Below are 144,179 nucleotides of genomic sequence, written 5' to 3' on the forward strand. Positions count from 1 at the left end.
ACTGTGTTTCTAGCAGCCTTATTTATAATAGCCAGAAGCTGGAAAGAACCCAGATGCCCTTCAACAGAGGAATGGATACAGAAAATGTAGTACATCTAAACAATGGAGTACTACTCAACTAATAAAAACAATAACCTTTTCTTTCCTTCCATTTTTATTAAATTGGGTATTTCTTATTTACATTTCAAATGTTATTCTCTTTCCTGGTTTCCAGGCCATCAGCCCCCTAATCCCTTCCCCTCCCCTTCTATGTGGGTGTCCCCTCCCTTCTATATGGGTGTTCCCCTTCCAATCCACTCCCCATTACCGCCCCTCCTAACAATCCCAGAGAGTGGGGGTCCAGCCTCGGAAGGACCAAGGGCTTCCCTTTCACTGGTGCCCCTACAAGGCTATTCATTGATACCTATTAATTTGGAGCCCAGTGTCAGTCCATGTATCATCTTTGGGCAGTTGCTTAGTCCCTGGAAGCTCTACTTAGTTGGTATTGTTTCTATTATGGGGTCTCAAGCCCCTTCAGCTCTTTCAGTCCTTTCTCTGATTCCTCCAAGAGAGGTTATGTTCTTGGTTCAGTAGTTAACTGCTGGTGGTCACCTCTGTATTTGACATATTCTGGCTGTGTCTCTCAGGAGAGAACTACATCTGGTTCCTGTCAGCCTGGACTTCTTAGCTTCATCCATCTTATCTAGTTTTGTTGGTTGTATATGTATGTGCCACATGTGGATCAGGCTCTGAATAGCTGTTCCTTCAGTCTCTGTCCTAAACTTTGCTTACCTATCCACTGCTATGGGATATATTTTTGTTCCCCTTTTAAAGAAGGAGTGAATCATCCACATATTTGTGATCTTTCTTGAGTTTCATGTGGTCTGTGCATCTAGCGTATTTGTGCATTTGGGCTAATATCCACTTATCAATGAGTGCATATCATGTGTCTTTTCCGTGATTGGGTTAACTCACTCAGGATGATATTTTCTAGTTCCATCCATTTGCCTATGAATTTCATAAAGTTGTTTTTGATAGCTGAGTAGTATTCCACTGTGTAGATGTACCACATCTTCTGCATCCATTCCTCTGATGAAGGGCATCTGGGTTCTTTCCAGCTTCTGGCTATTATAGATAAGGCTTCTATGATCATAGTGGAGCATGTGTCTTTGTTGTATGTTGGAGCATCTTTTGGGTATATGCCCAGAAGAGGTATAGTTAGGTCCTCAGGTAGTACAACATCCAATTTTCTGAGGAATGTCCAGACTGGGAAAAAATATTCATAGGAGAGAATATGGAGACAAGGTTTAGAACAGACACTAAAGGAATGGCCATCAGAGCCTTCCCCACCTGGGGGATCCAGCCTATATAGATAGATAGATAGATAGATAGATAGATAGATAGATAGATAGATAGATACAGATACCAAATTTAGACAATATTGATGAAGCCAAGAAATACGTGCTGACAGGAGCCTGATACACCTGTCTCCTGAGAGGCTCAGCCATAACATGACAAATACAGAGGAAAATGCTAGCAGCAAAGCATTGAACTGAGGATCGAGTTCCCATTGGAGAAATTAGAGAAAGGATTGAAAGAGCCAAAAGTACTTGTAACACAATAAGAACTGTAATACCACGCAACAGGAGCTCCCAGGGACTCAACCACTACCCAAAGATTACACATGAACAGACACATGGCTCCAGCTGCATGTGTAACATTGATGTTTTGGGTCATGAATGACATGGGAAGCACTTGTTCCTGCCAAGGGTAGACCCCAGTGTAGGAAAATGTCAGGACAGTGAGGAAGGAATGGGAGGTGTTTGGGTAGGGGCAACAATCTTATACAAGAAGTGTAGGGGCATTGGCTAGGGGGGTTATGGACAGGAAACCAGGAAAGATTTGAAATATAAATAAAAGGAATCCAATAACATAAAAAAACAAACAAGAAAATGAAAAAAGAAACCAAGGGGGATTTTTCAAGGTGATAAATCAAGGTCATAACATCGTCTAAATTTATTTGAAGGGAAGTATTTCAAATAATGTACTATTGGAAAAACAATAGTATATGACAGTGAGATATCTCAGCTCAATGATCTGGGTGTAACTCCTGGGTACCCAAATGGATTACAGGGAAAACTGACTCTGGACAATTGTCCTCTGTCTCTCAGGGTCACCCACAGGCTCCTGGTGATACAGACTTTGTTTCTTCCAAGCTAACAGACCACCAGGTGCCTGGTTCTCTCACCAGGAGAGAGAGTTTATATCAGTGTAGTGATTGGTGACCACACATCAGGATCTCAATTTACAAATTCTTCTTCTGTTATTCTGGGAATCACAACATGCCTGGCTGCAGGATTGTTCTGTGAAATGTCCCTGTTCTCTGGCAGGGATAGGAAGATAACCCCTCTTCTGCCATGTGGGCTCTGATGTCCAGTCCTCAGAACCCATGTCTTCCTGTGTGTCTCTGGTCCTGAGAGCCTGACTGTGCTGTTCCCTGTTTGGTCTTGGAGTTAATGATACTTTTTAATAAGTGTGGGAGAGAACATTGTGCAACTCAGGGAGACATTTCAGGGCAAGGAGAAAATCGAATTGTGTCCAAACCCTGAAAATAACATTCTGAGAACAGCAGAGTTAGGGATATTTTTTTTGCTCTGGTCAGCATGCTTAGGAGCAAGGAGACTGTATGACCCCACCACCACTAGCCTTGAAGTAGTCATAGCAAAATGGCCAAATTATAGGTTTAACTTCCTTTCTTCCCATTAGGACATGCCAAGCAAGCACCTGGAATTTCTCTTTATGCAAATGAAGTTTTACCAGAACCTCAGCACCAGCCAATACTGTATACTCCCCTCTGTAACTAATAATCACTCAGGAGGGTTCATACAGCCCTGTAACACTGCCTCCTAACCCCCAGTGAAAGACAGCTGTTTCACTGAAAACATCTCAGAGAAGCCTATTTCTTCATAGGACCCAATCTCGAAGAGGTCCAGTGAACCTACCATATTATTCTTTCACTGAGATATGGGCCCTGGAGTTATGTTTCCTCCGAACATTCTTGAAGTGTTTACAGGCAGGATGCCATGATGGTGGTCTGTCAAGACATCTAGAGGAGTCCACATTTTAGGTTCATGTCACAGGCATCTGCACACACCAACAAGGTGCTTAAAGGAAGTTGTTGAAATGGTCTTATCAATTCCCAGGTTCTTTCCCATTGCTCAAAGTTAAAAACACAGAAATGTTCACAATGAAGACTTAGCACAGAGCCAACATTCTGCAATCACATATATACCTCATCCCCTGTTGAAGGCACTTGGGGAGACTGGATCTCTGATCTGCCACAAGTGAACATTATGGTCCAACTGGGAAAAACCATTGGCTTATATCCTGGCTAACAATGTTTATAACATGTGTTCCCTAGCTTGGGGTAGTCAGTAGAAATAGGTACTGTAGGAAATTAGGCATAAAACATGCCTGTCGTCCCAATTATTGACATATATTGATGGGAGATTACCAATTGAAGCACTGCTTCTCAACCTGTGGGTCACAACCTCTTACAGGGTAGAACTTCCCTTTTACAGGAGTGGCATGTCAGATACCCTGCATATAATATGTTTGAATTATGATCACAACAGTAGATGGATAACAGTGATATAATAACAATGAATTAATTTTATGATTGGAGTCAACCAAATGGGGAAAAGTTGTCACTACATTGGGAAGGCTGAGAATCACTGAATTGAAGGCTATTCTTAGCACCTCTTTGAGGCCAGCCTCCATTACATGAAACTTCATCATGAAACCAATAGCAAAGTAAACCAAATCTGTAAATCATCAAAAAGTTATGGAGTAAGGTCATCAGTTAGTTCCCTCTTGGTTGGAGGTGGAGACCCTGGGGATCTTACCAGTTATCTCTCCAGATTTACATAAAGATTGTTGGTGACTGTCAATATCTTAGTTTTTCTTTGGTTGTTTGGTTTTGTTTTGTTTTTGATAATGGGGTCTCTAAGGTGGCCCTGGAATTCAGAGAATCTCCTGCTGCTGCATCTGACAGAATGGGATGAAGTCCTGACAGCCATTCCTCTTAAAAATACTCTTTTGTTTTTGTTCATTTCTTTGGTTTTGGTTTGGCTCTTTAAACTACATGCATAACACTGAGGAGAGAGGGAGAGTTTCTTTGTTTCTCTGACCACAAACTCAAAGATTCATGTAAATAAATGCTTCTGTCCTGGCAATCAGCAGAAGTTAGGAGACCTCATTCCAGAAGAGACTGAGCTGGACACAGTTGCACTCGCTGGGAATTTATGACACAGTATAGAGTCCCTTCTTGGGAACTAGCCAACTGCACCTTGGGAGGTGCAGGCAGGTATTTATGCTGAGGTGGGCAGCAGATAAGAAAGATGAAGATGATGATGCCATCCTAGGGGAGAAACATGAGGTCAGATGGCAGCAGGGCAACTATGCAATTGTAAAGCTTCAGTTTCAGCCTGAGCCTCCTGTCTGGACCACCTGCCAACTCCTTCCACCACCCTCTCTAGCATCTTCACTACTTTCCCCATGCCCCAGTCTGGGTGGCTTAGTTTGGAGACCCACTTTGTGTCTATGTGTTGTCACTAAACAAGGAAGATCACTGATCATGTGGGTAAGGAGGTAATGACAAGAACAGAGAATGGTTGGGGTGCTTAATGAGGTTATCTGCTGGATCAGGAAACACAGAGACTGTAGTATGTGGTATTTGAGGGATGTCTCTGGAATGGAAGGGTCACAGACAAAAAGGAAGTGTTCAGTCTTCTCTATCACACTGCTACTATTGTACAACCAAGTTGGGTATAAAATCAGAGAGTCTGAATGCTGTGGAAACTGGAGTCTGAACAATCACTGACCTTGGGCTGGAGGGGCCGTAGTTACTCAGGATGGAAACTGGTAGACATTTGGTGGCATAAGAGCTGTGAAAGGGTCCTTGCATGATTCTTGTCAGCATGAAGATGCATGTATGTGCAAGAGTGTGTTCATGTATATGGAGGACAGAGGGCAACCTCAGGCATTACTACCGAGTACACCATCCAACATGAATAGATATTTTGGGTTTTTGTTCGTAGGTTTTGTTGTTTGGTTGGGTTTTTCTGTTTACTTGTTTTGCTTTTCGATTTTATTTTGGTTTTGGGGGAAAAGATCTCACTGTATAGCCCTTGCAGACAAGGCTATCATCAAACTTACAAGGATCTATTTTCCTTTGTCTCTGTCTCCCATATATGACTATTGAGGGCATGCAATAACATTCCTAGACCACTATATGTTTAATTGTTTACCTTTCATTTAATATTTATTCTGTGCATGGCAGGACACACATGTGCCACTGGACTCTGGGTTCCCACTGTCCAGTTGGACATACCCCATGGTCACATGGTTCACAAAATCTCCCTGTGTGCATGCAAAACCACAGGCTGTGCTTCCACAGAAAGTGCCCTGCCCCTGAGAAAGCAACATGGCTACATGGCAGAGTCACTGCTATTGGAAAAACAGGATGGCAGTCCAGGAGACTGATTAAACCTCACTGGACAGAATCATACCCAAGAGCAGGGTCCCAAGAAGATTCTACTAAGTCCAGGCACTATGACAGAGACCATGAATTGGGATTAATTAGCCAGCAGGTAGCAGAAGTGTGGAAGGCCACAAGGGACAGGTAGGATCCTGGAGAATTCACCAGAGCCTATTGTGTAAAAATGCTTAGATCCAGCATCTGAAAATGACAATATTGTCAGTCCCACCTCCTTCTTGGGTCGGTTAACAAGCAGATGACCTTTACCTAGAGATGGCAGACAGTAAAGAAATCTGGAGTAGAGTATCCTTGTGGATATCACTGATGCTAAGGATGTGGTTCCTGTTCTTGAATGCTCACTTGCCTGGCATGCAGAGAACTGAAGGGGATATGTAGGACTTCAAGGTCATTCTTGGATAGGAAATGGAGATCCTCAATAGCAAGTAGAGGTGTGGACAAGAAGATGGAGCACAGAGCAGAGGGAGCATTCTTACAGCCTGCTGGGCTTGCCTTGGTACCATGTAGCATGGGATTGCAGCTGGTATCTCCTCTGGTTGAACTCGTTGACAGCAGGCCTCCCAGGACGCAGGCTGAGCTATGGCCTGGAGAGTAGAACATAGATCTGAGATTGCAGGTAGAGATGTATATACGAAGATCAAGCCCAGATAGAATCAATGTTACTGTTTCTTTTTTCATCATTGCCCTATGCTTTGGTCAATGTAAGTAACCTTGAATTTATACTTGTGTTTTGGGTCATCCTTCCAGGAGAAAAATCATTCTTTGATGCTATGGAACATGGGCAAACATTAAAATCTGCAGTTTTCCCACTGAATCTGTTAGCCTTTCTGTGTCTCTTTGCTCCTACTAAGAAAACGCTGAGGGACCTGGTAAAAGCAAAGAAAGTTGGGCCAAACAGCCAGGCCAGACCCTGCCTAGAACTCAATCAGTCAAACTCTGCTGGGAATTGGCATGTATGTGTGGAAAATGATTCCTGAAGCTGCACCAAAATCAGTTCTGCTACATTGTGCCATATTGATGTGGGCAGACTTCACTGCTTTCTAAGAACTTATTGATTTCTAGGGTCTGGGTCTTGTCTGTGTCTGGGACCCTGCTGCAGCAGGTGTCATGTTCATGATCTCTACTCCCATGAGAATCCCTATGGGGATGCATGGTTAGAGCTGTTGCTGATTTTGAGTAACAAGGAGGATACTTTTGAAGTGATATTGATGAGACACAGATGAGTTAAAAGGAGGAAGTATGGAAGACATCAGTCATGATCCCTACACCTAAAAGCCTCAGTCAAAGAAGAGAAACTGGGGTGATATCTAGTGACTTTATGAAGGCCTCAGATGGGACAAGATATTGGGAATCTATGTGGATGACTTTATCTTAGATTGTTACCAGAAAGAGATATAGAGACTGAACTGGGCACCTCCTGTAGTTAGGAAGGATTATTAGAGGAGGGAGGAGAACATCAATCCACCACCCACAATATATCCAAGGAGGCAGATACAGGAACCCAAAATCAAAGGACAGACAGAGTCCGGAGACTCTTTGGTAAGATTGGGGGCTAGAAGTCAATATGTCAGAGAGGCCAACAATGTTCACCTAATCAACTAGCCTGGGGCCATGGGGAGCCACAGTGCCTTGGCCACCCACTGGGGGGCATACAGTACTTGGACCTATACCAGCTACACATTAGTAGCAAATGTGAAGCTTGGTAGTCATGTGGGTCCCATAACAAATAGTGCATGGGCTGTCTCTGTCTCTCTTCTCTGCCATTGGATCTCCTTTCCCTAACTTGAACAGCTTAATTGGGGCTCATTGGGAGTGAATGTGGCTACTTCTGGTGAGACCATATGGCATAAAATGGGGTGGTACTCTGAGAACTAGAGAAGGGGCAATGGGGGACATTTTTGTAAGGGTGGGACTGAGAAGAGAGGAAGGAGAGGAGTTGTGATTATGATGTAAAATGAATTTTTAAAGTAAAATAAATTAAATTAAAATTGTAAGATATAGTAGACTAGGCAAGAATCTACAGAAGATAATTGTTAAAAGTGTGATGGTGATGGAACTAATGAGAAGTGGCTCTGTTCAATTGATGGCTTCTGGTAGAGGTCTGGAAGGGGAAGGACACAGTCCTATTTAGACAGTCAGGTCACTGAGTATTTGATCATGCTCCAGTGAGGATATCGATAACATCAGTAGAACTGCTTGTTTTGGGGAGGGTGATTCACAGTGAAGAGAAAAAATGGAAGGACTAAAAAGGGATTATGATAGGAGTTGATCACGGAAAACTCCAAGAGAATCTATTAAAATGTTATGTGGGAAAAAGTTGAACATTTGGTTCCTAGTTCAGAGGACAATATCAGAGGAAATTGCTATGTACTATACAGGAACCATGGAGGAATTTTTAAAAATAATTTATTAGTATCAAAGTTAGGTAACATACTATGTCAGTCACTGTTTAGACAATACCGTACATCAGATGGAAAACAAATGTTTGTTCTTTAAGTGTTCCATATGTCCCCAAAATGTGAGGTGTCAATGTGCAGGAATCTGTGAAGGAAAGGAGTGCTCATATGGACACAAGCAAACAACAGTGTTTTCCCTTACATTAATCTGAGTGAGATGATTGGAAACGTTGCTCCTCTACTTCCAGATGCTTTTTATGTTCGTCATGTAACCACATGTCCTGTGTTAGTACTGAATACCTGAAATCTATCTGCTCTAAAATGAAAGTTTCTGAGCAGAAGTTATAGATAATACATGAAATTTCTTAGGACAATGAATGCTTAACCAATCATGACTTTTTATTTCTTCCACATTATGAATCTATGCCTTATTATTATATTATTACATGTAGTAAGGGTGTGTGCTTGTGTATGTGTGTGTGTCGGTTTGTGGGTGTATGTAAGGGGAGATTGCATGAATGTACATATACTCAGAGGCCAGAAGTATTTCATCCCTGCCCCTGGAGTTTGATGTGGCTCCTGAGTGTCTGATACTTGTGCTAGGACCTGAGCTCAAGTTCACTGTGAGAAAGGCATGCCTAGACAACTGTCTCTCTGTCTCAGTATCTAAGGCTTTATTTCCCTGTGTTGAAATGATATATGAAATTTCAACAATATGGCTGCCTAAAAGATGACATTCACAATGACATCATTAATGAGTAGCACAAAGCAAAAAGGACAAATCTCACAATCCCCAACCCTACATGAATAGATAAAGGCAAATAAGTCCTATTGGGAGGGGGAATACATCGTCCACAGACATGAGATTCCTAAGTTATTATTGAAGGCCTACTTCTCAGTACTAAAAGGTATGCATGTTATTAATATTAAGCAAAAACAGCACGTTTTATAGCTATTTCTTGAACCGACAAAAGACAAATGAAATCATAAACTTTACAGGTGAGTGGACAGAACTAGTGAAGACCATATTTATTTTTTACTTTATTTTTTATTTCTCTTTTTATTTTATTTTTTTATATTTCTAACTTGAGTATTTCTTATTCACATTTCGATTGTTATTAACCTTCACGGTTTCCCGGCGAACATCCCCCTAATCCCTCCCATTCCCCTTCTACATGGGCTTCCCCTCCTCATCATAACCCCATTACAACGCTCCCCCCAACAATCACATTCAGTGGGGATTCAGTCTTGGCAGGACCAAGGGCTTCCCCTTCCACTGGTGCTCTTACTAGGCTATTCATTGCTACCTATGAGGTTGGAGCCCAGGGTCAGTCCATGTACAGATTTAGGGTAATGGCTTAGTCCCGGGAAGCTCTGGTTGGTTGGCGTTGTTGTTCATATGGGGTCTCAAGCACCTTCAAGTTCTTTCAGTCCTTTCTTGATTCCTTCAACGGGGGTCCATTTCTCAGTTCAGTGGTTTGCTGCTGGCATTCGTCTATGTATTTGAAATATTCTGGCTGTGTCTCTCAGGTGAGATCTACATCTGGTTCCTGTTGGCCTGCACTTCTTTGCTTCATCCATCTTATCAAGTTTGGTGGCTGTATATGTATGGGCCACATGTGGGGCAGGCTCTGAATGGGTGTTCCTTCTGCCACTGTTCTAAACTTTGACTTCCTATTCCCTACCAAGGGTATTCTTGTTCCCCTTTTAAAGAAGGAGTGAAGCATTCGCATTTTGGTCATCCTTCTTGATTTTCGGGTGTTCTATGCCTCTAGGGTAATTCAAGCATTTGGGCTAATAGCCACTTATCAATGAGTGCATACCATGTTTGTTTTTATGTAATAGGGTTACCTCACTCAGGATGATATTTTCCAGTTCCAACCATTTGCCTATGAATTTCATAAAGTCGTTGTTTTTGATAGCTGAATAATGTTCCATTGTGTAGATGTACCACATTTTCTGTATCCATTCCTCTGTTGAAGGGCATCTGGGTTCTTTCCACCTTCTGGCTATTATAAAAAAGGCTGCTATGAACATAGTGGGGCATGCGTCTTTGTTATATGTTGGGGCATCTTTTGGGTATATGGCCAAGAGAGGTATAGCTGGGTCCTCAGGAAGTTCAATGTCCAATATTCTGAGGAACCTCCAGACTGATTTCCAGAATGGTTGTACCATTCTGCAATCCCACCAACAATGGAGGAGTGTTCCTCTTTCTCCACATCCTCACCAGCATCTGCTGTCACCTGAGTTTTTGATCTTATCCAATCTCACTGATGTGAGGTGAAATTTCAGGGTTGTTTTGATTTGCATTTCCCTTATGCCTAAAGAGGTTGAACATTTCTTTAGGTGTTTCTCAGCCATTCTTCATTCCTCAGTTGTGAATTCTTTGTTTAGCTCTGAACCCCTTTTTTAATACGGTTATTTGTCTCCCTGAGGTCTAACTTCTTGATTTCTTTGTACATTTTAAATAAAAGCACTCTATCACTTGTAGGATTGGTAAAGATCTTTTCCCATCTGTTGATTGCCGTTTTGTCCTAACCACAGTGTCCTTTGCCTTACAAAAAGCTTTGCAGTTTTATGAGATCCCATTTATCCATTCTTGATCTTAGAGCATAAGCCATTGGTGTTTTGTTCAGGAAATTTTCTCCAGTGCCCATGTGTTCGAGATGCTTCCCCACTTTTTCTTCTATTAGTTTGAGTGTATCTGGTTTGACGTGGAGGTCCTTGATCCACTTGAACTTGAGCTTTTTACAGGGTGATAAGCATGGATCGATTTGCATTCTTCTACATGCTGACCTCCAGTTGAACCAGCAACATTTGCTGAAAAGGCTATTTTTCAATGGTTTTGGCTCCTTTGTCAAAAATCAAGTGACCATAGGTGTGTGGGTTCATTTCTGGGTCTTCAATTCTATTCCATTGGTCTCTCTGTCTGTCTCTGTACCAATACCATGCAGTTTTTTATCACAATTGCTCTATAATAATGCTGAGTTCAGGGATAGTGATTTCCCCAGAAGTCCTTTTATTGTTGAGGAAATCCTGGGTTTTTTGTTATTCCAGATGAATTTGCAAATTGTTCTGTCTAACTCTTTGAAGAATTGGATTGGTATTTTGATGGGAATTGCATTGAATCTGTAGATCGCTTTTAGTAAAATGGCCATTTTTACTATATTAATCCCGCCAATCCATGAGCATGGGAGATCTTTCCATCTTCTGAGGTCTTCTTCAATTTCTTTCTTCAGAGGCTTGAAGTTCTTATTGTACAGATATTTTGCTTGCTTGGTTAAAGTCACACCGAGGTACTTTATATTATTTGGGTCTATTATGAAGGGTGTCATTTCCCTAATTTCTTTCTTGGCTTGTTTCTCCTTTGTGTAGAAGAAGGCTACAGATTTATTTGAGTTAATTTTATACCCAGCCACTTTGCTGAATTATGTATCTGGTTTATTAGTTCTCTGGTGGAACTTTTGGGATCACTTAAATATACTATCATAACATCTGCAAATAGTAATATTTTGACTTCTTCTTTTCCAATCTGTATCCCCTTGATCTCCTTCTCTTCTCTGATTGCTCTGGCTAGAACTTCAAGAACTATATTGAATAAGTAGGGAAAGGGTAGACAGCCTTGTCTAGTCCCTGATTTTAGTGGGATTGCTTCAAGTTTCTCTCCATTTAGTTTAATGTTAGCTACTCGTTTGCTGTATATGCTTTTACTATGCTTAGGTATGGGCCTTGAATTCCTATTCTTTCCAGGACTTTTATCATGAAGGGGTGTTGAATTTTGTCAAATGCTTTCTCAGCATCTAATAAAATGATCATGTGGTTTTGTTCTTTCAGTTTGTTTACATAATGTATCACATTGATTGTTTTCCGTATATTAAACCATCCCTGCATGCCTGGGATGAAGCCTACTTGATCATGGTGAATGATTGTTTTGATGTGCTCTTGGACTCGATTTGCCAGAATTTTATTGAGTATTTTTGCATTGATATTCATAAGGGAAATTGGTCTGAAGTTCTCTTTTCTTTGTTAAGTCTTTGTGTGGTTTCGGTATAAGAGTAATTGTGGCTTCATAGAAAGAATTCAGTAGCACTCCATCTGTTTCAATTCTATGGAATAATTTCGATACTATTGGTCTTCTATGAAGGTCTGATAGAATTCTGCACTGAACCCATCTGACCTGGGTTCTTTTTGTTTGGGAGACCTTTAATGACTGCTTCTATTCCTTTTGGAGTTATGGGGTTGTTTAACTGGTTTATCTGTTCCTGATTTAACTTTGGTACCTGGTATTCGTCTAAGAAATTGTCCATTTCCTGCAGATTTTCAAGTTTTGTTGAATATATGGTTTTGTGGAAGGATCTGATTTTTTTGAATTTCCTCTAATTTGGTAGTTATGTCTCACATTTCATTTCTGATTTTATTAATTTGGACACAATCTCTATGTCCTCTGCTTAGTCTGGCTAAGGGTTTATCTATCTTGTTGATTTTCTCAAAAAAACCAACTTTTGGTTCTATTTTTTCTTTGTATAGTCCTTTTTCTTTCTACATGATTGATTTCAGCTCTGAGCTTGATAATTTCCTGCCTTCTACTCCTCCTGGGTGTATTTGCTTCTTTTTGTTCTAGAGCTTTTAGGTGTGCTGTCAAGCTGCTGACATATGCTCTCTCCTGTTTCTTTCTGCAGGCACTCAGAATTATGAGTTGTCTTCTTAGCACAGCTTTCATTGTTTCCCGTAAGTTTGGGTATGTTGTACCTTCATTTTCATTAAATTCTAAGAATTCCTTAATTACTTTCTTTATTTCTTCCCTGACCAGATTATCATTGAGTAGAGCATTGTTCCACTTCCATGTACATGTAGGCATTCTTTCCTTATTGTTATTGAAGTCCAGCTTTAGCCGGTGCTGGTAGGATAGGATGCATCGGATTATTTCTATCTTTCTGTATCTGTTGAGGCCTGTTTTATGACCAATTCTATGGTCAATTTTGGAGAGCATACCATGAGGTGGTGAGAAGAAGGTATATCCTTTTGTTTTAGGATAGAATGTTCTATAAATATCTGTTAAGTCCATTTGGTTGATGACTTCTGTTAGTCTGTTTATGGCTCTGTTTAATTTTGGTTTCTATGATCTATCCATTGATGAGAGTGGAGTGTTGAAATCTCCTCCTATTATTGTGAGAGGTGTAATGTGTGCTTTGAGCTTTACTAAGGTTTCTTTCATGTATGTAGGTGCCCTTATATTTGGAGCATAGTTATGTAGGATTGAGAGTTCATCTTGGTGGATTTTTCCTTTGATGAATATGAAGTGTCCTTCCTTATCATTTTTGATAACTTTTGGTTGAACGTTGATTTTATTCGATATTAGAATGGCTACTCCCACTTGCTTCTTCAGATCATTTGCTTGGAAAGTTGTTTTCCAGCCTTTCACTCTGATGTAGTATCTGTCTTTGTCTCTGAGGTGTGTTTCCTGTAGGCAGCAAAATTCTGGGTCCTCATTGCATATTCAGTTTGTCAATCTGTGTCTTTTTATTGGAGAATTGAGTCCATTGATGTTGAGAGATATTAAGGAATAGTGATAGTTGCTTCCTGATATATTTGTATTTAGATTTGGCATTACATTTCTGTACTTGTATTCTCTTTGTTTTGTTGCAAAACCATTATTTTCCTGCTTTTACTATGGTATAGCTTGCCTCCTTGTGTTGGGCTTTACCATTTATTATCCTTTTTAGGCCTGGATTTGTAGAGAGATATTGTGTAAATTTGGTTCTGTCACAGAATATCTTGGTTTCTCCATCTATGTTAATTGAGAGTTTTTCTGGATACAATAAGCTGGGCTGGCATTTGTCTTCTCTTATGACATCTTATGACATCTGTCCAGGATCTTCTGACTTTCATAGTCTCTGGTGAGAAGTTTGGTGTGATTCTGATAGGTCTGCTTTGTATGTTACTTGACCTTTTTCCCTTACTGCTTTTAATACTCTCTCTTTGTTTTGTGCATTTGGTGTTTTGGCTATTATGTGATGGGAGGACTTTCTTTTTAAATCTCTGGTTTTATCTTTTTGAAGTTCTGTAGGCTTCTTGTAATGTTTATGGGCATCTCTTTCTGTAGGTCAGGGAAGTTTTCTTCTATGATTTTGTTGAAGATATTTACTGTTCCTTGTGTTGGGAGTCTTCACTCTCTTCTATACCTATTATCCTTCGGTTTGGTCTTCTCACTGTGTCCTGTATTTCCTGTATGTTTTGGGCCAGTAGCTTTGTCCGTTTTACATTATCTTTGATAGTTGTGTCAATAATTTCTGTGGAATCTTCTGCTCCTGAGATTCTCTCTTCTATCTCTTGTATTCTATTGGTGATGCTTGTATCTATGGTTCCTTGTCTCTTCCTTTGGTTTTCTATATCTAGGGTTGCCTCCCTTTGTGCTTTCTTTATTGCTTCTATTTCCATTTTCAATTCCTCCACCTGTTTGATTGTGTTTTTCTGTAATTTTTCCAGGGATTTTTTTTGTTCCTCTCTATAGTCGTCTACTTATTTATTTGTGTTTTCCTGTATTTCTCTAAGGGAGTTCTTTATGTCTCTCTTGAAGTCCTCCATCATCATGAGCAAATGTGATTTAAAATATAGATCTTATTCTTCTGGTGTGTTTAGATATTCAGTATTTGCCTTGGGGGAAGAATTGGGATCCAATGATGCCACGTAATTTTGGTTTCTGTTGCTTGGGTTCCTGTGCTTCCCTCTCGCCATCAGTTTGTCTCTGGTGTTGTCTTTTTCTGCTATTTTTGACAGTGACTAGACCATCCCATAGGCCTATGTTTCAGGAGTGCTGTAGACCTGTTTTCCTGTTTTCTTTCAGCCAGTTATGGGAAGAGAGTGTTCTGTTTTTAAGCATGTAGTCTTTCCTGTCTACTGGTCTTCAGCTGCTCCTGTGGGCATCTGTCCTGAGTCCACCAGGTCGGTTAATTGGAGCAGAAAAGTTGGTCTTACCTCTGGTCTCAGGCCTGAAGTCCCTCCTTGGGGCTGGCTTTCAGCTCTCCATGAGGGCAGCAACCAGAAGGGCCTGCCCTGCCTTCTCTCTGGTCCCTGTGCACAGGGGGCCATGATGGCACTAGGCATTTTCCTCTAGAGTCAGAAATATGGTCAGAGAGTAGTCTCTTCTCGCTTCCCAGGCATGTCTGCCCCTCTGAAGGTCTAGCTCTCACTCCCACAAGATTTGGGTGCAGGGAATTCTTTGACCGGGTCCCTTCAGATCTGGGTGCAGTCTGAGCCACAGGGTACCTGCAGCTTGAGTGCCCCTATCTTCCTGTTCCCAGAGGCCCTATACAATTTCCTCTTGGGCCAGGGATGTGGACAAGGGTGGGCAGTACTTGTGGTCTCTCCTGCCCTGCAGTCTCAGGAGTGCCCACCTGTCTCTGCGATGACCTCTCTCTCCCATGGTGTTTGGGAGCAGGGTGCTGTGGGGCCGGATCAGCAAGGTTCAGGCTCCAGTTCTGTTTGTCATTTTTACAGAAGACCTCCTCTGTGAAGCCTGAAGGTACAAATTGTTGAAATTTCCTCCAGGGAACTGGAAAAAACTGTCTTGCAATGACTACGTAGTTCAAAGGACTCCTATGTCTTTAACTCTTATAAACCCACAGAAGGACCCACACATTCAGCTGCTGAAAGTGAGCACCTGGCTTCACAACAGATTACGTTTCTGCTCAAAGAAACCCTGACAATGCCCACTTTAATTTTTTTCTCTTTTACCCTCATGTTTCCTATGCTCCTGTGCAAATTGCTCACCCACAAATGTTTTGTTTCTTCCACAGACAATGTATACCAGGATGGGGATTTGGTGACCAGTGCGTTCTTACCACTTCGTGACCAGTGCGTTCTTACCACTTCGTACCTATCAAACCTCCCAACACACTGAAGGAGCAGAGAGCATAGATGTCAGTTCACAGTAAGTGTCTCCTGCCTGATCTACCTAACCACATTCTCCAGTGTGCTGCCTTAACCCATCTCATTTTTTATTCCCAACAGCACTTCTTCCACTACAATAACTTTTTCTTTCCATCCATTATCTTCTATTTTTATGGATGTAGTCTGAGAAGAAAATCAATCTCGAGCCAGGTTCAACACTTCTGTCACACAGGAGGACAAGTGATGCAACTTAGAATCCTGTCTTGTGCGATAGGTACAGTTCAGTGCTTAGGGTGACAGAACAATGTCAATTCTACAAAGACTTTCCACTGAATATTCCTTTGGTGCACTTCCTAATGTTGGTACAGTTGGGTGGGACTTGCTGACTGTGCCATATTTCTCAGGAGACTACCTATTCTATTTGGTTATTTCAAACTCTTTGAAGACAATTATTTCCTTACAGCTGTCTTCCCACACTTTGGTATTACAGGACAGATAGTCTAGGCACTATGAGCAGACAGCAGTGATCTTTAAATTTTCTCTACTGTCTGAAGTATACCTGTACAGGAACATTCATTTGACTCTAAGGAATGTCACCACAGCAATCAGAGAACTGTTTACTAAAGAGTGAAACGGACTTGCACTGAATTTGAACAGGTGACTTCTGGTGCTGTGAATAGAGAAGGTGCCACAGAGAGCAGTAATTGTTCCTCCTGTCAGACACAGAAGTGTCAGGTGTTGCCATTCTAGATATCTAAAACAAAATACAACTTACATGCTTAGGATCTCTGATATTCCCCCACAACTCCTAAATTTTTGCTGCTGTATTTGCATTCTCTTTACTTTCTCTCATGTGTGTTTCTACCAGTGGTATATGCTTGCTATTGTCATTGTGCTGTTCTGCTTCTCTGACTAAGAAAGTGATTAATCATTCATTTTAGCCTTATGTGAGCTTGTTTAAATATTCTCTCTCTCTCTCTCTCTCTCTCTCTCTCTCTCTCTCTCTCTCTCTCTCTCTCTCTCCTTCCCTCCCTCTCTTTCTCTTTCTTTGTGTGTGTTGTGGGTGTTGTGTGTGTGTATGAGAGACAGACAGAGACATGGAGAGAGTAAGAAAAAGAGAAAGAGTTAAAGAGTCTGTGTATCTGTGTGTGTTAGTGAGGACACATGTATGACACATCTCACATAAGGATAAACATATGATTCCCTGATTGCCACAATCTCTGAAACATTGTTTATTTGTCTATTCAGTGTTTCCTAGATAGTTGAGAAATGAAATATGCCTGCATCCCCATTCCATCTGCCTGTAGAAATGCTAGGATACAAAAGCATGTTTAAATGACCACAAAATTAAAATTCCTATCCTTTAACTTTCGCTACAACCATTTACCTATTGAGCTGTGTCAAGCTGATTGAACCCTGTATTAATTTTAATACATATCTATACTTTCCCATTTACCCATACTACATATACATTGAAATATATTCTATATATTTGTAAGTATATAATTTCAACCCATTAATTCTTTATGTGATTATATTTATATTTCCAATGGTGACCTTGTGGTATTTATTACATAATCAATTGGTATGCTGTCTCCTGAGAATATTTCTCTCACTCTCAACATTCTTTATTTGACTGTAGTTATTAGTCTTGTGTTCAGAGCTCATGAACTTTCCCCTATCACATTAGCATGTCTATCAGTTTCATCATACCTTAGGTAATGTTTAGGCAGACAGGAGGTTTGTGTTTTGTTCTGAGGCTAGCACTATACAAACGGAGCCATTTTCCAGTCCAAAATGTCTTTATCATATTTCTCACAAGTATATTTTAGCTCCTCAAAACATATATAATACTTCTTTATATTTAATTTGTGGAACACTACAATTTTTACAATCCACTATGATCACATTCATCCCCTGTATACTCTCATCTACCAGCCCCACCACTGCATCTTCCAATATCGTTCCCCTCTCATCACACTGCCACACCCTTGTTCAGCCAGGTTCATCCCCTTTCATTCCTTATATTATTCCCACCTTTTTCATCTTCTCAAATGCTTCCCTGAATGTGCTCATTACAGTTTGACTAACCTGAATAAATTTTCTTAATCTTCATAAGTCAGCTATTGTAAAATTCCTTCAGTTCTGTTTGAAATTTGAGTTTTTTCCCTTAAGAACTCTGTGAAAAATCCATTGCAATATTTTTCTAATTTTCCATTTCATTTGCATTAGATAATTGTTTTTTATTGTAAAATAAATTTACCAGTAATATCAATGGAGAAAATATCAATTATCTTGACAAAACATTAAATGTGTCTGTTTTTTGTACATACTATCTTTAAATGCTGGTTTCATAAAATAAATTTCTTCATTCTTTTCTTAGGAATTGAATTTTAATGTTTTTTAAAGAAACATTATTATTCTTTTTTTAAGTATTTCATCATTTTCAGTAATTTATTGTCGCTTCTTTAAAAACCTTTATTGGTGTCTGAGTGCATATATAAATGTTTGTATGCAAATAATTGTGTTTGGGAATGTATTTAGGAGAATGTGTGTATATGTGTGAATGTATAGTGTGATTGCCTGTGTTTGTGGCATGTTATTGTATGTGAAGGTGTATGGGGTGGATGTGAATCTGAATATGAGAATTTCATGAGTGTTAGTTGTTAACCAGTGTATGCTTAAGAATGTAAAAAAGTGTGACAGTGTGTGTGTGTGTGTGTGTGTGTGTGTGTGTGTGTGTGTGTGTTTGCCTATCTGTGGGTGGTGTAATATCAGGCTGTATGTAGAGTTCAGGAAATTTTTTGTATTTATGACGTTGGGATTACTATACAGCAATTTTGATCCAGGTCATCTGAAAAAGGAACCTGTTCTCTGAATTGACACACCATACCTTTCTTTTTTTTCCTTCTTTCTTTCTTTCATCCTTCCTTCCCTTCTTCCTTTTTGGGGGGGGATATTGTTTATTTACATTTCAAATGTTTTTCCCTTTCCAGGATTCCCATCCATAATCCCCCTATCCCATCCACCTCCCCTGCTACTATGAGGGTGTTCTCCCTCCAAAACCAGTCCCCCTTCCCACCTCTATGGCATTCCCCTACACTGGGTGATCAACTCTTGGCATGACCAAGGGCTTCTCCTCCCATTGGTGCCCAAGAAGGCCATCCTCTGCTACATATGCAGTTGGAGCTATGGGTATGTCCATTTTAGTCTTGGAGTAGAAGATTACTCCTTAGGAGCTCTGGTTGGTTGGTATTGTTGTTCTTATGGGGTTGCAAGCCCCTTCAGTTCCTTCAATACTTTTTTAGCTTCTCCAAGGGGGGACCCAGTTATCAGCACAATTGTTGGTTGCTAGCATTGGCCTCTGTATTTGTCACGTTCTGGCTGTGCCTCTCATGAGACAGCTACTTCAGGCTCCTGTCACCATGCACTTTTGGCTTCATCAATATTGTTTAGTTTTGTTGGGTGTATATATATGGGCTGGATCCTCAGGTGGGGCAGACTTTGAACGGCCATTCCTCCAGTCTCTGCTTCAAACTATGTCTCCATATTCTTTCCTGTGAATATTTTGTTTCCCCTTTTAAGAATGACTGAAGCATCCACACTTTGGTCATCCTTCTTCTTGAGTTTCATGTGGTTTGCTGCCACACCATTTGTCCGACTACAATATGAATTTTTATTTTCTAGCATTTCAAATGTTTGCTTTCCCTGTAAGATATGATAGAGGAAAAGAGTATGCATTCTATTGCTACAGGTTTACAATATTCATATTTATTTCACTGCTCCAATATGTGGACCTCCAAAACTGTGAAGTGTGCTATAGGCACAGACATGTTGGGAAAGGCCAGGATCATTGGGAATCCTGCACTCAGAATTTCTATATCAGTAGAACCTGTGTTGTAACATCACTGGTACCTACCTATTTGTCAAATTAAAGAAATTTAAAAAGTTAATCATTAAAAGAAAAGAATAATTTCTTTTCTCATGCACTTTATTGGCAGTGGTAATTAATTGTCCAGAGAAATTTGTTTAATCCTGATATATACACACAGTACACTTGATGAACTTCAATTTCAAAGGATTCAATTAACCCATATGCCATATATCTCTCAATTGTTAAAAGTAAGTGTTCATAAATACTTAGAAAGATTGTATTTTATTATTTTAAATTATTTTATAAATTTAATAAAGAAAATTCTGCAAGAAATAAACAAGTGAATAAATTCAAGTAAAAACCAGGACATAAATCAGTATAAAGGTCCAACAGTGTTCAAACAACCAGTGATTTGTAACTTGATTATCAAACATTTCAAATACTTGTGGGTTCATATATGTACTGAGAAAGAAAGCTATGAAATTATTGAACCTGGCATCATCAAATTGGAAATGGATTCACAAGGCACTGCAGTTAGTCTGTTGAGAAAATGATAAACCAGCTCTTTCTTTCCTAATTGTGGAATTTAGTCCAGAGAGGAATTCATCCTTCAAATACAATGAGGACATCATTCCATTCCGAATCAGTGGATAATACATAGCACAGAGAATCACAGTTATTATGTTACTTATGCTTAAAAAATTACCTTATCATGAAAGACACTGTTTCCTTTTATTCCTGCATCCAATTATATATCAGGTGATATATAATAAACCAGGAATTCAATATTATCTTTTCATGGCTCCTCATTTTTGGTGAGAAATTTTTATATAACTTTGAATGTTTGCTCATACAAAATATTAATGATGTAATTAAACAGGTACTAATAACAAATCATAAATATGTTGTAAAGAAATTTTTAGTATACATAAAATTTAACCATGTATTAAAAGTAAATTTTAAATACTAATGATCTGGAGTGCTTAGCTTCATATACAAAATATGAACAATGCACAAGATAATGAATTAGCAAACAGAACATTTTCTCATGGAGTCACAGAACTGTATCAGGACTGTTGAGATAGAAAAAGATTTAAAACCGTATAGGCTCTTACATATTAACATTTTCAGATCCAACCATTTGATATTGGAAGCCCAACCAATATTTCACTTCCTGGGGTAGACTATGCCTCCTGGACTCAGAATTTCTCTCTCACCTTCCAATATTTTATCTTCCAAAGGTGTCATGGTTTTTTACCTGTAGATGATAGCATGTCTGTTTCTTGTCCTGTTCTGAATAGTGCATACAACTAACATTGTACAACTGTGTAGATTAAATGTTTTATATTTATGCATGTAGGTATACATAGATAGAGAAAAAGATAAATTAGAATACATTGTAGATAGCAGAGAAATGCGTATAGATGAAAGAATATGTAGAGTTTGGAATATACAAAATTTCATAATTATGAACCAAATGACCAACTCACTAAAAAACAAAGCACAAAAGTAAACATTTAGATCTTAAAGGTTATACAAATATATGATCTGAATACAGAAACTTTGATGTAGACAAGAAGTATAAGGGGTAGAAAATATCACCAAACACCTCAAATTTCACTAATTCATAATACTGTCTCCAAACCTCTACAGGCCTTGACAAGTGTAACCTTGGACAAGGGCATAGAATTTTTTTTCATTTCAGCTTTCATCAGGAACTCTTAGCATGTGTTGCTTAGGTCTGGCCTTTCACAACCTATACACTCCCAATCCCTCAAACCACGTAAAATATATTTTTCAGTTTTATAACAAGTAGACATCCCATGTTAAAGATAAACATGTAGTTGCTGGTTGTTCCTGAATGAAATATAGGCTTCTTCATCTATGCTCAAATATTTACAAAGGCATTAGTCCCCATAGGAGCTGCTAAACATGACAACAGCCGGTGCTGATGACACATGAGCAATCTTGGGAAAGAAGATGCAGTTCAAACATTGAAGCTCTGAGGGGGTGTGTTCATTCAATGCATAATAGTGAATATGCTCAGTTGAACACCCCAATAGTGATGTGAGATTACGCTCTAATGATCCCTATGTCTTCTACACAGGATCACGCCATACAACTACCAATATGTGATGGCCTTGATTTTTGCCATAGAGGAGATAAACAGAAACCCCATTATTTTACCTAACGTGACACTTGGATATAATATTCACAATGCTGGGTCTATTGAAAGTGAGACAGTATTAAGTTTCCTCAAATGGCTCACAAGGCAAGACATATTCATCCCGAACTATACATGCAAAACCAAGGAAAAATCAGTGGCTGCAATCACAGGAAAAACATGGGAAATTTCTTCCCTAATTTCTTCCTATTTTTGGGTATTTATAATATCCACAGGTGAGATTAGATGCATGTGAAAAAAAGCAAAATATTCTCGTTTGATTCCATAATTTGTGTACTATGAAAAATCATTAGGGAATGATTCATTTTTGCATGATTCAAAATAATACTATTGGGCTGGAATACAGCACAAAAGTCAAGAATGGTTTCAGTGCAATCAGGAGGGTAAAAGTTCGGAGGTCAGCTTCACACTTACCTTCACGACAGCAAACCAGATACAAGAAAATCCTTGTGTCCATCTTATATTCTCCACACAGCAAAAGACATAAAGCCCAGGGATGAAGAGAGACTCTACCTCAGAAGAATATGTGAAGAAAAGTAGAGAACACCTACTGCCCTCTTTTAGCCTTCACATGCATACAAATGCTGTATGCACTGTAGAAAGCTGGGCACAAACACTTTTATGCACACAAACACACACAAACACACACACACACACACACACACACACACACACACATACACAGTGTCAATGAATCAACTGTCCAAACATTCCTTTAAAATACATAGCTTCACAGCTACATACTTTGAGATATTATAATATTCGCATTCCTTCTGCTTGAAATGTACATACTGGCCATAAGATATACACATTGTCTACAACAAAAGGGAGTGTTTCAACTCATTTTCCAGTTTCATATCCGAGTACTAGAGTTGACTTTAAATAAAAATTTGGATTTCTAAACTTTAAGTCACTGTTTCATATGCGATTATTTCCTGAATCTCCTCATTAATGGCTATCCATGCTTTCATTTTTACAGCTGAGCATTGGACCATTTGAACCAAGTATGAATAACTCTGAGAAGTTTCCTTTTTTGTATCAGATGGCTGCCAAAGAATCTTCTTTGGCCTTAGGCATGGTCTCATTGTTTGTTCATTTCAGATGGAATTGGGTGGGGCTGGTCATCTCAGAGGATGAGAATGGTGTTAACTTTGTCACAGACTTGATTCCACAAATGGAAAGAAACACAGTCTGTGTAGCCTTCATGGAATTTATCCCAGATACTCACATGATGGACTCACATAAGGCTTATGAATATCCTATTCGGATTATGAGAAACCCAGCCAAAGTTGTTATCATTTATGCTAACACTGACTCTTCCTTAGGTGTGCGGTTTAGAAGATGGGAATATATACTTCCATGGAGAATCTGGGTGACCACTTCACAGTGGGAAGTCATCACTTCTATGAGACATTTAATTCTTGACTCATTCCATGGGACTCTCATCTTTTCACAACGCCAGGGTAATATTTCTACTTTTAAAGAGTTTGTAAAGACAGTGAGACCTTCCAAATACCCAGATGACATTTTTCTTGCCAGACTGTGGGAGATTTACTTTGATTGTGCAATATTTTATGCTACCTGTAAATCATTAAAAAATTGTTCATCTAGAGGTAACTTGGGATTGTTACCTTGGTACCACTTTGACATAGCTATAAGTACTAGTAGTTACCATGCATACAATGCTGTATATGCTGTGGCCCACACCATACACAAGATGCTTATTCAAGAAGTAGACATACGAGGAATGAAAAATGGAGGAAGCATGGATTTTCCTCCCTTGAAGGTAATGGTTTTTCTTTTCATTCTGTAGACTGTCACCAATGTTACCTTTTTTAAGATTCATTTGTTAATTTTATGTGTATGAGTACACTGTAGCTGTCATCAGACATGTCAGAAGAGGGATCAGATCTCATTTACAGATGGTTGTGAGCCACCATGTGGTTGCTGGGAATTGAACTCTAGACCTCTGGAAGAGGAGCCATGCTCTTAAGTGCTGAGTCATCTCTCCAGCCCCCTGATGTAACTTTTTAAAATTGGCCCACACATACACTAAACAAATACCATGGGAATCTTTTTAGAAGACAAGTTTTCTAGACTATTTAACTGACTGGAAGAAAAAATCTATACCTGGGTGAAATTGACAGTCAACACCCCAATCATATAGAAATAAAAACCAAGATAAAACAATGTTTCTGTTAAAGGTGCTGTCAGTCTCATACCCTACTAAGGTTCTCAACAGTAAAATCTGAATCTTTTCCCACCTTGTTCTTGGAAAGGAGTGGCATCATATTTAAGGTCCTAAAAATCGTACAGTACCACCAAGTGAAATATTCTTAAAATACCTCATGAAACTGTATCAACTAATCAACTATAGATTATTTCTTAAATTCATTTCATTTGTTCTCATAAATTATGGGAACAAAGGCTATATATTAGAAATTATTTCTTTTACTTCAATTAAAATATTATAGACCAGCATCAGAATGGGCTCAATTTGACAGTATTTTAATGGAGCTTGCCACATACATTTCCATAATCAAGAGCAATAAGCTATGAGTATGGTATTGCACAGCTGGCTCCCTTCAGTATACTCAGTTCAGGCACAGATTATGAAATGAACCTGCTTCAATTAAGGATGAGTATTCAAGGGGGGGAGTCCCAAACCCGAGGATCCCTGCCCGCAGCAGCTCTCTGCTCCCAAACCCCATGGGAGAGATACCTCACCGCCTGGTCAGGTGGGCACTCCTGAGGCTGCAGAGCGGAAGAGACCACCAACACTGCCCACCCCTGCTCATATCCCTGGCCCAAGAGGAAACTGTATACGGCCTCTGGGTTCCTGTAGAGGAGGGCCCAGGAGAAGCAGGTCCGCTGCATCTGAGACACCACCAGAACCTGAAGGGACCTACCGGATAAAGAGTTCTCTGCACCCAAATCCCGTGGGAGAGAGAGCTACACCTTCAGAGAGGCAGACAGGCCTGGGAAACCAGAAGAGACTGCACTCTGCACACATTTCTGATGACAGAGGAAAACACCAAATGCCATCTGGAACCCTGGTGCACTGAAGCTCCCGGAAAGGGCGGCACAGATCTTCCTGGTTGCTGCCGCCATGGAGAGCTCATAAGCAACACCCCACGAGCAAACTTGAGCCTCGGAACCACAGGTAATACCAACTTTTCTGCTGCAAGTGACCTGCCTGGTGAACTCAAGACACAGGCCCACAGGAACAGCTGAAGACCTGTAGATAGGAAAACTACACGCCCGAAAGCAGAATACTCTGTCCCCATAACTGGCTGAAAGAAAACAGGAAAACAGGTTTACAGCACTCCTGACACAGAGGCTTATAGGACAGTCTAGCCACTGTCAGAAATAGCAGAACAAAGTAACACTAGAGATAATCTGAGGGCGAGAGGCAAGCACAGGAACCCAAGCAACAGAAACCAAGACTACATGGCATCATCAAACCCAATTCTCCCACCAAAGCAAACACGGAATATCCAAACACACCAGAAAAGCAAGATCTAGTTTCAAAATCATATATGATCATGATGCTGGAGGACTTCAAGAAAGACGTGAAGAACTCCCTTAGAGAAACACAGAAAAACATAAATAAACGAGTAGAAGCCTACGGAGAGGAATCACAAAAATCCCTGAAAAAATTCCAGGAAAACACAATCAAACAGTTGAAGGAATTAAAAGTGGAAATAGAAGCAATCAAGAAAGAACACATGGAAACAACCCTGGATATAGAAAACCAAAAGAAGAGACAAGGAGCTGTAGATACGAGCTTCACAAACAGAATACAAGAGATGGAAGAGAGAATCTCAAAAGCAGAAGATTCCATAGAATTCATTGACTCAACTGTCAAAGATAATGTAAAGCGGAAAAAGCTACTGACCCAAAACATACAGGAAATCCAGGACTCAATGAGAAGATCAAACCTAAGGATAATAGGTATAGAAGAGAGTGAAGACTCCCAGCTCAAAGGGCCAGTAAATATCTTCAACAAAATTATAGAAGAAAACTTCCCTAACCTAAAGAAAGAGACTCCCATGAACATACAAGTAGCCTACAGAACTCCAAATAGATTGGACCAGAAAAGAAACACCTCCCATCACATAATAGTCAAAACACCAAATGCACAAAATAAAGAAAGAATATTAAAAGCTCTAAGGGAAAAAGGTCAAGTAACATATAAAGGCAGACCTATCAGAATCACACCAGACTTTTCGCCAGAAACTATGAAGGCCAGAAGATCCTGGACAGATGTCATACAGACCCTAAGAGAACACAAATGCCAGCCCAGGTTACTGTATCCTGCAAAACTCTCAATTAACATAGATGGAGAAACCAAGATATTCCATGACAAAACCAAATTTACACAGTATCTTTCTACAAATCCAGCACTACAAAGGATAATAAATGGTAAAGCCCAACATAAGGAGGCAAGCTATACCCTAGAAGAAGCAAGAAACTAATTGTCTTGGCAACAAAACAAAGAGAAGAAAAGCACACAAACATAACTTCATATCCAAATATGAATATAACAGGAAGCAATAATCACTATTCCTTAATATGTCTCAACATCAATGGCCTCATCTCCCCAATAAAAAGACATAGATTAACAAACTGGATACGCAATGAGAACCCTGCATTCTGCTGCCTACAGGAAACACACCTCAGAGAAAAAGACAGACACTACCTAAGAGTGAAAGGCTGGAAAACAACTTTCCAAGCAAATGGTCAGAAGAAGAAAGCTGGAGTAGCCATTCTAATATCAAATAAAATCAATTTTCAACTAAAAGTCATCAAAAAAGCGAAGGAAGGACACTTCATATTCATCAAAGGAAAAATCCACCAAGATGAACTCTCAATCCTCAATATCTATGCCCCAAATACAAGGGCACCTACATATGTAAAAGAAACCTTACTAAAGCTCAAAACACACATTGCACCTCACACAATAATAGTAGATTTCAACACCCCACTGTCATCAATGGACAGATCATGGAAACAAAAATAAAACAGAGACGTAGACAGACTAAGAGAAGTCATGAGCCAAATGGACTTAACAGATATTTATAGAACATTCTATCCTAAAGCAAAAGGATACACCTCCTTCTCAGCTCCTCATGGTACTTTCTCCAAAATTGACCATATAATTGGTCAAAAAACGGGCCTCAACAGGTACAGAAAGATAGAAATAATCCCATTCCTGCTATCGGACCACCACGGCCTAAAACTGGTCTCCAAGAACAATAAGGGAAGAATGCCCACATATACGTGGAAATTGAACAATGCTCTACTCAATGATAACCTGGTCAAGGAAGAAATAAAGAAATTAAAGACTTTGTAGAATTTAATGAAAATGAAGGTACAACATACACAAACTTATGGGAAACAATGAAAGCTGTGCTAAGAGGAAAACTCATAACGCTGAGTGCCTGCTGAAAGAAACAGGAAAGAGCATATGTCAGCAGCTTGACAGCACACCTAAAAGCTCTAGAACAAAAAGAAGCAAATACACCCAGGAGGAGTAGAAGGCAGGAAATAATCAAACTCAGAGCTGAAATCAACCAAGTAGAAACAAAAAGGACCATAGAAAGAATCAACAGAACCAAAAGTTGGTTCTTTGAGAAAATCAACAAGATAGATAAACCCTTAGCCAGACTAACGAGAGGACACAGAGAGTGCGTCCAAATTAACAAAATCAGAAATGAAGGGAGACATAACAACAGATTCAGAGGAAATTCAAAAAATCATCAGATCTTACTATAAAAAGCTATATTCAACAAAACTTCAAAATCTTCAGGAAATGGACAAATTCCTAGACAGATACCAGGTACTGAAGTTAAATCAGGAACAGATAAACCAGTTAAACAACCCCATAACTCCTAAGGAAATAGAAGCAGTCATTAAAGATCTCCCAACCAAAAAGAGCCCAGGTCCAGACGGGTTTAGTGCAGAATTCTATCAAACCTTCATAGAATACCTCATACCAATATTATCCAAACTATTCCACAAAATTGAAACAGATGGGGCACTACTGAATTCCTTCTATGAAACCACAATTACTCTTATCCCTAAACCACACAAAGACACAAGAGAGCAAGAGAACTTCAGACCAATTTCCCTTATGAATATCGACGCAAAAATACTCAACAAAATTCTGGCAAACCGAATCCAAGAGCACATCAAAACAATCATCCACCATGACCAAGTAGGCTTCATCCCAGGCATGCAGGGATGGTTTAATATACGGAAAACCATCAACGTGATCCATTATACAAACAAACTGAAAGAACAAAACCACATGATCATTTCATTAGATGCTGAGAAAGTATTTGACAAAATTAAACTCCCCTTCATGATAAAAGTCCTGGAAAGAATAGGAATCCAAGGCCCATACCTGAACATAGTAAAAGCCATATAGAGCAAACCAGTTGCTAACATTAAACTAAATGTTGAGAAACTTGAAGCAATCCCACTAAAATCAGGGACTAGACAAGGCTGCCCACTCTCTCCCTACTTATTCAATATAGTTCTTGAAGTTCTAGCCAGAGCAATCAGACAACAAAAGCAATCAAGGGGATACAGATTGGAAAAGAAGAAGTCAAAATATCACTATTTGCAGATGATATGATAGTATATTTAAGTGATCCCAAAAGTTCCACCAGAGAACTACTAAAGCTGATAAACAACTTCAGCAAAGTGGCTGGGTATAAAATTAACTCAAATAAATCAGTAGCCTTCCTCTACACAAAAGAGAAACAAGCCGAGAAAGAAATTAGGGAAACAACACCCTTCCTAGTAGACCCAAATAATATAAAGTACCTCAGTGTGACTTTAACCAAGCAAGTAAAAGATTTGTACAATAAGAACTTAAAGACTCTGAAGAAATTGAAGAAGACCTCAGAAGATGGAAAGATCTCCCATGCTCATGAATTGGCAGGATTAATATAGTAAAAATGGCCATTTTACCAAAAGCGATCTACAGATTCAATGCAATCCCCATCAAAATACCAATCCAATTCTTCAAAGAGTTAGACAGAACAATTTGCAAATTCATCTGGAATAACAAAAAACCCAGGATACCTAAAACTATCCTCAACAATAAAAGGACTTCAGGGGGAATCACTATCCCTGAACTCAAGCAGTATTACAGAGCAATAGTGATAAAAACTGCATGGTACTGGTACAGAGACAGACAGATAGACCAATGGAACAGAATTGAAGACCCAGAAATGAACCCACACACCTATGGGCACCTGATTTTTGACAAAGGTTCCAAAACCATCAAATGGAAAAAAGATAGCATTTTCAGCAAATGGTGCTGGTTCAACTGGAGGTCAACATGTAGAAGAATGCAGATAGATCCATGCTTATCACCCTGTACAAAGCTTAAGTCCAAGTGGATCAAGGACCTCCACATCAAACCAGACACACTCAAACTAATAGAAGAAAAACTAGGGAAGCATCTGGAACACATGGGCACTGGAAAAAATTTCCTGAACAAAACACCAATGGCTTATGCTCTAAGATCAAGAATCGACAAATGGGTTCTCATAAAACTCCAAAGCTTCTGTAATTCAAAGGACACTGTGGTTAGGACAAAACGGCAACCAACAGATTGGGAAAAGATCTTTGCCAATCCTACAACAGATAGAGGCCTTATATCCAAAATATACAAAGAACTCAAAAAGTTACACCGCAGGGAGACAAATAACCCTATTAAAAAATCAGCATGCTGGTATTCCTCAGTGTTTGGGTCACATTTCTCCCTGTCTACCACAGTACTAAAGGAAAGATCATGGTGGCTGTGGAAGTCTTCTCCATCTTGGCCTCCAGCACTTGTCGTCTAGGTTGTATCTTTATCCCCAAATGTTATATTATTCTTGCAAGACCTGACATGAACTCATTGAAATGCAGATGAAATAGAGTTCAGTGGAAATAAGAGGTTTTTTGAATACCTCATATTTCTTTTAGAATTTTGAGTACTGTAAACAAAGTTTATCAGTTTTAAATCTTGTGTATCTGTGATACACGCTGGAAGCCTGAGAGAGTGGTTACACAGTCTATGTTTTGTAATAGTAGAGTGTTTTATGTCAAGTACTAAATTATCTTGAGCTGTTTTAGCCATTTAATCAGGCAACTATAACTCATCTCTTTATATTCAGTCCTAGTAAAATTAACAATGTGATGCAGTCATGACTGCCAGATGAATACTTGCACAATGTCCAAATGTGTTTGCAACATCTACCAAAACAAAGGTTAAGATAATATAGGATATCGTCTTACAATTTTCCATAAATATATTTACTAGGCTTATTTTAACTTGACCACATAATTATTCCTGTAATATAATTTTAAACAGTATTGATTTGTATGTTAATTCATTCTGTTACTGTGAAAGAACAGCAGAAAGGCACCATCAACACAGTATTTGGGGTAATCTATATTCTCAGGCTATGGTCACTGGTATTTGTTGCTAGTATAGAGTTTTCCTTACAACATCTGAGGTAAAATTTTCTTTGTATGTTTGATTATTTGTGACTTCAGCAAATTTGCAATGCTAAATACATTTTTAATTCCAGTCATATGAATTACAACATCAGAAGTCATGACTACATCACATTGTTAAATTTACTAGAACATAACATCACAATAAAATCACATTTCTGGTATATGTATGATAGTATTGACAGAGAATACTAACCTAATAAGAAGGATCTATCTCAATGCTTGGAACTACATCCCATGGACAAGATTTCAGTGGTGACTGTAAAGGGAAAGTAACCTAAGCATTAATATTCAGGAATCTCTTTTCTAAATTAGATGCAACTTAGCCATCTTCTTCAGACTCTTGCAGACATGAATTTTCAGCTGTGACATACTGCTCCCTATATTGTGATTTGGAATAGCCCTACTAATAAAATTATGTATTTAATGTTAAATGGTATATTATAATTGTTTTTATGATTTATTTATTTATTTCATGTATGTGGGTACACTGTTGCTGACTTCAGACATAACAGAAGAGATCATCGGATCCCATTACAGATGGTTGTGAGCTACCATGTGGTTGCTGGGAACTCAGGGCCTCTGAAAGAGCAGTCAGTGCTCTTAACCGCTGAGCCATCTCTCTACCCCCTATAATTGTTTTATATTTTAAAGTTTGTCATATTTATAGCACATGGCCTCTATTCCCATTATTTGTTGTAGCACACCAACATTTATATGTATATATTCCTGTTACATGGTCAGTCTACATAAGGTTACTTGAATGTATGATATCATTACAAAAAAGCAGAACCAGTGAAAATGGAGAGTTTTCAAGCCCAGTTCCAGCAGATATACCTACAAAGCTATTTTTCCACCTAAAGTTCAGGAAACATTCTGAAAATGGTGAGGGAAATTCAGGAGAGCCAGAGGATTGGAAATTTTGTTGTAAGGTCAGGTCTCTTAGTAAAGTCAGAGCTACACAATCAAATTTTCACCAACACAACAGCTTAAACTAGAGCTGAAGAAGCACAGCTATAGATATGCCATGTGGTGATGTTCAGGATGCCTCCCACATACACAAGTAACCACGAGCAACTGGAAAAATCCTATGGAGGAAGATATATTCTTGAGCGAAATGCACATCAATTAGTTATTAAATAGCAAAAGTTTTCCTGGAATACATTTTGTCATGTATTTACTCACAGTGCACATTTCAGAAAATCATCAAAAGAGTGGCTTCGAGTTATGAGGACTTAGTAGGCATAGCTTGCACTAGAGTCTGCTATACCTTTGCAACTGTGCTCTGAGAAGACTATTGAAGAGTTTGGAGTTTCAAGATACAGAAGCCCTGAAATGTTATCAGGAGAGATTAACTGGCCGTTTGATTAGAGTTTGGCATATGAGAATGCCAAGGCAAAGAAATAGTGGGGGTCACACCCATTGGTTTTCAGAGGGCAGTAATGAGTGTATCGGGAAAGAGGTGATTGGTCATTCATTTATCTTCTGTCAATGAGGCAGTGCTTTCTGTATTGTACATAGAACTTCAATTAGGCTGAATTCAATGGTAATGGCTATGTTATTTAATGGATAAATATTTAGATCAGGTAGAGTTCAGGCTATATCATGGAAAGTACTCACTGTTATCACTTCTAAGAGACAGAGAGGGAAATGAACCATCCCACAGCTCCCAGTTCCCAAATCCCATGGGGGAGAGAACTGAATTCCCCGAAGTGCAAACAATCCTGAGACCTCGGGAGAGACCACCACTTCTATCCACATCTGCCCACTTCTGCCCCCTTCTGCCCACTTCTTCCCACATTCCCGGCCCAAGAGGAAACTGCATAGTGCCTCTGGATTCAGGAAGATAGAAGCAATCAGCAGCGGGAACCAGCTGGTTTCTGGCTGCGCCAGGAACTGAACTTAAGTGGTACCACAGCTCCCTGCACCCAAATCCTGTGGAGGAGAGAGCTGGACACTCAGAAGTGTGGACACTCCTGAGAACCAAGAGTCAATAAAACGTTTCTGCCCACATTCCTGACCCAAGAGGAAATTGCCTGGTGCCATCTGTGCCCTGTGGTCACAGGGATCTAGGAGCAGTCAGGGACAGGACCCTTCTGGTTTCTGCCTGTGCCAAGAACTGAATTGAAGTGATCCTACTGCCCCCTGTACCCAAGTCCCATGAGGGAGAGGGAGATGAACTCCCAGAGTGCAGACAATCCTGAGACCTCAGGAGAGTCTGACACTTCTGCCCACTTCTGCCCAATTCTTCACACATTCCCAGCCCAAGAGGGAACTTCATAGTGCCTCCGGATACAGGAAGATAGGAGCATCCAGCAGCAGGAAACGGCTGGTTTCTGGCTGCATCTGGAAATGAACTGAACCAGTACCACAACTCCCTGCACCCAAATCCCGTGGAGGAGAAAGCTGGACACTCAGAAGCGCAGACACTCCTGAGAACCCAGAGTTGACAAATACTTTATGCCCACATTCCTGACCCAAGAGGAAATAGCCTAGTTCCATCTGTGACCCATGGTCACAGGGACTGAGGAGCAGTAAGGACCAGGACCTTCCTGTTTCTACCTGTCCTGAGAGCTGAAAGCCAGTCACCAGGAATGCCTACACACTTGAGAGAAGAGCTCTCTGTTCCCAGATCTGGCTTAAAGAAAACAGATCTACAAAAGTGCTGGGACACAGGCCAACAGGAGGGCCAAGACACTTTCAGAGTCAGCAAGACAAGTCAACACCAGAGAAAACCAGATGGCAAGAGGGAAGCACAGGAACATAAGCAACAGAAACCAAGGCTACCTCACATAATCATAGCCCAGTTCTCCCACCAAAGCAAAAACTGGATATCCAAACACATCAGAAAAGCAATATTCAGATATAAAATTATGTTTTATGATGATGATGGAGAACTTTAATAAGGACATAAATAACTCCCTTAAAGAAATACAGGACAACACAAGTAAACAAGTAGAAGCCCTTAAAGAGGAAACACAAAAATCCCTTTAAAAATCCCTTAAAGAATTACAGGAAAACACAACCAAACAGATGAAGGATATGGACAAAACCATCCAGGATTCAAAAATGGAAATAGAAACAATAAAAAAGCACAAAGGGAGACAACTCTGCAGATAGAAAACCTAGGGAAGAGATCAGGAGTCATAGATGCAAGCATCACCAACAGAATACAAGAGATAGAGGAGAGAATCTCGGGGGCAGAATATACCATAGAAAACATCAACACAACCATCAAAGATATTGTAAAAGGCAAAAAGCTCCTAACACAAAACATCCAAGAAATCCATAATAAGATCAAACCTAAGGATAATAAGTATGGAAGAGAGTGAAGACTCCCAACTTAAATATCTTCATCAACATTATAGAAGAAATTATTATAGTTTGGGTATGTTGTGCCTTCATTTTCATTAAATTGTAAAACATTAATTTCTTTTTTTATTTCTTTCTTGACCAAGTTATCATTGAGTAGTGAGTGCATTGTTCATCTTTCATGTGTATGTGGGCTTTCTGTTGTTTTGTTGTTATTGGAGACTTATCTTAGTCCATGGTGATCTGATAAAAAGCATGGTAGTATTTCAACCTTCTTGTTTCTGTTGAGGTCTGTTTATTTACAGATTTTATGGTCAATTCTGGAGAAAATACCATGGAGTGCTGAGAAAAAGGAATATTCTTTTGTTTTAGGATGAAAAGTTCTATACAGATGTTATATCCATTTGTTTCAGGACTTGTTAGTTTTTCTGTATATCTGTTTAGTTTCTGTTTCCATGAATTGTTCATTGATGAAAGTGGGCTGTTGAAGTCTCCCACTCTAATTGTGTAAGGTGCAATGTATGCTTGGAGCTTTTGTAAGGTTTCTTTTATGAATGGAGGTGTCATTGCATTTGGGGCATATATATTCAGAATTGAGAGTTCATCTTGGTACATTTTTCCTTTGATGAAGTGTTCTTCTTTATATTTTTTGATAACTTTTGGTTGAAAGTTGATTTTATTCCTTGTTAGAATGGCTACTCCACCTTTTTTCTTGGGACAACTTGCTTGGAAATTTGTTTTCTTTCCTTTTCATCTGAGGTAGTGTCTGTCACCAAGGTGTGTTTCCTGTATGCAGCAAAATGCTGTGTCCTCTTTGTGTATCCAGTCTGATATTCTATGTCTTTTATTGGGGAACTGAGTCCATTGATGTTTATAGATATTAGGGACCAATGAGCGCTATTTCCTATTATTTTTGATGTTTTTGGATATCTTCTTTTGGGTTAATCAAAAAAAGATAATGTTCACGCTTTTACTGGTGTGCAGTTTCCCTCCTTGTATTGGGATTTTCCACCTGTTATCATTTGTTGAGCTGGATTTGTGGAAAGATATTGTGTAAATTTGGTTTTGTCTATCTTCATTTCTCTATGTTTGTTAATTGAGAGTTTTGGTGGATACACTAGCCTGGGCTGGCATTTGTGTTCTTTTAGGGTTTCCATGATATCTGTCCAGGATCTTCTGGCTTTCATAGTCTCTGTTGAAAAGTCTAGTGTAATTCTGATAGGTCTGCCTTTAATAGTTACTTGCCCTTTTAACCTTACTGTTTGTAATACTCTTTGTTTTGTTCATTTGTTGTTTTGACTCTTATGTGACAGGAGGTATTTCTTTTCTGATCCAATCTATTTGGAGTTCTGTAGGCTTCTTGTATATTTGCAGGCATCTCTTTCTTTAGATTAGGGACATTTTCTTCCATAATTTTGTTGAAGATATTTATTTGCCTTTGAACTTGGAATCTTTGCTCTCCTCTTTTTTTTTTAAATGGGGGAACATGTACTTTTTTATTGGACTTTTTTAAAGAAACGAACTCTCTTTATTAACCATGTCCTGAACTTGATAATCCTCCTATCTCATCTGTTGTGGTTACCCTCCTTTTTCATTCACATTTTAGCCTCTCTAAGAGTATAAAGTCATTTATCCTTTTTATTACTTTACAATTATAATTAACAATACTTTTAACACTTTACAAAATGAAAGCTAATCATGCAACCCTTTGTGCCCTACATTAAACTAAATATGTCACAATCCACAGGTAAATGGCAATTATGTTTGCCACTTGTATCTATGTACATTTTTTTTATTTTTTTCCATCTTTATTAAATTGGGTATTTCTTATTTACATTTCAAATGTGATTCCCCTTCCCAGTTTCCAGGCCAACATCCCCCTCCCCTTCCCCCTCCCCCTCCCCTTCTATATGGGTGTTGCCCTCCCCATCCTCCCCCCATCGCCCTCCCCACAACAATCATGTTCAGTAGGGGTTCAGTCTTGGCAGGACCAAGGGTTTCCCCTTCCACTGGTGCCCTTACTAGGCCATTCATTGCTACCTATGCAATTGGAGTCAAGGGTCAGTCCATGTATAGTCTTTGGGTAGTGGCTTTGTCCCTGGAAGCTCTGGTTGGTTGGCATTGTTGTTCATATAACTCTCTTCTATACCATTATCCTTACATTTTATCTTCTCATTGTGTCCTAGATTTTCTGGATGTTTTGGGATAGAAGTTTTTTCATTTTACATTTACTGTGATGGTTGTGTCACTGGTTTCTATGACATCTTCTGCCCCGGAGATTCTCTCTTCTATCACTTACATTTTGTTGGTAATGCTTGCTTGCATCTATAACTCCTGATCTCTTTCCTTGGTTTTCAGTCTCCAGGTTTGTCTCCCTTTGTGATTTCTTTATTGTTTCTAGTTCCATTTTTAGATCATGGATGGTTTTATTCAATTCCTTCACCTGTTTGATTGATTTTTGTGTTTCTTCCTTAAGGGTTTCTACCTGTTTCCCTCTGTTGTCCTATATTTCTTTTTTTAATAACTTGAGTATTTCTTATTTACATTTCAATAGTTTTAGCTATCCTGGGTTTTTTGTTATTCCAGATGAATTTGCAAATTGTTCTGTCTAACTCTTTGAAGAATTGGATTGGTATTTTGATAGGGATTGCATTGAATCTGTAGATCGCTTTTGGTAAAATGGCCATTTTTACTATATTAATCCTGCCAATTCATGAGCATGGGAGATCTTTCCATCTTCTGAGGTCTTCTTCAGTTTCTTTCTTCAGAGGCTTGAAGTTCTTATTCTACAGATCTTTTTACTTGCTTGGTTAAAGTCACACCGAGGTACTTTATATTATTTGGGACTATTATGAAGGGTGTCATTTCCCTAATTTCTTTCTCAGCTTGTTTCTCTTTGTGTAGAGGAAGGCTACTGATTTATTTGAGTTAATTTTATACCCAGCCACTTTGCTGAAGTTGTTTATCAGCTTTAGTAGTTGTCCTATATTTCTTTAAGGGAGTTATTTATGTCTGTCTTAAAGGCCTCTAACATCATCATGAGTTGTGACCTCAAATGAAAACCTTGCTTTTCTCGTATGTTGAGGTATCCACGGCTTGTTGTGGTGGAGGGACTAGGTTCTGATGGTGTCAAGTGTCCTTGATTTCTGTTGCTTAGGTTCCTGCACTTGAGTCTCACCATCTGGTTAACTTGTCTCTGGAGTTAACTTGTCTTGCTGTCTCTGAAAGTGGCTCCCCCTCCTTTAAACCTGTGTGTCAGCACTCCTGAAGACTGGCTTTCTCCCATCGGGAGCTGGGTACAAAAAACTGTGGGACCAGGTCAGCACTGGGCACAGGCAGAAACTGGAAGGGAACTGTTCAAGAATGCTCCTCAGTTCCTGTGTCCTGAGGCCTCCAGGTGGGTTCCCCTTGGACCAGGAATGTGAGTAGAAGTGAAGGTCTCACCTGTGCTCTCAGGAGTATCAACACTTCTGGAAGACCATCTTTCTCCCAGTGGGATCTAGATTTGTTTTAGAATAAATTTCCTACTCCTCACATGACTTCCCAGAAAGATGTTCTCCCTCTCCAAGATGTATCAAAACTCAATCAAATTTAATGTCTCTCCTAAAACTTCTTGTGTGCCTCTCTACATTGTGTGCTCTCTTGTGTGCTCTTTGTGACATTCTCTCGGGAATTTTTCTATATCCATTTCCTGTAACCTGGTGGATTTTCCTCCTCTTGACCTAGCTTTAACTTCACTTACTCTTGTTCATGGTAAGAAGATTTACAGAAGTGTAGTGGACATATTATAACACTTGATTATTTATAAAACTGCCAGAAATATACAATTAGAAAAAGAAAGAATTTTTCACAAGGGGTGCTGGCCTAACTGTATGTCTACATTTAGAAGAAGGCAAATAGATACATATTTATCACCCTACACAAAACTCGAGTTCAAGTGGATCAAATGTCTTAACATAAAACCTGATACACTAAATCTAATAAATCAGAAATTAGTGAGCCTTGAACTCATTGGTACGGGAGAAAACTTCCTAAGCAGAATACATATGGTCCAGGCACAAAAATCAATAATTAATAAATAGGACCTCGGGTCGGGGATTTAGCTCAGTGGTAGAGCATTTGCCTAGCAAGTGCAAGGCCCTGGGTTCAGTCCTCAGCTCAAAAATAAATAAATAAATAAATAAATAAATAAATAAATAAATAAAACCTCATGAAACTGACTGCTTCTGTAAGCCAGAGGACACCAAAATAGGACAAAACAACAGCTTACAGATTGAATGAAGAACTTTACCAACTCTTCATCTAAGAGAGGGTTAATATCCAAAATATATAAAGAACTCAAATTTAGAAACATGAAATAATCCAAATATAAAATGGAATATAGAGGTAAACAGAAAATTCTCAGCAGAGGAAGAGCGAATGGATAAGAAACACTTAAAGAAATGCTTAGCATCCCTACTCATCAGTGAAATGCAAAGTGAAACAACTCTGAGATTCTGCCTCACACACATCAGAATGGATAAAATAAAAAACTCAAGTGACAACAATTTCTGGCAAGGATGTGTAGCAAGAGAAATACACCTCCATTGCTGACAGGAGTACAAACTTGTGGAAATCAATTTGGTAGTATTTCAGAAAATTGGCAATAATTCTACTTCAAGACCAGACTTCTGCTCCTATGCATATACACAAAAGGTGCTCTACCACCCCATAAGGATACTTGCTTAACTATGTTCGTAGCAGCTTTCTTCACAATAACCACAAACTGTAAACAACACCAGATTTCCCTCAACTCGAGAAAGGATAAATAATATATGGCTGATTTGTACAATGGTGTACTACTCAACAGTTAAAATTAAGTTACAACATACCCAAACTTATGGGACACAATGGAAGCTGTGCTAAGAGGAAAACTCATAGCTCTGAATGCCTGCAGAAAGAAACAGGAGAGAGCATATATCAGCAGCTTGACAGCACACCTAAAAGATCTAAAACAAAAGAAGCAAATACACCCAGGAGGAGTAGATGGCAGGAAATTACCAAGCTCATAGCTGAAATCGAACATGTAGAAACAAAAAGGACTATACAAAGAAACAACAGAACCAAAAGCTGGTTTTTTGAGAAAATCAACAAGATAGATAAACCCTTAGCCAGACTAAGCAGAGGACACAGAGAATCAGAGGAAATTCAAAAAATCATCACCTCCTACTACAAAAGCCTATATTCAACAAAACTTGAAAATCTGCACGAAATGGACAATTTACTAGACAGATACCAGGTACCAAAGTTAAATCAGGAAGAGATAAAACATTTAAACAACCCCATAACTCCTATAGAAATAGAAGCAGTAATTAAAGGTCTCCCAACAAAAAAGAGCCCAGGTCCAGATGGGTTCAGTGCAGAATTCTATCAGACCTTCATAGGAGAACTCATACCAATATTATCCAAACTATTCCACAAAATTTAAACATATGGAGTGCTACCGAATTCCTTCTATGAAGCAACAATTACTCTTATACCTAAACCACACAAAGACCCAATAAAGAAAGAGAACTTCAGACCAATCTCCCTTATGAATATCGACGCAAAAATACTCAATAAAATTTTGGCAAACCGAATCAAAGAACACATCAAAACAATCATCCAACATTATGAAGTAGTCTTCATCCCAGGCATGCAGGGATGCTTTAATATATGGAAAATCATCAACATAATCCACTATATAAACAAACTGAAAGATAAAAACCACATGAACATTTCATTAGATGCTGAGAAAGCATTCTACAAAATTCAACACCCCTTCATGATAAAAATCCTGAAAAGAATAAGAATTCAAGGCCCATACCTAAACACAGTAAAAGCTATATACAGCAAACCAGTAGCTAACATTAAACTGAATGGAGAGAAACTTGAAGCAATCCCACTAAAATCAGGGACTAGACAAGGCTGCCCACTCTCTCCCTACTTACTTAATATAGTTCTTGAAATTCTAGCCAGAGCAATCAGACAACAAAAGGACATCAAGGGGATACAGATTGGAAAAGAAGAAGTCAAAATATCACTATTTGCAGATGATATGATAGTATATTTAAGTGATCCCGAAAGTTCCACCAGAGAACTACTAAACCTGATAAAAAAAAACCTTCAGAAAAGTGGCTGGGTATAAAATTAACTCAAATAAATCAGTAGCCTTCCTCTACACGAAAGAGAAACCAGCTGAGAAAGAAATTAGGGAAACGACACCCTTCATAATAGTCCCAAATAAAGGGGGTGGGGATTTAGCTCAGTGGTAGAGCGCTTGCCTAGGAAGCACAAGACCCTGGGTTCAGTCCCCAGCGCCGAAAAAAAGAACCAAAAGAAAAAAAAACACCAAAACACATAATAGTCCCAAATAGTATAAAATACCTCATTGTGACTTTAACCAAGCAAGTAAAAGATCTCTACAATAAGAACGTCAAGCCTCTGAAGTAAGAAGAGCCTAGAAGATGGAAAGATCTCCCATGCTCATGGATTGGCAAGATTAATATAGTAAAAATGGCCATTTTACCAAAAGCGATCTACAGATTCAATGCAATCCCCATCAAAATACCAATCCAATTCTTCAGAGAGTTAGACAGAACAATTTGCAAATTCATCTGGAATAACAAAAAACCCAGGATAGCTAAAACTATCCTCAACAATAAAAGGACTTCAGGGGGAATCACTATCCCTGAACTCAAGCAGTATTACAGAGCAATAGTGATAAAAACTGCATGGTATTGGTACAGAGACAGACAGATAGATCAATGGAATAGAATTGAAGACCCAGAATTGAACCCACACACCTATGGTCACTTGATTTTTGACAAAGGAGCCAAAACCATCCAATGGGAAAAAAGATAGCATTTTCAGCATATGGTGCTGGTTCAACTGGAGGTCAACATGTAGAAGAATGCAGATTGGTCCATGCTTATCTCCCTGTACAAAGCTTAAGTCGAAGTGGATCAAGGACCTCCACATCAAACCAGATACACTCAAACTAATAGAAGAAAAAATGGCGAAGCGTCTCGAACACATGGGTACTGGAGAAAATTTCCTGAACAACACACCAATGGCTTATGCTCTAAGATCAGGAATCGACAAATGGGATCTCATAAAACTGCAAAGCTTCTGTAATTCAAAGGAAACTGTGGTTAGGACAAAACACAACCAACAGATTGGGAAAAGATCTTTACCAATCCTACAACGGATAGAGGGCTTATATTCAAAATATACAAAGAACACAAGAAGTTAGACCACAGGGAGACAAATAACCGTACTTAAAAATGGGGTGCAGAGCTGAACAAAGAATTCGCAGCTGAGGAATGCTGAATGGCTGAGAAACACCTAAAGAAATGTTCACGGATTGGGGATTTAGCTCAGTGGTAGAGCGCTTGCCTAGGAAGCACAAGGCCCAGGGTTCGGTCCCCAGCTCCGAAAAAAAAAGAACCAAAAAAAAAAAAAAAAGAAATGTTCAACATCTTTAGTCATAAGGGAAATGCAAATCAACACAACCCTAAGATTTCACCTCACACCAGTGAGAATGGCTAAGATCAAAAACTCAGGTGAAAGCAGATGCTGGCGAGGATGGGGAGAAAGAGGAACACTCCTCCCTTGTTGGTGGAATTGCAGACTGGTACAATCATTCTGGAAGTCAGTCTGGATGTTCCTCAGAAAATTGGACATTGAACTACCTGAGGACCCACCTATACTTCTCTTCAGCATATACCCAAAAGATGCCCCAACATATAACAAAGACACGTGCTCCACTATGCTCATAGCAACCTTATTTATAATAGCCAGAAGCTGGAAAGAACCCAGATGCCCTTCAACAGAGGAATGGATACAGAAAATGTGGTACATCTACACAATGGAATATTGCTGAGCTATCAAAAACAATGACTTTATGAAATTCATAGGCAAATGGTTGGAACTGGAAAATTTCATCCTGAGTGAGGTAACCCAATCACAGAAAGACATACATGGTATGCACTCATTGATAAGTGGCTGTTAGCCCAAATGCTTGAATTACCCTAGATGCACAGAACACATGAAACTCAAGAAGGATGTCCAAAATGCCAATGCTTCACTCCTTCTTTAAAAGGGGAACAAGAATACCCTTGGGAGGGAATAGGGAGGCAAAGTTTAGAACAGAGGCAGAAGGAACACCCATTCAGAGCCTGCCCCACATGTGGCCCATACATATACAGCCACCAAACTAGATAAGATGGATGAAGCAAAGCAGGCTGACAGGAACTGGATGTAGATGTCTCCTGAGAGACACACCCAGAATACAGCAAATACATAGGCGAATGCCATCATTAAACCACTGAACTGAGAATGGGACCCCCGTTGAAGGAATCTTAGAAAGGACTGGAAGAGCTTAAAGGGCCTTGAGACCCCATATGAACAACAATGCCAACCAACCAGAGCTTCCAGGGACTAAGCACTACCCAAAGACTATACATGGACTGACCCTGGACTCTGACCTCATAGCTAGCAATGAATAGCCTAGTAAGAGCACCAGTGGAAGGGGAAGTCCTTGGTCCTGCCAAGACTGAACCCCCAGTGAACGTGATTTTTTTTGGGGAGGGCAATAATGTGGGGAGGATGGGGAGGGGAACATCCATATCGAAGGGGAGGGGGAGTGGTTAGGAGATGTTGGCCTGGAAACTGGGAAGGGGAATAACAATCGAAATGTAAATAAGAAATATTCAAGTTAATAAAAATGGAAAAAAAAACCTGATGGTCCTGGACTCCTTGCAGACCCTGGATTCCCAATCCATCTCTAACTGTGTCCAGCAACACAGACCTTGTTTCCCCAGCCACAGAACGGTGTCCTGCAGTTTCCCATAGCCCAACACCAACATAAGTGCATGGTGGGTAAATGTAGTCAAATTTCCCATGTCGTGCCTCCCTGAGCAGCCCAAGCTCTGTGGCAGATTGGACCCAAGACACCAATAACACTACAGGTCCCCTCGTTTTGTCTGAAAACAAAGAAGAGCTGAGAGGCAGGATGGAGAACAAGCATGGCTGACACATTGACACAGTTCCTTCATCTACAGGTCAGCAGGGTAAAGCCTAAACTCCAGCCAGGTGGGCACCTGTCATACCAAGGGTCAGCTCAGAGGCTGTTGGGAAGTTTATTATGAGAGGCATGTAAGGGAGCCAGAGAGAGGATTTAGTGAGAAACTTGGGCCTCCATGCCAGAGGTTTTCCATGGAGATCTCTGGTCTGGCTAGGTTGGCAGGTCCAGGAGAAAGGAGGAGAAGGTGTTGTTCTGCCTCCGTTTCAGGCCAGGGTTAGCCAGCAGGAGATGGACTAGCCAGCTAGAGGTAAAGGAGGGTTTCTGGCAGTGATTTTGAGAGAGCAGATCTCTTCCCCAAGAGGTGGTGTTACAACACTTACGACAGAAGCTCTCAGATGACAGAGTGATTATTGCACACCTTTAGTTCTGAACATGACAGTTTTGTAGATGGTGACCTCATCAACATATTCAGGGTCATGGTTCTGCCTCTACGACTGATCTGTCTTGAGCCCACATGACCTCTGGTCACCTCCTCACCTGTGGAAGAGGTGGTTGGAGCATTGCTCTGCATGACTTAGTCTGTCTCGAACCTCTCTACAGGGTTTGTGGGGAGGTTCAGATAGTGACACCCTCATCTGGGAGGCTGACAATGTGCCTGACATACCTTTCAGGGTCTGCAAGGGGATTCAACTGTCTCAACCGTGAATCAGGGTAAATTTCACTGCCTGCTGCTCACAAGAAATGCATGGTACATGGGTAAGTGGACCTGAGTTTGATGGATCTGGAACTCACACATTATAAGCTATAGATGTGGCAGGCATTTGCAATCCCAGCTCTGGTCAAACAAGAGACAGGCCGAGTCATGGCTCGTCTACCCATCTAGTCTAGAAGAATTGGTGAATTCCAGTCCAAAAATAGAGCATGTCTTTTAAAATGATGGGGATTGCTGATGGCGATAAATCACAGACATAATATTTTCTAAATTTATTTGAAGGAAAGTATTTCAACTTACATATTAATGGAAAAACAGTATTATGTGCCAATGAGATATCTCAGTGGGAAATGGAGACTACTGCCTAGCTCAATGATGTGGGTGTGATTCCTGGGAACCCAAATGATACACAGAAAAAACTGACTCTGGACAATTGTCCTCTGCCTCTCAGGGTTACCTACAGCTACTGGTGAGACACTGTTTGTTTGTCCCCAGCGAACAGACCTCCAGGTGGCAGGTTCTCTCACCAGGGAGGAGAAGTTACATCAAAGTAGTAATTGGTTCTCACATGAGCATCCTACACTTTCAAATTCTTATTCCTAGGAATCAGAACATCATGGCTGCAGGAAATGAAAATGGAAATGGAAAACTAAAGAAAGCACAAAGGGAGACAACCCTAATAGAAAACCTAAAGAAGAGACAAGGAGCCATAGATACAAGCATCACCAACAGAATACAAGAGATAGAAGAGAGAATCTCAGGGGCAGAAGATACCATAGAAAACATCAACACAACTGTCAAATATAATGTAAAACACAAAACGCTTCTAGCCCAAAACATAAAGGAAATCAGGACAAAATGAGAAGATGAAAACTAAGAATAATAAGTATAGAAGAGAGTGAAGACTCCCAGTTAAAGGGCCAATAAATATATTCAACAAAATCATAGAAGAAAACTTCCCTAATCTAAAGAGATGCCCATAAACATACAAGAAGCCTACAGAACTCCAAATAGATTGGATCAGAAGAAAAATTCCTCCTGTCACATATAGTTAAAACACCAAGTGCACAAAACAAAGAAAGTATATTAAAAGCAGTAAGGAAAAAAGGTCAAGTGACATATAAAGGCAGACCTATAAGAATTACACCAGACTTCTCACCAAAGACTATGAAAGCCAGAAGATCCTGAACAGATGTCATACAGACCCTAAAAGAACACAAATGCCAGCCCAAGTTACTGTATCCAGAAAACTCTCAATTAACATCGATGGAGAAATCAAGATATTCCATAACAAAACCAAATTTACACAATATCTTTCTATAAATCCAGCCCTACAAAGGATAACAGATGGAAAATGCCAACATAAGGAGAGAAAGTACGCCATACAGAAGCAAGAATATAATTTCCTTGAAATGAATCTAAAAGAGAGACAAACAAACATAATTCTACCTCTAACAACGAAAATGACAGGAAGCGACAATCACTATTCCTTAATATCTCTCAAAATCAACAGACTCAATTCCCCTACAAAAAGACATAGACTAATAGACGGGATACATAAGGAGGACCCAGCATTTTGCTCAATGCAGAAAACACACTTCAGAGACAAAAACAGACACTACCTCAGAGTAAATGGCTACAAAACAACTTTCCAAGCAAATGGCCCAAAGAAAAAAACTTGAGGAGAGAGAGCTAACTGCCCAGACAGGTGGGCACTCCTGAGACTGCAGGGCAGGGGAGGCCACCAGTACTGCCCACCCTTGCCCACATCCCTGGCCCAAGAGGAAACTGTATAGGGCCTCTAGGAACAGGAAGATAGGGATACTCAACGCTGTGGTCCAGACACAACCCCGGATCTGAAGGGACCTGGGCAAACAGCTTCCTGCACCCAAATCCCCTGGGAGAGAGAGATAGACTTTCAGAGGGGCAGACACACCTGTGAGGCCAGAGGAGACTACTCTCTGCCCACATTTCTGACTCTAGAGGAAAATGCCTGGTGCCATCTGGGCCCCAAGTGCACAGGGTCCCAAGCGAAGATGGGGCAGGCCCTTCTGGTTGCTTCCCTTATGGAGAGCTGAAATCCAGGCTTTGAGAAGGGACTCCAGGCCTGAGACCAGAGGTAAGACCAACTTTTCTGCTCCAAGTGACCTGCCTGGTGGACTGAGGACACATGCCCACAGGAACAACTGAAGACCAGTAGACACAGGAATGACTACACACCTGAAAGAAGAACACTCTGTGCCCATAACTGGCTGAAAGAAAACAGGAAAACAGGTCTACAGCACACCTGACACACAGGCCTATAGGACGGTCTAACCATTGTCAGAAAGAGCAGAACAAGGTAACACCAGAGACAACCTAATGGCAAGAGGCAAGCACAGGAAGCCAAGCAAAAGAAACCAGGACTAAATGGCATCATTGGAGCCCAATTTTCCCATCAAAGAAAACACTGAATATCCAAACACATCAGAAAAGCAAGATCTGGATTTAAAATGACATTTGATCATGATGATGGAGGACTTCAAGAAAGACATAAAGAACTCCCTTAGAGAAATGCAGGAAAACACAAATAAATAAGCAGAAGCCTATAGAGAGGAAATGCAAAAATCCCAGAAATAATTACAAGAAAACACAGTCAAACAGGTGAAGGAATTAAAACTTGAAATAGAAGCAATAAAGAAAGCACAAAAGGAGACAATCCTGGATATAGAAAACCAAAGGAAGAGACAAGGAGCCATAGATACAAGAATCACCAAAAGAATGCAAGAGATAGAAGAGAGAATCTCAGGAGCAGAAGATTCCATAGAAATCATCGAAAGAACTGTCAAAGATAATATAAAATGGAAAAAGATACTGACCCAAAATATAAAGGAAATCCAGGACACAATGAGATGATCAAACCTAAGAATAAGTATAGAAGAGAACGAAGACTCCCAACTCTAAGGACCAGTAAATATCTTCAACAAAATCATAGAAGAAGGAAACAGACCGGATAAACAGTTCTCTGCACCCAAATCCCGTGGGAGGGAGAGCTAAACCTTCAGAGAGGCAGACACGCCTGGGAAACCAGAAGAGACTGCACTCTGCACACACATCTCGGACGCCAGAGGAAAACACCAAATGCCATCTGGAACCCTGGTGCACTGAAGCTCCCGGAAACGGCGGCGCAGATCTTCCTGGTTGCTGCCGCAGCAGAGAGCTCGTGGGCAGCACACCGCGAGCAAACTTGAGCCTCGGGACCACAGGTAAGACTAACTTTTCTGCTGCAAGAGACCTGCCTGGTGAACTCAAGACACAGGCCCACAGGAACAGCTGAAGACCTGTAGAGAGGAAAAACTACACGCCCGAAAACAGAACACTCTGTCCCCATAACAGGCTGAAAGAAAACAGGAAAACGGGTCTACAGCACTCCTGACACACAGGCTTATAGGACAGTCTAGCCACTGTCAGAAATAGCAGAACAAAGTAACACTAGAGATAATCTGATGGTGAGAGGCAAGCGCAGGAACCCAAGCAACAGAAACCAAGACTACATGGCATCATCGGAGCCCAATTCTCCCATCAAAACAAACATGGAATATCCAAAGACACCAGAAAAGCAGGATCTAGTTTCAAAATCATATTTAATCATGATGCTGGAGGACTTCAAGAAAGACATGAAGAACTCCCTTAGAGAACAGGTAGAAGCCTACAGAGAGGAATCGCAAAAATGCCTGAAAGAATACCAGGAAAACATAAATAAACAAGTAGAAGCCCATAGAGAGGAGTCACAAAAATCCCTGAAAGAATTCCAGGAAAACACAATCGAACAGTTGAAGGAATTAAAAATGGAAATAGAAGCAATCAAGAAAGTACACATGGAAACAACCCTGGATATAGAAAACCAAAAGAAGAGACAAGGAGCTGTAGATACTAGCTTCACCAACAGAATAAAAGAGATGGAAGAGAATCTCAGGAGCAGAAGATACCATAGAAATCATTGACTCAACTGTCAAAGATAATGTAAAGCGGAAAAAGCTACTGACCCAAAACATACAGGAAATCCAGGACACAATGAGAAGATCAAACCTAAGGATAATAGGTATAGAAGAGAGTGAAGACTCCCAGCTCAAAGGACCAGTAAATATCTTCAACAAAATCAGAGAAGAAAACTTCCCTAACCTAAATTAAGAGACTCCCATGAACATACAAGAAGCCTACAGAACTCCAAATAGATTGGACCAGAAAAGAAACACCTCCTGTCACATAATAGTCAAAACAATAAACGCACAAAATAAAGAAAGAATATTAAAAGCTCTAAGGGAAAAAGGTCAAGTAACATATAAAGGCAGACCTATCAGAATCACACCAGACTTTTCGCCAGAAACTATGAAGGCCAGAAGATCCTGGACTGATGTCATACAGACCCTAAGAGAACACAAATGCCAGCCCAGGTTACTGTATCCTGCAAAACTCTCAATTAACATAGATGGAGAAACCAAGATATTCCATGACAAAACCAAATTAACACAATATCTTTCTACAAATCCAGCACTACAAAGGATAATAAATGGTAAAGCCCAACATAAGGAGGCAAGCTATACCCTAGAAGAAGCAAGAAACTAAGCATCTTGGCAACAAAACAAAGAGAAGAAAAGCACACAAACATAACCTCACATCCAAATATGAATATAACAAGAAGCAATAATCACTATTCCTTAATATGTCTCAACATCAATGGCCTCATCTCCCCAATAAAAAGACATAGATTAACGAACTGGATACGCAACGAGAACCCTGCATGCTGCTGCCTACAGGAAACACACTTCAGAGACAAAGACAGACACTACCTCAGAGTGAAAGGCTGGAAAACAACTTTCCAAGCAAATGGTCGGAAGAAGTAAGCTGGAGTAGCCATTCTAATATCAGATAATATCAATTTTCAACTAAAAGTCATCAAAAAAGATAAGGAAGGACACTTCATATTCATCAAAGGAAAAATCCACCGAGATGAACTCTCAATCCTAAATATCTATGGCCCAAATACAAGGGCACCTACATACGTAAAAGAAACCTTACTAAAGCTCAAAACACACATTGCACCTCACACAATAATAGTAGGAGATTTCAACACCCCACTCTCATCAATGGACAGATCATGGAAACAGAAATTAAACAGAGACGTAGACAAACTAAGAGAAGTCATGAGCCAAATGGACTTAACAGATATTTATAGAACATTCTATCCTAAAGCAAAAGGATATACCTTCTTCTCAGCTCCTCATAGTACTTTCTCCAAAATTTACCATATAATTAGTCAAAAAATGGGCCTTAACAGGTACAGAAAGACAGAAATAATCCCATGCGTGCTATCAGACCACCACGGCCTAAAACTGGTCTTCAATAACAATAAGGGAAGAATGCCCACATATACGTGGAAATTGAACAATGCTCTATTCAATGATAACCTGGTCAAGGAAGAAATAAAGAAAGAAATTAAAAACTTTTTAGAATTTAATGAAAATGAAGGTACAACAAACCCAAACTTATGGGACACAATGAAAGCTGTGCTAAGAGGAAAACTCATAGCGGTGAGTGCCTGCAGAAAGAAACAGGAGAGAGCATATGTCAGCAGGTTGAGAGCACACCTAAAAGCTCTAGAACAAAAAGAAGCAAATACACCCAGAAGGAGTAGAAGACACGAAATAATCAAACTCAGAGCTGAAATCAACCAAGTAGAAACAAAAAGGACCATAGAAAGGATCAACAGAACCAAAAGTTGGTTCTTTGAGAAAATCAACAAGATAGATAAACCCTTAGCCAGACTAACGAGAGGACACGGAGAGTGTGTCCAAATTAACAAATTCAGAAATTAAAAGGGAGACATAACTACAGATTCAGAGGAAATTCAAAAAATCATCATATCTTACTATAAAAGCCTATATTCAACAAAACTTGAAAATCTACAGGAAATGGACAATTTCCTAGACAGATACCAGGTACCGAAGTTAAATCAGGAACAGATAAACCAGTTAAACAACCCCATAACTCCTAAGGAAATAGAAGCAGTCATTAAAGGTCTCCCAACCAAAAAGAGCCCATGTCCAGACGGGTTTAGTGCAGAATTCTATCAAACCTTCATAGAAGACCTCATACCAATATTATGCAAACTATTCCACAAAATTGAAACAGATGTATCACTACCGAATTCCTTCTATGAAGCCACAATTACTCTTATACCTAAACCACACAAAGACCCAACAAAGAAAGAGAACTTCAGACCAATTTCCCATACGAATATCGACGCAAAAATACTCAATAAAATTCTGGCAAACCGAATCCAAGAGCACATCAAAACAATCATCCACCATGATCAAGTAGGCTTCATCCCAGGCATGCAGGGATCGTTTAATATATGGAAAACCATCAATGTGATCCATTATATAAACAAACTGAAAGAACAAAACCACATGATCATTTCATTAGATGCTGAGAAAGCATTTGACAAAATTCAACACCCCTTCATGATAAAAGTCCTGGAAAGAATAGGAATTCAAGGCCCATACCTAAACATAGTAAAAGCCATATACAGCAAACCAGTTGCTAACATTAAACTAAATGGAGAGAAACTTGAAGCAATCCCACTAAAATCGGGGACTAGACAAGGCTGCCCACTCTCTCCCTACTTATTCAATATAGTTCTTGAAGTTCTAGCCAGAGCAATCAGACAACAAAAGGAGGTCAAGGGGATACAGATCGGAAAAGAAAAAGTCAAAATATCACTATTTGCAGATGATATGATAGTTTATTTAAGTGATCCCAAAAGTTCCACCAGAGAATTACTAAAGCTGATAAACAACTTCAGCAAAGTGGCTGGGTATAAAATTAACTCAAATAAATCAGTAGCCTTCCTCTACACAAAAGAGAAACAAGCCAAGAAAGAAATTAGGGAAACAACACCCTTCATAATAGACACAAATAATATAATGTACCTCGGTGTGACTTTAACCAAGAAAGTAAAAGATCTGTACAATAAGAACTTCAAGACACTGAAGAAAGAAATTGAAGAAGACCTCAGAAGATGGAAAGATCTCCCATGCTCATGGATTGGCAGGATTAATATAGTAAAAATGGCCATTTTACCAAAGCGATCTACAGATTCAATGCAATCCCCATCAAAATACCAATCCAATTCTTCAAAGAGATAGACAGAAAAATTTGCAAATTCATCTGGAATAACAAAAAACCCAGGATACCTAAAACTATCCTCAACAATAAAAGGACTTCAGGGGGAATCACTATCCCTGAACTCAAGCAGTATTACAGAGCAATAGTGATAAAAACTGCATGGTATTGGTACAGAGACAGACAGATAGACCAATGGAATAGAATTGAAGACCCAGAAATGAACCCACCCACCTATGGCCACTTGATTTTTGACAAAGGAGCCAAAACCATCAAATGGAAGAAAGATAGCATTTTCAGCAAATGGTGCTGGTTCAACTGGAGGTCAACATGTAGAAGAATGCAGATCGATCCATGCTTATCACCCTGTACAAAGCTTAAGTCCAAGTGGATCAAGGACCTCCACATCAAACCAGACACACTCAAATTAATAGAAGAAAAACTAGGGAAGCATCTGGAACACATGGGCACTGGAAAAAATTTCCTGAACAAAACACCAATGGCTTATGCTCTAAGATCAAGAATCGACAAATGGGATCTCATAAAACTGCAAAGCTTCTGTAAGGCAAAGGACACTGTGGTTAGGACAAAACGGCAACCAACAGATTGGGAAAAGATCTTTACCAATCCTACAACAGATAGAGGCCTTATATCCAAAATATACAGAGAACTCAAGAAGTTAAACCGCAGGGAGACAAATAACCCTATTAAAAAATGGGGTTCAGAGCTAAACAATGAATTCACAGCTGAGAAATGCTGAATGGCTGAGAAACAGCTAAAGAAATGTTCAACATCTTTAGTCATAAGGGAAATGCAAATCAAAACAACCCTGAGATTTCACCTCACACCAGTGAGAATGGCTAAGATCAAAAACTCAGGTGACAGCAGATGCTGGCCAGGATGCGGAAAAGAGGAACACTCCTCCATTGTTGGTGGGATTGCAGACTGGTACAACCATTCTGGAAATCAGTCTGGAGGTTCCTCAGAAAATTGGACATTGAACTGCCTGAGGATCCAGCTATACCTCTCTTGGGCATATACCCAAAAGATGCCCCAACATATAAAAAAGACACGTGCTCCACTATGTTCATCACAGCCTTATTTATAATAGCCAGAAGCTGGAAAGAACCCAGATGCCCTTCAACAGAGGAATGGATACAGAAAATGTGGTACATCTACACAATGGAATATTACTCAGCTATCAAAAACAATGACTTTATGAAATTCATAGGCAAATGGATGGAACTGGAAAATATCCTGAGTGAGGTAACCCAATCACAGAAAAACACACATGGTGTGCACTCATTGATAAGTGGATATTAGCCCAAGTGCTGGAATCACCATAGATGCCCAGAACACATGAAACTCTAGAATGATGACCAAAATGTGAATGCTTCACTCCTCTTCTTTAAAAGGGGAACAAGAATACCCTTGGCAGGGAAGAGAGAGGCAAAGATTAAAACAGAGACTGAAGGAACACCCATTCAGAGCCTGCCCCACATGTGGCCCATACATATACAGCCACCCAATTAGACAAGATGGATGAAGCAAAGAAGTGCAGACTGACAGGAGCTGGATGTAGATCGCTCCTGAGAGACACAGCCAGAATACAGCAAATACAGAGGCAAATGCCAGCAGCAAACCACTGAACTGAGAATAGGACCCCCGTTGAAGGAATCAGAGAAAGAACTGGAAGAGCTTGAAGAGGCTCGAGACCCAATATGTACAACAATGCCAAGCAACCAGAGCTTCCAGGGACTTAGCCACTACCTAAAGACTATACATGGACTGACCCTGGACTCTTACCTCATAGGTATCAATGAATATCCTAGTAAGAGCACCAGTGGAAGGGGAAGCCCTGGGTCCTGCTAAGACTGAACCCCAGTGAGCTAGACTGTTGGGGGGAGGGCGGCAATGGGGGGAGGGTTGGGAGGGGAACACTCATAAGGAAGGGGTGGGGGGAGGGGGATGTTTGCCCGGAAACCTGGAAAGGGAATAACACTCGAAATGTATATAAGAAATACTCAAGTTAATAAAAAAAAAATCATAGAAGAAAACTTCCCTACCCTAAAGAAAGAGATGTCCATAAACATACAAAAAGCCTACCGAACTCCAAATAGATTGAACCAGAAAAGAAACCCCTCCCATCACAAAATAGTCAAAACACCAAATGCACAAAACAAAGAAAAAAATATTAAAAGCAGTAAGGGAAAAAAAGTCAAGAAACATATGAAGACAGACGTATCAGAATCACATCAGACTTCTCACCAGAGACTATGAAAGCCAGAAGATCCTGGACATATGTCATACAGACGCAAAGAGAACACAAATGACGGCCCAGGTTACTGTATCCAGCAAAATTCTCAATTAACATAAATGGAGAAACCAAGTTGTTCCATGACAAAACCAAATTTACACAATATCTTTCCACAAATCTGGCCTTACAAAGGATAATAAATGGTAAAGGCTGACACAAGGAGGCAAGCTTCACACTAGAAAAAGCAAGAAATTAATTGTTTGGCAACAAAAGAAAGAGAAGAAAAGCACAAGCATAATCTCACATCCAAACACGAATATAACAGGAAGCAACAATCACTATTCCTTAATACCTCTCAACATCAATGGACTCAATTCCCCAATAAAAAGACACATATTAACAAACTGAATATACAATGAGGACCCAACACTATGCTGCCTACAATAAACACACCTCCAAGACAAAGACAGATACTACCTCAGAGTAAAAGGCTGGAAAACAACTTTCCAAGCAAGTGGTCTGAAGAAGCAAGCAGGAGTAGCCATTCTAATACCATTTAAAATCAATTTTCAAACCAAAGTCATCAAAAAAGATAAGGAAGGACACTTCATATTCATCAAAAAAATCCACCAAGATCAACTTTCAATCCTAAATATCTATGCTCCAAATAGAAGAGAACCTACATACATAAAACAAACCTTACCAACACACAAATCACACATTGCTCCTCACAAAATCATAGTAGGAGATTTCAACACCCCACTCTCATAAATGGACAGATCATGGAAACATAAATTAAACAGACACATACAGACTAAGAGAACTAATGAACCAAATGGATTTAACAGATATTTATAGAACATTCTATCCTAAAACAAAAGGATATACCCTCTTCTCACCACCTCATGGTACTTTATCCAAAATTGACCATACAATCAGTCATAAAACAGGCCTCAACAGATACAGAAAGATAGAAATAATCCCAAGCGTCCTATCAGACCACCATGGGCTAAAGCTCATCTTCAATAACAATAAGGAAAGAATGCCCACATATACATGGAAGTTGAACAATGCTCTACTCAATGATAACCTGGTCAATGACAACATGGTCAAGGAAGAAATAAATAGAGAAATTAAAGACTTCTTAGAATTTAATGAAAATGAAGGTACAACATACCCAAACTTATGGGAAACAATGAAAGCTGTGCTAAGAGGAAAACTCATAGCTTTGAGTGCCTGCAGAAAGAAACAGGAGAGAGCATATATCAGCAACTTGACAGCACACCTAAAAGTTCTAGAACAAAAAGAAGCAAACACACCCAGGAAGAGTAGAAGGCAGGAAATAATCAAACTCCGAGCTGAAATCAACCATGTAGAAACAAAAAGGATTATACAAACAATCAACAGAACTAAAAGCTGGTTCTTTTAAAAAAATCAACAAGATAGATAAACCCTTTGCCAGACTAACCAAAGGACACAGAGAGTGTGTCCAAATTAACAAAATCCGATATAAAAAAGGAGACATAACAACAGAGCCAGGGGAAATTCAAAAAGTCATCAGATCCTATTACAAAAGACTATATTCAAGAAAACTTGAAAATCTGGAGGAAATGGACAATTTCCTAGACAGATACCAGGTACCGAAGTTAAATCAGGAACAAATAAACCATTTAAACAATCCCATAACTCCTAAAGAAATAGAAGCAGTCATTAAAGGTCTCCCAATCAAAAAGAGTCCAGGTCCAGATGGGTTCAGTGCAGAATTCTATCATAACTTCATAGAAGAACTCATACCAATACTATCCAAACTATCCCACGAAATTGAAATGGATGGAGTGCTACCAAATTCCGTCTATGAAGCCACAATTACTCTTATACCTAAACCACACAGAGACCCAACAAGGAAAGAGAACTTAAGACCAATTTCATCTATGAATATCAACACAAAGATACTCAATAAAATTCTTGCAAACTGAATCCAGGACCACATCAAAACAGTCATCCATCATGAGCAAGGAGGCTTCATTTCAGGGATGCAAGGATGGTTTAATATACGGAAAACCATCACCGTAATCCACTATATAAACAAACTGAAAGATAAAAACCACATGAACATTTCATTAGATGTTGAGAAAGCATTGGACAAAATTCAACAACCCTTCATGATAAAAGTCCTGGAAAGAACAGGAATTCAAGGCCCATACTTAGACATAATAAAAGTCATATACAGCAAACTAGTAGCTAATATTAAACTAAATGGAGAGAAACTTGAAGCAATCTCACTCAAATCAGGGACTAGACAAGGCTGCTCACCCTTCCCTACTTATTCAACATAGTTCTCAAAGTCCTAGCCAGAGCAATCAGAAAACAAAAGAGATCAAAGGAAAAAGGACTGGAAAGAAAGAAGTCAAAATATCACTATTTGAAGATGATATGATAGTATATTTAAGTGATCCCGAAAGATCCACCAGAGAACTACTAAACCTGATAAACACCTTCAGCAAGGTGCCTCGGTATAAAATTAACTCAAATAAATCAATAGCCTTCCTCTACACAAAAAAGAAACAAGTCGAGAAAGAAATTAGGGAAATGACACCATTCATAATAATCCCAAATAATATAAAATACTTCGGTGTGATCTTAACCAAGCAAGTGAAAGATCTGTATGATGGGAACTTCAAGCCTCCGAAGAAAGAAATTGAAGATCTCAGAAGATGAAAAGATCTCCCATGCTCATGAATTGGCAGGATTAATATAGTAAAAATGGCCGTTTTACCAAAACTGATCTACAGATTCAATGCAATCTCCATCAAAATTCCAACCCAATTCTTCAGAGAGTTAGACAGAACAATTTGCAAATTCATCTGGAATAACAAAAAACCCAGGATAGCTAAAACTATCCTCAACAATAAAAGGACTTCAGGGGGAATCACTATCCCTGAACTCATGCAGTATTACAGAGCAATTGTGATAAAAACTGCATGGTATTGGTATAGGGACAGGCAGATAGACCAGTGGAATAGAATTGAAGACCCAGAAATGAACCCACACACCTATGGTCACTTGATTTTTGACAAAGGAGCCAAAACCATCCAATGGGAAAAAAGATAGCATTTTCAGCAAATGGTGCTGGTTCAACTGGAGGTCAGCATGTAGAAGAATGCAGATCGATCCATTCTTATCACTCTGGACAAAGCTTAACTCCAAGTGGATTAAGGACCTCCACATCAAACCAGATACACTCAAACTAATAGAAGAAAAAGTGGGGAAGCAACTTGAACATGTGGGCACTATAGAAATTTTCCTGAACAAAACACCAATGGCTTATGCTCTAAGTTCAAGAATCGACAAATGGAATCTCATAAAACTGCAAAGCTTCTGTAAGGCAAAGACACTGTGGCTAGGACAAAATGACAGCCAACAGATTGGGAAAAGATCTTTACCAATCCTACAACTGAAAGAGGGATTATCTCCAGAATATACAAAGAACTCAAGAAGTTAGACCGCAGGGAGACAAATAACCCTACTAAAAGATGGGGCTTAGAGCTAAACAAAGAATTCACAGCTGAGGAATGCTGAATGGCTGAGAAACACCTACAGAAATGGTCAACATCTTTAGTCATAAGGGAAATGCAAATCAAAACAACCCTGAGATTTAACCTCACACCAGTGAGAATGGCTAAGATCAAAAACACAGGTGACAGCAAATGCTAGTGAGGATGTGGAGAAAGAGGAACACTCCTCCATTGCTGGTGAGATTGCAGACTGGTACAACCATTCTGGAAATCAGTCTGGAGGTTCCTCAGAAAATTGGACACTGAACTACCTGAGGACCCACCTATACCTCTCTTGGGCATATACCCAAGAGACACTCCAACATAAAAAAGACACATGCTCCACTATGTTCATAGCAGCCTTATTTATGATAGACAGAAGCTGGAAAGAACCCAGATGCCCTTCAACAGAGGAATGGATACAGAAAATGTGGTACATCTACACAATGGATTATTACTCAGCTATCAAAAACAATGACTTTATGAAATTCATAGGCAAATGGATGGAACTGGAAAATATCCTGAGTGAGGTAACCCAATCACAGAAAAACACACATGGTGTGCACTCATTGATAAGTGGATATTAGCCCAAGTGCTGGAATCATCCTAGATGCCCAGAACACATGAAACTCAAGAAGATGACCAAAATGTGAATGCTTCACTCCTCTTCTTTAAAAGGGGAACAAGAATACCCTTGGCAGGGAATAGGGAGGCAAAGTTTAGAACAGAGGCACCCATTCAGAGCCTGCCCCACATGTGGCCCATACATGTACAGTCACCACACTAGATAAGATGGATGAAGCAAAGAAGTGCAGGCTGACAGGAACCAGATGTAGATCTCTCCTGAGAGACACAGCCATAATACAGCAAATACATAGGCGAATGCCAGCAGCAAACCACTGAACTGAGAATGGGACCCCTGTTGAAGGAATCAGAGAAAGGACTGAAAGAGCTCGAAGGGGCTTGAGACCCCATATGAACAACAATGCCAACCAACCAGAGCTTCCAGGGACTAAGCCACTACCCAAAGACTATATATGGACTGACCCTGGACTCCAATCACATAGGTTGCAATGAATAGCCTAGTAAGATCACCAGTGAATAGGGAAGCCCTTGGTCCTGCCAAGACTGAACCCCCAGTGAATGTAATTGTTGGGGGGAGGGCGGTAATGAGGGGAGGATGGGGATGGGAAAACCCACATAGAAGGGGAGGGGAGGGGCTAGGGGGATGTTGGCCTGGAAACCAGGATGGGAATAACAGTCAAAATGTCAGTAAGAAATACCTAAGTTAATAAGGATGAAGAAAACAACTGCAAATCTTCTGTAAGGCAAACGACACTGTCATTAGGACAAAAACGGCAACCAACAGATTGGGAAAATATCTTTACCAACCCTACATCTGCTAGAGGGCTAATATCCAAAATATACAAAGAACTCAAGAAGTTAGACTCCAGAAAGCCAAGTAACCCCATTAAAAAAATGGGGTACAGAGGTAAACAAAACATTCTCAGCTGAGGATTATCGAATGGCCAAAAAGCATCTAAAGAAATGTTCAACATTCTTAGTCATCAGGGAAATGCAAATCAAAACAACCCTGAGATTCCACCTCACGCCAGTCAAAATGGCTAAGATAAAAAAACTCAGATGACAGCAGATGCTGGCAAGGATGTGGAGAAAGAAGAACGCTCCTTCATTGTTGGTGGAATATCAAACTGGTAAAACCACCCTGGAAATCAGTCTAGAGATTCCTCAGAAAATTGGACATTCCACTACCTGAGGACCCAGCTATACCTCTCCTGGGCATATTCCCAAAAGATGTTCCAACATACAAGGAAGACACATGCTCCACTATGTTCATAGTAGCCTTCTTTATAATAGCCAGAAGTTGGAAAGAACCCAGATTCCCTTCATCAGAGGAATGGATTTAAATATGTGGTACATCTACACAATTGAGTACTATTCAGCTATCAAAAACAATGACTTCATGAAATTCATAGGCAAATGGGATGAACTAGGAAATATCATCCTGAGTGAGGTAACACAATCACAGAAAAACACACTTGGTATGTACTCATTGATATGTGGATATTAGCCAAAAAGTTCGAATTGCCCAAGGCGCAATCCACAGACCACAGGAAACTCAATAAGGATGACCAAAATGAGGATGCTCCCACTCCTTCTTCAAAGGGGAAAATATCCATAGGAGGGCATATGGAAGCAAAAAATGTGAGTATCTATACTTTAGCTTTTTGATGTTTGGTTTTTCACTCCTTGTGGTATGTTTCTGGTTTTGAGAAATGGCTTTCTCTACTATATAGATCTGAATGATCTGGAACTTGCTCTGTGGACCAAGGCCGGCCTCAAATTCAGCAGCTCCCCCTGCTGCTTCATTTTACAGAACGGGATGAAGTCCTGACTACCATGCCTGACTTATTAATAGGTTTTGGTTTTTTGTTTGTTTCTTTCTTTCTTTCTGAATTGTTTTGTTTTAAGCCACACACCACTTACAGAGGAGGAAGGGGGATTTTATTTCTTTCTGTGGCCACAAATTTGATGACACATATATAAATGTTTCTGCCCTTGGGTATTAGCAGAAGTCAGCAGATGTCGAACCAGAGGAAACTGAGCTGGTCCCCCAGTACCACTCACTGGGCCTTTAGAACACAGTATAGAGAGTTAGCATTTGTCTAGGCCCCATCCCACAGTTACCTGGCATTCCGTCTCTTTTTAATTTGGTAAAACACAACATAGAGTCTCTTCATGGGGGCTCCCATGTGCAGGGGTGCAATGGATGCTCCTGCTGAAGCAGATGAGGGAGAGGAAGATGATGATGTCATTGTAGGGAGAAACATGAAGTCAGATGGCATCAGGCAACTGAACTATTGTAAAGCTTCCGCTGTAGCCTGAGCATACTGTCACCACCACCAGCTGCCATCCTTCCACCACTGTCTTAGGCTTCTCCAATCTCTTCAGGCACCAGTCTGAATAGGGTAATTTGAGGTTCCTTGGGGTCTTTGTGTTGTCACTATGGAAGAGAAATCAAGGACTGTATAGGTAGGTGATGTGACACAAATGGAGAAGAGAGGGATACTTTTCATCCGAGGTGATCTGTTGGGTCAGGGCCCAAAGATCCTGCAGTATGTCTTATCTGAGGGATTTCTCTCAAATGGGAGAGTTCAGAGTGAAATAAGAAGACTACAGGCTTTTCTCTCTCATCTTGGTCATGGGATAATCAATTTGGGCATAAAACAGAGAGTCTGAATGTTGTGGGTTTGTCAGAAACTGGAGTCTGAAGAGTCACTGAGCCTGGTCTGAGGGAGGCCAAGTTTGCTCAGGATGAAGACTGGGGAAAGTTGTGGAAGTTGATCAACTGTTAAAGGTGCCTTCGATGATCTTGGGCTCAATCTCTCTGTATGTGTGTGTCAGTGTGTGTGTGAGAGTGTGTGTATGTGTGAGTGTGTGTGTGTGTGACAGAGAGATAGGCAGAGTGTGAGTGAGTGTTTCTGTGAGTGTGTGTTAGTGTGTGTTTGTATGAGTGTGTGTGTGAGAGAGAGAGGAAAAAACAGAGACAGAGAGAGAAAGGCAGAGAGAGTGTGTGTGTGAGTGTGTGTGTTTCTGTGAATGTGTGTGAGTGTGATTTGTATGAGTGGGTGCATGTGTGTGTGTGTGTGTGTGTGTGTGAGTGAGTGAGTGAGAGAGAGTGAGAGAGAGGCAGAGAGAGAGAGAGAGAGAGAGAGAGAGAGAGAGAGAGAGAGAGAGAGAGTGCCTGTGTTCGATCTCAAGTGTATGCATAAGTAAGTGTGTACTCAATGTATAGAGTCCAGAAAATACCCTTGGGCATTATGATTAGGGACACCATCCTACTTGATTATTAACCTTTGCTTCCTTTGCTTGGTTTCATAGCACTTTGATATGTGGGATTTTGCTGTTGTTTGGTTGGATTTCTTTGGGTTTTGTTTGTTGGTTGGTTTTGTTTTTCTTGTTTTTTGTTTGGTTGGTTGGGTTTGGGTTTTTTGAGACAAATTTTTACTATGTAGTGCTTACTGACCTGAAAGTGGATATATAGACCAGACTGGCTTCAAACTCAGAGAGATTCATTTGTCTCTTCCCATAGCAGGGTTCACATAGAAATTCAGTTGAGTCCAAAACATGAAACTAGGACAGACCCATGACTCAGGATTAAGGAGCCAGCAGGTGGCATCAGTAGAGCAGGGCACAAGAGACAGCTGGGATCCTGTAGAACTCACCAGGGCCTGTTGTGTAAAAATACACATGGCATATGAGACCCTTGTCATGTCCACCCCCTTCTTGCATGAGTTAGCAATCATGTTTGCCCAGAGGCCCCAGAGAGTAAAGGAAAGGCCGATGAAATCTAGAGGTAAGGACTCAGGACAAGGAGGCCATCATCACAGACCTCATTGCAGCTAAGAATGTGGTTCATGTGGTAGAGCTGGCCTAGCATGCACAGAAGCAAACATTTTATGTCCAACAGGAGATAAAGCGGCATGATGGTGCTCACCTGTAATCCCTGCTCATGTGAAGTCCAGGCAGGAGGACCTGTAGACTTTCATTGTCATCTTTAGATACATAAAAAGTTCAAGGACACCTTGGGCTACTTGAGATAAAACTCTCTCTCTCTCTCTCTCTCTCTCTCTCTCTCTCTCTCTCTCTCTCTCTCTCTCTCTCACACACACACACACACACACACACACACACACACACACACACACACACACAAAACTCTTTCTGACAAGGACCATAGTCCTAGACCTTCCATGTATGGCCAATTCATCCCAATGGCTCAGGACAATGTACCTTAGAACCAGAGGAATGCAAGTAGGACAGAGAAGCAGACATGAGAGGGCAGCCTGCATAGACAGCTTCAGAGAAGTGTGGACAAGGCAGCCAATGCCAGGAAAGTAAAGAAATGGGAAGATGACTCTGCACATTCCATTCAGGAAGAATGATGTCACTTCCTCTGTTGCAATCATCTCTTTCTGCCCTTTGGGGAGCTGATGTCACCATGTCCTGGGGAAGGGTAGGATGAACCTCCTTAGGACCAGCACTGAAGCCACCACAGCCTCTGCTTGCATGTCTCATGTCGTCACCCAAGTAACAGGTCAGCTGTGTTCACTGTCAGACATGTCCCAGGTCTTATGTCTTGAGTGACACATAGCTGACTGAGCCATCGCTGCCCACTTATTCCAAAGAAAATTCTGGAATGACTTTCCAAAGAAACTAAAAATAATTAGAGGGAGTCACTCAGGAACTTTGTGGAAGGAGCCTTCTCAGAAGCTGCACTGAGCCAGCTTATGGAAGTCTCTGTGTGGAAAGGAAGACTATAAGAACTCAATGTGACTAATGTCCAGTCAATCAGCCATGTGACTGTCATGTGACTTGTGCCAGGTCTTCTCTGATCCTTGCTATCCTATTCTGAGTGGGTGTTATGTTGGTGGGGAGGGAAAGGGGTGCGATTCTGGTAGAAAGGCTCAATTAAAAACTAGATTTAGAGTGACTGTCCGCTTGTGGAGGGAAGTTAGAAACTGTGCCACAGGGAGCAGACCAAGTCGAAAGAGAGTCCTCCAGGCCTTGATACTGCCTGGGCACTGTGAGGGGCACCTAAAAGACACAAAAATACTAAAGCGTATATGAAGTACAGGAAGGGGGAAGTAGGAATAGGGTAAAGGGTCACTAGGCCAAGGCTTGGGACTGAATGTGTTTCCTCATAACCACCTTCCTCATTCTGTATGAAGTGTTTAGAGACAGACAACTTCATTATGTGAGATTATTAGAGAGACACAGTAACCAGCATGGTAGGAGACAAAAGAGATTGAGGAGGGAGAGGAAAGGAATAGAGGAAGTACAGAGGAAAGAGGCAGAGTGATAACAAGCCACTTACGAAGTAGAATAGAGAAGATAAGGCATACGGTCAAGGTGGAAGAGGGGAGAACCAGCCCTGCCAAGGACTAGGGTGTGTCTCCCAGTCAAAACTGGGGGCCCAAGAGCCCTGTCATGTCAGTAACCATAAGAGAGGATCTTCTGCAACATGGGAAAAAAAGAAGCCATATCAATAAAGGAAGTTGCTGTCCACAAGGAGGTGGAATGGAGAGGTCCTGCCCAACTCAGTCCTCCACTTGAGAAGGTCTGAGCACGGGTGTCGCTTTACTCTGATTCTCTCTGGACTCCTGAGCACCCCAGTGCCCCTAGACAGGCATGGATGCCTTCCTGATAGCCCTGCTGCTCTTCCTTCCTGGACATAATCTGGCCATGGCTCAGATTCTCCTTCTTTTGCTGTCGGCAACATGTCTGCACACTGGTGAGTGGTGGGGAACTCTCTAACAGGGACTGAACCAGAGGAGGGAACAGAGTGGCTGGGAAAAGTGGGTGTCTTGTGTCCAGTGTCTGGTAGAGGAGCCAGCCAGGTCTCTCTGACCTAAGAGTTCAACACTCAGAGTAAGCCCAACCCCACCCTTCCCTCTTTTTGCTGTCCCCCCAGCCATAGGGACAGTCCTGCCCTGTGTCCCACACCTCCCTTCAGATAAAGGCACAGGATGCTCAGGGTTGTCCTTTAAATCCCTGCAGTGGCCTCAGATTCTCCCTGTCCTTCCCAGGGAACTCAGGAGGATACACAAGAAAAAATTACTTTGGGGTGAACCAACCAGCTGTCCTCTCTGGAGTCCAGGGTGGCTCCATTGAGATCCCCTTTTCCTTCTACTTCCCCTGGAAGTTGGCCAAAGATCCACAGATAAGCATAGCCTGGAGATGGAAGGAAGTCCATGGGGAATTCATCTACCAGTCCACTCTATCTTTCATTCATGAGCACTTCAAGGACCGGCTCATCCTAAACTGGACACAGGGTCAGACATCCGGAGTCCTCAGAATCCTGAACTTGAAGGAGAATAACCAGGCCACATACTTCAGCCAAGTTTGCCTGCAAACAACAGAAGGCATGAAGTGTTGGCAGTCTATTCCTGGGACAAAACTCATTGTTACACAAGGTGAGCAACCATGGCACATGGCTTCCTTGTTCCCTACTGTCACCTCAGGCTTCACAACTCTGATCTTCCCTTCATATTATGTTCCCTTGGATCTGTTCAAATATCTGCAAAAAAATTTCTTTGTAGTTGTGACAAGTCTTTGTAGCCTCCTATACCTGTCAGCCTCTGCTGAGAGAGAACCAGACCTGACTCTAAGCTTCAGCACCCCATTGCTAACACCCTTACTGTCCCAAATCTAACTACAGTCCTGCCCATTTTGACCCATGACTGCAAGGTGGATGAGCTTCTCCAGGGTGTAGCTGACTCTCTTGTCCTGTGGCAGGGCTCCAATTGGTCCTTGTATGCAGCATCTATACACAGCTCCAACTTCAGTTCAGAACTTATAGTAGGGACCATGGATGTTCTGGTGTCCTCTGGTCTAACTTTAACTGCCACATGTCACCACAGTCCCTCATTTCACCTCATAATTCCCCAGGACACATCTTTCTTCTCTCCCCAGTCTCTTCAGTCATTAGAAAATGAATAAGAAAATATCTCCAATTCCATTATGTGGCCATTCTGTCTTCTGATCCCTCCAGCCCCTCTGATGCTGAAGGAAATGCAGTCCCCTGTACTGGGATCCCTGAGCTCAGTGTAGTGACTGTGTGTCCCTGCATATGCACCAGCAGAACCTGGGAACTGTGTGTTGCTGCATTGCTGCTTACAACCTTTATCTGTTGCTCCCCAAAACCCCACTTTTTATGTGAATACTTCTCTATTTCCTATTTTCGTTCTTCAGTTTTCTTTCTGTCTTTTTCTATTTATTTTGTGTTGGTGTCTCAGCATGTAGTCCTGGCTGTCCTAGTACTCACTATATAGACCCATCTGGCCTTAAATTCACAGCAATCTGCCTTGCCTCTGCCTCCTGAGTGTTGACAGTAGAGCATATGCCACCACATCCAGAAGTGACTCTTGACTGTACTTATGACAACCTATAAGAGGACACCCACAGCACAGTTACCTGTGCAGGCTGCAGCTAACATGTTGACCTGTAGTAGAGTCTGCAGCTGTCTGCAATCAGAGAGAAAGGAGCCATTTAATATATGTGACCAGCTCAGTCATTCTCTAATTTCCTACAACCGCAAATCTTTTATACAGTGCTGTAGGATATGGGGACCAACATGCATAAAAGTATATCATTGCTACTTCATAACTTTAATTATCCTACTGTTATGAATCACAATAGACCTGACATGTCTATTACCTGATATGCAATCCATGTTGGAATAACGATGCACAGGTAGAGAACCACAGGTCTAGAATTCAAAAATAAGTAAATGTTTGGGAAATTATTCTTAGTTATCTGTGTGAAGCAAAGGAATGTATTCTTCCCTGGACTGAGCTGCACACGCATGGCTAAAATCTTATTTTTTTAAATAAACATTTTGGTATATTCAGTGTTTATGAACTGGTGGGTCTGTAAAGGCAGATTTGTGTGTGTGTGTTTGTGTGTGTATGTTTGTGTGTGTGTGTGTGTGTAAGTTTCCATCTCTCTGTGTCTCTGTGTCTGTATCTGTGTGTGTGTGTGTGTGTGTGTGTGTGTGTGTGTGTGTGTGTGTGTGTAAGTCTGTATGTATCTGTGCTTGAAAGTCATGGTCTGTGTGTGTGTGTGTGTGTTTCTGTTTATGTTTATATGTTTATGTGTTTATGTATGTAGAAGCTAGAGGAGATCCTGAGGTATCAGCCACCTTATTTTGGGGGATAGACCCTCTCACTGGCTTTAAGTTTCCCATGGAGGCTAGGTTGGCACTGAATGAGCCACAGAGACAATTCTGTCTCCACCTCCTCAGTACTAGGTTTACACATCATTTGGCTGTGTTTGATGTGGAAATGGACACACAGATCAGGCTAATTGTCCACTCTCAGAGCACTGCATGCCACTGTCCCTTGAGCTAGGATCAAGGGTCAGGCACACTTACTGGGTGCTTGAAATGTATTTTAGGGACCAAACACAGGCTCTGTGGCCCAAGAAACAAGCACTCTATGAAATAATTGTATCTGTATGTTACATATATATAAGTGTAAAAAAATAATTGTATTTCTCTAACTTATTTATCTGTGTCCCAATGGAAATATGTGGACAAAGCCAGGATAGTTGTGGACTGTGTATTTGTGCTTATTCTCCTTGTGTCTCAGCCTTAAGCGTGTGTTTCCATCCCTGTGAGAAATTCTAGCTCTTCCCCATCCCACATGCAACAGAGGACAAGATGTGACACTCACCCATCCCTCCCTCATCCAGGGGTGATCTGCTCACTTCTCATCTCTCCACAGATCACATACAACCATGAGGACCCCCTCCATCATCACCTCTGCAGACCCCACAGCTGGCCTGGAGAACATAAGGGGCCAAAGGAATCCTTCACTGCTGAACCTGGGGGGCATCATTGGGATGGTCGTGGCCAAAGTTGTAGTCATCATCCCCCTCTACGGATGGATGATCTCTCTGTGGTGGAAGCAAAGGTAAGTGGTCCAGGACAGGCCTCAATTGAGCTTCCCCAAGGAGAGTGGTGTTCTCAGCTGTGGGAGATGGAGAAGGGCAGGGAACAGTAAAGATAACAGAAGGAGGGAGAATCTTCCTGAATTTCCCAAGGACTGCATCCCTGGATCCTGATGTCCTTCCAGACCACCTGGAAATTAGAGTAGCAAATGCAGATGAACACAGAGCCTGCTCCAAAGGAATTCAAAGAGGCATGCAGGAGACACAGGAGCTGACTGCTTAACTGGAAAGAGCTATAGCTGATGAAGAATACCTGAGAGTAGACCAGCACAAGCAGACAACATGTTACAGGAAGTGATAGCTATAAAAAAGAGACACCTCTTTAGTTGGGCGTGTGTGACTAAAATGGAAATTAAAGAGTCTTGTGTGTAATAAAGCCACAAACAGAAGAAATGTTTATGGAGAACCTAACACTACAACAAGTAAAAGAGTTGAGCACTAGAAACCTAAACCCCCTGAAAAAGTATGGAACATCCATTGAAGTGTCTCAGTTGAAGTGATTGCTCCACAAACAGGGACATGAGTATCATCCCAGGAGCCACAAAAAGAGTTGCCAGACAGGTGGAGACAATAGGATCGCTGTTGCTCCCTGTGCTGCCAACCTTACCTACTGTGTGAGAACAATGACTGACCTGACTCACAATCTAGAGAGGACAGCTCCTAAAGGACAATGCCCAAGGTGGTCCGCCAGCAGCACATGAGTCTTCACATTTGCAAATATTCACATGTGGTTATGCGCTGTTCAAAGTGAATTTAAAAAGAAACATTAGAGAAGTCTTATAAATGTAAGAATATTTGCACAATGGAAAATTTTATACACTAAGTCCCTGCAAACACACACACACACACACACACACACACACACACACACACACACACACACTTTCACCTGAAAATACAATGAAGTTCTTTTTCAAAATCCAATAGCATGTTTGTAAAAATAGAAGATTTGTTTTCAAAAATTGGTGTAGTTTAAGAAATAAAAATGGAGGCACAGAGGGGGACACAATAATCTCAGCCCTCAGAAAATGCAGACAGGAGAATCATGGGTCCAAGGATATCTACAGTTACATAGCAAACTGTAGGCGACTGGGCTCCAAAGACCTTGCACACACAGCACAATACCTATGTGTGGACTGAGGTCAGAGCAGATTTAAAGTTGTGGGACTACAGGATAAGGATGGAGATGCATAGATGTTGGAGTGTAATGGAAGTTTACAAATGGACATTTAAATGTGCATCAGACAGTTTCAGACAGGCTCTGCCTTCGATTACCATAAGTAGAAGAAGTGAGAGGTGGAAAACCAGCAGCCAGGGAGGCAACAGAAGACTCACCAGGATTCAAACCATGAGACTGAGTCTGCAGGGTGCAGGAGCCTACACTCAAAGGAAGAACTAGAGAGCCAGATTCCAGAAAGGCAAAAGTGAAATATGGTGTGAACAGAGCAAAGAAAGCAGAGATGTGTCAAGAGGTCAGAGAAGAGGGAAGAAAAGAAAAGAGGAAGAAATAGAAGTGGGTTGGTACACTAGTTCATTGCTCTGATTTGCAGTGTTGTAAAGGTCTGCTGACTACTGGACTCAGGTCCTGGTGATTCTCAGACCTGTCTCTGCCTGGCTGCTGCAGAGCTGTTTGGTGCCCAGGTCCCCTAATGTTCCCTGAACTCAGAGAACAGCTGAAATGCAGGACAGAGAACCAGCATGGTTGACACACTGACAGTTTCTTCTCCTACAGGCCAGCAGAGTAACGCCTAAACCCCAGCCAGGTGAGTGACTGTCATCTCAAGGGAGGTTGAGTGGCTGTTGGGAAATTATTATGAGAAAAATGGAAGGGAGCCAGAGAGATGATTCGGTCAGAAACGCAGGGGACATGGGGAGGAAGGCCTGAGTTTGATGTATCCAGAGCTCACACATTATAAGCCAGGGATGAGGCTAGAATTTGCAAGTCCTGCCCTGCTCAAGCAAGAGACAGGGAGAGTCACAGGATGGCCAAACATGTAGTCTAGAACAATTGGTGAGTTTCAGGCCTATGAAAGATCATGACTTTAAAAACTAGGGAGATTTCTCAAGGTGATAAGTCATGGTCATAACATTTTCTAAAATAATTTCATGTGAAATATTTTAAATTCCATATTAATGAACAAAAACAGTGAATTCCAGTTAGAGAACTCAATGGGAAATGGAGCCTGCTCCCTAGTTCAATGACCTGGGAATGATTTCTGGGGACCCAAATGGATTAAAGAGAAAACTGACTCAGCACAACTGTCATCTGCCTCTCATGGTCATTCACAGGCTCCGGATGAGACATCATCCCTTCTTCCTCAACTAAGAGACCTCCCAGTGTTAGGATCTCTCAACAAGGAGATTAGTTTATATCAAAATAGTTATTGGTGACCACATACCCTGTATCCCACAACCTCCCATGTGATTCTCTCTGGGAATCAGAATTCCCAGAATTCTTCAGAATTCTGCTGTGAAAGATCACCATACTTGGATAACCCCCACTTCTGCCACATGGTCTCTGAAACCCTCTGCTTGAAACCAACTTCATCTCGTATGTCTCTGGGCCAGAGAGCCTGACTGTGCTCTTCATTCTCTGCTCATGGACTTATTGACACTTTCAATAAATACCTCACTTCCCGCAATCCATCTCCATGTCTCTCCTGAGCCCGCTCATAACACAACTTAGAGAGTGGCACACTGTGTCTAGCATGTGGGTCACTGGGATAGATATAAGGACAATAGTCTGCATTGAAACCAACAGCCTGATAATCAAGGTTCACCTCTTCCTTACTCTCAAGAGGCTGACATCTCATCCAGAGCCCAACCCCCACCCCACATGCTTCACATCAAGTGTCAGACCAAGGCTTCCTTTCCTCACAAGCCCAACTGCTTACACTCACATTCTCATTTCCTACCATGTCAACATTCTGGACTCTGGGTTCTCTCCTAGAATAGGACATTTGTCGCAGGTCCAATCTGTCCTAACATTTGATAGTCATCACATCAACTTCTAATAAAACCCTGTAGGGACACAGAAAACCATCCAGAGTGACCCAGGAGGAATGAAACCAGGCTTCTCATGACAGAAGAAGTTCATTGACATACTCTATACAGATCTACCAAGACACTGAGCCATAATTGAAATGGCACAAATACAGCTCCAGTTCACCAATCACAAGGCTCAATGAGTACCATACATGGGCCTTTTCTGAGTAATTGGGGAAACTGTTTCCAATCCCATGAGGCAAGCTAGAGCTACTTGGGGTCATGAAGAGGTCACCAAAACTCATGTGGCTAAAGTGAAGCGCCCTGGAGCAGCTATGAGGTATCTACTGTTGTTGTGACTGCATCCTAACACCCTAAGACTGAACACAGCAGCTCTCATGAGTACAGGGACCTTGAGAGCAGGGATGATATTTTCTCTGAGCATTCCTGAAGGGTTGTCACAGCAGGATGCCATGATGGAAGTCTTCCCAGCCGTTTCAAGGAGTCCATTTGTCAGGTCCATGTCGCAGGCATCTGTACTCAGAGAAGGGGCCTTAATCCACTTGCTGAAATGTGACTTCTCAGGTCCTTTTTCATTGCTCAAGATGGAAAAACAAGAGACAAACCCAGAGCAAAGACATAAAGAAACAACGTTCTCAACAACATAGGTGCTTAAGCTCCAGTTGAATACATTTAGGCAGACTGTATCTCTGATGTACCAAAGGGAACATTATGGGGCAACTAGGAAGTAGACATTGGTTTCTGCCCTGGTGACAAGTGTTTGGTATGTGTGTTCCCTAGACTGAGATGATCGGTAAAAAAAGTACTAAAAGAAATTGGGGATCAAAACATGCCTGTCATCCCTACTATTGACAGGCAGTGATGGGAAGATTGTCAATTGGAATACTGGTTCTTAACCTGTGGGTCATTACATCTTTGAAGTTTGAAGGACATTTTCACAGGAGTCACATTTCAGATTTCCTGAATATCAGATGTTTATATTATGATCATAACTGTAGCAAAATCACAGACATAAATTACCAATAAAATAAGTTTATGGTTGGAGTCACAGCAACATGAGGAAATATCACAGCATTACAAAGCTTGAGAACCACTGAATTGGAGGCTACTCTTGGTACCTCTTGAGTTTAGGCCAGCCTGGGTTGCATGAGACTGTCTTCAAATCAACAGCAAAGCTTAACAAAACTGAAAACAATAAAGAGGGTCATGGATTGTCGCGCCCACCTCGGCCGGCAAGGAAGATGCAACACCGTCGGATTCTTCTCAACAGCCTTTATTGCAGGACCACCTCATTGCTGTTACGGGGACCTCGAGCAGCAAAGGCGCTCGCCTTATATATACAACAGACTGGGGCTATTCTAATTGTCTTTCAGGGATTGGCAGAGCACGAATCACCCCATTATCACCTCTGCTACTTGTCGGAGCATGAACCACCCCATTAGCATGGTACCTTCCCAGCCAGATTGACACCAGGTGCAAACCCGCACATGGGCAGTACTGTTGTGTACCACAGGAGGGTGCCGGATCACCTCATTATCCTAAGACTGCCCTGGCAAGGGGACAAGCCTGCGCATACGTGATAAGTTGTTTACATCCAGACAGGACTGGATATCAGCGCCATCTTTCTTTTACCGTGCCACTCCCTACAATGGATAAAGGTCCTCAGCTCCTTTTTGGTTAGAGATGGAGAACTCGAATATGGTACCAATATTCTCTCCAAATTTACATAAAATAATTGTGACTACCAATACTTTAGCTTTTGCACGTTTGTTTTTTTTGGGGGGGGTTCTTTTTTTTTTTCGGAGCTGGGGACCAAACCCAGGGCCTTGCGCTTCCATGGCAAGCGCTCTACCACTGAGCTAAATCCCCAACCCCATGCACCTTTGTTTTTGTTTTGTTCTGTTTCTGAGGAGGGGGTTTCTCTATTATATAGGTCAGTTCTCCTGGAACTTGCTTTACACACAAAGGCTGGCCTCAAAGTCAGAAAATCTCCTCCTGCTGCATCCTATAAAATGTACCTCCATGCCAAGGGATTAACACTTTTCTGGCTTTTGTTCATTTATTTGTTTTGGTTTTAGTTTGTTTTAACCTAAATATAATAAGTCTGAGAAAGGGTGGGAATTTCTCTGTTTCTGTGACCACAAGCTTGATGACACATTTATAAATGTCTCTGTCCTTGGATATCAGCAGATGTTGGAGGGGTCTGAGCTTCTCCCCGAGTCCCACTCACCTGGCCTTTAGGGCACAGAATAGAGTTTCTATCCGGGAACACCCTGGGCAGGGGTTCAGGCAGGAGCTCATCTGAGACTGAGGAGCAGGTGAGGCAGATCAAGATGATGACGTCATCCTAGGGAAGAAACACAAGGTCAGATGGCAGCAGGCAGCTGTGCTATTGTAAAGCTTAAGCTGCAGCCAGTGCATCCTGTCTATACCACAAGCTGCCATCCGTCTGCCATCCTCTCTAGCTTCTCCACTCTCTTCAGGCACCAGTTGGGGTGTTACTTTGACTCTGGATCTATGTGTTGTCACTAGGGAAGAGAGATCAATGAGAGTGTGTGTAAGGAAGTAGTGACAAGACTGGAGAAGGCAGGGACAGGTTTCATCTATGAGGGTATCTACTAGGCCCACAGAGCCTAGAGTAGCCGTTATCTGAAGGATGGTTCTGGAATTGAATCATCCACAAACAGGAAGTTTTGAGTCTGTTTTCTCCCTCTGCTGTCATGGGATAAGTTAATTGGGTATAAAGTCGGAGAGTCTGAATGCTGTAGACAATGAAAAGAACTGGATTCTGAAGAATAACAGAGCCTGGACGTAGGGAGGCCTTGTTTAGTCAGGATAAATACTGGGTTAAAATGTGGTGGCAGATCAGCTATGAAAGGATCCTTACATGATTTCTTTCTGAGATCCAGTGCACGTGTATACAAGTCAGTTTGGGCTCATCTACAGAAGTGCAGAGGACAACCTCAGGTATGGTAATTACCAACACCATCCAAGTTCACCCTCAACTTTGCATTTCCGTTTTTGATTGGTTGATATTTAGTTTGATACATAGGCTATTTTAGGTTTCGCTGGGATTCCTTGGTTTATGTTGTTGGGATTTTTTGTTTGTTTGTTTATTCTTTGATACAAATTTTCACTATGCAGATTCTGCTGTCTAAAACCTGGATATATAGATCAGGCAAGCTTCAAACTCAATAAGATCCATGTGCCTCTGCCTTCGTCCTCCCAAAGTCAGACTTGAAGCATGTATGTGTATGTCTATCGTGGGTTATGATATTTTAAATAACACTTATTCATTCTGGGTTGTGTGGTGTGGATAGGGACCCATGTGCCTGAGCATCACACATATTCCAACCCTGCAGGCTGATACTCCCCATGGTCCTGCGATATGCAAAATCCCCATGTGCATATCAAAACCACAGGCTTCCTGTCCCAAGAAGAGATCATGACTTGGGATTAAGGAGCCAGCAGGTGGCAGCAGTGCAGCTGAGCACAAGGTGTAGTTTGCATCCTTAGAATCCATCAGAGCCTGTTGTATACAAATGCTGGGGTCCAGCAGCAGGTCTGGCCCCCTTCTTGGGTGAGTTAGGTATCAGATGACCTTCTACCCACAAACCTCAGACAGTCAAGTTAAGGTAGATGAATGTGGAGGTGAGTACTCATGACCACAAGGACATTCTTACCTCACTGATCCAAAGATGTTCGTTTGGTAGAGTGCTTTCATGCCTGTCATGGACAGAAAATGAGGTTCTTTGTCCACATTCTACAAAGGAGAAGAATGTTACACACCTGTACTCACCACTGATGGGAGGCCCAGTTGGGAGGATTTGTAGGAGTTCCAGATCATCCTTGATTACATAGCAAATGTAAGAACAAGCTTGGTGAAAACAAAGCCTAAATACCTGTCAGATGAGCACCTGTCATCCCAAAAGGCAGGTAGAGGACACTTTGGGGAAGTATATTATGAGAGGCATGCAAGGGAGCACGAGAGATGATTCAGCCACAGAGGTGTACATGGGTAACAGGGCATGACCTTGGCCCAGAGCAGCCACACTATAGATCAGGGATATGGCAGGAATTTGTTATCCCAGCCCTGCATGAGCAAGAGACAGGGAGAGTCATGTGGCTGACCGTGTAGCTACTCAAGACTAATTGGTAATTCCCAAACCCATGAGTGCCAGGATATGAAAAACTGTGTGGATTTCTCAAGATGATCAATTATGGTCATAACCTTTTATAAATTTATGTTAAATGAAGTATTTTTAAATGATATATTAATGAACAGTGTATATCCGTGAGATATCTCAGTGAAAATGGAGCCTGCTGCCTAGCACAGTGACCTGGGTGTGATTCCTGGTGACTCAAATGGTACACAGAGAAAACTGACTGTGGACAATTGTCCTCTCCCTCTCAGGATGACCCACAGACCCCTGGTGAGACATCATCTGTTTATCCTCAGAGAACAGACTTTCTGGTGCCAGGATCTCTCACCGGGTAGGTGAGTTACTTCAAAGTAGTGACTGAGGTGCATACCACCATCCTCCCTGCCTCCTGTATAGGAATAAGAGCACATGGATGCAGGATTGTGTGTGACACATCCTAAGAATCTATGTCAGCTCTGATGTCCTCTCTTTAGAAGACCTGTCATCCTTTCTGTCTCTGGTCCTGAGAGCCTGACTTGTGTTCTCTGTTTGCGAATTTGTAAATTTTGTAATAAATGTGGGATTGTAAATCAATCAACTTGAGCCAGTTCAGAGTAATACTGAGATCAAGACAAGTTCGAAACAGAAAATCTCATTCTGAGACCAGCAGAAGTTAGGACTGTGCCCTGCTTGCTCCAGTCTGCATGTTCAGATCCAAGAAGCCCATACCACCCCCACCTCTGCCACCCTTGAGAAAGTAATAACAAGATGGCTGAATTACAGCTCTTCCTTCCCCTCTCTCCATAGACACATGTCCATCAAGCACCTGGAATTCCTCCTCAGGCAATTGAAGGTTTCTCAGAACCTCAGCACAAGCCAATAAAGCACAGTCATCCTATAACCAATAATCAATCAAGAAGTTTCATATAGACCTTGTTACCCCACTAAAAGAAAGTTGTTTAACTGATAATCACTCAGAGAATCGTTTCTCAACAGGACTCAATCTAGAAGAAATCCTGTCAACCCATCAACAGAGATGAGCTTAGTCCCTTTCATTCCAGCCCTGAGTTCAACTTGCCTGCATACATTGAGGTCAGAAGAAGAACCAGGCAAACAAATAAAAGTCTTACTCCAAGCAATCTATCAGGAAGTTTCTGTAGATGCTCTTCTCCCATTTGAGACCTCTAAGCGAGTTGCAGCCTGTCTGCGGAATACAAGTCACAGGAGAGGGACAAGGTCTAGATTGAGAATCATGGATTGATAATCAATCCCTATTCCCTGGCCATCCATCTCACCCAGAGCCTTGATCCCCTCATGCTTCCCATCCAGTGAAAGATCATGGCTTGATTAATCCCATGTGGGGATTCCTTTCCTCACAGGTTTAGCTATACACACTCACTTTCTCATTTTTTGCCATGGTGATATTCTGAATTCCAGGTTATCTCCTAGGACAGGTCTTTTTTCCCATGTCTACTCTGTCTTAACATTTGATAGTCAGCAGATCAGCCTCTCCCAGGAAACCTGTTGAAACACCGGAAACCATCCAGAGTGACCCATGGATAAAGATCTACCAACCACATTGAGCCATAGCTCCAGTGTGGAACAGACGTAACTCCAGTCTACCAATCACCAGGCTCAAATGGGTGTTATTCATGGGCCTTTGATGAGGCATTGGGAAAATGATCCCCAATACCATGAGACTAGTTCTAGATAACTGGGTCCATGGAGAGGCCACCAAAGCTCGTTGTAGCTAAAGTGAGGTGTCCTGGGGCAGCTCTGAGGTGTCTGCAGTGGTTGTGACTGCATCAAAGACTTCTGAGGTTGAACTCAGCAGCTCTCATGGGCACAGTGATCATGGAAGCAAGGGTGGGGTTTCTTCTGAGCATCCCTGATGTGTTCTCACAGCAAGATGTCATGATGGTGATCTGTGTAGTCATCCAAAGTGGTGCATTCTCAGCTCAACACCACAGGCAACTGCACACAGAAAGAGGCCCTTAATGCAGTTGCTCAAATGGTCATGTGACTTCCCAGGTTCTTTTCCATTGTTCAAATGGGAAAAAGTATAGACAAGCCCACAGCAATATTTCACACAGAGCCAACATAGTCAACATCAGAGGTGCTTACCGCTGATTGAATACACTTAGGGAGAGTGCATCTGTGATCTGATACAAGGGAAATTTATGGTACATGTGGGGAGATGTTGGCTTCTGCCCTGGCTACACTTGTTCACAATGTGTGTTTCTAGCCTGAGGGAAACAGTAGGAAAAAGTACTAAGAGGAACTTGGGCATGAGAACAGGATGTCGCTGCAGTGGGCTGGAGCAGCTTCCAGTGACAAAAGCTTCAGGAGAGAATACTCTTCCCTTAGGGTGTTACAGTTCAGTAAAGCAGGCAGCCTCAGAGGGCTTTGGTGAAATAACTTATGTTCTTTATTCCTTATGGATACAATCTTATAAACATATTGGGGAGGGGGGTCTAAAGGCAGATGCTTTCTATTGGTTTGGTCTGAAACGTTAGGGATGCCTCCTTTGTGGAGCGCCCTTGGGACGTTCAGACTGATTGTCACAGTCCTGTCCATGTGGTGTCATGGTCACAAGTTTCAGTACAGGAACCTGGTCAGGAGTAGATTTAAACACATACCATTTTCAAATATCAGCATTGATGGGGTTTCTTTTTTATTGGTTATATTTCTTTAGTTACACTTCAAATGTTATTCTCTTTCCCAGTTTCCTGTCCATAAGCCCCCATCGCCTCCCCCTCTCCCATAAGGGTGTCTCCCCCACCCACCCTCCATTACTGCCCCCCCAGACATTCCCCTGCACTGGGGGGTCTAACCTTGGAAGGACCAATGGCTTCCCCTTCCATTGGTGCCACAACAAGGTTATTATCTGCTACATAGAGAATTGGAGCCCTGGATCAGTCCATGTATAGTCTTTGTGTAGTGCTTTAGTCCCTGGAAGCTCTGGTTGGTTGGCATTGTTGTTCTTATGGGGTTGTAAGCCCCTTCTGCTCTTTCAATTCCCTCGAAGGGGATCCCATTCTCAATTCAGTGGTTTGCTGCTAGCATTCACATCTGTATTTGACATGCTCTGGTTGTGTCCCTCAGGAGAGATCTATATCTGGTCCCTTTCAGCACGCACTTTTTAACTTCATCAATCTTATCTAGTTTTGGTGGCTGTATATATATATATATATGGGCCAGAAGTCGGATAAGCTCTGAATGGCTGTCCCTTCAGTCACTACTCTAAACTTTGCCACCATATCCCCTCATATGGATATTTTTGTTCCCCCTTTTAAGGAGGAGTAGGAACATCTGCATTTTGGTCATCCTTCTTCTTGATCTTCCTGTGATCTGGGGATTGCATCTTGGGCTATTCGAGCTTTTCAGCTAATGGCCACATATCAGTGAGTGCATACCATGTATGTTTTTCTGTGATTGTGTTACCTCACTCAGGATGATATTTTCTAGTTCATTCCATATGCCTATGAATTTCATGAAGTCATTGTTTTTGTTGGCTGAGTAGTACTCCATTGTGTAGATGTACAACCTTTTATGAATACATTCCTCTGTTGAAGGGTATCTGGGTTCTTTCCAACTTCTGGCTATTATAAATAAGGCTGCTATGAAGATAGTGGAGCATGTGTCTTTGTTGTATATTAGAGCATCTTTCGGGTATATGCCCAGGAGAGGGATAGCTGGGTCCTAAGGTAGTGGAATGTCCAATTTTCTGAGGAACCTCCAGACAGATTTCCAGAGTGCTTGTAACAGTTTGCAGGCCCACCAACAATGAAGGAGTGGTCCTCTTTCTCCACATCCTTGCCAGCATTTGCCATCACCTGAGTTTTTGATCTTAGTCATTCTGACTGGTGTAAGGTAGAATCTCAGGTTGTTTCGATTTGCATTTCCCTGATGACTAAGGATGTTGAACATTTCTTTAGGTGCTTCTTGGCCATTTGGTAATCCGCAGCTGAGAATTTTTTTTAATAGCTATGTAACTTATTTTTAATAGGGTTATTTGGCTCTCTGGGGTCTAACTTCTTGACTTCTTTGTATATGTTGAAAATTAAGCCTCTATCAGGTGTTGGATAGTTAAAGATCTTTTCCCAATATGTTGGTTGCCTTTTTGTCCTACTGACAGTGTCCTTTGCTTTACAGAAGCGTTGCAGTTTTATGAGGTCCCATTTGTTGATTCTTGATCTTAGAACATAAGTCATAGGTGTTTTGTTCAGGAAATTTTCCCTAGTGCCCATGTGCTCGAGATACTTAATCCTCTCATCCTTACCAGGTTTTCTCTGTGGCAGCACAGTCCATTGACCCCAATTATCTCCAGCTGGTCTCTTGGGATTGAAGATCTTTTTCTCAATGCCTGGAAAAAGCCCATGAACACTACTCATTTGAGACTTGTGATTGGTGGACTGGATCTGCTTCTGTGCCACACTGCATCTATGGCATGCTGTCCTTGGTAGATACCTATCAAGCATGACCATATACCACTTCTGGGTACAACAAAAGCCTGATTTCTCTCTTACTTGATCAGTCTGCATGGTTTCCTGTGTTCCCAGAAGCTTTCTGTTAGCTGACCAGCTGAGTACCAAATATTAAGACAGACTGGTTATGGGACAGAAGTTTTGCCAAGAAAGACCAAAGGGTCCAGAATATCAACATGACAGGGAATGAGGAATTGAGTACATTTAGTTGGCTTCTGAGGAAAGGAACTCCAATGTGGGGCTCAAGCAAGCCAAAGTCTGTCGTCTGATAGGTAGCATCGAAAGATCAGAGTTGTGGATAAGATGATCATGGCCAGGGAGTAAGGGAGAGGGGAACCAGGATCTCAGGAAGTAGTTATCAAGGTGGACCGTGGTCCTTGCATCTTTCCCTGTAACCTGCATCCTGGATACATTGTGCACCTCTCTATGAGGTGTCATGTAGAGCAAGGGGCAAGGCCTCAGGATACATTGAGGTGGGATGCTGGGAATAAGACCTTCGTGGAAAGTGTCAATAAATTGATGAGCACAGATATAGCAGCACAGTCAGGCTCTCAGGACCAGAGACACAGGATGGCCTGGGTTCCAAGGAGAGGGTATCAGAACCCACATGGCAGAAGAGGGGTTATCTACCTACATCTCCCCAAGAATGCTGAAGTTTCACAGCACAATCCTGCAGCCATGAGTTCTGATTCTCAGAGAGGAGACATAGAAGGGGGAGGTATTCAGGAATATGTGCTCACCAATAACCACTTCAATGTAAACTAAACTCTCTGGTGAGAGATCCTGGCACTAAGAGGTCTATTAGTTTGGGAATAAGAGATGATGTCTCACCGGGAGCCTGTGGATTACCCTGAGAGGCAGAGGACAACTGTTCAGAGTCAGTTTTCTCCTTGTACCATTGGATTCCCCAGGAATCACACAGGTCATTGGGCTAGGCAGCAGGCTCCATTTCCAACTGAGATATCTCACTGGCACACACAATTTTTTACTGATAAATAAGTAATTTAAAATACTTCACTTCAAATAAATTTAGAAAATATTGTCTGTGATTTATCACCATCAGCAATCCCTGTCATTTTTAAAGACATGCTCTTTGATTCGACTGGGACTCACAATTGTTCTAGATTAGGTGGACAGCCAAATCATGACTCTGCCTGTCTCTTGCTTGACCAGGGCTGGTATTACAATTTCCTGTCACATCCATGGCTTATAATATGTGAGCTCCTGATCCATCAAACTCAGGTCCTGCTACCTATGCATATCTGGCTGAATCATCTCTTTGGCTCCCTTCCATGCCTCTCATTAGAACCTTACCAACAGCCCCTCAGCTGCCCCTTGGGTGACAGGCACTCACCCAAAACTTTACTCTGTTTACCTATAGAAGAAGAAACAGTGTCCCTGTGTCAGCCATGCTGGTTCTCAGTCCTGCCTCTCAGCTGTTCTCTGTGTTCAGACAACAGGAGGGACCAAGGCAGCAAACAGCTCTGCTCCACCTAGGCAGGGACAGGTCTGAGAATCACCACTACCTGAGGCCAGTAGTCAGCTAACCTTCTGTACAACACAGCAAGTCAGAGGAATGACTACTAATGTACTGACCCATGTCCTGTGTCCATTTTCTTCCTTCCCCTGTTCTGATTTCCTGACAGACTCAGTCAGACGTCTGCTGCCTCTCAGGCTGCAGCTCTTCCACACCTCTACTGATCCCATTGGATGGCTGAGCCTGTCTGAAATGATGCTAACGCAAATTTAAATGTTTATTTGTAAACTTCCATCACATTCCACCATCTATGAATCTCTGTTCTTATCCCATAGTCTTCCAGATCCCATGACTTTAAATATGCCCTGACCTCAGTCCTCGCCTGGGTCTCATGTTGTGTGTACAAGGTCTTTGGAGCCCAGTGGCCTACAGCTATGTAACTGCTGATGCCTTGAACTCCTGATGCTCCTCTCTCCCCTTACCTAGTGCTGGGATTATGGCCTCTTTCACTGTGTCCCCACTTTTGTTTCTTAGAATACTCATTAATAATAGAAAACAAATCCTTTGCTTTTGCAAAACTGCCATTAGATTTTGAAAATGTTGTGCACTGTCTCTGTAGTGTTTTTATGTTGTAAGGAGGTCAAGGTACAGAATTTTCCATTCTACACATACTCTTATATGTATAGCATTTTCTTAAAGTTTTAAAATTTTACTTTGGACAGTTTGTTTCCATATGTATATATTTGCATTGTGCACACACATGTGGATGATGGAGGACAGCCTTGGGCATTGTCCTTTGGGAGGTGTCCTCTCTGGATTATGCGACACCTCAGTCATTGCTCTCACCCACTATGGAAGGCTGGCAGCACAATGAGCCGCAGGGATCCTAGTGGCTCTGCCTTTCCAAGCATCTGACAACTCTTTCTGTGGCCCCTGGGATGATACTCATGCCCGTTTGAGGGACAAATACTTCAACTGAGCCACAACCTCACTCTCCATTTGGTAATTTTGCTTAGGAGTGTTAGCAACTAGTGTCCAACTCTTCTGCCTCCTGTAGATTTTAGGTTCTCCCTATATATTTCTTTCTGTTTGTGAGTCTCTTACATACCATTCTCTTCATTTACATGTTAATCTCACATCCACCACTCTAACAGGTCTCTCTTTTTATAGCTATCCTCTGAGATATTGTCCCTGAATGCTAGTCTACCACCAGATCTTCTTTAAAAGCCACAGCTCTTTTCAGATGAGCGGTCAGCCCATCAGTTCCTCCTTGAATTCCTTAGGAGCAGGCTCTGTGTTTATCTGCATTTGCAACTCTATTTTCCAGCTGGTCTAGAAGGACAGCAGGCTCCATGGATGCAGTCCCTGCAAGTTCAGGCACATTTCCTTTCTTCTCTTCTCTTTAATATTGACTGCACAAGCCTTCTCTTCTCCATCTCCCACTGCTGAGAACAATCCCCAGGGTTGGGTGAGTGTCCCATCTTGTCTCCTCTGTGGGATGTGTGATAGCGAAAAGTTGTTAGACGTTCACACTATGAGGGAACATCCTCATTGAAGAAGGGGGAGGGAGGATGGGATAGTGGATTTATGAACTGGAAACTGAGGAACAGCATAACGTTTGAAATGTAAATTTGAAAACTTCCAGTTAAAAATAAGTTCACACAGGGAATGGAACTGATGCTTAAGGCTGATCTTCTAGAAGAGTAAGCTCAAATGCACAATTCCAACTGTCCTGGTTGTGTGTCCAGAGATTTTCATTTGTCACAGATAACTAAGCCAGACTAATACAGTCATAATTTTTTACTTACATGTATATAGTATACAAATATGATTAGTTCATAGAGTTTTCTGCTTGGCCCTTAGATCCAGAGTTTGATCTTGAGTATCCATATGAAGAGCCTACAAAACCTTTAATCTTAGCTCAAGAGGCAGAGGCAGACAAATTTTTGTGAGCTGACCAGCAGTTTGGTCTATGTGTCTAGATCCACATCAAACAGAACTGAGTGAGCTATAATCCTAGTACAGAGGAGGTGGAGACAAGCTTCTCCTTGCATCTATAGCCTTCCAGCCTAGTCTCAATGGGAAACTTGAAGCCAATAAGCAGGCTGTCCCCAGAATAAGGTGGGTGACATTTTAGACTGTCCTCTACCTTCCTCATGTAAATGAACAAATGTGTGCGCATGCGCACACACACACACACACACATACACATATACTCACAAACATACACACATTGCCAGAAACAGACACCCAGACATACAAACACAACTACACAGAGACTTATACACAGACACACACAGAAATACACACAGATACATACACAGAGACACAAACACAGAAACAGAGACATAGACATGACCCAGATAACACATACAGAGACACACAGACACAGGAACTTGCACACTCACACACACACACACACACACACACACACACATCTGAGTTAACAGAAACATTTATTCACACACATTGAGTGCACCAAATTGTGTAAAAAAAATAAACAATTTAGCTACATATGTACAGTTCACTCCAGGGCAGAATATATTCCTTTGCTTTACAAACATCACTAAGGGTAATTTCCACGGCATTTACCTTTTTTGGAATTCTAGAACTGTGCTTCTCAACCTGGATTATGGATTACATATCATGAATATCAAGTATTTTTACATTGTGATTCATAATCGTAGGATAGTAAAGTTAGGAAGTAACAATGACATACTTTTATGCGTTCCCATAACATGTGGAACTCTATAAAAGATTCGTGGCATTAGGAAGGTGGAGAACCAGTGAGCTAGACACATACAGGAAACACCTGTTTTCTCTCTCTGCCCAGAATCCAGGCAGCTGCTATCTGAATGTAATCATGTCAATGTGGCAGCAGAAGCCTGCACAGATGAGTTCACTGTGGGCATCCTCTCATAGGTTACATTTAGTACACTCAAGAGCCACTGCTGGGTGTCGTGGCACATGCTCTATTGAGCAACAGAAACATCAGAGGCAAGGCAGATTGCTGTGAGTTCATGTCCAGATAGGTCTATGGTCAGTATTAGGACAGGGCTACATGCTGGACCTCTACATAAAATTAATTAATAAGCAGAAGGAAGAAAGAAAAAATAAGGAAGCACTTAACTTTAAAAAATAGTGACGTGAGGCCACAGAGCAAGGGTGTACGAAACAGTGCAGCAACACACGTTTCTCAGCTGCTGTAGGGCCATATGCAGGAACACACAGTGACCATGCTCGGCCTCAGGGCTACCAGTCCAGGGGACTGCAATCCCTTCTGCATCAGGGGGGCTGGAGGAATCAGAAGACAGAGCAGTCACGTCATAAAAATGAGGACTTTTTTTTTTCATTTTCTAATGTCGGAAGGAGTAGGGAGAGAAGACAGTCGTGTCCTTGGGAACTATGAAGTAAAATGAGGGACTGTGGTGATATATGGCAGTAACAGTTAGACCTGAGAATACCAGAACATGCAATGGCACTTACTATGTATTCTGAGCTGAGGTTGGAGCTGTGTGGAGATGCTGCACACAGGGACCAATTGGACCCATGCCACAGGATGAAGAGAGTCAGCTCCATCCTAAAGAAGTACATCCACCTTGAGGTCATGGGTGAAAGTGGGCAGGGCTGTAGTCAGATTTGGAACAATAGGGTGTGAGGAAAGGGTGGCTGAAGCCTACAGTCAGGTCTCCTTCTGTCTGAGCAGAGGATGACAGACATAGGAGGCAGCAAAAACTTGTCACAACTACAAGGAAAGAATGATTTAGGCAGAGCCAACGGAAAGGAATATGAAAGGAAGCTCAGAGTTGTGAGGCACAGCAGGGGACAAAGAAGGGGTTGGTTCAAAGCCTGAGCCATGGTGACTCACCATGACCAGAGTCCCACCAGATAATGAGACCATGAAAGCTTACAAGTAGAAGACGAGGCCTTGAACAACAACACTGAGGTGCTCGAGAGTCCAGAGAGAATCAGTGTAAAGTGAGAACAACAGCCAGGCTTCCTAATTGGAGGACTAATTGGAGACAGGCACTCCAAATCTCTACCTCCTGTGGCCAGCAGCTTTCTGTAATGATCTGGCCTATATTTTCCGATGTTGAAGAAGGTACACCTCTGATCACGACAAGAAGATTGGCCCTTGAGTTCATCCTCCATTATTGGCTGGGAAAGATGGCCTTGTCCTCCACAGGCAGCACTCACCTCTACCACCTTGACCTTCTGCCTCGCCTACTCTTTTCCATTTCCTAGGTGGCTTGTCATCACTCTCTTTATTCTGTGTTTTCTCTATCGCTTCTCGGCCTTTTGGCTAAGATCAAGTGTATTTTGTGTTTTCTCCATTCCTTACCTCCCCTCCTCATTCTGATTCTTATTGTATTTCACAGCAGGCTGGTTATCTGCATCTCTCTCTAATAATCTAACATAATGAAGTTGTCAGTCTCTAAACCACTTCAGACACAACGAGGAAGGTGGTGATGAGAAAACACATTCAGCCCCTGGTCTGAGCACAGTGGCCACCTGCCCCTCCCTCTGCATTTCACTCCACTTCCCCACACTACTCTTTGGACTTTTCTCGCCGTTCAAGGACCTTTCACAGAGTTCAGGCAAAACCACAGCCTGATGGACTCTCACTGCCCTGGCCTGATCCCTGCTGAAAGACTCCAGCTTCCCTGGCTTCCTGGACAGTGACTCTGAAGATACTCAAATTTCCAAAGGAGTCTTTCTACCCCCTCCCCCATGATCAGCTCCATGGAAGGCAGGAAGATGTGGTTGTATCAGAGCAAGAGAAATCATTCCCCCTGAGTGGCATGTGCTGGGGCATCTTCCCGTTTCCTTAGGTTTCCTGGCTTTGATTGCCTTGTCCATGCTTCCCTGCAGCTGAATATACAGCCTACCTTCTCTCATATCTGCCATCCTCACAGTCTCCATGGTCCTCAGATCCCTTGACCTGAGCTAGACCCAATCACTCCTGGCCTCACCGCCAGCCACACATGGACAGACTTCTGTATCCAGAGTACCCTCAGAGACACTGAGGCACCAAACCTTTGAGATGAGTTGACCCAACATGGTAGGTCATTCAGGACATGAATTATGGATATGGTACTTGTAAGAATGAGCTTTTTGTTGCTTTGCATACGTGCATGCTTGTGGGCCTGCGTGCGTGCATGTGCGTGTGTGCGTGCATGTGTGTGTGTGTGTGTGTGTGTGTGTGTGTGTGTGTGTGTGTGTGTGCGCACGCGCGCGCGCTTCAATTTTATCTCAAGTAGTCCAAGCTGGTTTGTGAACTTGTTATGTTGTCAAGGACGACCATGATAATCCTGCCTGGTCCTCCCTTGAGCTGATTTTACATGTGTGCACCATCAAGTCTCTTTATCCTCTATTGGACATAAAACCTTTGGTTCTCTGCATGCCAGGAAAGTAAGCACTCACTCTACCACATGCACCATATCTATAGCAGCAGTGAGGTCTGTGAGGATGCCCTCCTGGTCAGAGTTCTCACCTCCAGATTACATCTGCCTTTCCCTTACTGCCTGAGGTCTCTGTGTAAATAGTGAATCGATTGTTAACTCGCCCAGGAAGGGGATGGACCTGACAAGATTGTCATGTCATGAACTGGACAGCATCATTTTTACACAACAGTCTCTGGTGGGTTCTAAAGGATCCCAGATGCCTCTTATGCCCTGCTCCACTGCTGCCACCTGCTGGCTCCTTAATCACACACAGATCATGAGCTCTGTTCTGCTTTCATGGTTTGGACTCAGCTGAATTGCCCTGGGGACCCTGATGTAGGAAGAGACAAATGCATCTCTCTGGCTTTGAAGCTAGTCTGGTCTACATATCCAGTTTCATGGTAGCCACTACTATATAGTACATATATGTCTCAAAAAATGAAACAAAACCAGAAACGCAAAAAGGAAACACAAAAGAACTCATCTCCCTAAAACAAATAAAAACAAAAAAAAAGGAAAGCAAATCAAAACGACAAAAAAAAGCACATGTCAAAATACCAAGAAACCAGGGGTTGGGGATTTAGCTCAGTGGTAGAGTGCTTGCCTAGGAAGCACAAGGCCCTGGGTTCGGTCCCCAGCTCCGAAAAAAAAAAAAGAACCAATAAATAAATAAATAAATAAATAAATAAATAAATAAATAAATAATAAAATACCAAGAAACCAACCGAAAAACCCAAAGTCAATAGTCAACTTGGATGGTGTGCTCAGGTTGTGCTCCAGACTCCACATATCTGACACACACTTACTTGCACACACATGTGCCAGTAAACCCACACAAACCCACAGTGAGAGAGAGAGAGAGAGAGAGAGAGAGAGAGAGAGAGAGAGAGAGAGAGAGAGACCAGGCTCAGTGACTCTTCAGACTCCAGTTCCTGACAAGTTCACAGCATTCAGATCCTCTGATTTTATACAGAACTGGGCTATCCTATGACAGTGAAAGAGATCAGGCTCAAGGCTTTCTATTTGTCTCTGAATCCTCCCATTCCAGAAACAACCCTCAGATAACACAAACTACAGGCTCTGTGGGCCCTGACCCAGCAGATAACTTCATGGATGAAAAGGAACTCTACTCCATATGTCACATCACTTGCACACATATTCCTTGATTTCCCTTCCCTAGTGACAACACACAGATGGAACCTCTAAATACCCATCCAGAAAGTGGCCTCAAGACTATGGAGGAGATGCTAGAAATGGTGGTGGAAGGTTGGTGGCTGGTGATGCAGACCCGGTGCACAGGCTGCAGCTTTACAATAGCACAGTTGCCTGTTGCCATCTGAACTCCTGTTTCTTCCCGAGTCATCATCTTCATCTCCCTAATCTTCTCCCTACCTCAGCAGGAGCGTCTGTTCCACCCCTGTATAGGGGAGCCCCCAGGAAGTGATTCTAAGTTGTGTTTCATTAAAATAAAGTAAGAATGCCAGATAACCGTGGGGTGAAGCCTAGACAAAATGCTAACTCTCTATACTGTGTTCTAGAGGCCCAGTGAGTGATACTGGGTGACCAGCTCTGTCTCCTATGGTTTGAGGTCTTCCAAAGAAAGATAGAAACTCCCCCTCACTCCTCTGTAAGTGGTATGTGGCTAAACACAAACCAAGTCAAAACCAAAAAACCCAAAACCTAATAATAACCAGGCATGGTGGTCAGGACTTCATCCCAATCTGTAAGAAGCAGCAGCAGGGGTGTCACTGAATTTGAGGCCAGCCTTGGTCTACAGAGCAAGTTCCAGAACAGTCAGATCTATGTAGTAGAGAGAGCCTGTTCACAAAAACAGAAACACACAACAGTGAACAACCAAACAACAAGAAGCTAAAGTATTGATACTCACATTGTTAAACATCAAGGTCTGAAGAGGAAACTGGTATCATCTTCAAGTTCTCCATCCTCAACAGAAAGGGACAAACAGATGACCCTTCTCCATGACCTCTCTGAGTGTTTGAGGTTTTGGTTAGCATTGTTGGTTTTAAGAAAAAGTATCCTATAATGCAGGCTAACTTCAAACTCAAAAGGTACTAAAAATAGCTTTGGTTTCATGGGTTCTCAAGATTTTTAATACTGGGATAGTTCCTCATGCTGGGGTGACTCCAACCATAAAAGTATTTCATTGCTATTTCATGACTGTGGTTTTGTGACTGTGATGATCTTAACATAAACACCTGATATGCAGGATATCTGACATGCCACTTCTCTGAAAATGTTGTTCTTCCTTCAAAGAGATGTTGACCCACAGAGGTTGAGAACCAGTGCTCCAGCTGATGATTTTCTCATCAATACATGTCCACAGTTGAGGTGACACGTATGTTATGATGTCCAGATCCCTCTGGTACTGTTTCTTACTAATGAGCTCAGTCCAGGAAACACACATTCCAAACACTGTTAGCCACGGCAGAGGCCAAAGTCTGCTTCTCAGTAGGACCATAATGTTTTCTTTTAGCTGATTAGATACAGTCTGCCTAAGTGTATAAAACCAAGATTTATGCACTTATGTGATGTTGAGAATGTTGGCTTGGGTAAGTCTTTGCTGTGTGCATCTCTGTGTTTTTTCCCTTTTCACAATGGGAAAGAATCTAGGAGTGTTCATATTCAACGATGCTCAGAGGAAACATTACCCCAGATCCCAAAGTCACCATGCCCATGAGAGCTGTTAAGTTCAGCCTCAGGAGGCTTGGGTGTAGTCACAACCACAGCAAACACCTCACACCTGGACTAGGACACTTCCCTTTAGCCACAAGGAGCATTGCTGACCTATCCATGACCCCAATTATCTCCACTTGGTCTCATGGGATTGGAAGTCATTTTCTCAATGTCTCAGCAAAGGCCCATGAATGATACTCATTAGAGGCTTGTGATTGGTGGACTGCATCTGTGCCACGCTGCACCTATAGCTCGCTGTGATTGGTAGATCTCTATCAAGTATGGCCATGCACATTTTCTGGCTACAAGAAAAGCCTGATTTCACTCTTACTTGGTCAATCTGGATGGTTTCCTGTGTTCCCACAAGCTTTGTGTTAGAAGCCGGCCAGCTGACTACCAAATTTAAAGAGAGACTGGACTTGGCACAGAAGTTTTGTGCTAAGAAAAACTAAAGCTTCAAGAATATCAACATGGCAGGAATGAGAAATTGAGTGCATTATATTTAGAAATATATGTGAGGAAAGGATATCCAACATGGGATTTAAGCAAGCCATAGTCTGTCACTGAATGTGAAGCACAGAGGGATTGGGGCTGTAGGTGAGAGGGCAGTGTCCACGGAGTAAGGAGAGTGGAACCCCAAATCTCAGGCTGTATATCTCATTGTGGACCATTGTCCTTGCCCCTCTCCCATAGACTTGTTTCCTGGACACATTCTGCAAATCTCTTAGAGGCCTCATATGGGAGAAGTCGGTCAAGACAAACTCTAAGATAGATTTCTGGGAAATAAAATATTTATTTGCTGTCAAGTTTCTTCTGCCTGTAGGGCATGCAGATTAGCTGAGCACAGGGCTGGATGTAATGGACTGAGTTCATCCAGATTGATGGGTTCACAGGATCTCTTCAAGATTGAGTCCTGTGGAGAAACAGGCTTCTCCGACAGATTTTCAATGAAACACTTCTCTTTTATGGAGATAACAAGGGTTATGTGAAACTCTGTGTGATAGGTTCTGGGAAAGCTTCATTTACATGAAGAGAAACTCCATGTGCTTGCTGAACCTGTCCTTATAGCCCAAGAGAAAGTCAGACCTGTAATACAGCCAACTTTCTCTGTGCCTACCACAAGGGTGTAGGAGGTGGGGGTGGTATAGGCTTCTTGCTCCTGAACACGCAGACCTGTCATAATTCAGTTGGTGTCAGGATAAGATTTTCAGGGTTTGGACACATATACACCTCAGCCTTGCTCTGAACTAGCTCCCTGAGTTGCCTGAATTTCTGATCCCTCTTTTACTAAAAGGTATCATTAACTCTATGAGCAAAGGAGAGCAGGCTTCATGGATGCAGTCCTTGTCGAGTTCAGGCACATTGCCCTATGTGTATTCAATTAAGGATAAGCACCTACGTGATGTTGAGAATGGTGGCTCTGTCTGAATCATTGCTGTGGGACTATCTATGGTTTTTCACTATTGAACAATGGAAATGGACCTGTGAAGGCACATGACCATTTGAGCAACTACATTTAGGTCAATTTTCTGTGTGCAGCTTCCTGTGGTGTTGAGATGCAAATGGACCACTATGGATGACTACACAGACCACCATCATGGCATCTTTCTGTATGAACACATCAGGGATGCTCAGAGAAAACACCACCCCAGCTCCCAAGGTCACCATGCCCATCAGTGCTGCTGAGTTCAACCTCAACAACCTCAAGAGGCTTGGGTGACAACCACTGCAGACACAATGAAAATATTCTAAGACCCTTCACTTTTACCATAAGAAGCCTTGATGACCTCTCTATGACACCAGTTATCTCCATTTAGTCTCATAGGATTGGGGATGATTTTCCAAATGCCTCAGCAAAGGCACAAGAATGATACTCATTTCAGGCTTGTGATTGGTGGACTGGAGTTACATCTGTGCCACACTACAGCTATGACACACTGTAGTTGAAGGAACTCTATCAAGCATGAGTCAGAATGGAAAGTTTCTGTGTTCTGTTAGGAGCTGATCTGCTGACTATCAAATGTTAAGACAGACTGGACATGGGGAAAAAGAACTGTCCTAGGAGAGAACCCAGAGTCCAGAATATCAACATGGCAGGAAGTGAGAAAACTATAGTTGGACCTTTGAGGAAAGGAAGCCCAACATGGGGCTTAAACATGCCTTTGTCTGCCACTGGATGTGAAGCATGGAGGGAGGGAGTCAAGCTTCTGGATGAGATGGCAGTGTGCAGGGAATAAGGGAGAAGGGAACCCTGATTCTCAGGCTGTTATTCTCAATATGGACCATGGTCCTTGCCCCTGTCCCACTGCCTTGTATCCTGGACAGAGTCTGCCACACTCTCAGAGGGCACATATAGAAGAAAAGGGTCAAGACAAATACTGAGAAGGATTGCTTGGAGTGAGACTTTTATTTGCTGGACTGGTTCTTCTTCTGACCCTAAGGTCTACAGGAAAGTTGAGCTCAGTGCTGGAAAGATAGGAACAAAGGTTTCCCAGGGTTGTACACTCAAAGGATCTCTTCTAAATTGTGTCCTATGGAGAAACAGGCTTCTCAGAGAGGTTTTCAGTGAAAGAGCTGTGATTTATTGGGGGTAACACGGGCTATATGAAATTTCCTAAATGGTTATTGGTTATAGGATGACTGTACATGATTGGCTTGTGCTGAGGGTCTGATAAAGCTTCATTTGCATGAAGAGAAATTACAGGGGCTGGATAGGTCTCTATTGAGTAACAGGAAATTAGACCTGAAATTCGGCCATCTTGTTATTACTTCCTCAAGTGTAGCAGAGGTGGGGGTGGTACACGCTTCTTGGACCTGAACACACAGACTGGAGATGGAGGGAACACTCCTAACATCTGCTGTTCTCAGAATGAGATTTTCTGGTTTGATCTTAGTATTGCTCTGAACTGGCTCCTTGAATTGTTTTATTTATTATCCCACATTTATTACAAAGTATTACAAATTCATAAACCAACAGAGAATACCAATCAGGCTCTCATGACCAGAGACAGACAGGATGACATGGGTTCGAAGGAGAGGACATCAGAGGAGACATGGATTCCTAGGATGTATCATACACGATCCTGCATCCATGTGCTCTCATTCCCATGCTGGAGGCAGGGAGGGTGGTGATATGCATGGTGAGTCCCCTCAATCACTATTTGAAGTAACTCACCTCCATGGTGAGAGGTCATGGCACCAGGAGGTCTGTAACATGAGGACTAACAGATGATGTGTCACCAGGAGCCTGTGGGTGATCCTGACAGGCAGAGGACAATTGTCCACAGTCAGTTTTCTCCATGTATCATTTGAGTCCCCAGGAATCACACCCAGGTCACTGTGCTAGGCAGCATTTCTACTGAGCTCCATATCTCACTGCCATACACTGTTTTGTTGTTCATTAATAAAGCATTTTAAAATACTTCATTTACCATACACTTGTAAAATGTTATGACCATGTTGGATCACCTTGAGAAATCCACACAGTTTTTATACCATGGCTCTCATGGGTTTGCACCTCACCAATTAGGCTAGACTAGCTATACGGTCAACCCCATGCCTCTCCCTGTCTGTTGCTCATGCAGGGCTAGGATTATAAATTCCTGCCATATCCCTGATTTATAGTGTGGCTGCACCAGATCAACCTCAGGCCCTGCTACCCATGTACACCTCTCTAGCTGAATCATCTCTCTTGCTCCCTTGCATGCCTCTCATAATAAACTATCCCAAAAGGTCCCCACCCTTTTTGGATGACAGCTGCTCATCTGACAGGTATTTAGGCTGTGGTTTGACCAAGCTTGTCCTTAAATTTGTTATGTATTCAAGGATGATTTGAAACTCCTACAGACCCTCCTATCTGTGCCTCTCCTCAGTGGTGAATACAGGTGTGCATAATTCTGCTCCTTAGTCTCTCAGTGGACAAAGAACATCATTTTCTGTCCATGACAGGTAAAAACACACTCTACCAGATGAACATCTTTGGCTCAGTGAGGTAAGAATGTCCTCGTGGGGGGTTGGGGATTTAGCTCAGTGGTAGAGCGCTTGCCTAGGAAGCGCAAGGCCCTGGGTTTGGTCCCCAGCTCCGAAAAAAGAACCAAAAAAAAAAAAAAAAAAGAATGTCCTCGTGGCCATGAGCACTCACCTCCAGATTTAATCTACCTTACCCTGCCTGTCTGAGGTCTCTAGGTAGAAGGTCATCTGGTTACTAACCAACACAAGGAGGGCCTGGACCTGACAAGACTGCCATAAGTCAGCTGCTAAACAACACGTTTTTAATACAGCAGCCTCTGGTGGGTTCTAAGGATGCCAACTACGCCCTGTGCTCAGCTGCACTGCTGCCACCTGCTGGCTCCTTAATCTCAAATCATGAACTATTCTTGGGACAGGAAGTCTGTGGTTTTGGTGTGCACACAGGGCTTTTGCATACCACAGGACCATGGGAAGTGTCAGCCTGCAGGATAGGAATATGAGTGATGCTGAGGGAGTAGCACATGTTTCCCTACCTACCCTACATACCCCAAAATGAATGAGTAAGTATTATTCAAAATATTATAACCCGGCAGCTCTCTGCTCCCAGACCCGGTGAGAGAGAGACCCAACCGCCTGGTCAGGTGGGCACTCCTGAGGCTGCAGAGCGGAAGAGACCACCAACACTGCTCACCCCTGCCCACATCCCTGGCCCAAGAGGAAACTGTATAAGGCCTCTGGGCTCCCGTGGGGGAGGGCCCAGGAGCTGCAGGACCTCTGCGCCTGAGACACCTCCGGAACCTGAAAGAAACAGACCGGATAAACAGTTCTCTGCACCCAAATCCCGTGGGAGGGAGAGCTAAACCTTCAGAGAGGCAGACAAGCCTGGGAAACCAGAAGAGACTGCTCCCTGCACACACATCTCGGACGCCAGAGGAAAAAGCCAAAGACCATCTGGAACCCTGGTGCACTGAAGCTCCCGGAAGGGGCGGCACAGGTCTTCCTGGTTGCTGCCGCTGCAGAGAGCCCCTGGGCAGCACCCCACGAGCGAACCTGAGCCTCGGGACCACAGGTAAGACCAAATTTTCTGCTGCAAGAAAGCTGCCTGGTGAACTCAAGACACAGGCCCACAGTAACAGCTGAAGACCTGTAGAGAGGAAAAACTACACGCCCGAAAGCAGAACACACTGTCCCCATAACTGACTGAAAGAGAGGAAAACAGGTCTACAGCACTCCTGACACACAGGCTTATAGGTCAGTCTAGCCACTGTCAGAAATAGCAGAACAAAGTAACACTAGAGATAATCTGATGGCGAGAGGCAAGCGCAGGAACCCAAGCAACAGAAACCAAGACTGCATGCCATCATCGGAGCCCAATTCTCCCACCAAAACAAACATGGAATATCCAAACACACCAGAAAAGCAAGATCTAGTTTCAAAATCATATTTGATCATGATGCTGGAGGACTTCAAGAAAGACATGAACACACTTAGGGAAACACAGGAAATCATTAATAAACAAGTAGAAGCCTACAGAGAGGAATGGCAAAAATCCCTGAAAGAATTCCAGGAAAACACAATCAAACAGTTGAAGGAATTAAAAATGGAAATAGAAGCAATCAAGAAAGAACACATGGAAACAACCCTGGATATAGAAAACCAAAAGAAGAGACAAGGAGCTGTAGATACAAGCTTCACCAACAGAATACAAGAGATGGAAGAGAGAATCTCAGGAGCAGAAGATTCCATAGAATTCATTGACTCAACTGTCAAAGATAATGTAAAGCAGAAAAAGCTACTGGTCCAAAACATACAGGAATTCCAGGACTCAATGAGAAGATCAAACCTAAGGATAATAGGTATAGAAGAGAGTGAAGACTCCCAGCTCAAAGGACCAGTAAATATCTTCAACAAAATCATAGAAGAAAACTTCCCTAACCTAAAAAAAGAGATACCCATAGGCATACGAGAAGCCTACAGAGCTCCAAATAGATTGGACCAGAAAAGAAACACCTCCCGTCACATAATTGTCAAAACACCAAACGCACAAAATAAAGAAAGAATATTAAAAGCAGTAAGGGAAAAAGGTCAAGTAACATATAAAGGGAGACCTATCAGAATCACACCAGACTTCTCGCCAGAAACTATGAAGGCCAGAAGATCCTGGACTGATGTCATACAGACCCTAAGAGAACACAAATGCCAGCCCAGGTTACTGTATCCAGCAAAACTCTCAATTAACATTGATGGAGAAACCAAGATATTCCATGACAAAACCAAATTTACACAATATCTTTCTACAAATCCAGCACTACAAAGGATAATAAATAGTAAAGCCCAACATAAGGAGGCAAGCTATACCCTAGAAGAAGCAAGAAACTAATCGTCTTGGCAACAAAACAAAGAGAATGAAAGCACACAAACATAACCTCACATCCAAATATGAATATAAAGGGAAACAATAATCACTATTCCTTAATATCTCTCAATATCAATGGCCTCAACTCCCCAATAAAAAGACATAGATTAACAAACTGGATACGCAACGAGGACCCTGCATTCTGCTGCCTACAGGAAACACACCTCAGAGACAAAGACAGACACTACCTCAGAGTGAAAGGCTGGAAAACAACTTTCCAAGCAAATGGTCAGAAGAAGCAAGCTGGAGTAGCCATTCTAATATCAAATAAAATCAATTTCCAACTAAAAGTCATCAAAAAAGATAAGGAAGGACACTTCATATTCATCAAAGGAAAAATCCACCAAGATGAACTCTCAATCCTAAATATCTATGCCCCAAATACAAGGGCACCTACATACGTAAAAGAAACCTTACTAAAGCTCAAAACACACATTGCACCTCACACAATAATAGTGGGAGATTTTAACACCCCACTCTCATCAATGGACAGATCATGGAAACAGAAATTAAACAGTGATGACGACAGACTAAGAGAAGTCATGAGCCAAATGGACTTAACAGATATTTATAGAACATTCTATCCTAAAGCAAAAGGATATACCTTCTTCTCAGCTCCTCATGGTACTTTCTCCAAAATTGACCATATAATTGGTCAAAAAACGGGCCTCAACAGGTACAGAAAGATAGAAATAATCCCATGCGTGCTATCGGACCACCACGGCCTAAAACTGGTCTTCAATAACAATCAAGGAAGAATGTCCACATATACGTGGAAATTGAACAATGCTCTACTCAATGATAACCTGGTCAAGGAAGAAATAAAGAAAGAAATTAAAAACTTTTTAGAATTTAATGAAAATGAAGGTACAACATACCCAAACTTATGGGACACAATGAAAGCTGTGCTAAGAGGAAAACTCCTAGCGCTGAGTGCCTGCAGAAAGAAACAGGAAAGAGCATATGTCAGCAGCTTGACAGCACACCTAAAAGCTCTAGAACAAAAAGAAGCAAATACACCCAGGAGGAGTAGAAGGCAGGAAATAATCAAACTCAGAGCTGAAATCAACCAAGTAGAAACAAAAAGGACCATAGAAAGAATCAACAGAACCAAAAGTTGGTTCTTTGAGAAAATCAACAAGATAGATAAACCCTTAGCCAGACTAACGAGAGGACACAGAGAGTGCGTCCAAATTAACAAAATCAGAAATGAAAAGGGAGACATAACAACAGATTCAGAGGAAATTCAAAAAATCATCAGATCTTACTACAAAAACCTATATTCAACAAAACTTGAAAATCTTCAGGAAATGGACAATTTCCTAGACAGATACCAGGTACCGAAGTTAAATCAGGAACAGATAAACCAGTTAAACAACCCCATAACTCCTAAGGAAATAGAAGCAGTCATTAAAGGTCTCCCAACCAAAAAGAGCCCAGGTCCAGACGGGTTTAGTGCAGAATTCTATCAAACCTTCATAGAAGACCTCATACCAATATTATCCAAACTATTCCACAAAATTGAAACAGATGGATCACTACCGAATACCTTCTACGAAGCCACAATTGCTCTTATACCTAAACCACACAAAGACACAACAAAGAAAGAGAACTTCAGACCAATTTCCCTTATGAATATCGACGCAAAAATACTCAACAAAATTCTGGCAAACCGAATTCAAGAGCACATCAAAACAATCATCCACCATGATCAAGTAGGCTTCATCCCAGGCATGCAGGGATGGTTTAATATACGGAAAACCATCAACGTGATCCATTATATAAACAAACTGAAAGAACAAAACCACATGATCATTTCATTAGATGCTGAGAAAGCATTTGACAAAATTCAACACCCCTTCATGATAAAAGTCCTGGAAAGAATAGGAATTCAAGGCCCATACCTGAACATGGTAAAAGCCATATACAGCAAACCAGTTGCTAACATTAAACTAAATGGAGAGAAACTTAAAGCAATCCCACTAAAATCAGGGACTAGACAAGGCTGCCCACTCTCTCCCTACTTATTCAATATAGTTCTTGAAGTTCTAGCCAGAGCAATCAGACAACAAAAGGAGATCAAGGGGATACAGATCGGAAAAGAAGAGGTCAAAATATCACTATTTGCAGATGACATGATAGTATATTTAAGTGATCCCAAAAGTTCCACCAGAGAACTACTAAAGCTGATAAACAACTTCAGCAAAGTGGCTGGGTATAAAATTAACTCAAATAAATCAGTTGCCTTCCTCTATACAAAAGAGAAACAAGCCGAGAAAGAAATTAGGGAAACGACACCCTTCATAATAGACCCAAATAATATAAAGTACCTCGGAGTGACTTTAACAAAGCAAGTAAAAGATCTGTACAATAAGAACTTCAAGACACTGAAGAAGGAAATTGAAGAAGACCTCAGAAGATGGAAAGATCTCCCATGCTCATGGATTGGCAGGATTAATATAGTAAAAATGGCCATTTTACCAAAAGCAATCTACAGATTCACTGCAATCCCCATCAAAATACCAATCCAATTCTTCAAAGAGTTAGACAGAACAATTTGTAAATTCATCTGGAATAACAAAAAACCCAGGATAGCTAAAGCTATCCTCAACAATGAAAGGACTTCAGGGGGAATCACTATCCCTGAACTCAAGCAATATTACAGAGCAATAGTGATAAAAACTGCATGGTATTGGTACAGAGACAGACAGATAGACCAATGGAATAGAATTGAAGACCCAGAAATGAACCCACACACATATGGTCACTTGATTTTTGACAAAGGAGCCAAAACCATCCAATGGAAAAAAGATAGCATTTTCAGCAAATGGTGCTGGTTCAACTGGAGGTCAACATGTAGAAGAATGCAGATCAATCCCTGCTTATCACCCTGTACAAAGCTTAAGTCCAAGTGGATCAAGGACCTCCACATCAAAGCAGACACACTCAAACTAATAGAAGAAAAACTAGGGAAGCATCTGGAACACATGGGCACTGGAAAAAATTTCCTGAACAAAACACCAATGGCTTACGCTCTAAGATCAAGAATTGACAAATGGGATCTCATAAAACTGCAAAGGTTCGGTAAGGCAAAGGACACTGTGGTTAGGACAAAACGGCAACCAACAGATTGGGAAAAGATCTTTACCAATCCTACAACAGATAGAGGCCTTATATCCAAAATATACAAAGAACTCAAGAAGTTAGACCACAGGGAAACAAATAACCCTATTAAAAAATGGGGCTCAGAGCTAAACAAAGAATTCACAGCTGAGGAATGCCGAATGGCGGAGAAACACCTAAAGAAATGTTCAACATCTTTAGTCATAAGGGAAATGCAAATCAAAACAACCCTGAGATTTCACCTCACACCAGTGAGAATGGCTAAGATCAAAAACTCAGGGGACAACAGATGCTGGCGAGGATGTGGAGAAAGAGGAACACTCCTCCATTGTTGGTGGGATTGCAAACTGGTACAACCATTCTGGAAATCAGTCTGGAGGATCCTCAGAAAATTGGACATTGAACTGCCTGAGGATCCAGCTATACCTCTCTTGGGCATATACCCAAAAGATGCCCCAACATATAAAAAAGACACGTGCTCCACTATGTTCATTGCAGCCTTATTTATAATAGCCAGAAGCTGGAAAGAACCCAGATGCCCTTCAACAGAGGAATGGATACAGAAAATGTGGTACATCTACACAATGGAATATTACTCAGCTATCAAAAACAACGACTTTATGAAATTCGTAGGCAAATGGCTGGAACTGGAAAATATCATCCTGAGTGAGCTAACCCAAACACAGAAAGACATACATGGTATGCACTCACTGATAAGTGGCTATTAGCCCAAATGCTTGAATTACCCTAAATGCCTAGAACAAATGAAACTCAAGACAGATGATAAAATGTGAATGGTTCACTCCTTCTTTAAAAGGGGAACAAGAATACCCTTGGCAGGGAAGAGAGAGGCAAAGATTAAAACAGAGACTGAAGGAACACCCATTCAGAGTCTGCCCCACATGTGGCCCATGCATATACAACCATCCAATTAGACAAGATGGATGAAGAAAAGAAGTGCAGACCGACAGGAGCCGGATGTAGATCGCTCCTGAGAGACACAGCCAGAATACAGCAAATACAGAGGCGAATACCAGCAGCAAACCACTGAACTGAGAATAGGACCCCCGTTGAAGGAATCAGAGAAAGAACTGGAAGAGCTTGAAGAGGCTCGAGACCCCATATGTACAACAATGCCAAGCAACCAGAGCTTCCAGGGACTAAGCCACTACCTAAAGACTATACATGGACTGACCCTGGACTCTGACCTCATAGGTAGCAATGAATATCCTAGTAAGAGCACCAGTGGAAGGGGAAGCCCTGGGTCCTGCTAAGACTGAACTCCCAGTGAACTAGACTGTTGGGGGGAGGGGGACAATGGGGGGAGGGTGGGGAGGGGAACACCGATAAGAAAGGGGAGGGGGGAGGGGGAAACTGGGAAAGGGAATAACACTCGAAATGTATATAAGAAATACTCAAGTTAATAATAAAATAAAAAAAATTTAAAAAATTAGCTTCAAATATTCTTATCTGGAGTAGTGTAACAGCTACTCCCCAAATATCAAAGCTCATTTTGAGAGCAAAGGTTTGTAGTAAAAATTTCCATATACATTGAAAGATTTAAGTTCTAACTTCTTACACTGAGGAAGCAACAAAATTACCTAATATAAGGCTGTTAGCAATCCTCTAAATCTATCCTGAAATGGCAGTTGGAGTAAGTAAACTGGCTGTAATGTTCTCACAAGTTCCAAAACCTCATCAATCCTTCGTAAATCTTGTAACAATCTCTACCTGTTTGATTTTTCCTTAATTAAAAATAAGTTTGAGTTAGTCAATGTAACACTGGCAATCCTTAATCACAATCTTTAAGTTCTCTTTGTAACACCAGAACACAGCCACAACTTTGGAAGGTCACCTGAGTTCTGAGTACATGACTAAGCAGCTGTCCTTAGGGCAGTGGAATTAGCATCAAAATGCAGATACAAAGTTTGACTGCCAATTCCTATATATGAACGCACGATGCCGTAGTCTCTAGTACCTCAACAAAGAGACATTGTCCTAAATTCTTTTAGAAGCCTGGTTCCTAGAATAAGAATTCCATAAAAACATTACCTCAATTTAGACCTGTTTCCCTAGGTTGGCCCATGTCACATGTTATCTAGAATGACTCCATCCAGATTACCAGCTTTATGTCAACTTTCTGTTACCAATATTATACCCTTTTAACCGTATCCAATAACTTGAAAGCCAATAGTCCATAACCAAGGCAAGTAGAGCATATTTATACATTTAAAACCAATGAGAAACAAAATAGAAGTGGCTACACATATCTTTAATATTTAGACCAAATACCATTTTTACCTTTTTAGCTATGATTATAAGAGAAGCACCTTGTCACCTGTTGAGTCAAATAATAAGTCAGGGATCTCTCTAAGAGAAACAGCTATCAACTCTTGTATCGAAGAAGCTGAGAAGCTGTTAGCACCTTTAAGATCAGCTTGTGTAGACGCTTAGCCTCTGGGCAGTTTCTCCAGCTAATCTAGACACCTGGCTCCAGGCACAGGGCTCCAAAGGCCTGATTGAAACTGTTTTTTATTCATTTGTTCCTTTTTGAAACGAGTTAAAACCAAGTCAAGGTGTGAATGACCGGCAGATAAAGTTTTTACCATTTTTTCTTTTGAACATGAAACATAAAACATTTAAACAACGAGAAACAAAAACCACAGACATACATTGACAGACATGGGGACATCCTGGTGCACCAGAGACAAACAATAGACAAAGAGGGAAAAAAACAGATGGTGTTCATGGTGACTATCCACTCGAGTGGAGTCGATATGGGCGATGGATTGTCTCAATTCCTGGACTAGGAATTTGGTGTTGAAACCCAATTCCTGTAAGATACTGAGATATATTATCTGAGCAGCACGACTGACATTCGCCAATGGTATGGAAGTGAAACACAGCCCTGAATATTTTTACTCACAACCCAATTACATTAACTCCATCAAGCTGTGCATGGGCACTGAGATGTCCTTTTGTTTGATTCTCCTGAATAAATTTTCAGGCGGTCTGCTTCTATCAAATCTGATCAGTATGACTCTGTAAAGCTGTCGCGTCAGTGCACGGACGCCGCGGCGTCCCGAGAGCCGGCGCCGGAGCTTAAGCACACTTCTTACAGGCACAAAGACAAAATTTTTCTCCCAAAATGCTGTGTTCCTTTTATCTCCTCCCTTCTCCTCACCCGGGGCGTTCTTTCCCCAACCTTTCACTTCTGCATTGGAAGGGCCTGGTGCTTGAGATCGATCAGGATCCTTTTCTCGTTGCAACCTTTCACTACCCTCTGTTTCTGACACTCCGCCGCCTCGCCCTTCCCCCAACACTCTCTGCTTTGCTGTTACAGCTGGGCAGTTCCCACGCGACCTCTGACGCCGTTTGGCGGTAACTAGAAACTCAAAGGTCAATAGAAACAACCCGAGGGCGGCCAGAGCAACCATAAAGGTTCCTGCCGCATCCGGCAGAGGACTGAGCTGGAACAGATCAAGGCTAAACATGGTCTCTCAGAGTCTTACCCCCACTCACAGCTTCTGGACTTCTTCCATGAAAGGGAGCCTCCTCTTGGCACCGGTGATGATGTAGCTTTTTTGTGTCCCGGGTTCTTGGCACCAAATGTCCCACGCGTGACTTCTCGCCGGCAAGAAACACGCGGGTACATAGAAATCCTTACTGTGACCAAACTTTATTATGATCTTAAAGAGGAAGCCTTGGCGCGCCAACATGCTGTGCTTATATACACCCTAGCGTGGCACATCCACACCTGATTGGTTGTTTACCCATGATCTCATCAGGCACGCCCCGGAGTGGGCAAAGACCTGGCATGAAGGCACTCTTGCACATGCGCACAGTTAACTTCCTGAAAGGGAGTCGGCTGGCGCGGCGAAGGCTGGCGCCATCTTGTAATGGCGGAGGCTATCCTGACCTTCCACATGGGGCACAGTGGAAGCCAGCGCCATCTAGCGGTGGCGAATGTTATTGCGGCCCTCTACACATTGGTACCACACTGCAGCTATGACACACTGTGCTTGAAGGAACTCTATCAAGCATGGGTCGGAATGGAAAGTTTCTGTGTTCTGTTAGGAGCAGGTCTGCTGACTATCAAAAGTTAAGACAGACTGAACATGGCAAAAAGGAACTATCCTAGAAGAGAACCCAGAGTCCAGAATATCAACATGGCAGGAAATGAGAAAATTAGTGTGTATACTTGGACCTTTCAGGAAAAGCCCAACATGGGCATTAAACATGACATGTTGTCTGTCACTGAATGTAAAGCATGGAGGGAGGGGGGTCAAGTTTCTAGATGAGATGGCAGTGTGCAGGGAATAAGGGAGAGGGGAACCCTGATTCTCAGGCTGTTATTCTCAGTATGGACCCTGGTCCTTGCCCCTGTCCCACTGACTTGTATCCTAGACAGAGTCTGCCACTCTCTTAGAGGTCACACATGGGAGAAAAGGGTCAAGACAAATACTGAGAAGGATTTCTTGGAGTGAGACTTTCATTTGCTGGACTGGTTCTTCTTCTGACCTTAAGGTCTACAGGAAAGATGAGCTCTCTGCTGGAAGGATAGGAACAAAGTTTTTCCAGGGGTGTTCACTCACAAGATCTCTTCTGAATTGTGTCCTGTGGAGAAACAGGTTTCTCTGAGAGGTTTACAGTGATAGAGCTGTGATTTATTGGAAGTAACAGAGGCTATATGAAATTTCCAAAATGATTATTGGTTATAGGATGAATGTACATGATTGGCTTGTGCTGAGGGTCTGAGAGAGCTTCATTTGCATGAAAAGATATTACAGGTTATGGATATGTCTCTATGGCAAAAAATGAAATTAGACCTGTAATTCGGCCATCTTGTTATTACTTCTTCAATAATGGCAGAGATGGGGGTGGTACACGCTTCTTGGACCTGAATATGCAGACTGGAGAAGGAGGGAACACTCCTAAGTTCTGCTCCTCTCAGAATGTGATTTTCTGGCTTGATCTTAGTATTGCTCTGAACTGGCTCCTTGAATTGTTTTATGTATTATCCCACATTCATTAAAAAGTATTACAAATTCATAAACACACAGAGAACACCAGTCAGGCTCTCATGACCAGAGAAAGACAGGATGACATGGGACCAAAGGAGAGGACATCAGAGCTGACATGGATTCCTAGGATGTATCACACATGATCCTGCATCCAAGTGCTCTCATTCCCATGCAAGAAGTAGGGAGGGTGGTGATGTGCAGGGTGGGTCCCCTCAATCACTACTTTGAAGTAACGCACCTCCATGGTGAGAGGTCATGGCACCAGGAGGTCTGTTACCTGAGGACTAACAGATGATGTCTCACCAGGAGCATGTGGGTGATCCTGCCAGGCAGAGGACAATTGTCCACAGTCAGTTTTCTCCATGTACCATTTGAGTCCCCAGGAATCACACCCAGGTCACTGTGTTAGGCAGCATTTCTACTGAGCTCCATATCTCACTGCCATACCCTGATTTGCTGTTCATTAATGTAGCATTTAAAAATACTTCATTTACCATAAACTTATAAAATGTTATGACCATGATGATCGTCTTGAGAAATCTACACAGTTTTTGGGGGTTTTTTTTGGTTCTTTTTTTTTTTCGGAGCTGGGGACCGAACCCAGGGCCTTGTGCTTCCTAGGTAAGCGCTCTACCACTGAGCTAAATCCCCAGCCCCCACACAGTTTTTTATACCATGGCTCTCATGCACCTCACCAATTAGGCTAGACTAGCTACATGGTCAGCCCCATGCCTCTCCCTGTCTCTTGCTCATGCAGGGCTGGGATGACAAATTCCTGTCATATCCCTGATTTATAGTGTGGCTGCTCCAGATCAACCTCAGGCCCTGCTACCCATGTTCACCTCTCTAGCTGAATCATCTCTCTTGCTCCATTGCCTGCCTCTCATAATAAACTTCCCCAAAGGGGCCCCAACCTTTTGGGATGACAGGTGATCATCTGACAGGTATTTAGGCTGTGGTTTGACCAAGCTTGTCCTTAAATTTGTTATGTATTCAAGGATGATCTGAAACTCCTACAGACCCTCCTATCTGTGCCTCTCCTCAGTGGTGAATACAGGTGTGCATAATGCGTATCCTTTGTCTCTCAGCGGACAAAGAACATCATTTTCTGTCCATGACAGGCAAAAACACACTCTACCAGATGACATCTTTGGCTCAGTGAGGTAAGAATGTCCTAGTGGCCATGAGCACTCACCTCCAGATTTAATCTACCTTACCCTGCCTATCAGAGGTCTCTGGGTAGAAGGTCATCTGGTTACTAACCCACCCAAGGAGGGCCTGGACCTGACAAGACTGCCATAAGTCAGCTGCTGGACACCACGTTTTTAATACAGCAGCCTCTGGTGGGTTCTAAGAATGCCAACTACGTCCTGTGCTCAGCTGCACTGCTGCCACCTGCTGGCTCCTTAATCTCAAATCATGAACTATTCTTGGGACAGGAAGTCTGTGGTTTTGGTGTGCACACAGGGCTTTTGCATATCACAGGACCATGGGAAGTGTCATGTTGCAGGACAGGAATATGAGTGATGCTGAGGGAGTAGCACATGTGTCCCTACCTACCCTACACACCCCAGAATGAATGAGTAAGTATTATTTAAAATATTATAACCCACATTGGTCATGGGCCTACAAGTCTAGATTTGGGAGGAGGAAGACAGAAGCACATGGATCTCATAGAGTTTGAAGCTGTATTGTCTATGTATCCAGATTTTAGACAGCAAATGGAGCAGAGTGAAGACTTGTGTCAAAGAATAAACAAAACTAAAACAAAAACAAATCCAACAACATGACCAATAAATCCCAGCCAAACATACAAAAGTCTATGTATCAAACAAAACACCAAACAATCAAAAACAGAAACAGAAGGTTGATGGTGAACTTGGAGGGTGTTGCTAATTACCATACCTGAGGTTGTCCTCTGGACTTCAATACCTGGGCCCAAACTTACTTGCACACACATGCACCAGATCTCAAACACGTATCATGCAAGGATCCTTTAAAATATGGTCTGTTACAACATATTGCCCATCATCATCCTGACTAAACAAGGCCTCCATAAGATGAGGCTCTGTGATTCTTGACACTCTACTTCCTGACTTTGTTCACAGCATTCAGACTCTCTGACTTTATAACTAATTAACTTATCCCATGACAGCAGGGGGAGAAAACAGGCTCAACCCTTCCTGTTTCTCTGTAGATGATCCAGAGGCTTCCCTCAGATAACACATACTGCAGGTTCTGTGAGCCCAGCAGATACCCTCATAGATGAAAACTGTCCCTGTCTTCTCCATTCTTGTCACCACTTCCTTACACACACACTAATTGATCTCTCTTCCCTAGTGACAACACAAAGATCCAGAGTGTGATCACAAAGTAATCCCCCAGGCTGGTGCCGGGACAGAGTGGAGAAGCTAGAGAGGGTGGGGGAAGGATGGCAGCTGGTGGTGTAGACCTGGTCCTCAGCCTCAGATGAGCTCCTGCCTGCACCCCTGCCCAGGGGAGTCCCCAGGAAGAGACTCTATACTGTGGTCTAAAGGTCCAGTGAGTGGGACTGTGGAAACAGTTCAGTCTGCCCCAACATCTGCTGATAGCCAAGGATAGAGACATTTATAGGTATGTCATCAAGTTTGTGGTCACAGAAACAGAGAAACTCACAGCCCCCTCCTCGGGGTTATTATATTTAGCTTAAAACAAACCAAAATCAAAAGAAATAAATGAACAAAAGACAGGAAAGTGTTAATACCCTAATATGTCGGGAAATTTAGTACGATGCAGCAGCAGGAGATTTTTCTGACTTTAAGGCCAGATTTTTTGTGTACGAAGCAAGTTCCAGGACAGTCAGATGTATGTAATAGAGAAACCCCCTCCTCCAAAACAGAAGAAAACAAAAAGAACATACAAAAACTGAAGTACTGTTAGTCACATTATATTTTATATAAATCTGGAGAGAAGCTAAGTATCATATTCAAGTTCTCCATCTCCAGGGAAAAGGGAGCTAAGTGAGGGTCTTTTCTCATGACACACTTTACTGGTTTCAGTTTTGTTAAGCTTTGCTGTTGATTTAAAGACAGCGTCTCATGTAACCCAGGCTAGCCTAAACTCAAGAAGTACCAAGAATAGCCTCTAATTCTGTAGTTCACAAGCTTCCTAATGCTCTGACATTTCCTCATGTTGGGGTGACTCCAATCATAGAATTGTTTCATTGGTATTTCAGAACTGCAATTTTGCTACAGTTATGATCATAATATAAACATCTGATATTCAGGATATCTGAAATGTGACTCCTGTGAAAATGTTCTCTGAGCTTCAAAGCGGTGGTGACACACAGGTTGAGAATCAATGTTACAATTGGTAATATTCCCATCACTACCTGTCAATTGTTGGGATGACAGGAATGGTATGATCCCCAATTTCTTTTAGTCCTTTTTCTTACTGATCAGTTTGGTCTAGGGAACATAAATTCCAAATACGCATCACCAGGGCAGAAGCCAATATCTACTCTCTAGTTGGAACATAATGTTCCCTTTTGGCAGATCAGAGACACAGTCTGCCTAAATGTATACAACCTGAGTTAAGCACATATGTAGAGATGAGAATGTTGACTCTGTAAGTCTTTGCTCTGGGCTTATCTCTGGATTTTCCCTCTTATGCAATAGAAAAGGACCTGAGACGTCACATGACCATTTGAACAAGTGGATTAGGGCCCTTTCTTACAGGTGCATGAGACTCCTTGAGATGACTGGACAGACCAGCATCTTGGCAGCCTTCAGGAATGCCCAATATCACCATGCCCCTTAGAGTTGCAGAGTTCAGTCTCAGGGGCTAGGATGCAGTCACAACCACAGTAGACATCTCACAGCTGTTCCAGGACACTTCACTTTGGCCACATGAGTTTTGGTGACCTCATCATGACCAAACAGCTTCCAAATGACCAAGAAACGGCCCATGGATGATATTCATTGGAGGCTTGTGATTGGAGAACTGGAGCTATTTCCATACCACTTCATTTATGGCTCACTATGGTTGGTAAATCTCTTTAGAGCGTGGCTGTGAAATTCTTCTGTCATAAGAAGCATGGTTTCATTCCTTCTGGATCACTGTGGATGGTTTCCTGTGTACCCACAAATTTTTATTATAAGGTGACCTGCTGACTATCAAATATTAGGACAGACTGGACTTAGGAAAAATTTCCCATTTTAGGAGAGAATCGAGAGTGCAGAATGTCAACATGGAAGGAAATGAGAAAGTGAGGGCATACAGTTGGGCTTGTGAGTAAAGAAAGCTCAACATGGGAGCCAAGCAAGCCATGCTCTGACACTTGATGTGAAGCATGTGGGGAGGGGTGGGCTCTGGATGAGATGTCAGCATCCAGAGAGTAGGAAGAGGAGAACTCTGATTGTCAGGCTGTGGGTTTCAATGAAGACCGTGGCCCTTACATCTATCCCAGTGACCTACACCCTAGACACAGTCTACACTCTCTAAGAAGTGTCAGGAAGAGAAAAGGATGGGGGCTCAGGAGAGGGATTGCTGGGAGTAAGATATTTATTAAAAGTGTCAATAACTCCATGAGCAGAGAACAGCACAGTCAGGCTCTCAGGCCCAGAGACACACGGGAGGACCTTGGTTCCAAGGAAAGGGTATCTGAGCCCCTATGGCAGAAGTGGGGGTTATCCAAGAATGATTTTCACAGGAGAATCCTGCAGCCATTAGCTCTGACTCCCAGCGAGAAGACATGGAAGGCTGTGGGATGCAGGGTGTGTAATCACCAACAACTACTTTGATGTATACTTACCTCCCTGGTGAGAGATCCTACCACTGGGGAGTCTGTTGTTTAAGGAATAAAAGATTATTTGTCACCATGATCTGGAGGCCAACCATGAGGCACAGATGACAGTGTTCTCTGTGTACCATTTAGGTCCCCAGAAATCATTCCCAGGTCACTGGGCTAGGCAGCAGACTCCATTTCCGACTGAGCTATCTCCCTGGCATATACTATGTTTCTTCCTTAATGTGTAATTTAAAATATTTCAGGTAACATCAATTTGGAAAATATTATGTCCATGATTCATCACCTTGAGTAATCCCCCTCGTTTTTAAAGACACAGTCTTTCACAGGCCTGAACCTCACGAGTTGTTCTACACTAGGTGTTCTGCCAATATGTCTCTGCCCGTCTCTTGCTTGACCAGGGCTGGGATTGCAAATTCCTGCCACATCCCTGGGCGCAAGCTCCTGATCCATCAAACTCAGGTCCTACCCCTGTGCCATGCGTTTCTGACTGAATCATCACTCGGGCTCTCTTCCATGCCTCTCATAATGAACTCCCCATCAGCTCCTCTTCTGTCCCTTGAGGTGACAGGCACTCACCTTACTAGGCTTGAGGCTTTACTCTGCTGGCCTGTAGGAGAAGAAACTATGTCAGTGGGTCAGCCACACTGGTTCTCATTCCTGCCTCTCAGCTGTTCTCTGTGTGCAGACAACAGGAGGGGATGAGAGCATCACACATGTCTGCTGCATCCAGGCAGGCAAAGGTCTGAGAATCAACAGGACCTGACACCAGGAGTCTGCCTAATTTCTGTACAACACAGCATGTCAGATGACTACTAGTGAACTCACCCATATCCTGTCTCCCTTTCAGTCCTTTTCCCTACTCTACTTTCTTGACACATCTCTGCCTTCTCTGCTCTGCACTCACTGTGTCTCCCTCTTGCCTCCCTGAAACCTTGCTTTCTAGCTGTCCCTCTCAGTGTAGTTTGCTGCATCCTGCAGTTTCAAACTCAGGGATTTAATCCCAGTCAGACTTCTGCAGTCGTTCAGGCTGCTGCTCTTCCACCTCTCAGTTCTTCTACTTACAGTAACAGGGGGCAGAGCCTGTCTGAAACAGTGGGATGCACATTTAAATGTTCATTTGTAAACTCCCATTACACTCCAACATCTATGCATCTCTATCCATATCCTGTAGTCCCAACAGTTTTAAATCAACTCTGACCTCAGTTCACATGTAGGTCTTGTGTTGAGTGTACAAGACATTTGGAGACCAGTGGCCTACAGCTTGCTATGTAACTGTAGATAGACTTGAACCCCTGATTCCCCTCTCTGGATTTCTCAATGGCTGGAATTTTTTGTCCTCCTCTGTGTCTCCATTTTTATTTCTAAGAGTACCCATGAATATTTGAAGACAAATAATTTATTTATACAAAAATGTAATGGGATTTTGCAAAAGAACATTGTATTTTCAAGTGTATGTGTGTGTGTGTGTTTGTGTGTTGTGTATGTATGTGTGTTTTGCAGGGACATAATGTATAAAATTTTCCGTTCTGCCAATATACTTGAATTTAGAGTACTTCTTTAATCTTTTTGTAAAATGTACTTTGAACAGAGCATAACCATATGTGAATATTTGCAAATGTGAACACTCACATGCTGCTGGAGGACAACCATGGGCATTTTCCTTTAGGAGCTGTCTGTCCTCTCTGGATTGTGAGACAGGTCAGTCATTGTTCTCACCCTGTAGGTAAGTTGGGCAGAACAGGGAGCCGCAAGGATCCTAGTGTATCAGGCTGTCCTAGCATCTGACAACTTTTTTTTAATAACTTGAGTATTTCTTATTTACATTTCAATTATTATTCCCCCTCCCAGTTTCCGGACCAACATCCCCCTAGCCCCTCCCCCTCCCCTTCGATATGGGCTTCCCCTCCCCATCCTCCCCCCCATTACCACTCTCCCCCCAACAATCACGTTCACTAGGTGCTCAGTCTTGGCAGGACCGAGGGCTTCCCCTTCCACTGGTGCTCTTACTAGGCTATTCTTTGCTACCTATGAGGTTGGAGACCAGGCTGACAATTCTTTTTTTTTTTTTTTTTTTTTTTTGGTTCTTTTTTCGGAGCTGGGGACCTAACCCAGGGCATTGCGCTTCCTAGGCAAGCGCTCTACCACTGAGCTAAATCCCCAACCCCTGACAATTCTTTATATGGCTCCTGGGATGATGCTCATGTGACTGTTTGTGGAAAAATCACTTCAACTGAGACACTTCAACGGGTGTTTCATGATTTCGCTGAGGAGAGTGAGATTTCTAGTGTCCAACTCTTTTGCTTGTTGTAGTGTTAAGTTCTCCATACACATTTCTTTCTCTTTCTGTGTCCATTCATTTCCATTTTAGCTACACATGCCCAACTCAAAGAGGTGTCTCTACTCATACATATCACTTCCTGTAACAGGTTGTCTGCAAAAGCTGGTCTACCCTCATTTCTTCTACAGCAGACGAACAGTCACCCCTGAGGTTCCTGTGTGCCTGCTTGAATTCCACAGGAGCAGGCACTGTGTTCATCTGCATTTGCTCCTCTGATTTCCAGGTGGTCAGGAAGGACAGCAGGCTCCATGCAGTTCTTGAGGACTTCAGGCACATTTCCCTCCTTCTGATCTCTTTACTGTTCTCTGCCCTTCTCCATCTCCCACAGCTTAGAACACTCCCAGCGGGGAAGCTTGGGTGAGGCCTCTCCTGGACCACTTACCTTTGCTTCCACCACAGGAAGATCATCCATCCATACAGGGGGATGATGACCACAACTTTGTCCAAGACCATCCCAACCATGGCTCCCAGGTTCAGCAGTGAAGGATTCCTCTGGTCCCTTTTGTCCTCCAGGCCAGCTGTGGGGACTGCAGAGGGGATGATAGAGGGGCTCCCCATGGTAGTATTGAGAGCTGTGGAGAGATGAGAAGTGAGAAAATCTTCCCGGAATGAGGTGAGGAATGGGTGAGTGTCACACCTTGTCTTCTCGGTTGGATGTGTGGGATGCAGAACAGCTGTTAGAAGTTCACACAAGGACGGGAACACATGCTTAAGGCTGAGGCTCCAGAAGAGTAAGCTCAAAACACAGTCCCTAACTGTCCTGGCTGTGTGTTCACTAATTTTCATTGGCTCACAGATAATTAAGTTAGAAAAAATACAGCGATTTTTTTTTTGCTTAAATGTATGTAACATACACATATGGTAAGTTCATAATGAGTTTGCTGCTTGGACCCAAGAACCTGAATTTGGTCCCCAATATCAATACCAAGAACCTGGTGAAGTGTGCATGACCCTTGATCCTAGCCCAAGAGACAGAGGCAGGCAGAGCCCTGTGAGTGGACAGGTAACCTGGTCTGTGTGTCTAGTTCCATGTCAAACAGAGCCAAGGGAGCTGTAATCCTAGTGCTGAAGAAGTGGAGACAGACGTGTCCCTGTGGCTCACTGGCCTGCCAACCTAGCCTCCATGAAAAATTTAATTAAAGCCAGTGAGAGAGCTTGTCTCCCAAAGTAAGGTGGATGTGACCTTAGGGTCTCTTCAAGCAACTACATACATAAACATATGTACACACACACACACACACACACACACACACACACACACACACACACATCTGCCTTTACAGACGCACATGTTCATACACACTGAATATGCCAAAATGTGTAAAAGAAAAAACGCAATTTTAGCTTTTTGTGTGCAGCTCTCTCCAGGACACAATACATTCCTTTGCTTGAAACACATAACTGAGATATTTACCTATTTGCCAATTCTATCCCAGGGGTTTTTGACCTGTGCATCATTATCCATCATGGATTACATATCAGGTATCACTCATTTCACGTATTTCATTGTGATTCATAAAAATAGGATAATTAAAGTTAGAAGTACCAATGATATACTTTTAGGCGTGTGGGTCTCCAGAACATGAAGAACGGTATAAAAGATTTGCAGCTTTAGGAAATTAGAGAATGACTAAACTAGACACATACATAAAATGGTTCCTATCTGTCTACCTCCAGGCAGCAGCTCTAGTACAGGTCAACATGGTAGCTGTAGCCTGCACAGATAACTGTGCTGTACACATCCTCTCATAGTTTGGCTTAGGACAGTCAGGAGGCACCTCTGCATGTGGTGGCACATGCTCTACTGTCCACACTCAGGAGGCAGAGGCAAGGCAGATCGGTGTGAGTTCGAGATCAGATGGGTCTATATACTGAGTATTGGAAAAGCCAGGGCTACAAGCTGAGAAACTGATATAAAATAAATAAACAAGATAGGAAGGAAACAGGAAATAAAGAAGTACTCACATTTAAGAAAGTGGGGTTGTGGGGAGCAACAGAGAAAGGTTGAAGGAAACAATGCAGCAACACACAGGACCCAGACTCTCTTGGTCCCTATGCAGGAACACAAGTCACTACAATGGGCTCAGGGCTCCCAATCCAGGGGACTCCAGTTCCTTCAGCATCAGAGGGGCTGGAGGGATCAGAAGACAGAGCAGCCACATCATGGAAACGGAAACACTTTCTTAATCATTTTCTAATGACTGAAGGGACTGGGGAGAGAAGATAGGTGTGTCCTGGGGAACTATGAGGTGAAATGAGGGACTATGGTGACATGTGCCAGTTACAGTTAGACCTGAGAACACCAGAACATCCAATGGCCCCTACTCTATGTTCTGTGCTGACATTGGAGCTATGTGAGGATGCTGCACAGAGGTACCAACTAGAGCCCTGCCACAGAAACAAGAGAGTCAGCTCCATCCTGGAGAATTATATTCACCTTGAGGTCACAGGTGAAAGTGGACAGGACTGTAGTTAGTTTTGGGACAATAAGGGTGTGAACTATGGGTTACTGAAGCCTAGAGTCCTGTCTGATTCTGTTTGAGCAGAGGATGACAGACATAGGAGGCAGCAAAGACTTCTCCCAACTGCAAGGAAAGATGCTGGTGGCAGATGTTTGGGCAGAGCTGAGGGAAAGGAATATGAAAGGAAGCTCAGAGTTTTGGACCCTGATGTGATATCTAGGGAACAAGGAAGCCACAGGTGTCAAAGCCTGAGCCATGGTGACTCACCATGAATGATGATGAGTTGGGTTCCAGCTACAGACTGCCACGACTTCATGCCTTCAGTTGTTTGCAGAGAAACTCTGCTGATATATCTGGCCTGGTCATTCTCCTTTAAGTTCAGGATTCTGAGGACACCAGATGTCTGACCCTGTGTCCAATTCACAATAACCCGGCGCTTAAAATGTTCATGAAGGAAAGCCAAGGTGGAGTTGTAGATGAATTCCCCATGGAAGTCCTTCCATCTCCAGGCTATGCTCATCTGAGGATCCTTGGCCAACTCCCAGGGGAAGTAGAAGGAGAAGGGGATCTCGATGGAGCCGCCCTGGACTCCAGAGAGGACAGCTGGTTGGTTGACACCAAAGTCATTTACTCTTGTGTATCCTGCTGAGTTCCCTGGGAAGGACAGGGAGAGTCTGAAGTCACTGCAGGGATTTAAAAGTCAACCCTGAGCATCCTGAGCCTTCATCTGAAGGGAGGGGTGGGACACAGGGCAGGACTGTCGCTATGGCTGGGGGACAAGAAAAAGAGGGAAGGGTTGGGTTGTCCTCACTCTGAAGGCTGAGCTCTTAGGAAAGAGAGGCCTGGCTGGCTCCCCTACCAGACACTCTACACAAGACACCCACTTTTCCCAGCCATTCTGTCCCTATCTCTGGTTCAGTCCCTGCTAATGAGGTCCCCACCACTCACCAGTGTGAAGACATGATGCCGACAGCAAAATAAGGAGTTGAGGCATAGCCAGATTCCTTCCAGGAAGTGAGACCAGCAGGGCCATCAGGCAGTCAAGGTTGCCCTGTCTAGGGACACTGGGGCACTCAGCAGTCCAGAGAGAATCAGGGTAAATAAAACCACATGCTCAGACATTCTCAAATGGACGACTGAGTTTGACAGGACCATCTCCACCTCTGTGTGGCCAGCAACTTCCTTTATTGATCTGGTTTCTTCTTTTCCGATGTTGCAAAAGATCCACCCTTGTGGTTACTGACAACATGGCAGTGTTCTTGGACCCAGCCCACACTTTTTGTTGGGAGACATATCCTAGCCCTTGGCATAGCTGGCTCTCCTCTCTTCCACCTTGACTGTCTACCTTATCTACACTATTGCATTTCCTAAGTAGTTTGTAATCTCTCTGCCCCTTTCCTCTATATTTCCTCTATTCCTTCACTCCCCCTCCTCAATCTCTTTTATATTATGTCCCCCACTGTGGCAGTAAAAAAATTTTTTAAAAGGTTTCTTTTATACCACATTAGTGCCAGCGCCATAGGGCCACATGGTTATCTGTTGGATATTTTCATTTCAGTCAACAAAACTTCTCACACACTATGTTCCATCCCATATCACACAGACAATGGCTGCTCTCTGCATCTAGCAACAATCTCTCCACCCATCTAGTTCCCAAGACAGGTTGACACAGTGCCAGACATACACATCCCGATTCCATGGTAGCCCAGTGTGTCCAGTCACCACACAATCTCTTGAACTCAATTAAATCACCACATGAAAGAACACACAACATAATAACCTCTGATCCAATTGATAAGATATAAATGCCCACCTAAATAAGATATAATTTGCTCATCTAGACACATAAACTCCTATACACATCCATCCCTTAAGAATAGTCATGGCAAAGTCAGGTGTGGAAAGCAGCCTGAGCTGCGGCGATGGTGGCAGCAGCGGCAGAGACCAGTAGCGCCTGGATCTGAGACCCAAAGGGAATGTGGGGCGATGGTGACGGCGGCGACCTGGTGACAGCGCGAGAGGTACTAAGTGTAACATGTGTGCGTGAATATAAGCTAGTCGTTCTTGGCTCAGGAGGTGTTGTGAAGTTGGCTCTGACTGTACAGTTCAAGGAATTTTTGTTGAAAAATATGATCCTATGATAGAAGATTCTTATAGAAAGCAAGTTGAAGGAGATGCACAGCAGTGTATGCTTGAAATCCTGGATACTGCAGGAACGGAGCAGTTTACAGCCATGAGAGATCTGTACATGAAGAACAGACAAGGCTTTGTGTTGGTTTACTCCATCACAGCACAGTCGACATTTAATGACTTACAGGATCTAAGAGAGAAGATTCTTTGGGTTAAAGACACTGACAATGTTCCAGAGATTCTGCTTGGTAATAAATGCGACTTGGAAGGTGAAAGCGTTGTAGGAAAGGAACAAGGTCAGAACCTAGCAAGACAGTGGAACAACTGCATTCTTAGAATCCTCTGCAAAGTCCAAAATAAATGTTAATGAGATCTTTTATGACCTAGTGTGGCAAATTAACAGAAAAACCCTGGTGCCTGGAAAGGCCCGCAGAAAGTCATCATGTCAGCTGCTTTAATGTACTGAATACATTGTAGCTCTGAGCCAGGTCTGAAGAACTGTTGCCCAATTCAACAGTGCCAGCATTCCAACTTTGTTAAACCTACCAACATCTTAAATGGACTTTCCCGCGGTGGTACCCTGTAAGAGGCGGATGAAAGCTACTCCATCAGTTTGCACATTCGAATCACTTTCCAGTATCACGAGAGGTTTTTACTTATATGATAGTTCTAGAGTATGCAGCTGGTAAAACCAGAGGCTACATCCAGTATTACTGCTAAGAGACATTCTTCATCCACCAATGTTGTACATGTATGAAAATGGTGTACTGTATACTTTAGCACACCCATACTTTGTATTGGAGAGTACAATAATGTAAATCCTAAAAGCACCACTATTTTAGCATCATAAAAGAAAGTCCAAAGAGCTCCTATATAGACTACTCCAGATAACTTTGCTTCTTTGATACTCGTAGCTTACTGTAATTTTATTAAATTCAAGGTCATTATCATTGTATTATACAAGATAAGCGCTTTGATTAACACAGCTATATAGGGTTTTTTTATTTTTTCAAAAACCTGTGGAGACAGTGATCTTGTCTTTAAAATATGATACTCCTTTCATTAAATGTCTTAGATTAAAGACATTGCCTTTAATATCTGTTGGGAAGGAAATGTCCAGACTTTTCAAATCTCCTTATTATATGTTTCCTTCTTTGTTTACATAGGGAACAATGTTTATAGTTGTCTGTACAGTGGGCATCTACAACAAGAAGTGTGTATTTTCAAACAATTTTTTAATGATTTAACAACTTTGTAAATCATTTTCAGGCTTCTGCAGCTGTAGATTCTCACTGTGCCTCCCTTGCTTGCTCGTGAATACATGTGTCTGCAATACCAAACACACAGGATTAGTATCTTTGCCTGTTAGTGATTGTTTCCATGTTTTGGTAGAGACGTTAAATGGTGGACGAGTACCGTGGATGTGAATGTGGGAAGTAATTTTAATCATATGTAATTGGTCACAAGGCTAATCTGCAGTAACTTGCTGTTCTATTTAACAACGCCTTGTTGCTTTGTATGCATTAACGTTTGGGTGTAAAGATTGTGTGTCCATCCAACAGGGAGCCACAGTATTTAAATTGACCAACCTCATGTTACAACTTTGAGGTGGCCAAATGTAAACTCAAAGCCTTAATTAAAGTGAGGCAATTTTAGATAACGTAGCATCCGTAGTTCAATAAATTTGGATTTCCATGCCAAAACAAAAACAAAAACAAAAATAGTCATGGCAGTCCAGACATTGCCCAGACGTGAAGGGAACCAGTCAACAATTCTCTACACCCAAATCCTGTGGAAGGGAGAGCTAAACCTTCAGGGGGCAGAAATACCTGGGAAGCCAGAAGAGCTACACTCTGCCCACATTTCTGACTCCAGAGAAAAACACCTAACACCATCTGGGACCATGATGCACCAGGGCCCCAGGAAAAGTTGGCACAGGCCCTCCTGGTTGCCACCCTCACCAAGAGCTCAACAGCAGCCCCCCACGAGCAACTTGAGCCTCGGGACCACAGGTAAGACCAACTTTTCTGCTCCAAGCAACCTGCCTGGTAGACTCAGGACACAGGCCCACAGGAACAGCTGAAGACCAGTAGATAGGAAAGACTACACGCCCAAAAGCAGAACACTCTGTTCCACATCTGGCTGAAAGAAAGCAGGAAAACAGGTCTGCAGCACTCCTGACACACAGGCCTATAGGACGATCTAGCCACTGTCAGAAATAGCAGAACAAGGTAACACCAGAGACAACCTGATGGCAAGAGGAAAGTCGCCTGACTCTCAGGACACCAGGACGGTCACTATCCACAGTCCTCCATATATTTGTGGTTATCAATCACATAAGAGCAATTCTCCAAACCCTTCCACAGGTATAGGGCATGACAACAGGTTGCATAGGCTCCAGACAGATATCCATTATAAAGAGGAAAGTAAAGGCCTAGCAGCTTACCAAATGAACCTTTCCTTACTAGACACTTCTCCCTGCAAAAAGTATTTAATCACAAGCCCACGTTGAGAAGTAGAGAAGAATTTTACTCATCCACTTTCTGCCATGACAATAAATGTCTTAAAACCATGGACTGTCTCTTTACATTAGGATACACCATGGGGGGCTTCAGAGAAACCCCTTTGCCTACAGAACCATCATCTAATCTCCCATAGAAGGCATCTCTGCACTCACAGGCATCTCTACCAGGAAGACAAACCAAGACCACCAAGTCTAGTCAAGGACTCTCCCTGCTGGACCAGCCAGCCACAGCTCTCCCTTTTCACCCTCAGCCCTGGGCTAGATCCATTCTGTGGACCCCCATTGTGTTGTCTACTCTTCCATTGGATTACAGCAGTGCTTGGATGCACAAGACCCTGAGAACCCAAAGACTCTGACCTCCTTGGAGGCCCGGGGACTCCTGAGCCAGCCCCAGATGTGTCCTGCTTCAGACCATGCTGCCCCACACCTACAGAGCTGTACCAATGTTTACCACAGGCAACCAGGTGGTAGCCTGTGGTAAGCATGGTCAAATTCCCCCATCCTGATTCCCAGAACAGCCTAATTCCTGTCACGGAGCAGACATGAAACCACATTAATCCTATAATTGCTGTACTGAAACACATAACCATGAAACCCCATTGAGAGGACTGTGACAATCTGTCTCAAAGGAGCAACACACAAAGCACATCCCCATGCAAATGAGGCATCCCTAACATCTTAAAACAGACCAATAGGAATCATCTGTCTTTAGATCCCACTCCACCCCAATATGTTTATAAGATTGTATCCATAAGGAATAAAGAGGATAATTTGTTTCACCAAAGTCCCTCTGAGGCTGCTTGTTTTATTGAGCTGTATCACCCTAAGGGAAGAGTATTCTCTCCTGAAGCTTTTGTCACAGGAAGCTGCTCCAGCCTACTGCAGTCACTTCCTGTTCTCATGCCCAAGTTCCTCTAGTACTTTTTCCTACTGTTTCTCTCAGGCCAGAGAACATACATTGTAAACAAGTTTAGCCGGGGCAGAAGTCAACATCTGCTCCCAACTTGGACCATAAATGTTGCGCCCACCTCGGCCAGCAAGGAAGACACAACACGGTCGGATTCTTCTCAACAGCCTTTATTGCAGGACCACCTCATTGCTGGTACCGGGGACCTCGAGCAGCAAAGGCGCTCGCCTTTTATACACAACAGGCTGTGGCTGTGCTACTTGTCCTCCAGGGATTGGTGGAGCATGAATCACCCCATTAGCATGGTACCACCCTGGCCAGATTGGCGCCAGGGGCAAACCTGTGCATGCACAGTACTGTTTTTTACCACAGGAGGGCACCAGATGTCGGTGCCATCTTAGTTCGCTGGGACTGCGCCCTACATCTCCCCCTTTTTTGTTTTATAAAAAAAAAAATGACTGGTCTAGATCATGGTGCCATGCCAGTATGTCATTGCTCCTGTCTTAGGTCATTCCTGATGATGACTTGGACATACCCGTCATAGGGTAACCCTATTGCCATCAGGCCCCGTGTCTTAGGTTGGTCCGGGCTCAAGGGAAGTTGCCCATCTCTGGACACTATGACTAAATATGACAGTGACTAATATGATCTAGGGTGAACTCTTAATCTTTCAAAGAGGCCAGCCATATGTTGGGAGAAGCACCATTTTCAATGGTGATCATAGCCTGGTAAACAACCGCTTTGTGTCTGGCATGTTCTCTTTTTAAACGGACAATAAGCCAGAGACATACTCCGCATCCCAGGAGGACAATAGCTCCCCAGGCAAACATGCCAGCCCACTCCTTAAAAAAGGAGAAAGCATTGGTGATCCATAAGGTAAAATCTTCAACTTTGATGGGGTCGAACCTAGTGCTGTTAAGGACAGCAATTTGCATCAACAATTGTCTTGATAGTCGCTCTGCTTTCATGGACCAGTTTCCTTTCAGATAATTCGAGATTTCTTTGCTCTGTTGAGAATGCTGAGAAATGTTAGCTTGCAAAGGAGTAGTTTCCTCTAAGGGAGGAAACACAGGACAGCTGTGTCATATGATACAGTGCTTCATTTTGTTCTTGAATTAAATCTATCTTAGCTAATAGAAGGCCAGATGCCAAATGAGTATTAAATTCTTCTTGTATCTCTAGTGCCACTGCAGTTCTTTCTACAATCTGATTGACAGTCTCAGCCGTCTGTACTTCATTAGTCATGGTTATTGAGGCTGTAATAGCTGCAGCAGCAGACAGCACAATAGCTGAAATTATAGCTGCCGTAATTCCAAAATCCCTTCTGGCTCTTAGCAAATTAAGAATAGGAAAGCTATCTGGGTTTGCCTCCACTGGGATTGGCACAAAGGAGGGAAAATTAACCATCACTGTGGTGTCGTTGGTGCCATCCCAGCATTCAGCTAAATAGCAGACTACATCAGAGCTATTACAATTTAAAACATCATTGCTTACATTAGTGCTTATGAGAAAGAAAAAGGTGATCTAACACATACTGAAGTACTAGTGGCAGTATCATTTGCCAAAAGGTTATTATATTGACTATTGATCAACCTGGTATCATTTTTTCTGGTAGCTGAAACATTATACAGTGTGAAGTTCTCACCCACTAACCTAGCAAAGGGGGTCAGGGATGTATATGCTCCTTGCTCATTGGACAGCACCCATTGAAACCAAGGCCAGAGATTTTCCATGCTAGACTTATTCTGTTTCCAATTAAATTGTGTTTTGCCAAGAGGTGGGGAAAACTCAAATCCTGGCAAGAATTGTTTCGCTCTATGAAATGGACTCTGACATGGGGTAAAATCAGGTGGGAACTCTTGATATGGTGGGCAAGCAGGTAAGACTCTACGACGGGTAGAGTTATCCTGTGTATAGTTACCTTGCCCCGGGTGTGATGGAATGCTACAATTATGCATCATAATCAAATGTAATGTTCAAATCAGCAGAACTATTGACTGACATTTTTCTGCTGGCTGAAGAGAACCCCTTGGTAATTTGACTCAAAGCAGCCAGGATGACCCCGGTGCCCATTGCACTGCCACTCATAGGATCCAACCAATTAGCTAGTGTGGCCCTATGCAACCAAACACAGGACAGGGAAGAGTTCTTAACAGTAAAACATAAGGTATGCGACAGAGAAAAGTTAGTGGCGGCATACCGTTGGGGCATTTCTCCATTTGGCGCTATACAGGGAACATCACTCAAACAGGAGGTGGAGAAAAAGGTTGGCAAAACAGTAGAATTGCTATGAACTGGCATGGGTACTGGCCAGGATCTGGCAATAGCCCACAGGGTGAGTGAATCAACCTGGATTACCATTCCCAGTAGTAATACTAGGGTTCATAGTCTCATCTTCAGGAAGAGCAGAAGGCAATTTTTGAGTCAAGCGCTCAGGTACCCAAATTGGATTTTCTTGATTCTGCGGAAAAACACAAACAGCTCCCCTAGATCTCAAAATCACGGGATCTGGGCCACACCATTCATCAGTTAAGACATCCTTACACTTTACTTCTGCATTAGTCATAGGGGTAATGGCAGTATGGCGGTCCGGGGCAGAGTGGCCATGCACATTTAAAATTAAAAAATTTAAAGTAAAAAGAGCTAAAGAAAGTTGTTCTTTTGGTGTCCAGCTGCTAGCAATTCCCTCTTTTTGTTTTTGTATCAGCTCTTTTAAAGTACAATGTGCTCTTTCCACGATGCCCTGGCCCTGGGGGTTGTATGGCAATCCTGTGGCATGGCCAACCTGCATTGCCTGGAAAAAAGTCTGAAAGGACTTTGCTGTGTAGGCAGGACCGTTGTCCATCTTGAGACTATCAGGCTTTCCCCAGGCTGCCCGTGCTTCTAAGCAATGACTAATGGCATTACGAGCCTTTTCACCAGTTATCAGAGAGGTGTGTATACTACCAGAACAGGTATCAACAGAAACATGACCATATTTTAAAGTTCCAAATTGAGATATGTGTGTGACATCCATCTGCCAAAGTTTTAGTGGGATCAGACCACGAGGGTTAATCCCCACATGAAGAGGGTGATGAAATTGAACACAATTCTGGCAACGTAACACCACATCATGGGCTGTAGCCCTAGAGATGTTAAATTTTTGTTGAAAAGTAAAGGCAGGAACATGAAACTTTTGATGAAATTCTCTAGCCAGATCAACCGGACTGACATGAAAAATAAACTCTCTACGAGTACTAGCATCCACCAGGGCGTTATTACTGGTCATGGGACCAGGCAAATTAGTATGGGCTCGAATATGTTGTATGGAAATTTATTTTCTGGCCCAAATCAATTTTTGTAATTCTAAAAGAATTTGACATACGGTACCAGTCGACCGAATTGGCCCTGCAATTTCAAGTGAGTGCACAGCATTAACTACATAAGCAGAGTCAGAAATTAAATTAAAAGAATCAGGAAATCTTTTAAAAACTTCCAATACAATTTTACATTCTGTAATTTGGGGGGGGGGGTGCCTGGACTGTATTGAATTAAGACTGGTTCTTGAGAATCAACGATATAGGCACCTACACCTGTTTTGGAGCCATCCGTATAAATATCCAACACTCCAGACAAAGGCTCTGAGGCAGTGACCTTAGGAAAAATCACAGGATGTTCAATAAAAAATTGTAGCAAAGGATCTTTAGGATAATGATAGTCAAACTCTCCATCAAAACTACAGCGTAACATGGCCCAATCATCTATCAAGGCACACAATGTTTCCATCTGAGCTGTAGTATATGGTATAATAATTTTCTTGGGTAAAATACCAAAATGCTGAATGCAAGATTTAACGCCTAACACAGCAAGCTGTGCAATGGCATAAGGGTAACATTCAAGGGTCTTATTAGGAGAAATATGGGGATAAATCCAAAGAAGTGGTCCTTGTTGCCACAGCACTCCTGTAGGCTGACGAAAGGTTCTCAATATACACAAAAGGAGATCCTCCTTTTCCTTGTACCTTCTTAGCATTGCCTTTTCCAGTCCTTCTTCTACTTTCCTCAAGGATAATCATGCTTCCTCGGTTAAAGCACAGGGTGAAGTAAGCTGAGGATCCCCTTTCAGGATCTCATAGAGTGGTTGCAAATCTACATTGGGCATTTTAATATAGGGTCGAATCCAATTTATGTTTCCTAGTAATTTCTGAAAGTCATTTAATGTTTTTAAATGATATTTTCGTAATTCTATTTTCTGAGGGGAAATATTATGAGGAGTGATTTTAGTTCCTAGATAGTCCCCTATTTGGCCCATTTGAACCTTTCCAGGTGCTATGAACAATTGATTGTTTTCAGGCACCTTAACCACTTTCACATAGGCCACTTCTATGGTGCCACAATCTTTAGCTGAAAGCAAAATATAATCCATATAATGTATTATTCTTAATTTTGGGAATTGGTCATGTACAGGCTGTAGGGCTTGTCCTACATAAAGCTGACACATAGTAGGGCTATTAGCCATACCTTGAGGCAAGAACACCCACTGATAGAGCTTATCAGGCTCTTCATTATTCATAGAGGGCAAAGTAAATGCAAATCGCACGCTATCTTGTGGAGCAAGAGGGATGGAAAAAAACAATCTTTAATATCAATAATAATAATAGGCCAATCAGCAGGGATGCTGGAGAGTAATGGTAAACCTCTCTGTATGGGACCCATTATTTGCATCTGAGAATTGATAGCTCTTAAATCATGTAATAATCGCCATTTTCCTGATTTTTTACTTAATAACAAATATGGGTGTATTCCAAGGTGATCTCGATGGTTGAATATGTCCTAATTGTAATTGTTCGAATACTAATTCGGCAGCAGCAATTAATTTTTCAGAGGATAGATGGCATTGAGGAACCCATACAGGCTCCTCTGTTTTCCATGAAAAGGGTATTCCCCCCTCAATGGCCCCTAGGAAAAACTCAGACCCATCCTGTCTTGTTTTTGTTTTGACAGTACTGGGTCAACTTGTCCTTGTAAGTTTTTTCCCAGACCGTTTCTAGGCACGTAGCCCATTTCTGCCATCATATCCTTGACTTGCGGGGAGTAATCATTAGTCAGTCTCAAGTCTAGATTTATCAAAACATCTCTGCCCCACAGTGTCACAGGAATGTCTATAACATAGGGAGTAATGTTTCCTGATCTCCCTTCTGTATCCTTCCATGTCAATTCTTTGGAGCTTATTAAAGGAGACATTTCGTACCCTAGACCATGTAGGGCCTGAGATGATGTTTGCGTAGGCCACCTAAGTGGCCAGTCATGAGCAGAGATACTACTACGATCTGCTCCAGTGTCCAACAGGCCAAGGAATGATCGTCCCTCCACAGTCAATGTTAACATTGGACGATCACCCAGTTCCAATGAGATAAAGGCAAATCGGGAGCCTGTAGATCCTAAGCCCCTGTCCCCTCTGATTTTATTTTCAGCAGGAAAGCGCTTATGCAAGCTAGGCAGAAGCAGCATTTGAGCAATTCTGTCTCCAGGGGAAATGGCAGTGAATCCCTGGGGGGAGGCTACCAAGACTTTTACTGTGCCTAAATAATCAGGGTCAATCACTCCGGGCACAATCTGTAAACCTTTCAGGGCAGAGGAGGAGCATCCCAACAATAGCCTAACTGTATCTTTAGGGAGGGGTCCTCTAAAATCTGTGTCTACAGGCTGCACTCCCATTTGGGGGGTCAGTACGAGTCTGGTGGTGGAGTGAAGGTCCAGTCCTGCGGAGTCTTTAGTGGCTCTCCTCGGTCCTTTGGGTGGCAAAGGAAAGGCCAAAGCCTCTGTTTGTCCTGTCCCTGACTGTCGCCCTGCAGAGCCCCATATATTGGAGGGCCCTGGGGACATGGGCCCTGTTGTCCGTTTTTTGGCCGTGCACAACCATATCCTGTCGATAGGGGTCGGCCATCCAAGTCCTTCACAGATCAACACTCATTTGCCCAGTGGTTTCCCTTCTTACACCGTGGACATAGTCCAGGCTGCTTGGGTCTATCGCTAATATTCCCCCTACTCCTTTCAGGACACTGTCTTCGATAATGCCCTTTACGGCCACATTTGAAACAGGTATCCGTGGTGGTGGTTTTCCCTAACTGCACCACAGCTGCCGCTAGGCCAGCATTAGTCAATGGCCCTCCCATTTCCCTGCAGACTTTCATCCAAATTTCTAAACCTTTATGTTTGTATGGTGTTATAGCAGTCCTACATTCTTTTGTACATTGCTCATACACTAGCTGTTTAATGAGAGGCATGGCTATATCAGGGTCTCCGAAGATCTTGGTAGCGGCCTCTACCATGCGGGCTACAAAGTCTGATAAAGGCTCTGTGGGCCCTTGCAGAACCTTGGTAAGGTTCCTGGAGACTGCGCCCCTATTAGGCAGTGCTTTCCATGCCTTGATGGCTATTTCATTAATTTGGCTATAGACTTGTTCTGGATAACCAGTCTGGTCTAGAGCGAATCTCCCTAGACCCAATAGCATGTCAGCGTCCCAATGTCTCTGAGGGTCTACTCTTGAGGCCTTTTCTGTGTGCAGCTGCCTATGGTGTTGAGATGCAAATGGACAACTATGGATGACTACACAGACCATCATGACATCCTTCTGTATTAACACATCAGGGATGCTCAGAGAAAACACCACCCAGATCCAAAGGTCACCATGCCCATGAGTGCTGCTGAGTTCAACCTCAAGAAGCTTGGGTGACAACCACTGGAAAAAATTCCAGGACCCTTCACTTTAGCCATAAGAAGGCTTGATGACCACTCTATGACCCCAGTTTTCTCCATTTACTCTCATGGGATTGGAGATAATTTTCCAAATGCCTCAGCAAAGTCCCATGAATGATACTCATTTGAGACTTGTAATTGGTGGACTGCAGTTCATTGGTACCACACTGCAGCTATGACACACTGTGGTTGAAGGAACTCTATCAAGCATAGGTCAGAATGGAAAGTTTCTGTGTTCTGTTAGGAGCAGGTCTGCTGACTATCAAAAGTTAAGACAGACTGAACATGGCGAAAAGGAACTGTCCTAGGACAGAACCCAGAGTCCAGAATATCAACATGGCAGGAAATGGGAAAATTAGTGTGTATACTTGGACCTTTGAGGAAAAGCCCAACATGGGCCTTAAACATGACATGTTGTCTGTCACTGAATGTGAAGCATGGAGGGAGGGGGGTCAAGTTTCTGGATGAGATGGCAGCGTGCAGGGAATAAGGGAGAGGGGAACCCTGATTCTCAGGCTGTTATTCTCAATATGGACCCTGGTCCTTGCCCCTGTCCCACTGACTTGTATCCTGGACAGAGTCTGCCACTCTCTTAGAGGTTGCATATGGGAGAAAAGGGTCAAGACAAATACTGAGAAGCATGCTTGGAGTGAGACTTTCATTTGCTGGACTGATTCTTCTTCTGACCTTAAGGTCTACAGGAAAGATGAGCTCAGTGCTGGAAGGATAGGAACAAAGTTTTTCCAGGGTTGTTCACTCACAGGATGTCTTCTGAATTGGGTCCTGTGAAGAAACAGGCTTCTCTGAGAGGTTTTCAGTGATAGAGCTGTGATTTATTGGGAGTAACAGAGGCTATATGAAATTTCCTAAATGATTATTGGTTATAAGATGACTGTACATGATTGGCTTGTGCTGAGGATCTGAGAGAGCTTCATTTGCATGAAAAGATATTACAGGTTACGGATATGTCTCTATGGTGAAAAAGGAAATTAGACCTGTAATTCAGCCATCTTGCTATTACTTCCTCAAAAATGGCAGAGATGGGGGTGGTACAGGCTTCTCCGACCTGAATGTGCAGAAGGAGGGAACACTCCTAACTTCTGCTGCTCTCAGAATGAGATTTTCTGGTTTGATCTTAGTATTGCTCTGAACTGGCTCCTTGAATTATTTAAGTTATTATCCCACATTTAATAAAAAGTATTACTAGGGGCTGGAGAGATGGCTCAGTGGTTAAGAGCACTGACTGCTCTTCCAGAGGTCCTGAGTTCAATTCCCAGCAACCACATGGTGGCTCACAACCATCTGTAATAAAGTCTTAAAAAAATTTTTAAAAAGTATTACAAATTCATAAACCAACAGAGAACACCATTCAGGCTCTCATGACCGGAGAAAGACATGCATTCAAAGGCGAGGACATCAGAGCTGACAGAGATTCCTAGGATGTATCACACACAACCATGCATCCATGTGCTCTCATTCCCATGAAGGAGGCAGGGAAGGTGGTGATATGCATGGTGAGTCCCCTCAATCACTATTTGAAGTAACTCACCTCCATGGTGAGAGGTCATGGCACCAGGAGGTCTGTAACATGAGGACTAACAGATGATGACTCACCAGGAGCCTGTGGGTGATCCTGACAGGCAGAGGACAATTGTCCACAGTCAGTTTTCTCCATGTAACATTTGAGTCCCCAGGAATCACACCCAGGTCACTGTGCTAGGCAGCATTTCTACTGAGCTCCATATCTCACTGCCATACACTGTTTTGTTGTTCATTAATATAGCACTTTAAAATACTTCATTTACCATACGCTTATAAAATGTTATGACCATGATGGATCATCTTGAGAAATCCACACAGTTTTTTATACCATGACTCTCATGGGTATGGATCTCACCAATTAGGCTAGACTAGCTACAAGGTCAGCCCCATGCTTATCCCTGTCTCTTGCTCATGCTGGGCTGGGATTACAAATTCCTGCCATATCCCTGACTTATAGTGTGGCTGCTCCAGATCAACCTCAGGCCCTGCTACCCATGTACACCTCTCTGGCTGAATCATCTCTCTTGCTCCCTTGAATGCCTCTCACAATAAACTTCCCTGAAGCGTCCCCAACCTTTTGGGATAACAGGTGCTCATCTGACAGATATTTAGGCTGTGGTTTGGCCAAGCTTGTCCTTAAATTTGTTATGTATTCAAGGATGATTTGAAACTCCTACACACCCTCCTATCTGTGCATCCCCTCAGTGGTGAATACAGGTGTGCATGATTCTGCTCCTTTGTCACTCAGTGGACAAAGAACATCATTTTCTGTCCATGACAGGCAAGAACGCATTCTACCATATGACAATCTTTGGCTCAGTGAGGTAAAAATGTCCTCATGGCCATGAGCACTCATCTCCAGATTTCATCTACCTTATCCTGCCTGTCTGAGGTCTCTGGGTAGAAGGTCATCTGATTACGAACCCACCCAAGAAGGGCCTGGACCTGACAAGACTGCCATAAGTCAGCTGCTGGACACCACGTTTTTAATACAGCAGCCTCTGGTGGGTTCTAAGGATGCCAACTACGCCCTGTGGTCAGCTGCACTGCTGCCACCTGCTGGCTCCTTAATCCCAAATCATGATCTGTTCTTGGGACAGGAAGTCTGTGGTTTTGGTGTGCACACTGGGCTTTTGCATAGCACAGGACCATGGGTCGTGTCAGCTGGCAGGGTTAGAATATGAGTGATGCTGAGGGAGTAGCCAATGTGTCTCCACCTACCCTACACATACCAGAATGAATGAGTGAGTGTTATTTAAAAAATTATAACCCACATTGTTCATGGGCATACAAGTCTAGATTTGGGAGAAGGAAAACAGAAGCACATGGATCTCATTGAGTTTGTGCTGTATGGTCTTTGTATCCAGATTTTAGACAGCAAAGGGAATAGAGTGAAAACTTGTGTCAAAGAATAAACAAACCAAAAAAACCCCAACTGCATGAACAAAGAAATCCCAGCCAAACCTACAAAAGTCTATGTATCAAACAAAACACCAACCAATCAAAAACAGAAACACAAAGTTGATGGTGAACTTGGATGGTGTTGCTAATTACCATACCTGAGATTATCCTCTGCACTTCCACACATGAGCCCAAACTGACTTGCACACAAATACACCGGATCTCAGACACATATCATGCAAGGATCCTTTCGCATATGATCTGCTACAACATATTGCCCGTCATCATCCTGACTAAACAAGGCCTCCCTAAGAGTGGGCTCTGTGATTCTTGAGACTCTAGTTTCTGACGTTGTTCACAGCATTCAGACTCTCTGACTTTATAACTAATTAACTTATCACATGAGAGCAGAGGGAGAAAACAGGCTCAACCCTTCCTGATTCTCTGTGGATGATCCAATTCCAGAGACATCCCTCAGATAACACATACTGCAGGCTCTGTGGGCCCAGCAGATAACCTCATAGATGAAAACTGTCCCTCTCTCATCTTCATTCTTTTCACCACTTGCTTACACACACACTCATTGATCTCTCTTCCCTAGTGACCAGCCAAAGATCCAGAGTGTGTTCACAAAGTAACCCCCAAGAGTGGTGCCTAGAGAGAGTGGAGAAGCTAGAGAGGGTGGGGGAAGAATGGCAGCTGGTGGTGTAGACAGGATGATGAGGCCAAAGCTTCACTTTTACGATAGCACAGTTGCCTGCTGTCAACTGACCTCATGTTTCTTCCCTAAAATGACATCATCATCTTCATCTGCCTCACCTGCTCCTCAGCCTCAGATGAGCTCTTGCCTGCACACCTGTCCAGGGGAGTCCCGAGGAAGAGACTCTATACTGTGTTCTAAAGGTCCAGTGAGTGGGACTGGGGAAACAGTTCAGTCTCCCCCAACATCTGCTGATAGCCAAGGACAGAGACATTTATAGGTATGTCATCAAGTTTGTTGTCACAGAAACAGTGAAACTCATACCCCCCCCTCCTCAGGGTTATTATATTTAGCTTAAAACAAACCAAAACCAAAACAAATAAATGAACAAAAAACAGGAAAGTTAATACCCTACCATGTCGGTACATTTAGTAGGATGCAGCAGAAGGAGATTTTCTGACTTTGAGGCCAGACTTTGTGTACAAAGCAAGTCCCAGGACAATCAGATGTATATAATAGAGAAACCCCCTCCTCCAAAACAGAAGAAAACAAAAACAAACACACATAAACTGAAGTATTGCTAGTCACGTTATATTTTATATAAATCTGGAGAGAAGCTAAGTATCATATTCAAGTTCTCCATCTCCAACGAAAAGGGAGCTAAGTGAGGACCCTTTCTTCATGACACACTTTACTGATTTCAGTTTTGTTAGGCTTTGCTGTTGATGTAACAACAGAGTCTCATGTAACCCAGGCTGGCCTAAACTCAAGAGGTACCAAGAATAGCCGCTAATTCTGTGGTTCTCAAGCTTCCTAATGCTCTGATATTTCCTCATGTTGGGGTGACTCCAATCATAGAATTATTTCATTGGTATTTCATGATTATGCTACAGTTATGATCATAATATAAACATCTGATATTCAGGATATCCGAAATGTGACTGCTGTGAAAACATTCTCCTAGTTTTAGAGAGGTGGTGGCCCACAGGTTGACAATCAATGTTAAAATTGATAATATTCCCATCACAACCTGTCAATTGTTGGGATAACAGGAATGTTATAATCCTCATTTTCTTTTATTCCTTTTTCTTACTGATCAGTACAGTCTAGGGAACATAAATTCCAAACATTTGTCACCAGGACAGAAGCCAATATCTACTCTCTAGTTGGAACATAATGTTCCCTTTTGGCAGATCAAAGACACAGGCTGCCTAAGTGTACACAACCTGAGCTTAAGCACATATGTAGAGGTGAGAATGTTGGCTCTATAAGTCTTTGCTCTGGGCTTATCTCTCGGTTTTCCCTCTTATTCAATGGAAAAAGACCTGAGAAGTCACATGACCATTTGAAAAAGTGGATTAAGGCCCCTTCTTTCCGGTGCATGAACCTCCTTGAGAGGACTGGACAGACCAGCATCTTGGCAGCCATCTGTGTAAACACACCAGGAATGCCCAATATCACCATGCCCCTTAGAGCTGCTGAGTTCAGTCTCAGGGTCTAGGATGCAGTCACAACCATAGTAGACATCTCACAGCTGTTCCAGGGCACTTCACTTTAGCCACATCAGTTTTGGTGAACTCCTCATGACCAAACGACTTCCCAATGACCAAGAATAGGCCCATGGAAGATATTCATTGAAGGCTTGTGATTGGAGAACTGGAGCTGTATCCATACCTCTTCATTTATGGCTCACTATGGTTGGTAGATCTCTATGGAGCATAGACATAAAATTCTTCTGTCATGAGAAGCATGGTTTCATTCCTTCTGGGTCACTCTGGATGGTTTCCTCTATACCCACAAATTTTTATTATAAGGTGACCTGCTGACTATCATATATTAGGACAGACTGGACTTGGGACATATTTCCCATTTTAGGAGAGAACCAAGAGTGCAGAATGTCAACATGGAAGGAAATGAGAAAGTGAGGGCATACAATTGGGCTTGTGAGTAAAGAAAGCTCAACATGGGACCCAAGCAAGCCATGCTCTGACACTTGATGTGAAGCATGTGGGGAGGGGTGACTCTGGATGAGATGTCAGCATCCAGAGAGTAAAGAAGAGGAGAAATCTGATTCTCAGGCTGTGGGTTTCAATGAAAACCATGGCCCTTACATCTATTCCAGTGACCTACACCCTAGACACAGTCTACACTCTCTAAGAAGTGTCAGGAAGGGAAAAGGATGGGGGCTCAGGAGAGACACTGAGATGGATTGCTGGGAGTAAGATATTTATTAACAGTGTCAATAACTCCATGAGCAGAGAGACAACAGCACAGTCAGGCTTTCAGGCCCAGAGACACACAGGAGGACGTTGGTTCCAAACAAGGGTGTCAGAGCCCACATGGCAGAAGTGGGAGTTATCCAAGAATGGTGATTTTCACAGGAGAATCCTGCAGCCATGATGACTGACTCCCAGCGAGAAGCCATGGAAGGTTGTGGGATGCAGGGTGTCTGGTCACCAACTTTGATATAAACTCACCTCCCTGATGGGAGATCCTAGCACTGGGGAGCCTGTTAGATGAGGAATAAAAGATTATTTGTCACCAGGATCGGTTGGGCATCCAGGAAAGACAGATGACAGTTGTCCAGGGTCAGTGTTCTCTGTGTACCATTAGGGTCCCCAGAAATCATTTCCACATCACTGGGCTAGGCAGTAGAGGGCATTTCCCACTGAGCTATCTCACTGGCATATATTATTTTTCTTCCTTAATGTGTAATTTAAAATATTTTAGGTAAAATCAATTAAGAAAATGTTATGTCCATGATTTTCACGTTGAATAATCCCCCTAGTTGTTAAAGACACAATCTTTCACAGGCCTGGAACTCACCAGTTGTTCTAGACTAGGTGTTCAGCCAATCTGTCTCTGCTTGTCTCTTGCTGGACTAGGGCTGGGATTGCAAGTTCCTGCGACATCACATCCCTAGGTGGGAGCCCCTAATCCATCAAACTCAGGTCCTCGTACCCCTGTGCCATGCGTTTCTGACTGAATCATCACTCTGGATTGCATTCATGCCTCTCATAATGAACTTCCAAGCAGCTCCTCATCCGTCCCTTGAGATGACAGGCACTCACCTTACTAGGGTATAGTCTTTATTCTGCTGGCCTGTAGGAGAAGAAATTGTGTCAGTGGGTCAGCCACGCTGGTTCTCATTCCTGCCTCTCAGCTGTTCCCTGTGTGCACACAACAGGAGGGGATGAGGGCATCACACATGTCTGCTGCATCCAGGTAGGCACAGGTCTGAGAATCAGCAGGACCTGAGGCCAGGAGTCTGCCTTCTTTCTGTATAACACAGCATGTCAGATGACTACTAGTGAACTCACCCATATCCTGTCTCCCTTTCAGTCCTTTTCCCTGCTCTACTTTCTTGACACATCTCTGCCTTCTCTGCTCTACACTCACTGTGTCTCCCTCTTGCCTCCCTGAAGTCTTGCTTTCTAGCTGTCCCTCTCAGTGTAGGCTGCTGCATCCTGCAGTCTGAGACTCAGGGATTTAATCCCAGTCAGACTTCTGCGGTCATTCAGGCTGCTGCTCTTCCACCTCTCAGTTCTTCTACTTACAGGAACACAGGGCAGAGCCTGTCTGAAACAGTGGGATGCACATTTAAATGTTCATTTGTAAACTTCCATTACACTCCACCATCTATGCATCTCTATCCATATCCTGTAGTCCCAATGGATCTAAATCAACTCTGACCTCAGTTCACATGTAGGTCTTGTGTTGGGTGTACAAGACATTTGGAGCCCAGTGGCCTACAGCTTGCTATGTAACTGTAGATAGACGTGAAGCCCTGATTCCCTTCTCTGGATTTCCCAAGGGCTGGACTTATTTTGTACCCCTCTTTGTCCCCAATTTTATTTCTTAGAGTACCCATGAATATTTGAAGACAAATAATTTGTTTATACAAAAATATAATGGGATTTTGCAAAAGAACATTGTATTTTCAAGTGTGTGTGTGTCTGTTTGTGTGTTGTGTATGTATGTGTGTGTTTTGCAGGGACATAATGTATAAACTTTTCCATTCTGCCAATATGCTTGGATTTAGAGTACTTCCCTAATCTTTTTGTAAAATTTACTTTGAACAGAGCATAACCACATGTGAATATTTGAAAATGTGTACACTTGTGTGCTGCTGGAGGACAACCTTGGGCATTTTCCTTTAGGAGCTGTCCTCTCTGGATTGTGAGGAAGGTCACTCATTAGACCCAGTAGCTAAGGTGGGCAGCACAGGGAGCCACAGGGATCTGAGCGCATCAGCCTGTCCTAGCATCTGACAACTCTTTCTATGGCTCCTGGTATCATGCTCATGTGACTGTGGAAAAATCACTTCAACTGAGACACTCCAATGGGTGTTTCATGATTTCGCTGAGGGGGGTTATACTTCTGGTGTCCAACTCTTTTGCTTGTTGTAGTGTTAAGTTCTCCATACACATTTCTTTCTCTTTCTGTGTCCATTCATTTCCATTTTAGTTACAGATGCCCAACTCAAAGAGGTGTCTCTACTTATACATATCACTTCCGGTAACGTGTTGTCTGCAAAAGCTGGTCTACCCTCATTTCTTCTACAGCAGACACGGTTTTTCCAGATGAACAGTCAGCCCCTGAGGTTCCTGCGTGCCTACTTGAATTCCCAGGAGCAGGCACTGTGTTCATCTGCATTTGCTCCTCTGATTTCCAGGTGGTCAGGAAGGACAGCAGGCTTCATGCAGTTCTTGAGGAGTTCAGGCAAATTTCCCTCCTTCTCTTCTCTTTACTCTTCCCTGCCCTTCTCCATCTCCCACAGCTGGGAACACTCCCAGTAGGGAAGCTCAGGTGAGGCCTGTCCTGGACAACTTACCTTTGTTTCCACCACAGGAAGATCACCCATCCATAGAGGGGGATGATGACCACAACTTTGGCCATGACCATCCCAACCATGGCTCCCAAGTTCAGCAGTGAAGGATTCCTCTGGCCCCTTGTGTCCTCCAGGCCAGCTGTGAGGACTGCAGAGGGGATGATGAAGGGGCTCCCCGGGGTAGTAATGAGAGCTGTGGAGAGATGAGAAGTGAGAAAATGCTCCCTGAATGAGGTGAGGAATGGGTGAGTGTCACACCTTGTCTCCTTGGTTGGATGCAGGACGCAGAACAGCTGTTAGAAGTTCACACAAGAAAGGGCACACATGCTTAAGGCTGAGACTCCAGAAGAGTAAGCTCAAATGCACAGTCCCCAACTGTCCTGGCTGTGTGTTCACTAATTTTCATTGGCTCACAGATACTAAGTCAGAAAAATACAGTGATTTTTTTTTACTTAAATGTATGTAACATACAGATATGGTTAATTCACAGTGAGTTTGGTCCTTGGACTCAAGAACCTGAATTTGGTCCCCAGTATCAATATCAAGAACCTGGTGAAGGCTGCATGACCTTGCTCCTAGCCCAAGAGACAGAGGCAGGCAGAGCCCTGTGAGTGGACAGGTAACCTGGTCTATGTGTCTAGTTCCATGTCAAACAGAGCCAAGGGAGCTGTAATCCTAGAGCTGAGGAGGTGGAGGCAGACTTGTCCCTGTGGCTCACTGGCCTGCCAACCTAGCCTCGATGAAAAACTTAAAGCCAGTGAGAGAGCTTGTCCCAAAAGTAAGGTGGATGAGACCTTAAGATCTCCTCTAACCACTACAGACATAAACATATGTACACACACACACACACACACACACACACACACACACACATATATCTGCCTTTACACACCCACATGTTCATACACACCGAATATGCCGAAATGTGTAAAAGAAAAAACACAATTTTAGCTTTAGGTGTGCAGCTCTCTCCAGGGAAGAATAGATTCCTTTGCTTTATACACATAACTGAGAAATTTTTTCCCAATATTTACCTATTTGCGAATTCTAAACCAGGGGTTCTAGACCTGTGCATCATTATCCATCATGGATTACTTATCAGGTATCACACATTTCAGGTATTTCATTGTGATTCATAAAAATAGGATAATTAAAGTTATAAAGTAGCAATGGTATACTTTTAGGGATGTGGGTCCCCACAACATGAAGAACTGTATAAAAGATTTGCAGATTTAGTAAATTAGAGAATGACTGAACTAGACACATATATAAAATGAATACTTTCTCTCTAACTCCAGGCAGCAGCTATCAAATGCTACTACAGGTCAACATGGTAGCTATAATCTGCACAGATAATTGTGCTGTGCACATCCTCTCATAGTTTAGTTTAGGACAGTCAGGAGGCACCTCTGGATTTTGTGGCACATGCTGTACTGTCCACACTCAGGAGGCAGAGGCAAGGCAGATTGCTGTGAGTTCGAGACCAGATGGGTCTCTATACTGAGTACTGGAAAAGCCAGGGCTACAAGCTGAGAAACTGATATAAAATAAATAAACAAGATAGAAAGAAAACAGGAAATAAAGAAGTACTCACATTTAAAAAAAGTGGGGTTATGGGGAGCAACAGAGAAAGGTTGAAGGAAACAACGCAGCAACACACAGGACCCAGATTCTCTTGGTCCCTATGCAGGAACACAAGGCACTACAATGGGCTCAGGGCTCCCAATCCAGGGGACTCCAGTTCCTTCAGCATCAGAGGGGCTGGAGGGATCAGAAGACAGAGCAGCCACATCATGGAAATGGAAACACTTTCTTAATCATGTTCTAATGACTGAAGAGACTGGGGAGAGAAGATAGGTGTGTCCTGGGGAACTATGAGGTGAAATGAGGGACTATAGGGACATGTGGCAGTTACAGTTAGACCTGAGAACACCAGAACATCCAATGGCCCCGACTCTATGTTCTGTGCTGACATTGGAGCTATGTGAAGAAGCTTCACATAGGTACCAACTAGAGCCCTGCCACAAAAACAAGAGAGTCGGCTCCATCCTGGAGAATTATATTCAGCTCGAGGTCACAGGTGAAAGAGGACAAGACTTTAGTTAGTTTTGTCAAAATAAGGGTGTGAACTATGGGGTACTGAAGCCTCGAGTCCTGTCTGATTCTGTCTGAGCAGAGGATGACAGACATAGGAGGCAACAAAGACTTCTCCCAACTGCAAGGAAAGATGCAGGTGGCAGATGTTTGGGCAGAGGCGAGGGAAAGGAATATGAAAAGAAGCTCAGACTTGTGGACCCTGATGTGATATCTAGGGAACAAGGAAGCCACAGGTGTGAAAGCCTGAGTCATGGTGACTCACCATGAATGATGAGTTTGGTGCCAGGGATTGACTGCCACAACTTCATGCCTTCTGTGGTTTGCAGAAAAACTCGGCCGAAGTATGTGGCCTGGTCATTCTCCTTCAAGTTCAGGATTCTGAGGACACCAGATGTCTGACCCTGTGTCCAGTTCATGATGAGCCGGCCCTTAAAATGCTCGTGAAGGAAAGGCTGGGTGGAGTTGTAGATGACTTCCCCATGGTAGTTTTTCCATCTCCAGGCTATGCTCATCTGAGGATCCTTGGCCAACTCCCAGGGGAAGTAGAAGGAGAAGGGGACCTCGATGGAGCCGCCCTGGACTCCTGAGAGGACAGCTGGTTGGTTGAAACCAAGGTCATTTTCTCTTGTGAATCCTGCTGAGTTCCCTGGGAAGGACAGGGAGAATCTGAAGCCACTGCAGGGATTTAAAGGACAACCCTGAGCATCCTGAGTCTTCATCGGCAGGGAGGGGTGGGACACAGGGCAGGACTGTCCCTATGACTGCAGGGACAGCAAAAAGAAAGAAGGGTTGGGTTGTGCTCACTCTGAAGGTTGAACTCTTAGGACAGAGAGACCTGGCTGGCTCCTCTACCAGACACTGGACACAAGACACCCACTTTTCCAAGCCACTCTGTCCCCTCCTCTGGTTCAGTCCCTGCTAGTGAGGTCCCCACCACTCACCAGTGTGCAGACATGTTGCCGACAGCAAAAGAAGGAGAGTCTGAGCCATGGCCAGATTCTGTCCAGGAAGTGAGACCAGCAGGGCTGTCAGGAAGGCATTGATGCCCTGCTAGGGACACTGGGGCACTCAGCAATCCAGAGAGAATCAGGGTAAAGTGATACACACGCTCAGACATTCTCAAGGGGAAGACTGAGTAGGGCAGGACCTCTCCATCTCCACCTCCTTGTGGCCAGAAACTTCCTTATTGATCTGACTTCTTTTCCCATGTTGCATAAGAACTGCCCTTGTGGTTACTGACAACATGACAGGGCTCTTGGGCCCAGTCCCCAATTTTGGCTGGGAGACATGTCCCAGCCCTTGGCATGGCTGGTTTTCCTTTCTTCCACCTTGACAGTCTACGTTACCTACTCTATTCCATTTCCTAAGTGGGTGGTAATCTCTTTGCCCCTTTCCTCTATATTTTCTCTATTCCTTCCCTACCCCTCCTCAATCTCTTTTGTATTATGTCCCCCACTGTTGCAGTAAAAAATTTTTTAAGAAGGTTTCTTTTATACCACATTAGTGCCAGCACCATAGGGCCACAAGGCATCCATTGGATATTTTCATTTCAGTCAACAAAGCTTCTCACACACTATATTCCATCCCATATCACACAGACAATGGGTACTCTCTAGCAACAATCTCTCCAGCCATCTAGTTCCCAAGACAGGTTGACACGATGCCAGACATACACATCCCTATTCCATGGTAGCCCAGTGTGTACAGTCACCACACAATCTCTTGAACTCAATTAAATCACCACATGAAAGAACACACAACACAATAACCTCTGATCCAATTGATAAGATATAAATGCCCACCTAAACAAGGTATAATTTGCTCATCTAGACACATAAACTCCTGTACACATCCATCCCTTAAGAATAGTCATAACAACAGGTAAATGTGCAGAGAAAATTCTCAACCTCCGCCTCCATGTTCTCTCAGCTGCCCTCCCTCCCGCTCAAGTCTTCTCCTCCTCTAAAACATTTCTCCTGCCCATCCTTCCTTCTCATCCAATGACAGGCCTCATTCTATCCTGTACCTGCCTTCACCTGCATAATGACATCAACCTATATTTCATTAGACCTTTCAGTCTAATTTAAAAAAAAAAACTTTTCTCTCAAATATAAGCTGAGCACAATTATTATCATTTTGTAAACTAAAAGCATAAAATATACCTGTATGTGTGTCTATATGTGTGTGTCTCTGTGTATCTGTCTTTGTGTGCATGCATTGGTTTATGCATGTTGAAGCTAGAGGAGAGCCTAAGGTCTCATCCTCCTCATTTTTGCATCAGGCTCTCTCACTGACTCCAAGTTTCCCGTGGAGGTTAGATTGACTGGCCAGTGAGCTGTACAGACAAGCCTGTCTGCACTTCCTCAGTCCTAGGATTACAGATCGCTCAGCTGTGTTTGGTGTGGAACTAGACACATAGACCAGGCTAACTAGACACATAGACCAGGCTAACTGTCCACTCACAGAGCGCTGCCTGCCTTGTCTCTTTTGCTAAGGTTAAAGGTCTTGCTGGCCTCTTTATATGGACACTAGAGATCAAATCGGGTTCCAAAGCCCAAGCAGCAAACTCACTATGAACTGATCATATCTGTATGCTACATACAATTATGTACAAAAAAATCACTGGCTTTCTTTTCTGTGACCCATTGAAAATCTGTGGACACACAGTCAGGACAGTTATGGACTGAGCATTATAGCTTACTTTCTAATAGTCTCAGCCTTAAGCATCTGTTTCCTTCCCTGTGTGAACTTCTAAGAGATGTTCCCCATCCCACATCCCACAGAGGAGACAGGATGTGACACTCACCCATCCCTCCCTCATCCAGCGAGGGTCCACTCACTTCTCAACTCTCCCCAGCATTCAGCACCACCATGAGGAACCCCTCCATCATCCCCTATGCACTCAAGACAATTGGCCTGGAGGACAGAGTAGGCCAGAGAAATCCTTCACTGCTGAACCTGGGATCCATGCTTGGGAAGGTCATGGCCAAAATTGTGGTCATCATGTCCTTTAGATGATCTTCCTGTGGTGGAAGCAAAGGTAAGTGGTCCAGGACAAGCCTCACATGAGCTTCCCCACTGGGAGTGTTCTCAGCTGTGGGAGATGGAGAAGGGCAGGGAACAGTAAAGAGAACAGAAAGAGGGAAATGTGCCAGAGCTCCTCAAGAATTGTATCCCTGGGACCTGCTGTCCTTCCTGACCACCTGGAAACTAGAGGAGCAAATGCAGATGAACACAGAGCCTGCTCCTAAGGAATTCAAGGAGGCACCAGGAAACTCAGGGGCTGACTGCTCATCTGGAAAGAGCTGTGGTTGTTAAAGAAGATCTGAGGGTAGACCAGCACAGTCAGACAACATGTTACAGGCAGTGATAGCTATAAAAAGGGACACCTCTTGAGTTGGGCATCTTGAGTGAGACTAAAATGGAAATTAAAAGCATGGTGTGTAATAGAATCACAAACAGTCAGAAATGTGGAGGGAGATCTTAAAACTACAAGAATCAAAAAAAAAAAAATGTTGGACACTAGAAACCTAACACTCCTGAGCAAAATTACAAAGCACCATCTGAACTTTTGGCTCAGTTGAAATGTTTGTTCCACAAACAGGGATATGGGCATCATCCCAGGAGCCATATAAAGAGTTGTCAGATGATTGGGCAGTCAAAGACACTAGCATCGCTGTGAGCATGGCTCAATGAGCTGCCAGCCTTATATAGTGGGTGAGACCAATGACTGACCTGTCTTACAGTCAAGAGAGGACACCTCCCAAAGGGCAATGCCCAAGGTTTTCCTCTATCATCCACATGTGTGTACATATGCAAATATGCACATGTGGAAACAAACTGTCCATAGTAAAGTTTTTAAAACATTAGGGAAATACTGAAAGCATAAGTATATTTGCAGAATGGAAAATTCTATACATTATCTCCTTACAACACAAAAACACTAAAAATACAATGCAGTTCAGTTTTGAATTCCAATTGCATTTTTATAAAATTAAATGTTTTGTCTCCTAAAACTCGTAAGTATTTTAAGAAAGAGTAATGGGTACAAATTGGGGGACACCATAATCCCAGCACTAGGGAAGGGAAGGGAGGAGGATCAGGAGTTCAAGGACATCAGCAGTTACAGCAAGCTGTAGGACAATGTACTCCACTGAACACACAGCACAAGAGCCAAGCATGGACTGAGGTCAGAGCAGATTTAAAGCCGTGGGAACTAGAAGACTACAGGATAAGAACACAGATGCATAGATGCTGGCCTGTAACGGAAGTTTACAAATAAACATTTAAATGTGCATCCCACTGTTTCAGACAGGCTCTGCCCTCCACTACTATAAGTAAAAGAGCTGAGAGGTAGAAGATCAGACAGCAGAAGTCTGACTGAGCTTCAGATCCTGAGACTAAATCTGCAGAGTGGTAGCACCCTGCATCAAGAGGGAGAGTTAGAGATTCAGATTCCAGGGAGGCAAAGGGGACACATGGTGTGTACAGAACAGAGAAAGCAGAGATGTGTCAAGAGCTTAGAGCAGGGGGAAGGAAGGGAAGGGGGAAGGAAGGGAAATGAGTCAGTACACTAGTAGGCATTGCTCTGACTTGCTGTGTTGTACAGATCAGCTGATCAATACCCTCAGGTCCTGGTGACTCTTAGTCCAGTCCCTGCCTGGCTGCAGCAGAGCTGTTTGCTGCCCTGGTCCCCTCCTGTTGTATGAACACAGAGATCAGCTGAGAGTCAGGACTGAGAACCAGCATGGCTGACAAACTGACACAGTATCTCCTCCTACAAGCTAGCAGAGTAAAGTCTAATCCCCAGCCAGGTGAGCACATGTGATCTCAAGGGACACTGAGGAAATGTTGGGAAGTTTATTATGACAGACATGCAAGGGAGCCAGAGAGAGGATTCAGTCAGAAAAGCACGGGACATGGGTAGGAGGACCTGAGTTTGATCCCGAGACTACATGTTACAACCCAGGGATGTGCCAGAAATTTGCAATCTCAACCCAGTCCAAGAAAGAGACAGGAAACAGAGTCATCAATTGGCGGTCCGTGTAGTCTAGCCTATTGATGAGTTTCAGGCCAAAGAAAGATCACGTCTTTAAAAACAACAGGGATTCCTCAAGGCGATAAATCAGTTGGAGCACTGGTTCTCAACCTGCGAGTCCTCACCTCTTTGAGATTAGAAAGAAGTTTTCACAAGGGTTGCATAACAGATATCCTGCATATCAGATGTTTATATTAAGATCATAACAGTCACAAAACCACAGTCATGAAATAGCAAAGAAACACTTTTATGGGTGGAGTCACCCCAACATGAGGAAATTATGACGCTTATGAGAACCCAGCATTATGAAACTTGAGAACCATTGAAAATGAAGCTATACTTAGGACCTCTTGAGTTTGAGGCCCCCTCAGTTACAGGAGACTTTGTCTTGAAACCAACAGCAAAGCCAACCCAAACTCCAAACAACACAGAGAGGTCATGGAGAAAGGTCATCTGTTGGTTCCTTTCTGTTGAGGATGGAGAACTTGAAGATGATACCAGTTTTCTCTCCAGATTTACATAAAAATTGTGACTATAATACTTTAGAGTATGTTATTTGTTTGTTCTTGTTTTCTTTTTCTTTTTGAGAAAGGGGTCTTTCCACTTTATAGATCTGACTGTGCTGGACCTTGCTTTGTCGACCAAGTCAGGCCTCAAATTCAGAGACGGGACGGCTGCTGTATCCTCCAAAATGGGATGAAGTGTTCCACTACCATGCCTGGTTTATTAGTAGTTTTCAGTTTCTTTGGGGGGTTGCTTATTGTTGTTTTGCTTTTAAGCTACATACCTAGCACTAACACAGCGAGAAGTGAAAGTCTCTCTGTTTCTGTGACCACAAACTCAATGATTCATTAATAAATGCCTCTGTCCTTGGCTATCGGCAGAAGTTGGCAGACGTCTTACCGGAGGAGACTGGGCTGGTCCCCCAATCCCACTGACTTGGCCTTTAGGACACAGTGTAGACCCACTTCCTGGTAACTCCCTTGGAAAGAGTGACAGGGGGTGCTCATGCTGAGGCTGGGCAGCAGATGAGGGAGAGGAAGATGATGATGTCATCCTAGGGAGAAACCCGAGGTCAGATGGCAGCAGGCAGCTGTGCTATTGTGAAGCTTCAGCTGCAGCCTGAGCTTCCTGTCTGCACCTCCAGCCATCATCCTTCCTCCACCCTCTCTAGCTTCTCCACTCTACTCAGCCCACAGTCTGAGTAGGATACTTTGAGTTTCCTTGAGGTCTGTGTGTTGTCACTAGGGAAGAGAAATCAAGAAGTGTGTAGGTAGGGGGTGTGACACAAATGGAGAGGAGAAAAGTAGGACACCATCCTACTTTTCATCTGAGGTTATCTGTTGGGTCAGGGCCCACAGAGCCTGCAGTATGTGTTATCTGAGAGATGTTTCTCCAATGGGAGTGGTCAGGGAGAAATAGGAAGCCTTGAGCCTGTTCTCTCTCATCACTGTCATGGGATAATCAATTTGGGCACAAAATCAGATACTCTTAGTACTGTGGACTTGTCAGAAAGTGGACTCTTAAAAATCACTGAGGCTGGTCTGAGGGAGGCCATGTTTGCTCAGGATGAAGACTGGGGAAAGTTGTGGAAGCTGATCAGCTGTCAAAGGTGCCTTGAAAGATCTCTGTCTCTGTCTCTCTGTATGTGTGTGTGAGAGAGAGAAACAGAGAGAGAGAGAGGGAGAGGGAGAGAGAGAATGTGTGTGTTTCTATGAGTGTGTGAGTGTATATGTGTGAGTGTGTGTGTGTATGTGTGTGAGTGTGTGTGTGTATGTGTGTGTGTGTGTGTGTGTGTGTGTGTGTGTGAGAGAGAGAGAGAGAGAGAGAGAGAGAGAGAGAGCGCCTATGTGCACACTCAGGTTCATGCATATATAAGTAAGTGTGTGTTCAGATATATAGAGTCCAGAGGACACCCTCGTTCATTATGATTAGGGACACCATCCTATTGGACTATCAACCTTTGGTTTCTGTGCTTGGTTTCTTGGCATTTTGATATGTGGGATTTTGTTGTTGTTGTTGTTGTTGTTGTTGGTTTGGTTTGGTTTGGTTTGATTTTCTTCGGTTTTGGTTGATTTTGGTTTTGGTTTTGGTTTTGTTGTTTTTTGTTTGTTTGGTTTGGTTTAGATTTTTTTTTCTTTTCTTTTCTTTTTTTTTTTTTTTTTTTTTTTTGGAGCTGGGGATCGAACCCAGGGCCTTGCGCTTGCTAGGCAAGCACTCTACCACTGAGCTAAATCCCCAACCCCTAGATATTTTTTTGAGACAAATTTTTACTATGTAGTGTTGCTGCCCTGAAACTGGATACATAGACCAGACTGGCTTCAAACTCAGAGAGATTCATTTGTCTCTTCCCATAGCAGGGTTCACATAGAAATTCAATTGAGTCCAAAACATGAAACTAGGACAGACCCATGACTCAGGATTAAGGAGCCAGTAGGTGACAGCAGTGGAGCAGGGCACAAGAGACAGCTGGGATCCTGTAGAACTCACAAGGGCCTGTTGTGTAAAAATACTGAGGCTTAGCACATGGCATATGAGAGCCTCGTCATGTCCACCCCCTTCTTGCATGAGTTAGCAATCATGTTTGCCCAGAGGCCCCAAAAAGTAAAGGAAAGGCTGATGAAATCTAGAGGTGAGGACTCAGGACCAGGAGGCCATCGTCACAGACCTCACTGCAGCTAAGAATGTGGTTCATGTGGTAGAGCTGGCCTGGCATGCACAGAAGCAAACATTTTATGTCCTACAGGAGATAAAGGGGCATGATGGTGCTCACCTGTAATCCCTGCTCATGGGAAGTCCAGGCAGGAGGACCTGTAGACTTTCATTGTCATCTTTAGATAAATAAAAAGTTCAAGGACAGCTTGGGCTACTTGAGATAAAACTTAAACACACACACACACACACACACACACACACACACACAATTCTTTGTGACAAGGACCACAGCCCTAGGACTTCCAACATATCCCAAAGGTTCTGTGCCTCAGTGTCTCCAAGGGTAGTATGGATATGTGCAGCTGGCAGGGAGGCCATGAGAGATTGTTTCTGGCTCAGGACAATGTATCTGAGGACCACAGGAACATAAGTAGGACAGAGAAGCAGGCATGAGGGTGGGCAGCCTACATAGCCAGCTTCAGGGAAACATGGACAAGGCAGCCTATGCCAGGAAAGTAAGGAAATGGGATGATGCCTCTGCACATGCTACTCAGAGATAATAATGTCACTTCCTCTGATACAATCATGTCTTCCTGCCCTTCAGGGAGCTGATGTCACTGTGTCCTGGGGAAGGGTAGGATGAACCTCCATAGAACAAGCACTGAGGCCCCCACAGCCTCTGCTCCCACCTCTCATGTCTTCACCCAAGTCACAGGCCAGCTGTGTCCACTGTCAGACATGTCCCAGGCCTTATGTCTTGAGTGACAGACATGTGACTGCTCTAAGCCATCTTTGCCCACTTATTCCAAAGAAAGTTCTGGCATAACTTTCCAAAGAAAGTAAAAATAACTAGAGGGAGTCACTCAGGAGCTTTATGAAAAGAGCCTCCTCAGAGGCTGCACTGAGCCAGCCGATGGAAGTCTCTGAGTGGAAAGGAAGACTATAATAACTCAATGTGACTAACATCCAGTCAATCAGCCATGTGACTGTCATGTGACTTGTGCCATGGCTTCTGTGATCCTTGCTATCCTGTTATGAGTGAGTGTTATGTTGGTGGAGAGAGAGAGAGGAATGGGATGCTGGTAGAAAGGCTTCTTTAAAAACTTGATTAGATTTAGAGTCATTGTCCTCTTGCCCAGGGAAGTTGGAGACTCGACCACAGGGAGCAGGCCAAGTCAAAAGAGAGTCAACCAGGACTTGGTTCTGTCTGGGCACTGTGAGGGGCACCTAAAAGACACAAAAATGCCAAAGCACAGCTGGGGTGCAGGGAGGGGGAAGGAGGAGAATGGTAAGGGGAGGTGATTGTGCTAGGGGGACTGAATGTGTTTTCTCATCACCGCCTTCTTCATTATGTCTGAAGTGGTTAAGAGACTGACAACTTCATTATGTGAGATTATTAGAGAGACACAGTAACCATCATGGTGGGAGACATAATACAGAAGAGATTGAGAGGGAGAGGGAAGGAATAGAGGAAATATAGAGGAAAGGGGCAGAGTGATTAACAAGCCACTTAGGAAATGGAGTAGAGTAAGGCAGACTGTCAAGGTGGAAGAGAGGAGAACCAACCATGCCAAGGACTAGGACATGTCTCCCAGCCAAAAATGGGGGCCCAAGAGCCCTGTCATGTTGTCAGTAACCACAAGGGCGGATCTTCTGCAACATGGGAAAAGCAGAAGCCAGATCAATAAAGGAAGTTGCTGGCCACAAGGAGGTGGAGATGGAGAGGTCCTGCCCAACTCAGTCCTCCACTTGAGAAGGTCTGAGCATGGGTGTCGCTTTACTCTGATTCTCTCTGGAGTCCTGAGCACGCAGTGTCCCTAGACAGGGCATCCACGCCTTCCTGACAGCCCGGTTGCCCTCACTTCCTGGAAAGAATCTGGCTATGGCTCGGCTTCTCCTTCTTTTGCTGTCAGCAGCATGTCTGCACACTGGTGAGTGGTGGGGACCTCACTAGCAGGGACTGAACCAGAGGAGGGGACAGAGTGGCTGGGAAAAGTGGGTGTCTTGTGAACAGTGTCTGGTAGAGGAGCCAGCCAGGTCTCTCTGCCCTAAGAGTTCAACCTTCAGAGTAAGTCCAACCCAACCCTTCCCTCTTTTTGCTGTCCCCCCAGCCATAGGGACAGTCCTGCCCTGTGTCCCACCCCTCCCTTCAGATGAAGGCTCAGGATGCTCAGGGTTGTCCTTTAAATCCCTGCAGTGGCTTCAGACTCTCCCTGTCCTTCCCAGGGAACTCAGGAGGATATCCAAAAAAGTATGGCTTTGGTG

At 42.6% G+C, this 144,179-nt stretch overlaps 4 protein-coding genes and 2 pseudogenes across 27 annotated transcripts in view; 4 read left to right on the plus strand and 2 right to left on the minus strand.

Annotated features, from left to right (window-relative positions):
• Nucleotides 1-15,637: 15,637 nt before the first annotated feature.
• LOC148002274 (vomeronasal type-2 receptor 116-like) lies at nucleotides 15,638-59,353 on the plus strand (annotated as a pseudogene).
• A 2,107-nt stretch (nucleotides 59,354-61,460) lies between these two features.
• Nucleotides 61,461-74,270, plus strand: LOC148002275 (paired immunoglobulin-like type 2 receptor beta). 7 transcript variants are annotated; one of them, XR_015634717.1, is made up of 6 exons: nucleotides 61,461-62,762; nucleotides 63,058-63,444; nucleotides 65,755-65,943; nucleotides 67,713-67,743; nucleotides 73,401-73,484; nucleotides 73,936-74,270. XR_015634717.1 is itself a non-coding variant. In XM_087579727.1 (6 exons), exons 1-5 carry the CDS (start codon nucleotides 62,660-62,662, stop codon nucleotides 67,723-67,725), a joined length of 687 nt encoding a protein of 228 aa, XP_087435853.1. In that variant the 5' UTR covers nucleotides 62,588-62,659; the 3' UTR covers nucleotides 67,726-67,743; nucleotides 68,270-71,021. The 7 variants fall into 7 exon arrangements, 1 of the variants encoding a protein (XP_087435853.1); XM_087579727.1 differs by lacking the exons at nucleotides 73,401-73,484; nucleotides 73,936-74,270 and adding exons at nucleotides 64,913-64,916; nucleotides 68,270-71,021 and having other exon boundaries at nucleotides 62,588-62,762; nucleotides 63,067-63,444; XR_015634715.1 differs by lacking the exon at nucleotides 73,936-74,270 and having other exon boundaries at nucleotides 68,270-73,720.
• A 26,123-nt stretch (nucleotides 74,271-100,393) lies between these two features.
• Pilrb2l1 (paired immunoglobin like type 2 receptor beta 2 like 1) lies at nucleotides 100,394-112,524 on the minus strand. 3 transcript variants are annotated; one of them, XM_087579725.1, is made up of 5 exons: nucleotides 112,300-112,524; nucleotides 111,619-112,005; nucleotides 109,272-109,461; nucleotides 107,128-107,158; nucleotides 100,394-101,355 (listed from the first exon to the last, which is right to left on the minus strand). In XM_087579725.1, exons 1-4 carry the CDS (start codon nucleotides 112,382-112,384, stop codon nucleotides 107,146-107,148), a joined length of 675 nt encoding a protein of 224 aa, XP_087435851.1. In that variant the 5' UTR covers nucleotides 112,385-112,524; the 3' UTR covers nucleotides 100,394-101,355; nucleotides 107,128-107,145. The 3 variants fall into 3 exon arrangements, with proteins under 3 accessions (XP_087435851.1, XP_087435852.1, XP_087435850.1); XM_087579726.1 differs by lacking the exon at nucleotides 100,394-101,355 and adding an exon at nucleotides 104,674-105,873; XM_087579724.1 differs by lacking the exon at nucleotides 100,394-101,355 and having other exon boundaries at nucleotides 105,477-107,158.
• An 803-nt stretch (nucleotides 112,525-113,327) lies between these two features.
• On the plus strand, nucleotides 113,328-114,475 carry Rap1b-ps1 (RAP1B, member of RAS oncogene family, pseudogene 1; annotated as a pseudogene).
• Nucleotides 114,476-127,571: 13,096 nt separating this feature from the next.
• Pilrb2 (paired immunoglobin like type 2 receptor beta 2) lies at nucleotides 127,572-135,418 on the minus strand. Of its 13 annotated transcripts, none has more exons than XR_015633980.1 (5): nucleotides 135,163-135,414; nucleotides 134,484-134,867; nucleotides 132,128-132,317; nucleotides 130,120-130,395; nucleotides 127,572-129,002 (listed from the first exon to the last, which is right to left on the minus strand). XR_015633980.1 is itself a non-coding variant. In XM_087578338.1 (5 exons), exons 1-4 carry the CDS (start codon nucleotides 135,209-135,211, stop codon nucleotides 130,383-130,385), a joined length of 636 nt encoding a protein of 211 aa, XP_087434464.1. In that variant the 5' UTR covers nucleotides 135,212-135,414; the 3' UTR covers nucleotides 127,699-129,002; nucleotides 130,365-130,382.
• An 8,235-nt stretch (nucleotides 135,419-143,653) lies between these two features.
• Nucleotides 143,654-144,179, plus strand: part of LOC100910497 (paired immunoglobulin-like type 2 receptor alpha-like) — a 15,003-nt gene continuing 14,477 nt past the window's right edge. For 2 of the 4 annotated variants that reach the window (XM_087579728.1, XM_087579731.1), the window contains exons 1-2: nucleotides 143,654-143,845; nucleotides 144,141-144,179. The exon at nucleotides 144,141-144,179 is cut by the window's right edge and continues 348 nt beyond it. In XM_087579728.1, the coding sequence (XP_087435854.1) occupies nucleotides 143,797-143,845; nucleotides 144,141-144,179 (88 nt within the window). In that variant the 5' untranslated portion in view covers nucleotides 143,654-143,796. Of the gene's footprint in view, nucleotides 143,846-144,111 lie in introns of all 4 variants that reach the window. The other 2 variants (XM_087579729.1, XM_087579730.1) reach the window with 2 other exon arrangements.

This window comes from Rattus norvegicus, chromosome 12, assembly GCF_021556685.1.
Source record: "Rattus norvegicus strain SHRSP/BbbUtx chromosome 12, alternate assembly SHRSP_T2T, whole genome shotgun sequence".
Taxonomy (NCBI): domain Eukaryota; kingdom Metazoa; phylum Chordata; class Mammalia; order Rodentia; family Muridae; genus Rattus; species Rattus norvegicus.

Excerpts from the sequence above, each read along its gene's own strand:
- LOC148002275 (XM_087579727.1), top strand. The coding sequence starts at position 62,660 with ATGGATGCCTTCCTGATAGCCCTGCTGCTCTTCCTTCCTGGACATAAT. Across the intron at positions 62,763-63,066 it reads GGCAACATGTCTGCACACTG|GAGGATACACAAGAAAAAAT; the intron begins GTGAGTGGTGGG and ends CAGGGAACTCAG.
- Pilrb2l1 (XM_087579725.1), bottom strand. The coding sequence starts at position 112,384 with ATGGCCCTGCTGGTCTCACTTCCTGGAAGGAATCTGGCTATGCCTCAA. Across the intron at positions 112,006-112,299 it reads GGCATCATGTCTTCACACTG|GGAACTCAGCAGGATACACA; the intron begins GTGAGTGGTGGG and ends TGTCCTTCCCAG. Across the intron at positions 109,462-111,618 it reads CCAACTCATCATCATTCATG|CTCTCAATACTACCATGGGG; the intron begins GTGAGTCACCAT and ends ATCTCTCCACAG.
- Pilrb2 (XM_087578337.1), bottom strand. The coding sequence starts at position 135,338 with ATGTCTGAGCGTGTGTATCACTTTACCCTGATTCTCTCTGGATTGCTG. Across the intron at positions 134,897-135,162 it reads GGCAACATGTCTGCACACTG|TGGCTTCAGATTCTCCCTGT; the intron begins GTGAGTGGTGGG and ends AAATCCCTGCAG. Across the intron at positions 132,318-134,483 it reads CACCAAACTCATCATTCATG|CTCTCATTACTACCCCGGGG; the intron begins GTGAGTCACCAT and ends ATCTCTCCACAG.